Source organism: Vipera berus, assembly GCF_964194415.1.
Source record: "Vipera berus genome assembly, chromosome: 6".
NCBI classification, from domain to species: Eukaryota; Metazoa; Chordata; class Lepidosauria; order Squamata; family Viperidae; genus Vipera; species Vipera berus.
The window spans coordinates 14,607,700-14,751,878 of NC_138208.1; the positions used below are offsets into that span (position 1 = coordinate 14,607,700).

Consider the following 144,179-nt stretch of genomic DNA (forward strand, 5'->3'; position numbering starts at 1 on the left):
TGGTCTTGGTACTAGGAACCAAAAGGTACACAAAAATAATTCCTAGATGAAGACTTATACACAACAACCCAGGTTCCACCATAACTCCTTTCCCCACTCCCCTTACCATGCTCTTTTCATGTAAGCAATCACCTGTACCTAAAGCATGAAACATTTGCTTTTATATAACTAATTTCCCAATATAAAGCACCTACAAAGCTGCATGCACATAAACAAATACACACACACACAAAGTATCACTACTAATATCAATATTACTAACATCAACCTTAAGCATAATAAAATCGCTTCAATATTTTTTTTACTGTTCTTGCTTTTCATGCTTGTGAACTGCCAAGAGTTTTTTATATATATATATATATATATATATATATATATATATATATATATATATATATATATATATATATATATATATATATATATATATATATATATATATATATGGCTGACGGATTAAGGTTATACTGAATTATACTATACTTACACTTTATGTATTTGTACTAATGTCTGTGTGTATGCCAGTGTGTTTATATAATTCCTAGAACAGTCTAGTGAGCATTCTATTCTCCTTTGAACTGCCTTTGTGCCTAAAGTAGAACTAGGATTTGTGGTCTCCTGGTTTCTAGCCTGTTGCTTTAACCGCCACACTAAACTGGCTCTCAACCAAGTCTTTAGCCATTTTCAAGTTAGTTGACGTTAACTCTTGTACTGGACTGCTGCCAAAGTGTTAGCTTTGGATTTACTCACTGTGCTGCTGGCTGGCTATGCCCTCATTGTTGGTCTCCTGACATTCAAGCCTATCCTTCATTCACCATCAGTTGCCTGCTGAGCTTGGCTGCAAATTCTTCCTCGATGCTGTCCCAAATAATACAAATCTTGCTCCAAAATACACCTAAGCATGCGCATTGTGATGCTCTCAGCATTTTCCTTTTATAATTGGAAACCAAGCATGGCGTCCTTGAGACTGCCTTAAATGTCAGGGGAGAAAACACAAGGAAGAGCTGATAAACAAACAAACAAACAAACAAATGCTGGCTACTGTGAGGCTTACATTCCACAGTTTTTCAATGTGAAGGGAATAATGTGACCGAAATGTGCTGCTGATGAAGTAATTTTCAAAATGGAACCCCTCATCCTTCTTGTTTCTGGGGTGTATATCTGTTATTTCTATTGATTCTTCATTAGTTTAGTTTTGAGGGAAAAATGATTTTTTTTTCTTTGCCATAACAGTAATTTAGCACTTCAGCTAAAAGAGTTTGAAAGAAAATGTTTAATTTTGAAAGAGCCATCATTTTAAACTATTGCACTTCAAACCAGACTATTTAAGCATTTTTCATTTCTTTTTTATTTTTTCCACCTTGGGATTAAATTATTACAAAAATATTCGGTTATTAAATGTTTTAATAGTATTGATTCCTACATATTTGGAGGATTTCCTTTCAATAGGTGTATTTAAAATACTAGCTATAGTATTTCAGAGTATGGAAGAATATGAGTTGAAATCTTGAAAAATGACTGTTAATCCTGATACTTCTGCAACTTCTGCCAATTTTATTTTAATATATTGATTCAGTCCAGAGATGGGCAACAAAAATGAAGCAAGGTCTGAGGGACAGTTCCATTTACACCACACGTGAATTGAGATCCTCTATCTGGTGAAGTTTGGAGGAACGCTACATTCAGCTTTTCCCAGCTTGCATTGATTTTTAATTACGGTAACTTTCTACAATACTTTGCCATTCACTGTGTTTAGTCACCTTTCATAGTCTAAAATACTAGTTTGGTTTTGTTCAATTACTTGTGCCTACATTATTTTGAATTCCAGTATGAAGTGGTCACATGGTCTTTTGTTTTTCCTTCTCTGTGTTATTTTTTTTGTTTGTGTTGTTAATATTTAGTTTTTCATCATTTCCCTTATATCCTGAACTGTTTTTCTTTCTAGGAGTTCCATCCATGAAATCATTCCTAGACTCTTAGTTTGTCCAAGTGTAAATATATGCTTAAATATATATTATAATATATTTAAACATATATTTACACTGTTTCCAGCTAGACTGCCTTAGGAGAACATTACGTGTCAAGAATCAGACTAAGTTTTGTTGATGGAAATAACAGGAAGTGAGACCATGATGACTCATGATGTTTCTATAAGTGTAAGGAAAACAATCATTGCAGAGATGGTGACAATCATATGCCACACACACCCACCCCATCATCTACAAAAGTTTCTAAGGTCCCTGCAGAAGTATTAAACTCTTATAAGATCTTCCAAAAAATGTAACATTGCCATATGAGATGAAAATTGCACAAAATCACTGAAATCTCTTGATCCCCTAATATTTTGTGTGGGTGTAATTTTCCTGCAAAGTTTTGGGAGATGGGAAGTGCCCTTAATTAAGAAGAACAAAACACAACAGTTAACAGTCCTTTTTCTGAAGAAAGTGAACTGGGAATCAAGGAACCTATTTCACCTGTATTTCAGGTTTGCACTTTCAAAGAATATCTGTCTGGTGGACCACTGAAGGTATTGTATGTTGGATCACAGGGGCTTTCAACCAGGTTAAGAATCCTTTGCATGGGCCTGTTTTTGAAAGTTTCATTCTGTTTCTTTAACAGACTTCTCTTTAAATCTTCTGAAAACACAGGGGTAGCTTCAAAAAGTTGAAATGACTTAGATAAAGGAAATGTTTCAGATACTTAAATGTGATTGAATTTAAGAAAATTATAATGGATAAAAAATGTTTTGAATAAGAGTTAAAGGACTAGATGACTAGATGTATTAGGGAAGAGCGATGACTATTGTTCTGTATGGTTATCTCTACAGAGACTAAAGTCATATATTTGCTCTAATACAGTAGATGTTTTTCTTCTAAGGTTCTTGCTCTTCTCTTTCTTCACTGTGCTTTTATCTTGTTGTCTTAGAGACAACTGAAAAGCAAGGTAAAAAGGACAAGAAGCAACGGATGGAAACTAGTCAAGGAGAGAAGCAACCTAGAACTAAGGAGAAACTTCCTGACAGTTAGAACAATTAACCAGTGGAACAACCTGTGGTGAATGCTCCAACACTGGAAGTTTTTAAGAAGAGACTGGCCAGCCATTTGTCTGAAATGGTATAGGGTTTCCTGCCTGAGCAGGGAGTTGGACTAGATGACCTCCAAGGTCCCTTCCAACATCATCATCATCATCATCATCATCATCATCATCATCATCATCATTATTATTATTATTATTATTATTATTATTATTATTATTATTATTATTTATTATTATTACTACTACTACTACTACTACTATTATACTAGTTTTCTATATTTAGTATATGGCAAATTTCCGAAGAAGCAATACGGAAAAAACATGCACACTTTTATATTCCCCAGGGTGTCTGTTTTTATTTGATTGCTCTTTCCGTGGCATTTTTATCTCTCTTTGCTTTGATTACAGGTGGTCCTTGACTTACAGCCATTCAGTTGATGACCTTTGAAGTTTCGACAGCACTGAAAAAAGTGGCTTATGACCATTTTTCACATGACCATTTATGACCATTGCAACATCCCTATGGTCAAATGATCAAAATTCAGATACTTGGCAACAGGCTCATATTTATGACGGTTGCAGGGTCCTGCAGGTCATGTGATCGCCTTTTGCTACTTTCTGATGAGCAAAGTCAATTCGCCTAACAACCATGTCACTAACTTAACAACTGCAGTGATTCACTTAACAACGGTGATGAGAAAGGTCATAAAATGGGGCAAAATTCACTTAACAACTATCTCACTTAGCAACAGAGTTCAGATTCAATTGTGGTCATAAGTTGAGGGCTATCTGTAGGGGTTTTTTTGTTGTACAATTATTTTTCTCAACAATTCTGTTTAAATTAAAGCTCTTTTTTTAAATTCCATTAATATCCCGCCCTTCTCCAAAGACTCAGGGCGGCTTACAAGCTTAGCAGTAGCCTTCATTCTATGTATATGCCTGCTTATTAGGGCTTTCACACACACACCAAGCGGCATTATTACAAAGTCAGCTTAATTGCCCCCAACAATCTGGGTCCTCATTTTACCTACCTCAGAAGGATGGAAGGCTGAGTCAACCTTGAGCCTGGTGGGATGCGAACCTGCACTAATTGCAGGCAGCTGGTGTTACTTAAGGAGGCATTAGCCCACTGCTCCACCAAGGCTCATCCTCATTTTAACTGTCCAGCTAAGTTAATTGTGCAGACCTGACCTAATTAGAACTGTATGGTGTAGCAGGAGTGGATGATATACTATACATTTGCAAGTACCCACCAGAAGATCATCTCATAATTACAGTACTATATACAGGATAGGATTTGTGATGGTTTATTTACATTGGCACTCATTCCTTGAGACTATATTATTTGGCGAGCAGATCAGGCTTAAATATTAATGTCATCTGTTCTGTACTGGGTTCATTGCGCAGGAATGAAGACGAGGTGAGTGAGTTCAGCAAAGATGATGGTTTATTGCTTGCAGGATCTGAACTAGAGAACAGGGCTGCAGATACAGCAATTTATACCCTGGCCCCTAGGTGGCGGCCAATAGGTTTGAAGCAACCTATTGCCGCCCTAAGGGCAACCAATAGCAGCGCTGGAGACGGGTTGTCTGAGGGGCTGGGAGCCGTTAGCTAGCTTCCCTGCTCAGCAGCCTCCCAGCAATACCACGTGGTGTTAACAAAACAAGCCCAATACATTACACCCCTCCCCACTTAGAATGAACAACATTATAGCAACAACAGAAAGTAATTACTGCAATACAATTACAATGGGTTACAATGTGTGAAAACAGGTTTCCTCTTAGCAGCTCAATAAGGCACTTACAAACATCATAGCTCCATTGTTCAGGACAATCTTGTAGATCAACAGGCAGTACAAAAAGGTACATACAACATTATAGCTTTATTATTTCAGGACATAATCTTGTAGATAAGTGGGAGGTTTGCGAGCCCTTGCGGAACGTCTAGGGGACCCAGGCACTTCCTGGCCTACCAGCTTGCCCGCCGAGCTGGGTAGACCAGTGTCTCTCAATTCAAACAATTCAGGATGGCTTGGTGCTCTCTGGCTGGCGCTTCCAGGTTGGCCCACCCCAGAGTCAGTTTGTTCAGCAGAGTTAGCACAGCGGCTGTATGACTCAGGTTGGCTTTCTCCATCAGGGGACCCATATTGCACTTCCGGGCTCCCCTCCTCTACAGCCAACTCCCCATTGCTTTGGCTGTTTAAACCTTCAGAGTCTATGTATGGATCGTTGGAAGTGTTCTCCGAGCTTCTTCTTCAATTCGGCGTAGGAGACGGATTCCAACGGCATGGGCGTGAACAGGTTCTCAGCTAGATCGAATGTCACTGGGCCGCACACACAGAGCAGCGTGGCGGCCTTCAGTCCGTCCTCTGCGACCTGGTTCACCCGAAGGTAGTTTTCGACCTGGGACAGGTATGAGGGCCATTCTTCTGGTTGCTTGATGTTAAATTCTCGCAGCCTTCCGACCTTGGGCATTGTGCTGGTCTTTGCAGCTGTCTTTCAGCGTCTTCGGATCCTGCCTCTCCGTTGCTCAGGGACTGGTTTTCTGAGCGCGTGGTCGCTAGCATGGCTTGGCTAGCCAACTGTAGGGGGGATTGCTTTTCCTGCCAGGCATGTTCTGCCTCTACCCTAGTGACTTTCAGCTCTGACAGAGAAGCAGGATCCCACCTTCGTCACCAGTGTTGTGTACTGGGTTCGTTGCACAGGAATGAAGACGAGGTGAGTGAGTTCAGCAAAGATCATGGTTTATTGCTTGCAGGATCTGAACTAGAGAACAGGGCTGCAGACGCAGCAATTTATACCCTGGCCCCTAGGTGGCGGGCAATAGGTTTGAAGCAACCTATTGCCACCCTAGGGGCAACCAATAGCAGCGCTGAAGACGGGTTGTCTGAGGGGCTAGGAGCCGTTAGCTAGCTTCCCTGCTCAGCAGCCTCCCAGCAATACCACGTGGTGTTAACAAAACAAGCCCAATACATTACATCATTTACAGTGAAGGATAACATTTCCCCAACCCAGTAAGAATATTCAGTTTGAAAGCCACTTTCTTTTGGGCTTCCATTACTGGAAAAATTATCAGAGGATGAAATATATTTACCTTTTTAAAACAAACATCATCAGTGCAATATACTTTGCAATGTTTAATTTATGTTGCACTACTTACATTATTCACTTGGCTCCTTGATAGACCAGTTCATTTGAAGATCTATTCTTTATTTCTCTGTTCCTATGGCAAAAGCTCTTAAATAAAGCTCAGACTTTAGTGAACAAAAGAAAGAGATTGGGCCAAATGATGCTCACTTGATGTATTTAAGGATTTAATTTTGCTTTTCAGAATCCATCCTTATGTATATGGTTTTTTGTGTGGATCAGCTATAAAAAAACTATCATTTGATATGTTAGATACAAATCCAACTGAGTCCAATGGGATTCACTTCTAATTAAGCAAATATACAGTACCGGTATATGATTACAACCTACTATAGTAGTAGTAGTGCCTACTTTCTTTCTCTTTTTCCTCTTTCCACATTTTCTACATTTACTGGAAAGAGTTCAGGATCTTCAAGAGAAAATATAGTGAGTATAGGGACAAAATGAAATAGGAAAATTCTCTGGTAAGAATCTATTAATGTAATGCTAGATTAAAACTCTAATCCACAGACATGCAATTTGCAGTTCAGAACAACAATATAATATAATAACAGAGTTGAAAGAGACCTTGGAGGTCTTCTAGTCCAACCCCCTGCTCAAGTAGGAGAGTTTATACCACTTCAGGCCACTTCAGACAAATGCTGAATCTCTTCTTAAAAACCTCCAGTATTGTTGCACCCAAAACTTCTGAAAGCAACTAGTTCCACTGATTAATTGTTTTCACTGTCAGGAAATTTCTTCTTAGTTCTAGGTTGGGTCACTCTTGGATAAGTTCCCATCCATTACTTATTGTCTTGCCCTCAGGTGTTTTGGAGAAGAGGTTGTCCCCCTTTTCTTTGTGACAGTGTCTCAAATACTGGAAGACTGCTATCATGTTATTCCAGTTTTTCTCTTTGTTAGCCTAGTCACTAGACAAACCCAGTTCTTGCAACAGTTCAGCATATCTTTTAGCCTCCAGCCTTCTAATCATCTTTGTTGCTCTTCTCTGCGCTCTTTTTAGAGTCTCAACATATATTTTTTTTATATCATTGTGATCAAAATCGGATGCAGCATTCCAAGTGTAGCCTAAAAAAGTTTAGTGGTACTAATACTTTATGTGGCTCGAACTATTCATCTCCTGATGCAGCCTAGGACTGCACTGACTATTTTGGCAACTGCAGCACATTGATGGCCCATACTTAATTGGTGATCCACTAGGATTCTGAGATCCCTCTCACAGTAATTACTGTTGAGCCAGGTACCACCTATTCTGTACCTATGTATTTGGTTTTTCTTGCCTAAGTGTAAAACTTTATTTTTTTTTCACCGCTGAATTGAATTTTGTTGGATAGAACCTAGTGTTCCAATCTGTTTAAATCCTTGCAGTTATCTTCTAAAGTGTGGGCTATTCCTCCTAGCTTGATGTGTCTGCAAATTTAATAAATTCCCTTTCTATCTTTCTAAATAGTTTATGAAGATGTTGAAGAGTATCGGGCCTAAAAAGAACCTTGGAGTATCCCACTGCATTCTTTATGTAGATGTAGTTCCATTGTGGATTAAATGTTGAGTGTGGTTTGTCAGATTTATTTGGCATGATCTGTTTTTTGACAAACCCATGTTGGCTTGCTTCTAGATGTTCACAGATTGGTTTCTTGATTATTTTTTCTAGGATCTTCGTCTGTAGTTTCCTGGATCTATTATTTTTTTTTCTCCCTTTTCTGAAGATTGGAACCACATCAGCTCTTTTTTCCAGTCCTCTGATAGTTTACCAATACTACAGGATTTTTGAAAGATATAATTCAGTGGTTCTGGGATCACATTTGCCAGCTCATTCAGAACTCTGGGATGCAATCTATTTGCTCCTGGGGATTTGAACTTGTCTAGATTGGATAGGTGTTGCCTTACCATTTTCTTGATTTTTATTCCTAGTCTTTCTATTATAGTACTATTTTTGGTAGGTTGGACTACTGTATTTTTTCTTTTATGTGAAGACAAATGCAAAACATGAATTAAGTAGTTCTGCTTTTCCCCCACTTCCTGTCAGTTCTTTTCCATCATCTCCCATCTGTAGACCAATAGTTTTCTTGATTTTTTCCCCTTTGTTTTTTTCATGTTGAAAGAAATTTTAAAAAATATTTTTTATTTTTGTTGTAAGTCAAGTTCGATTCCATCTATATTCTGGGAATCTGCCTGAGTTATGTGTCCCTGTTTCCATTTTTTTATACTTGAGTTGTTTTCCCTTTTAAGATTTAAGATTTTCATCCATGGAATCCTTCCCAAGTTCTTTCTAAGTTTTTTTGAAATCAGCTCTCTTAAAGTCTAAGACATTAGTGTGACTGTGTTTTATGACCTGTGTCTGTTAGAAGTTGCATTCAATTTCCAACCTCCCATTTTGTAAGATCCAAAGATTATTTGGGATAGTATAGTTTTCTGCTGAAAATGGTACTACGGTATAAACCATTGTTTTATAGCTATAATTTTACTTTCTGGTTTATTGCAAGGTAAACATAATCTGTTTTATGTAATTGTATATTGCTGGATGATGGGCTTTGTCAAGAACTCCCAAACCCAGAGTTTTTTGTGCCTTAGCAGAAAGCAGAATATCTGTTGATAAAATGCTACTTTGAAGTAACAGGATAACCCTATGCTAATGTTCTTATTTATAGACTCCAAATGATAAAGATTCTGAGTCAATCCCAATTCCTAATGATTTGAGGCCATCTAGTTTGCTTAGCAACTGTAGTGTATGCAGCTAGCATACACGAGCTGTCAGCACAGTTGGAGGCTTGGAGCTGGACAGCTCCAGGCTATAACCACAATTGGCGGGAAAGCCTGGTTCAAACAGGTTTGACAGCTCCGGGCTATAACCGTACCGGCGGGAAGCCGAGGTTTAAAGTGATTGGTTACTTGCAGTGGCGGGAAGCCCAGGTTTGAATCCATTGGCTGGCATTCACCTGGGCAGGTATATAAACACGCCAGGTAAACCTTTTTTCCCCAAGCTGAAACACCACCAAGCTTAATAAAGGTGTGCTACACAAACCCGGCTGCCTTCGTTCTTCCTGCAACCTGCGATCTAACAGCAACATTGCATAACTGGTTTGCAATTGGCTGCTGATATTTTTTTAACTAACCAGATATGTCCCGGTGATCTTTCATATAAATACTAATCAAGTCCAACCCTTTGAGTTTTTTTGACATCTGTAAGGTCAGCTCAGTGCTATTTCCTGCTGTACCCCTTTGGGCTCCAAATATATAAAGGTTTACAATATGCTCAGATACATTACTTAGATCCACAGAGTTTGCTGCTATTTGCTGTATGGTCATAAATCTAAATCAGGTAATTTGTTAACTAGATTAAATAAAGGGAATAAGAGAAACTGAGAAATGCCAAACAAGACTTTTTAAAGAAAGGTGTCATAGTATGTGGGAATGGCTTGGGAGACAGGAGGAAGAGCTGCAGCCTAGATAAACAAAATCTGATTCCATGGGAGGAGTATAGATGGAGAAAGCATCTCAAAAGGGTACTCTCTAGTTTTCAGGAAAATAAAAATACAGTAAGGGAGGAGAGAGGTACTGTTAGACTTGCAAGAGTCTGTTAATACAACTTTACCATAAAGGTCTGGAAAGTACTCATGGTTGGTGCTTCTTATATGGACTACCTTGAAAGGCCAAGAAAAGGAAAGGCTTATGGCCAATAAGTTCAGGTGATATATCAGCTAAGAAAGTACTAGTGTAGTTGAAGTGCAAACCCAGGAGAGGAGTATTTCAGTATCAAATGACAATGAATCTGCCAAGGGATTGTAGGACAAGCAAAGTCAGTGGGAAATCCAGATTCACTTAACAACTGCATTACTAACTTAACAACTGCAGTGATTCACTTAATAAACGTGGCAAAAAAAGTTGTGAAATGGTGCAAAATTGACTTTCTCACTTAGCAACATAAATTTTAATATCTGCATTGTAATAAGAAAGCAATAGTTCTCTTACAATGCAGCATCATAAGTGTAGACAAAAATAAGTCTTACAAAGTTTAATGGAGCTGATTCATGAGTCCAGTGCTGCATTCGTAAGTTGGACAAAATTAAACATTAGGCAAAGGGAAGCATCTCTGGGGATAGATTTTTGGTATATATTGGTGGCATCTTGTCAAATGTTTAATTTACTATTATGTATTTTTCCATAATTGGATGGTCACTTTAAGCATCAGACCGGTTTTAGAAACTCCAGCTATTAAGAAATAAAATGTCTACAAAACATAAAAAATATTTCTACATTTAAGGAGTGAGCCTATCAGAGTAAACTTAGCCTGCTTAAACATTCTGGTATTTTTTTAAACTACATTAATTTTTTTCCACATAAATGGAAATAGGCTTGATACAAAAAAGCCTATCATCTTGAAACTCATAATAGAAATTAAAATTAGGTTTCCTAAAACCGTACAAATGTAATTTGTCAATTTGTGCTCAACGTATTTTTAATCAACATAGAAAAATGACTTAAGGCCTTTGAAATCCTTATCCGTGTATTTCAAGTTAAACAGATATTCTTTTTCAGTACATTGTTGTTTTGGCATATATGAATGCAAAATGTGCTTTCATATCTATTGCATTTTCCCACAGCTATTGCCCTTGATTGTAAGGAAATAGGATTTTCACAGGAAAATAGATCCTAAAAAGTTTTGAAATTATTCCTGTAGCAATAAAAATCTATGTGGTTCAAGGACAACGGGCCTTTCAGTGCAGATGACAACTTGATGCTATAAAACTGAAATTTACGTAGTTTCGTACAAACTCATTTAGGGACATCACTACTGAAAACTTCAGAATATTTTGCAACATTGCACTCTTTATAAAGAGTACATGCTGATTACATTTTGAAATTGTTCCAAGATGAATAGAATAGAATAGAATAGAATAGAATAGAATAGAATAGAATAGAATAGAATAGAATAGAATAGAATAGAATAGAATAGAATAGAATAATTTGTGATAAGACACACAAGGAATTTGTCTCTGGACTATTTCTGTATGGGATACATATCATTCACTATATCAGTACAGAGAGAGTCCAATTGTATTTTTTCTTGGAAGCTGTTCCATAACAAAAGTTATCTGCACAGTTCACACACACACACACACACACACACACACACACACACACACACACACACACGTATAGTATTAACATGCAGTAAGTGAATGAATGCAAATGATAGGAAAACAAAGGATAATTAAAACACCAATTTTAATTTTTAATTAAATTAATTCAGTTTAATTCTCCAAAGCGCCCGAAGGCAGGACAAGAAGCAATGGATAGAAACTAGTCAAGGAGAGAAGCAACCTAGAACTAAGGAGAAACTTCCTGACAGTTAGAACAATTAACCAGTGGAACAACCTGCCTCCAGAAGTGGTGAATGCTCCAACACTGGACATCTTTAAGAAGAGACTGGACAGCCATTTGTCCGAAATGGTATAGGGTTTCCTGCCTGAACAGGGGGTTGGACTAGATGACCTCCAAGGTCCCTTCCAACTTTATTTTTATTATTATAATTTGAGATAGATATTTTCAGCTGGCACTGAAGGATTATAAAAATGATCCTAAACAAACCTCTCGTGAAAGAGTGCTTTACTTAATATTTACTTTCCTCACTTTATTTAAAAGGCATATAGAACAGGATAATCTGCTGAACAGCAGGTAATGCAAAAACAGCTTGAAAGTGAAACTCAATAATAGGTGCTTTAAGAAGCTACCTAGCAAACCTTGCTCTACTTAGCATATTAATGAAATGTATGGCCACTTTTCATGAAATGAGGTATATTTTTATATATAGCTCTATATTGTGTAGAATATTATAGAATAAAAGAACAGTCCGAGGGGCTACCTCTTCTTCTATTGAATTGAATTGAATTGAATTTATTAAATTTATATGCTGCCCTTCTCCCTAAGGACTCAGGGCGGCTCACAACAATAAAAAGTTAAAAAAAAACATAAAATACAAAATTTAAAAAAGAATTAAATGATAAATGTAATAAATACATAACAATTAACCCAATAAAACCAAATTTAAAACTATAGTCAGTCCAGGCCCGATTGTTGGAACATCCATGTCTTCAGGTCACGGCGGAAGGACCGAAGGTCAGGGGCCATCTGCAGCTCCGGAGGCAACTCATTCCAGAGGGTCGGTGCACTCACAGAGAAGGCTCTCCCCCTATGGGTTGCCAGCCAGCATTGCTTAGCCGACAGAACCCTGAGGAAGCCGACTCTGTGGGAGCAAACCGGGCAATGGGAGGTTGACAAAGGCAGCAGGTGGTCTCTCAAGTACCCCGGACCTAAGCCATGTAGGGCTTTGAAGGTAACTACCAGCACCTTGAGTCACACCCGGAGGGCAACTGGAAGCCAATGCAGCTTGTGCAGGAGTGGTGTAACATGGGAGTATCGAGAAACTCCCATAAGCACCCGTGCGACCGCATTTTGCACCAGCTGAAGCCTCCGGGTGCACTTCAAGGGCAGCCCCATGTAGAGAGCATTGCAGTAATCCAGGCAAAAAGTGATAAGGGCGTGGGTGACCATGCATAGGGCATCTCGGTCCAAAAAGGGGCGCAACTGGCGCACCAGGTGAACCTGTGCGAAGGCCCCCCTGGTCACAGCAGTTAGATGATCCTCCAAGTTAAGCCGTGAATCCAGGAGGACACCCAAGTTGCGGGCCCTTTCTGAGGGGGGGCAATACCTTCCCCCCATCAAAAGAGATGGAACATGTTGGACAATACGAGATGCCGGTATCCACAGCCACTCGGTCTTGGAGGGGTTCAGCCTGAGCCTGTTCCTTCCCATCCAGACCCGCACCGCCTCCAGGCACTGGGACATCACGTCAAGGGCATCACTGGGTTGGCTCGGGGTGGAGATGAACAACTGGGTATCATCTGCATATTGGTGATACCTCGCCCCAAAGCCACGGATGATCTCACCCAGTGGCTTCATATAGAGGGGGGAGGGGGGAGAGAACCGACCCCTGAGGCACAGACATTCCTCCTCTGTGCCTTCCCATAAGGGATGCTCAGGTTGGTCAGGTGGCCATGGACACCAAAGGTGCTTCAATGACTTTGACCTTGGAAATATGAGATTATCTCAAAATGAGGGAGCTGGCCCTATAAGCTCTTCAGGAAGCTAACGTGTCTCACTACTTCCTCTTATTTCTCACCGTGAAGACTCCTTGAATTCAGGATTTGGGTGGACTGTGTATGGCTGGCAAGCCACATACCGGATGCTTTTTAAGATTGGGGAATGCAGACAAATAAGCCCCTGGCATCTCAAGCAAAATTTGTGCCAATCCTAAATAATAAAAGTTGTCATGTGTTTGTTTGCTTCCTGTTTGTAGAAATTGAAAGTTAGCTTCCCGAAGAGCTTAGAGGGCCCAGCTCCTTTGCTTTGAGATAATCTCATACTTCTGTATTATATTCTACACAATATAGAGCAAAGCCTCTTAAATATGTGGAGATGCTTGTTCCTCTTGAAACTGGGGAGTTGCAATCAACAAAGGTTGCTTTTTGGAGATGGTGGGAAGGACACTACCTGTCAAGTAATGAGATGTAACAGAAATTTTGTTGTTTTCTTTGAGCTGAAAAATAGGAAAACTAGACAAGCCAAAACAGTTGAAATATTATGGCATGAGTCATGAAGCAGTCTCCATGCCTATCACATAGTGTAGCATGTACAATTCTTAGAACCTGCTGTTGCAGATGTCATAACTAGTAAAAAGGACTCTAGGCAGCAGCTCTTCTAAAGAGAGCAAAATATGAGCAAACATAAATGGCCTTTATTAATATGGTATCACAGCCTCACAAATCTGCCTCCCACATGTCAAGAAATATTACTTTGGTCATCAGCTATCCAAACCTCCACATCCAGCTACAGTAATGAGAAGTCATACTTTTTTTAAGGAGTGATACTAATGCCGTTCCATAATGTTCTCTGTGAAGGTATTCTAACATGGTTGGAAGAATATACATTTCAGTCTGGAAGGTTCTCAAAGAAGTCTGCAGAAGGCAGGACATTTGCAGAATATACAGGTATTAGAAACAGCCCCTCTTTTAGTGATGGCAACCAAAATTAATATATTCAAAAAAATATGGCAGTACTAAATCCCCACTAGACATTGATTTAATTATACAGCAAAATTTGTTAAATATAGCAACCTACAGGCAAAGAAAGAATGTCTATCGACATTCTTGGTCATACAGGTCATAGTTGTCCCAAAAATGCTTTTTTATGAGGCAACTGGACTTTTCTGGGGTGGGGGGGTGGGGGGGAAGGGGTTTGAAGATTTTGGCTTCTCATCTGAGAAGCTTCTTCAGCTATGACTGGATGGTGGGGAATGGAAAGATTTATACTCCTTGCAGACAGCTGGTCATTGCATTCTTTTAGAGAGTCGTTGATGCCACCTGGAGGCTTATCTGTGTCGTCAGGGTCACCTGAGTAGAGCAAATGGATGTGCAGCCTTCTTGGAACTGTTGAAATGACTATGTTGTAAACTGGAGATAGATGATGTCGTATCCCTCCCCCTCTGTTGTTCAGTTTTGGCAGATGGCCTCTTTGACTCCTCTTTTAAACCAGCAGTCCTCTCTGTCCAAAATGTGGACTTTGCTGTCTTCAGAAGAGTGGCCTTTTTCTTTTAAATGCTGAATCTTGTCCTGATGGATTTTTTTCTCCTATGTAACACATGGCACAACAACAAACCCCTCAGGACAAAATTCAGCAGGGAGTTTTTACATTTTTACAACCTTTCTTGTTACAGTTGTCAAGTGAATCACTGCAGCTCTTAAATAAGTAACATGGTTGTTAAATGAATCTGGCTTCCCCAATGACTTTGGTTGTTAGACGATTGCAAAAGGTGATCAGATGACCCTGGGACACTGCAACTGTCATAAATATGAATCAGTTCCCAAGTGTCTGAATTTTGATCATGTGACCATGGGAATGCTGCAATGGTCATAAGTGTGAGAAACAGTCATAAATCACTTTTTCCAGTGCCATTGTAACTTGCTGAGGACTAGCTGTATAGGGAGATAAATTCAGAATATCAGGGCAATTATATTTGGGTAGAGCTCCTTTTTAAAGGACAGAATATTCTCAGTCTTTCACGCTGGAGATAGGTAAGATTTGGTGTCATTTCTTCTAAGAGTGGAATGTTCAATTACAAGCTTATTTTGCAAAATCCATAGTGCTTAAAAAAATCAGTTATGTCCTTGATCAGAGAAGTGGTGATTAGTTCCAACTTCTGGAGGAAGAAATGGTGGGCTCACAATGGCTCTGTGAAAAGTGGAACTGATGACCAGGAAGGCATGAAGAGCCATAGAGTAGAATGGCTCTTTGAAGCGTTTCTAGACAGGAGGTGATTAGAGGGGAGCTGAGGTCACCCACAACTGCCAACTGGTCCTTGTGAGGAGACCACACATAGTTGTCTCCAGTGAGTTTAGAGGGATTAGCTGCCCTTGCACAAACTGTGGTTGGTGTTTTTGAAAGGACATTAGTTTGCATGCTTCCTTTCCTAATCACTCTTGGAAATTGATTGTTAACTGCTTTTCATGTATTTGGATCAAAAGGTTGGCAGCATGGAGTGAGTTTCTTTCAATCCTTAATGAAAAAATAAGTTTTAAATACAAGTTTATGAAATTATGTGAGAAGGGTTAAAAAAAAGTCAAGTTTCATGACATCATTTGAATGGATTAAACCTGAAGATTGTTAGAAGTAAAAGAAAAGAACATAAAGTTGGTTTATTTGATCAAGGTTAAAACAGATATTTCTGATGACTCCTAAAGACCTTTTGCTGATAGCAGTGATAACAATGCTTTATGGATTTGTTTACACATAAGAGATAGAATATAGGAAGAAGAAATCATTTGTAGTATTTTAAGAGGGGACGGCAACTTCCTAAAATAATTTATATTGTGAAAGAAGGGAATATTAATAGATTTTTATATATTTCTTTTCTTTTCCTTGCTTTCTCTCTCACTCTTTTTCTTTTCTGCACGTTTATACCTTCTTTTTAATCTTCTATTTTTTTAGTTTCTATTAATTTTTAGAATCTTTAATAAATTGGTTATAAAAAAAATCAGAAGAGTAGCATCACAAAAGAAATAAGCATTACAACCTGGTCTATGAAAGATCTATTTACACTATTATCAAAATTCATTACAAAGTGTTCATCTTCACAATATCCTCCAACACAGATCTGTGAGACATGGGGACTCAGCAAGAATGCAAATAATAATAATAATAATATTTACTTTTTTGACTCCGAAAGGCTCCAATAAAGCCTATGAACATCAGTAATGGCACTACCTACCTTGAGAATTGCAATCAAAAAGGTTGTAGAAGTGGGAGAAAGAGAGAGGCAGAAGTTGAAGGAGAAAGAAGCTCCTGATAAACTTTTCTCTATAGAACAGACATGTCAAACACAAGGCCCGGGGGCCAGATCCGGCCCGTGAAATGGTTTCATGCAGCCCGTGAAGCCATCCTGGAAACAGTGAGGGAACGGCCCCCACTGCCTTGGCCCTGGCCCAGAGATCCTCCTTCTGCCAGAGACCCTCAGATCTGTCCCACTCCTGCCCAGGCCCCCATAGGCACCCTTGATGCGAACGATGTAGAGCTGGCCACGCCCACCCAGTAGGCCATACGCACTTTAGCCACACCCACCCAGTAGGCCACACCCACCCAGGCCACACCCACCCGGCCTCCTGAGGGCAACCGCAATGCTGATGCGGTCCTCAATGAAATTGAGTTTGACACCCCTGCCATAGAACTAGGCAAGAATTTCTCCCTCAGCTGCACCCAGTTAGCATGACTGATGCAGAGGTCAGGAAATATTAGGAAGAACTTCATGGAAACCTGCTTATCAGTTAAGATCTGTGGTGGTCTTGCTGCCTTCCATCCCTTCTTCCAGCCTGCAATAATGGTTAGTAAAATTAATAATAGCTAATGTAACTCACACCACTCTAGTAGTTTGGCAAACCATGTAGAACAAATATTTTGTTGATGAGATTATTAGGTAATAGCACACTACTCAAATTCACATTCTGCCATCCCCAACATGCAACGTACATCATTGCAGTAATGTGGCAAAGTGTGTCTTTTATCAGTTTCATATCGCAATCCAAATTCTCCCATTTTTGGAAGCTCTTAAAACACCGTATTGTATGAAAGCAATGCTTCAGATGTTTTGCCTCAATCCTTTGGCTGCTGCGTTCATTGCTTGTTTATCTTCTTGTCAGAGCCAGCTGCCTGGCCCTGTCTGATAATAAACTAAAGGATGGGTTTTCTGCCACTATCAAATTTTAGCTTCCTTGAAACACTATATATCAGCATCTGCCTGCTCTATCGTGCTTGAGAGCCACAAAGCAAAGACATCTGTATGCAGATTACTTTGGTTTGGAGAAATTATTGTTCAACTTGGAACCTGGCCATCTTTGGCTTTGAATATGTTGATTTTCAGACAAAAATGTGTTATTGAGAATATCCTTTGCCTTAAATGCACCAAAGGGAAGCTGTATTTTCTGAGCAGAACATGGATTCATATGGCTAGAAGGGACTCAGAGGTCTTCTAGCTCAACCCCCTGCCCAAGGCCAGAGACTCTATACCATCTTGGTCAAATGGTTGTCCAGTTTACTTTTGAAAATCTCCAGTGATGAAGCATGTACCACTTATAGGTTGGATTTCTCTTTAGCAAGTTTCCACCCATTGCTTCTTGTCCTGCCCTCTGGTGCTTTGACAATAAGCAAATCATCTCTTTGTGGCAGCCCCTCAAAGACAGTTGTCGTGTCCCCCCTTAACCCCTACTCTTCAATAGGCTAGAGGTACCTAGCTCCCTCGTTCATAATAAAATTTAGCCTCTAGCTCAGGGTCAAACTGCCAGCCCATGGGCTGGACGCATCATGAAAAAACTGCACTGAACCCATTGCAGGCAATGGCAAAAAAGCTCCGATACGTTGTGCAATGTCACGGGACGTCGCAAGTTTGACATGTCTGCTCTAGCCTCTTTATCATCTCTGAGTGCAGTGGTCATCCATTTGCAAATCCATCTGATGGTAGTACTGTCTATCCCGCATTATTCTCTCTTACCAAGAAATAGGCTGTGATCTACTTTGTCAAATGCCTTACCAGAGTCCGAGTATACTATGTCCATAACATTTTGCAGGTCCAGGTCCAGTGATTTACTCAATTTAACAAAGAAGGTAATAGGCTTCCGGATGGCAAGGCGACGCTGGAGGCAGCCATTTCTTGGCTGTCAGCCTCACAGCTCCGTAGAGCTGCCGAAAACAGCGCTGATCAGCTGTTCGGCGGCTCAGAAGCCCCCACCTCAGGAGAAGAGGAGGGGGTGAGCGTCCAGGTAGGGGTAGAGCTCTCCGGGGCTGCCAGAACTTATAGTTTTGGCAGCGGAAGGATTGAGCCCCCCCAAAGCCTGGGCATGCTCCGGACTGCGAGGCGTCTCTGCTCCGGGTTTTTTGGAGCAGAACAGGGCGTTAGCAACCATCCCTGCTAGCAAGAAAGAGCTTTTGAGAACGAGGACGCAGGCAGAGCGAAGCAGGAGATTTTGGTGAAGATGATGCTTTGATCTTTAACTCAATGGACTTTGCTGAATCTGCATGTGAAAGTGCATAGTTAACAATAGAGGGTGAAAATGGCGGCTATATCTTCTAAAGTTCCTGCCCTGAGGCAGCAGTCTTCGGTGAAAACTTCATTGTCCTCTGCATCTGAATCTGTATCAGCTTTTACAGCAAAAGATTTGCAGAATCTGTTGCAAGAGACTATGGAAAAGCAAATGCAGCAATTTGTTGAGATAATGGAGAAAAAGTTGGAGGAGAAGTTTACAGAGAAATTAAAAGAAATGAGAGCAGACATCACATCTGCAATAGAGGGCATGGTTAAAAGTATTGAGATTTTGGATGACAGAGTGGAAGATCTTGCTCAAAATGATATTAGATTGGAAGCCAAAATGACAGAAACTGAAAATGTAATAGAGAAAATGAATTATGATTTGATTTCAACACAATATTCTCAGATGGAGTTTGCTTTAAGAATCAGAGGCCTAATAGAAAATCCTAAGGAAAATTTGGAGAAAATGGTTTCTGAGGCTTTGGAAGGGGTGTTGAAGCGACCAGCAGATGAAATAATGCAAGATATAGATAAAATCTTCCGTGTTAATTCGTGGATCGCAAGACAAAGGAAACTACCTAGAGATGTGGTGGTTTATTTTACAAAGAGAATGATTAGAAATGAAGTTATCCAGGCCTCCTACAACATTGATTTTGTAATTGCTGAGCAAAAAGTTCTGATTTTAAAAGAGATCCCTGCAAAGATTTTAAGGAAAAGGAAGGAATTTGCTTTTTTGACACAAGAATTGAGACGACGTGATATTAAGTTTAGATGGCAAATACCAGTGGGGATGGTGGTGACCTATGAAGGTACGAGGTACTGTTTTACCACGGAGATTCAGGCACGTGATTTCTACAGTAATGTTTTAAAAGCAGTGTTGTGACTCAGGGCCAGCCGGTGGGCCCGGCAGCCGGCTCGGATGTATCGGATGACTCAGATGAGGGGGAGGAGGAGGGTGTGGAAGACGAACCGGCTGATGATGGCTTGCAGGCTTGGCAGAGCCCTCAGCCGGGGCCCTCTTCTCAGCTGCGTGAGCCCGATAGTGCGGAGGATGATGACCCACAGCTGGCCCTGTTCAAGGACGCCCGACGCAGGAGGCAGTCGAGCAGGACTAAGCAGAAAAAGGCTGCGGGTCTCCTCGGGAGGAGGCACAGGGAGACCACGCCCTGAACTCTAAATAAAAGGAGTGTTTGGGGAGGGGCTGGTTGCTGAAAGCAACCCTTCCGCTTGAGGATTCAAGTTCTTGTGTTTCTTGTTCTGTTGTTTTGCTTGTGAATTAAACTTGGCAGACGCTTTGCAGCCTCAGACGCTCTCCAGTCTCTACTACTTGAACAGGGGTTTGCCTTATTACAAGGCCGGTAGTTGGCTGGTTCAGAACAGTTTGCTTTCAGCCTCCCACCCCTTACTACTACGATGGAGCAGCTTCTTGCCGAGAATGCTCAGCTCACCCAGCAACTCACTTTGCTGGCAGCTCAGGTGGCTCAACTGCAAGCTCAGGTACATGCTGCACCCCCACCCAGGAGGAAATGTCAGATAGCTATGCCGGATAAATTTGCTGGCAATCCAGAACTGTTTCCTGCCTTCCTGGGACAATGCCAGCTTTTTATCAGCGTGAGAGCAGCTGATTTCCCCACTGACCGAGATAAGGTGGGATTCGTATTGAGCCTTCTGTCGGGGGATGCAGCTCGTTGGGGCACGCCTCTGCTGGCACAGCCTAGCCCTTTGTTGGATAACTTTGGGGGGTTTTGTGACCATATGCGCCTCATGTACGAGGACCCGATTAAGGCGCAGACTGCCACCCGACGCCTGAAAGCTTTGAGGCAGGGTCAGCGCCCCCTACAGGCCTATATCAGCGATTTCCGGCTGCTTAGCCAGGATTCCGCCTGGAATGAGGCTGCGCTCGTGGATGCCTTCCAGGATGGCTTGTCAGAGGAGATGTTGGATGAGCTGGCCCGCATGGACATTCCCTCAGACCTGAATGGGCTGATCCATCTTTGTCTGCGGATCGATGCCCGGCTGCAGCAGCGAAAGAGTCGCCGTGCCACCCCACAGACCCCTGCCGCTCCTGTTGAGCGTGTGCCCCCAGTCCAGAGGGAGGAGCCAATGGAGCTGGGTGCCGCCCGGTCCCGTCTATCGGTGACGGAAATGGACAGACGACGATCGGGGGGTTGTGTTTTTACTGTGGGGACCCTGGACATTTGGCTGCTTCTTGCCCAAAGAAGCGTCAGCGGGCATCAGTGACCAAGCCGGCCCCGAGAAAGTCCCCTGCTTTGCTGTCGGGAAACGGCCCGAGCCCGATCTAGACGGTGTGATAGATCGGGCGACCCACCACGACCACACCGAGCGACGCCATGCCGACGGTGCCTGTGAACCTCCACGGCATTTGATTTTGGAGGCACGTCTGATCCTTCCTGGCAAGCCAGAGGGGATTCCGGTCCATGCCTTAATTGACTCTGGGGCTACCACTAACTTCATGGACTCGGCCTTCGTGGCCAAATGGGCTGTTCCCCAGTGTCCGGTGGATCCGCCCATGCTAGTGGAGACTATTGATGGTCGAGTGCTCCTGTCCGGGCCTATTACGGCCGCCACGCAACCAGTGTGTATGGCCATCAGTTCCCATGTGGAGGCCATCCAGTTCTACATCACTTCGGATCTGCACTTCCCCGTGGTCTTGGGACTGGCGTGGCTCCGGGCGCATGATCCACAGATCTTTTGGTCTCAGAACTTGGTCACCTTCCCAAGTTTGCAGTGCGTGGATCACACCCGCCATATCTGTGCCGGCCAGGTGGAGGGTTCCTCAGGGGTTTCCTTGCCTCCCGAACTGTCCGACTTTGCTGACGTGTGCAGCGAGTCAGAGGCGGATCAATTACCCCCGCACAGGCCCTATGACTGTTCCATTGATCTAGTCCCTGATGCGCCTCTCCCAGTGGGGCGTTTGTACTCCATGTCGGAGCCCGAGTTGGCTGCATTGCGGGACTTCCTGACAAAGAATTTGGCTCGTGGTTTCATCCGGCCCTCGTCCTCGCCAGTGTCTGCGCCCGTGCTCTTCGTCAAAAAGACGTCGGGCGAGCTACGGCTTTGCTGTGACTACCGGAAACTCAACGCCATCACGGTGCGTAACCGCTACCCGCTGCCCCTCATCCCCGAGCTCTTGGACCGACTCCGGGAGGCTAAGATCTTCACGAAACTGGACCTGCGTGGAGCTTACAACCTCGTCAGGGTTCGGTCGGGTGATGAGTGGAAGACGGCGTTTGGTACTCGCTATGGACATTTCGAGTACACGGTGATGCCGTTTGGCCTGACCAACGCCCCTGCTGTGTTTCAGCATTTTATGAACGACATCTTTCGGGATCTGTTGGACCAGTTTGTCGTGATTTACCTGGACGACATCCTGATTTACTCCCCGTCGCGTGAAGCGCATCATCAGCATCTCCGTCAGGTCCTGCAGCGCCTCCGGAAACATCGGCTGTTTGCCAAGTTGGAGAAGTGCCAGTTCTACCAGGTGACCATCGATTTCCTGGGTCACCGCATTTCTCCTGAGGGCATCGCCATGGAACCGAGTAAAGTTGAGTCGTTGCAGAGTTGGCAACCCCCGCGTCGCGTGAAGGATGTTCAGCGACTTCTTGGATTTGCCAACTACTATCGAACATTCATCCCTGGCTTTGCTGCCTTGACAGCCCCCCTCACCCGGCTCCTGCAGAAGAAGACTCGGTTCCAGTGGAACGCCCCCGAACAACAGGCGTTCCAAGCTTTGAAGGACGCCTTCATGAAGGAGCCCATCTTGAAGCATCCTGACCCGCAACGGCCGTTTGTCGTGGAGGCGGACGCCTCCGACATTGCCATTGGGGCCGTGTTACTCCAGGCAGCGACGCCCAACGGTACCCTTTTCCCTTGCGCGTATCACTCTCGGAAATTGAACCCCTCGGAGCGCAACTATACCATCTGGGAGAAGGAGCTGCTGGCCATCAAGGCGGCGTTCGAGGCTTGGAGGCATCATCTGGAGGGGGCGCGGCATCAAATCGAGGTCCGGACGGACCACAAGAATCTGGAAAGCCTGCAGACCGCTCGGAATTTGAACCAACGCCAGATCCGGTGGTCCCTCTTCTTTGCGAGGTTTGACTTCCGGGTACGGTACATACCAAGCGGGCACAACCAGAGAGCGGATGCTCTGTCCAGGAAGCCCGAGTACACCCGAGCGGAAGACAAGCTTCCGCCCAGGACCGTGATCCCCGTCGAGTCTTTTGCTGCGGTGCGGGAGCCGGTGGATATACGGGCTCGGATCCGGGAGGCGCAGCAGCAGGAGGCGTGGGTGGCTCAGCGGAAGGAAGAGGTGGGGCCAGATTCGCCTTGGTCGGTCACGGATGGACTCCTGTATTATCGTGACCGGCTCTATGTTCCGGGAGGGCCACTCAGGGGACTCGTCCTCAGCCAGTGTCATGATAACCCGGCTGCGGGGCATTTTGGCCTGTTCAAGACTCTGAACCTGGTCTCCCGTACCTTCTGGTGGCCCCGAGTCCGACACGACGTCCAGTCTTATGTCACCTCCTGCGTCCCATGCAGGCAGGCCAAGTCAGCGACAGGGGCCCCGCCTGGTTTACTGCAGCCTTTGCCAACACCCAAGAGACCCTGGGGGGCTGTGTCCATGGACTTTCTGACGGATCTACCCCCATCCTCCGGCTTCACGACAGTGTTCGTGGTGGTGGACATGTTGACCAAGATGGCGCACTTCATCCCCTGTCGCGGCTTACCGTCAGCTCGCGCCACTAGTCGCATGTTCATCCAACAGGTGTTCCGGCTGCACGGCCTTCCCGATAGAGTCGTCTCCGATAGGGGGGCCCAGTTTACAGCCCGCTTCTGGCAGGAGTTGATGCGGGCGTTGGACATTAAGGTTTGCCTCTCGTCCGCGCATCATCCTCAGACCGACGGGGGTACCGAGAAGGTCATCGGCATCTTAGAGCAGTATCTGCGCTGCTACGTTAACCTGCAGCAGGACAATTGGGTGGACTATTTGGCCATAGCCGAGTTTGCCTTTAACAACTCGCAGCACACCTCCACGCAGATGACACCGTTCTTGGCCAACGTGGGTTATCACCCCCGGTTTTTCCCCCTTTCTCCCGTGGACTCACCGGAGCCGGCAGCGAACGAATTCATGGCGGAGTTACAGGCGATCCATCGGTTGGTGCGACGGCAGCTGGAGAAGGCCAAGGCCGACTACAAGAGGTTCGCCGATCGGTCGAGAAGGGATACGCCTCCACTATCGGTGGGGGATCGGGTCTGGTTGTCCACCAGGAACCTACCATCCACTCGGCCGGCGAGGAAGCTGGACCACCGTTACCTTGGACCGTTCCCAGTCGAGGCCGTCATCAATCCGGTCGCCTATCGTTTAACTCTGCCACGTTCCCTGCGCGTGCATCCCGTCTTCCATCGGTCCTTGTTGGTCCCCGAACAACCGGCTTGTCCACTTCGCCAAGCGGAACCTCCCCCATCAGGACCTCGTGATGGAGGCAGCACCCCCGAGTACGAGGTCGCCAGCATCCGGGATTCCCGCTGGCTGAAAGGTCGCTTCCAGTACCTGATCGAGTGGAAAGGGTACGGGCCGGAGGACTTCACATGGGAAGACGCGACCGCCGTTCATGCCCCTGCGTTGGTGACAGCGTTTCACGAACAGTTCCCATCCCGACCGCATCCGGATCGGCAGCCCCGGGGGAAGGGCCCTGCGGTGCGGGATAGTGTTGTGACTCAGGGCCAGCCGGTGGGCCCGGCAGCCGGCTCGGATGTATCGGATGACTCAGATGAGGGGGAGGAGGAGGGTGTGGAAGACGAACCGGCTGATGATGGCTTGCAGGCTTGGCAGAGCCCTCAGCCGGGGCCCTCTTCTCAGCTGCGTGAGCCCGATAGTGCGGAGGATGATGACCCACAGCTGGCCCTGTTCAAGGACGCCCGACGCAGGAGGCAGTCGAGCAGGACTAAGCAGAAAAAGGCTGCGGGTCTCCTCGGGAGGAGGCACAGGGAGACCACGCCCTGAACTCTAAATAAAAGGAGTGTTTGGGGAGGGGCTGGTTGCTGAAAGCAACCCTTCCGCTTGAGGATTCAAGTTCTTGTGTTTCTTGTTCTGTTGTTTTGCTTGTGAATTAAACTTGGCAGACGCTTTGCAGCCTCAGACGCTCTCCAGTCTCTACTACTTGAACAGGGGTTTGCCTTATTACAAGGCCGGTAGTTGGCTGGTTCAGAACAAGCAGTCCCCATACCATCTTTGGAATCTACAAAGAAAAAAGGTGAGAGAGAGTCTCAACGTTCCAGAGAGAACCTGCATGTTGCTGAAGGGTTAACTCAGGCAGATGTGAAAGATACAGGAGTGGGTCAAATTTCATTATCACTGGAGAAGGCCAGAAATTGGAAGAGGCGTGTTACTTCTGGACGAATGAATCAAGCCTGAAGATTTAGTCACATAACTGTAAGAGACAATAATGTAATAAGGATTATGGGAATTGGAATTGCTAGAAGGACTAAATATTTGGGGATATATTTTTTACCCTTATAAAATAATTACCGTATATACTTGAGTATAAGCCGACTCGAGTATAAGCCGAGACCCCTAATTTTACCCCCAAAAACTGGGAAAAGTTCTTGACTCAAGTATAAGCCGAGGCTGGGATCCGCCGAGTGGCTTTCAGCACTGGAGAAAATGCAAAATCGCTCGAGACCAAACTCGAAGGAATCAGCTGCCGGTGGGAGCGAGGCGATCCGTGCGGTCCCGTGACAGCCAGTCGGGCAAGCAACGCGAAGAGCGGCAGGGCTTTATTTGTGCACCGTGGAGCTCCCCCTCCCCCTCCTCCCAAACTCCCCCTCTCTCCCCCTTCCCCCAACTTCCCAGAGCTGAATACAGGGTATTAACCGGCGGCGGAGGCTTGCAGAACGGCGGATCGAGCCTCTGTCGCCGGCAGCTGGATCCGCGCTCCGCAAGCCTCTGCCGCCGGCGGAGGCTGGATCCGTGCTCCACAAGCCTCTGCCGCAAGCCTCTGCCGCCGGCGGTTCCAGCCTCCGCCGGCGGCAGAGGCTTGCGGAGCGCGGATCCAGCCGGCGGCAGAGGCTTGCGGAGCACGGATCCAGTGGGGGGGAAAAGCCCTTTAGCAGGATTTGCCTGCATGCCGGCGGAGGCTGGATCCGTGCTCCACAAGCCTCTGCCACTGTCTGGATCCGCGCCCTGCCGCCGGCAGAGGCTTGCGGAGCGCGGATCCAGTGGGGGGGAAAAGCCCTTTAGCAGGATTTGCCTGCATGCCGGCGGAGGCTGGATCCGTGCTCCGCAAGCCTCTGCCGCCGGCTGGATCTGCGCCCTGCCGCCGGCAGAGGCTTGCGGAGCGCGGATCCACCCGCTTTGTGTTACCTGCCATGAAACCAGTCCTTGCAGGCGTCGCACTCTATCATGAAGCGGGTTACATCGTAGGGCAGTCAGGCAGCGGAAAGAAGCAGGCAGGCAGGGCGCGGAGGTCCGGAGACCTGCCGACGTTTGGGGAGGTTTGGGGAGGTGCGCGCGCACCTCCCCAAACCTCCCCAAACTTCGGCAGGTCTCCGGACGGCGGCGGCTTGGGAGAGGTGCGCGCGATCCCGGAAGCACCGAAGCCTCGGCCGCGCGCAAGTCCTCGGTAAGTTCTTTTTTTTTGTTCACTGGAGTATAAGCCGAAGTGGATTTTTTCAGCCCAAAAAGTGGGCTGAAAAATTCGGCTTATACTCAAGTATATACGGTATGTAATATTTCGTGTTGCTTTAGTTCTAAGATGATTATGGAAAGTTAATTGGGAAGATTTGTAGTAGTGTTTATTGATATTCTGTAGGTTATGATTTGTTATTTGGATGAAAAATTTTAAGCTTTTAGTTGGATAGAAGAATAGTTTTATAAAATTGATATAAATTGGTTTTTTTGTGATTGAAGTTAATTTGTAATATTTTTATGGGTAATATTGGAATAGGTAATAGAATATAAGAATATAAGATTATATAAAAATTTCTTAAGTTTGGAAAGTAATCTATGGTATTTTAAGTTGTATAACACATTAGGATAATGTGAATTTAAAGCTTAGTTGGAATGAGGAATAGTTTTAGACAATTGATATAAATTGGTTTATTTGAGATTGTTTTTATTGGATATCAGATTGGAAGGTATTATTTTGTATTTGAATAATCATTAATATGATATATATATGTATGTTTGGAATTTACCTATATGAGTTAAAGTTTGATAGTTTGAATAGTTTAGGATTGTTTGCGTAAGTTAGATCATGATTGTTTGTATTTTTATACCCTGTGTTTTGGTATTAGATTGGAAAGTATTATTTTGTATTTGTATAATTATTGATATGATATATATATATATATGTTTGGAGTTTTCTTATATGAGTTAAAGTTCGGTAGTTTAAATAGTTTAGGATTGTTTGCGTAAGTTAGATTATGATTGTTTGTATTTTTATACCCTGTATTTTGCTCTGGGAAGCGGGGAGGGGGGGGGAGGGGGAAGGGAGGGAGGGGGGGAGGGTTGGGGAGGGGGAGGAGGGTGGGGGGAGGGGGTTGGGAGGGGTTTTTTTTTCTTCTTTTTTTTGGTTGGTTAAAGAAAAAATGTATTGTAAAACTTTTTAATAAAAAAAAAACAAAGAAGGTAATAAGATTTGTCTGGTATGATCTGTTTTTAACAAACCCACACCGTCTTCTAGAAATCATCTTGTTTGCTTCTAGGTATTCATAAATCCTCCTCTGATATTTCTCATGCTACAGGAGCCTTGAAAGATTACATTCAGTGGCCCTGAGATTATGTCTGCCTGGTCCTTCAGAACCCTGGGATGTAAACCATCTGGTCCAAGAGAATGTACTTCTCCAGAGTGGATAGGTATTCTCTTACTAATTCCTTGCCTAGTTTGATTTCTATTCCAGTTCTATCTCCCTCAGTGTTGCTTCGGATAGGTTGGGCTATTTCTTCCTTTTTGCATAAAAACAGATGCAAAGAAGAAATTAAGCAGTTTGGGTGACCTATAGTACAAACCTATAGCAAAGTCATTTCTTTTTTCTCTAATATTTACCCAAATACTTTCAAGAAGACTTTCATCCCTTGTATTGTCTATTTTGTACTGTGTTTCCCCAAAAATAAGATCGGGCCTTATTTTGCCTCCAAAAGAGGCACCAGGTCTTATTTTGGGGGGATGTCTTTTATACTCACCTCCGGCATTGACAGCCCCACCCAGCCTATCCATTTCTTCTGGAACCAAAGGAGCAGCTTCATTCTGCAGCTGCACTCCGGCCTGAACTTTGCAGTCAGGCCTTTCTGGAAGGCCTCTACTGCTGAGTACCGAGCTATGGATTCAATCCATAGCTCGGTTCTCGGCTGCAGAGATCTTGCAGAAGCAAGCTATGGATTCAATCCATAGTTCGGTTCTCAGGTGCAGAGACCTTCCAGAAAAGCCTCTAACTGAGAAATGCAGGCCTGGCTTCAGAAGACGCCTCAGAAGAAGTGGACCGGCGAGGAGAGGCCTGGCTGCAAGGTAAGTGGGTGCGTGGCACACGAGGCAGATTCAGCCCCCCACCCCAGCTTGATTTTAGGTGTGTGCCTCACCCCAAAACTAGGGCTTATTTTTGGGGTAGGGCTTATATTAGGCCCATCCCCAAAAATCAAGCTAGGGCTTATTTTCGGGGTAGGCTTTACTTTCGGGGATATATGGTATTTCCCAAGTACATTGAAAAATATGGTGTTAAATGTGCAATGTTCACTTAAAGAACAATTGGCTGGAAATCTTTTGAACAAATCTCATAGAAGCAGATGAGGGCTGCCACAGAATGCCTCACATTTACTTCTGGAGAATGTATTTCTTAAAAAAAATATAACATATTAACTTTCTAAGTGGAAAAATACATGATTTTGCTTTTTGGGGTCTAAAGTATATTGCATACTCTGCTCTTTATAAGCTGATTTAGTCGTTGATGTTTTTCTCGTTACCTTGTCAAATTACATTTTTTATAGTTGACTGTAAACAGACATTCACACATTTATAAAATGCATGAAGTCTATTCCCATTTAAAGCATAACTAACAGGTCACTGCAAAGCTGCCACAAATTGCTCTATGCTACAGAGGCCATGTTATTGCTTTGTTGAGATGCTGTGTTCCTCTGACAACTTTCTCTGGAGAGACTGCTGAACATCTACTGTTCAGTCTAAAAACTCAGGAATCCAAAACACAAAGAAACTTGGTTGTTTTGCTGTTGGGAACTTTGAGCTATACTGCTTTGTGAATTGCCTTCAAAATCCTTCACTCCAAAGATCACTGAAGCAAAGCATCTTTTTCAGAGTTTTGTATAGCCCCAATAATTCAGCTGTATTAAGTGACCTGAAAGCTACCGCGCTGCTAAAAAAAGGGTCAAAAACTAAGATAAAAGATTCAGAAGAATCATGACAGACTAGACTAGAGCAATGGGCCCTGTCCAATAAGATGCATTTCATTGCTGAGAAAAATAAGATCCTGCACTTAGGGAAAACCAAATGCACAAGTACAGAACAGGCAGTACCCAGCTCAATAGCAGTTAATTGTGAAAGGGATCTTGGTGTCTTAGTGGACCGCCACTTAAATATGAGCCAGCAATATGCTGCAGCTGCCAAAAAAGCCAATGCAATACTATGTTGCATCAACAAAAGGATAACATCAAGATCATGGGAAGTAATAGTACTGCCTACACTGCACTAGTGAGGCCACACTTGCAGTACTGAACTGCATCCAGTTCAGTTTGCCAAAATACAAAAAAGATGCTGGGTCCCTAGAAAGAGTGCAGAGAAGAGCAACAAAGATGATAAGGGGTCTGAAGGCTAAACCACTCAATGAATGATTAAGGCAGACATGTCAAACACAAGGCCCGGGGGCCGGATCCGGCCCGCGAAGTGGTTTCATGTGGCCCGCAAAGCCATCCTGGAAACAGTGAGGGAACGGCCCCCACTGCCTTGGCCCTGGCCCAGAGACCGTCCTTCTGTCAGAGACCCTCAGATCTGTCCCACTCCTGCCCAGGCCCCCATAGGCACCCTTGATACGAATGATGTAGAGCTGGCCACGCCCACCCAGTAGGCCATACGCACTCTAGCCACGCCTACCCAGTAGGCCACACCCACCCTAGCCATACCCACCCGGCTCCTTGAGGGCAACCGCAATGCTGATGGGCCCTCAATGAAATTGAGTTTGACACCCCTGGATTAAGGGAACTTGGTATGTCTAGCTAGCCTAATGAAGAGAAGGATTCGGCATGACACAATAGCTGTTTTCTGGTACATTTTGGGCAGCCACAGAGAAAAGGGGGTTGATTTATTCTCCAAAGCATCTGAAGGCAGGGTAAGAAGAAATGGTGAAAGCTCATCAGTGAGAGATCCTACTCACAACTAAGGAGAAATTTCCTAACAGTGAGGAAATGTCCAACCAATGGAATAGCTTGCCTCCCAGAGTTATAGAAGTTTTTCAAGAAAAAAATTGGACATCCCTTTGTCCAGGATGGTGTAAGGACTCCTGCCTTGAGCAGAGGGTTGGACTAGAAGACCTCCAATATCCTTCCCAGTCCTATGATTTTATGATTTGTATGACTATTAGTATTCTGGAATCCTATACAGTAGGGATGGTCAAAGCTAGAAAAGCTTTGGGGAAACAAAAGACTACAGTGAGCCAATAGCAATGCAGTGAGACTGGAATCCCCTCCCTTGAGTTTTTCTCTTTGTTTTGTTGTTTTTGATTATGTTATTGTATTCGCACTACTGTTGGTGTGCATCTCCTTCCTAAAAATAAATGATCAAATGAAATTTCATGGTTGCAGGAAAAGGATTTCATGGACCTCATGTAAGAGCATGGGGTCATGGGTAGCCCAGCCATTTGACAAACTTTTGAAAAAGCCTGTTGCAATCAGGCATATCACTGGGAAATGGATGATACTCCACAATTTAACTTCTGTCTGTCTCTGGTTTATATGAACAGCTTACATAGCAAGACATTGTAAAGCAGGTCAAACTTTTTGTTTGTTTGTTTGTTTGTCTGAATACTGTATATCGTCGACTTGACTTACTCTTTCTTTTTGAGGCTCTAATTTTTACTATCAGACTGATTTCGGACTGTGCTTCTGAAAGTACTTCAACTTTCTTGGTTTTTTTCTGAGTCTCTAGCTATGATGCAGGACTTTGTAATGAGTCTTTCCTCAACTGGTTGCCATGGCCTATGTAGGACAAGAATCTTAATACTAACATTTTCTATTTTGGGTTAAGGGAAGATAAAATATGATTTATAGGATACCTGTTATAACATCGTATTTTTTTTCTCCCAATAAATACAATACTTCCATATAGAAGGGCTATGAAAAATCAGAAGATACTATACAATACTGTTATCCACCTGGCTTTATTTGCAAATATCCATAAATTCATAAAAACCATGTATAAGCAGCTATTCCCTTTTGCTTCCAAACAACTAGGGCTTTCCCATGATCTCATATCTTCATCATGGGGGTGCCCACTTGCATGCAGTTACTGCCAGTTGCGCAAATGACAAAAAATGAATAAGTCCATAAGTAGAGTTTGGCATATCCCCTATCAAGGAGTTTAGTCATTAAGGCTGCTGTTGTATTTGACATTGATTAGCAATCATATCCTCATCCAAAATATACTTTCAGTGATAGTGGTCCATATGAAACTAAACTACGATCTTAATCTTTAAATTGGAAAGATTTCACCAGGAGTGTCCACAGGATATGGGCAAAAAGTAAAGATGGTTGCTGTGATAATGAGATCAAACATTTGCCAGGTTTTTTTTAATGTATGTCAGTGTGCTATGCACATAAAAAACAGACAGAAAAGAGACATAGCCCCTGGATATACCACAAAGATATGAGACCCAGTAACCCCAGGATATATTTGCTTTACTGTAGTCATATCTGCAGTACCTTGAATTTTGTGTTTCCATTCCTGAGAAAATTATATTGTAATAGATTGTAGATGTGCATTTATTATTTATTTTACTTAATTATTATAATTATTACCAATAATAATAACAATAAAAATAGTACTATCTTATTGATCTAGTATTGAATACTTTCTATTATTCATGACCATCCATACTTCAATTAATATCTTCAAAAGCAATAAATAGTATAGAACATTACTTCTGCTTCCATAGAGGGAGGGAAGTTGTCTCTATGTGTGTGTGCATGTGTGTGTGTAGATTTAGCAAGCACATTCCTCCCATCAAGCCAGAAGAGAGATTAAGCAATCAGGAGACAATTAAAGCCAATTTAGAACAATTTTGCAGCTGTGAAAGGGGGACCTTTTTGTTACAGGGATTCTGAACTTATGTCATATGTAATGAGAAGCTTGTGATTAAGAAAAGAATTAAGGAAAAAAAACTACTGAGAAGCACTAAAAATAGACATGTTTTCCCATTTTTAATTTTGATCACACGGTAAAATATTACTGTTTTAAAAACTTGCAGCTAGGAATTTTAGTCATACATTCTCATTCTATCAGTCACCCAAACACAATAAAATATTCTGTTCACAGTAAGGCAATATAGTTAAATCTAACTGAACACTCTTTATGAACCAAATTCCAATAAACATATTAAGCACATGAATTAGACAGACTTAAACCCACCAAAGTGAATGGACTTAATGCATCTGAATAGGATTGTGTCTAGTTAAAGAATGTGGGCTGCAAATCTGTTGTATACCTGCAAATCCTTCTGCGTCTTTTATTACATGGGTTCTTAAACATGCTGAACCAAATATATGATAGTGGCAACATTTAAATAAAATATCTACTTAGCAGAGAAGTATTTCCATAGAAACATTCACTTAGCTAACAGCTTACTTCCATGTGGAACTAGATCATAGACCTATTTATGAATTTTTTTTCATTCTTGACAATTTCATTTCAGCTGCAATTACCGTATCTCATGCAGATTCTAGAGGTAATATTTGATGCTGACAACTGGACTTTCACAGCTGAGTCTTTCAACACTCCAACTAGGGTACACTATATTCTCTTTCTATTGTTGCCTATCATGGTGATCTCTATACCATTTCCACTATTACTATTACCACTATCACTAAGGTAAAGTGGTATCATGTCTAACAGTTGAAATAAGACACTTCAAAAATAGAACGGTGTTTTCTGTAGAGCTAAGATGTTATACAACTATATAGACCACAGCCTGTTTCTTGGTAAGATTGAACAATGTGTGCTAGACAATATCACCACCACCAAACGGATTGCGATTGGCTCACCAACAATACCCAGTGTGTAGTCCTCAATGGAACTACACGGAGGGAATCATGCAGTGAGGTAACCCAGGGTTCTGTCTTGGGCACTTCAAAACTTTCGTAAAGGATCTAGATGATGAGATAAAAGTGGAGCTCACCAAATTTCCAGATGACACCAAGCTGTGGGGAATGCTAACACTTTGAAAGATAAACTCAAGAAGGGTAGGCTCAAGAAGGATCTTGACAGACTAGAACAGGGGAAGGCAACCTCGGCTCTTTTATGACTCATGGACTTCAACTCCCAGAATTCCTGAGTCAGCTATGCTGACTCAGGAATTCTGGGAGTTGAAGTCCATGAGTCATAAAAGAGCCGAGGTTGCCTACCCCTGGACTAGAACATGGGCCCAATCCAATACAATTCAGTAGTGAGAAAATTAGGGTCCTGAACTTAGTCAGGAAAAACCAAATGGACAGGTATAGAATAGGCAATACCTGGCTCAACACTAGTAATTATAAGAGGGATCTAAATGTCCTAGTGGACAACTATTTAAGAATGGGCTAGCAGTGTGCTACAGCTACCAAAAAAAACCCGTGCAGTTCTAGGCTGCATCAATAGAGAGATAGTATCAAGATCAACTGAAGAGTTAGTACCGCTTTATGCTACACTGGTAAGACTACACTTGGAACACAGCAACCAGTTCTGGTCACTACAATTCAGAAAAGATGCTGAGGCTCTAGAAAGAATCCAGAGAAGAGCAACAAAGACCATAAGAGTTCTGGAGCTTGAAACCATATGATGTATGATTAAGGGAACTAGGTATGTCTAGCCCAGGGGTAGGCAACCTTGGCTCTTTTATGACTCGTGGACTTCAACTCCCAGAATTCTGGGAGTTGAAGTCCACGAGTCATAAAAGAGCCAAGGTTGCCTACCCCTGGTCTAGCCTAATGAAGCGAAGGATTAGAGGTGACATGACAGCTATCATCCAGTACTTGAGGGGCAGTCACAAAGAAGAGGGGGTTGACTTATTCTCCAAAGCATCCGAGGGCAGAACAAGAAGCAGCAGATGAAAGGTCATTAGAAATCCTACCTGGTACTAAGGAGAAATTTCCTGACAGTAAAAGCAATTGATCACTGAGATGGTTTGCTTTCCCGAGTTGTGGGTGTTTCTTCATTGGAGGAAAAGAAAAGATTAGACAGCCATTTGACTGGATTCCTCCCTTGGGCATGGAGTTGTACTAGAAGACCTCCGAGATCTCTTCCAGCCCTATGATTCTATAGATATAACTATCTTCACCACCTAATTCAACTCACTAGCATTTAGCTGTGACATAAAAACAATGAGATTTCTTTTTATTTTTTTATTTGAAATATTTAATAACTTTTTTTATTTAAATAATTTACCTAGCCAGCCATCTCACAGGAGCAACTCCAGAAACTGGAACATAAAGTGCAAAATAAGACCTAAAAGATTCAATTTTCAAACCATACAAATCAAAACAAATTAATCTACCAACACAACTGGTAAATTTATCTTTATGCCTTATTTCATAAAATTAAGCATAGCGTGCATGTTTCATTTCATCACCATAAAAGGTAGGCTTTGCTGAGAAAAAGTAATTGGCCCCAAATCAACTAATTAGCGCTGCAATCAAGCGATATCTTAAACTTTGATCTCTTAATCTAGGTCCAACAGTTTAACTGTTACACTCAAAGAAAAGGAATAAGAAGAAAATGGCATCCAAAATAAGGTGCACTGCTTACATTTTACCAGGTTTTCCATTTCCTGAAAAGATAAAATTAAAAAAAAAACACTAGAAATTTTCTAGGATAATTAATTTATTTAACGGGGAGGGGAAAAAGAAAACACAAGACATGAGTTGGAGTATCTAGATAACTATATAGGAAGGGAGAGATTATAATGCCCAATAATTAGATGATCTACTATTTGTTTAGTGACTCAGTTTATACCTTGTTTCTCTGTCAAGTCAACATGGAGACAACTTGGAGAGAGCAGGGCACGTGGGTGGATGGGAAGACAAGCAAGTGGATGGGTAGAGTGCAGAGTGGTGGCAGGGGGCAGGTGCTTCCCATGTTCTCACACCCCCATGCTGTTAGCTGACCAAACTCCAGGCCGTTCAGAATTTAGGCCATATGGAGTGGCGGCAAAGTGGCAGCAGGACACATCCCATTTTCATCCCACTGCCTCTGCGCTGAATTCCGGGAGTTCTGGGAACTCAGTGAGGTGGCAGCAGCAGGAGTGTGAAAATGGGATGTGCCTGGCTACCCACCCCACCTGTTGTCGCCACGAAATGGCCTGAACTTTGAACGTCCTTGAGTTCGGTGTGGTGACAACAGTGACAGCAGCAGCAACAGGAGGTGTGAAAATGGGATGCGCCTGGCCACTGCCGCCTTCCAGCTCCCCACCCCACCCTGCCTACTGCCACCACCCCTGAACGGCTCAAACTCTGAGCGGCCTGGAGGTCAGCACAAAAGTGGCGACGGCAGTGGGTGTGAACATGGGACGTGCTCAGACACCCCTTCCCATCCTCCCACTCTTTCTACCACTGTCGCCGTATGGCCCGAACACTGCAACCGAACAGCCTGAACTCTGAATGGCCAAGAACTTGGCACAGTGGCAGCAGTGGTGAGTGTGAAAATGGGAAGGCCCCGGCTACTGCCGCTCTGTGCTCTGCTCAGCCAGCACTCCCTCCAGTGGGAAGCCCCTGGCTGCTGCCATTTCTCTGCGCTCTGCCCTCCCACCTGCATGGCTCTCCATTCAGCTTCTCATAGTGAATTGGCTGTGTTGAGTTGTCCTCTGAGAAGTGAGGGGTGACATGATAGCAGTGTTCCAATATCTCAGGGGCTACCACAAAGAAGAGGGAGTCAAGCTATTCTCCAAAGCACCTGAAAGCAGGACAAGAAGCAACGGATGGAAACTAGTCAAGGAGAGAAGCAACCTAGAACTAAGGAGAAACTTCCTGACAGTTAGAACAATTAACCAGTGGAACAACCTGCCTCCAGAGGTGGTGAATGCTCCAACACTGGAGGTTTTTAAGAAGAGACTGGACAGCCATTTGCGTGAAATGGTATAAGGTTTCCTGCCTGAGCAGGGGGTTGGACTAGATGACCTCCAAGGTCCCTTCCAACTTTATTATTATTATTATTATTATTATTATTATTATTATTATTATTATTATTATTATTATTATTATTATTATTATTATTATTATTATTATTATTTATTAACTTGCTGGCACTGAGTTGGCAAAGGCATCTCAGTGGTAGGAAGCTGACCACACTGAGCTGGCCACACTGAGTTGTCCTATTCCAACCTATATGTGAGGATTGGCCACAAAATTACTCTTTCATGTAATGTAATGGCAAATGGTCGCTAAGCAAGGCAGTCACTAAATAAGGACTGCCTATACTTTAACAGACATACGATATTCAGCATCACAAATGTTACAAGTAAATCACACATGCATCCTGCATTTGCACAAAATCTTGCTTCTCTTCCTGCATCTCATCCCAACTTAAATCCTACATTAGTTTAGTGATTCCTTGCATTTGGTGAACAGAGCAGTAATTCACACAAGCTTATGCCTTTTAATAAAATTTGCTAATTTGAAAAATTGCTATCAGATCTGATTTTTGGCTACCTGTTATTAATCCTTCTCTGGTATATCTTTATATCTGGCATTTCTACTGTACGAGAATGCCCTCAGGGTAGGAAAAGCATATACTTTGGACATGAAGTTTTTAATTCACATTTTAAATGGATATATAAACGGAAAAAAAACCCCAAAAGATCACCATAACTAGAATACTAAGTGAAGTTATATAAAAACTTGATCAACTCCATATACAGTGGGAATAGGGGTTTAAATTATAATTTACTTCTTCCATCTGGAATATGAAACCTTATTCTAGCACATATGGCAGCTGGCAATGTACTCAGGAAGAAAAAATTGTTTAATTTTAAATTTTCTTTTTCTATCATTAATTGTTCTATTAATCTAAATGAAATATCTTTTTTACAGGATAAAACTAAAATGCCACCAGATGTTTGCATTTGTATGAGTAGGAAAAATGCTTACGAGCAGTAATGTGCCTAATAATTATTGAAACCTCTTTAAATAAGTGGTGAATTATGTTCTGTGCTCTCTGTCACTTTAGTTCAAATTTAGATTTATATTTTTCTCACAAACTGATTACATTTACAGGTCTATTACTGAACTTCTATTATACACATAATAAAATATATATTCAGAGCATAATAACAAGTCATAAGGCTTAATGCTCAATACCTACATTTTATTCAGATATTCATGAAATTATATTGACTCAGTTTTTCCTCAACTGTATTTAAAATATCCATCATTAAATAGGGGTCATATATTAATAAAGGTTCAAAAGTGGGGGGGAAGCATCTAAACAATAAAACAATTGCAGTATTTTCAATTTCTTCTCTATTGTTACAAGCTAAAACTAAAGAATTAAACATTCTGATGGCTATGAACACTTATGTACTATTATTTAAATAGTAACTGATATCTGAAATGCGTAATGATAAACATTTCTGGAAGCAATGAATTAGACTTTTTGGATTTAATATAGTTGAAAGTAGACTTTATTTCTGCATGCAACATTAACAAATGGTATGGATCAAACATTGGAACTGATCTTATTTCAGCATTTTTAAATTAAATCTTTGGAGACAAATTCCCATTATTAATGATTTGAGAGAACAACTGTCTCCTGCAACTGAAACCCATAAATTATTGGGAGCAATTCTAACCCTGTTAGGCTTGCCAAATCCAAGAAACATGCAGCAATCAAATGCAATAGTTGTAATTATTAGGAAAGAGCTGGAGAAGAGGTAGCTTTGAAATGAATTTGAAATGGCAGCTGGAGATGCTGTGATCAGAGTGGACTTTGGAGAATGTACTGATCTGGCCCACTAAATATTCTCTATCTTAACATTTGCTTCAAAACTATTTCAATTGTTGACTGCATTTGTGTCTGTAAACAGAAAGAAAAAGATTACACTCTGCTATAAGTAAGGCCTGAATCCTGGTAGCATTTCTACCAACTAGTGCAGCTTCAGTTTGGGGCTTCTGTCTGTGTTAAGAGAGTTCTATAATTCCCCATTATGCTGTTTAATATAATGGTTTCATGAGATTTTTATCGTCCAGCGCATGCAGGAATTTGCTTATTCTAATTAGCTACCCAAGAAATCTTTTGGGCTATTTTGTTTTACAATTTTGCAAGGTCTTCTTGTGAAATGAAATGCTAGACAGAAAACACGAGGGTTACAAACTTCAAAAAATAATGGTGTTTCATTTGGAATATAACTTTAATGACCGTTAACCCAGTTTTAAAAGCAAAAGAGGTCCAGCTGATTGCATCCCATGTTGCTGAAGGGGTGATCTTATGTGACAGCTTGGTTTTAAGTGCTGAAGGAATTAACAGTTTGCAGCCTGGTTTCTGTCTGGTTGGAAATAGTGTACTGTATTGTATTGTAATATTGGACAGAAAAGAAATGTTGGGAAACAGAGAAAGGAAGCCAAAAGACAACAATGAAGGAGCAGACAGTATCAGTGAACAAGGAAACATAATGGGAAATGAGGTGGTTGGATAACATGTGGAGTTAAGTACCTGAAGGAAGGAACAGCTACCGGTAGTAAATGAACTGAAGACCCTCATGGGGTGAAAGAGAGAAGAATGCCACAAATAGTTGCTAAAGGAAGCCAATCAAATACAGGGATGACTTGAAGGAAAACATAGAGATGAAAGATAAATGGACCAGGGGGGCATACTATTGATGTAAGCAGGGAAATGAGACATAGGTATCTCATTAGAACGCAGCAACTCTGAAATGTTGTCAGTTGCAGATTCTTTGTAGTACTGGAAGCTAATGTGGACCCAAAATCTGTACAGAAGAGTTTAGAATTCATCAAGTAATACGACCTGGGCTTTATGGACAATCGGTAGTATCTACAATAAAAACTTTGCAATGTGGGATGTCTCCATTCAAGGTTTCAGACAGTCCATAGACTCCTTATTCTTATTCTTTATTCCAGGGCTTTTCAACCAGTGGTACGGGTACCACCTGTGGTACATTGGGACCTGGCAGGTGGTACACGACCATCCTAGAAAGGTGGTAGCGGGGGAGAGGAATGAGCTGAACCGGTGGCAACACCACACAAGCCTGAGCGAGAGATGGCTGGAGCTTCAGGGCTGTCAGGGCTCAGTGGAAGCGCCAGGATCAGCGCTTCTTTGGGTCTGTCAGGGCTCAGTGGAAGTGCCAGGATAGGCGCCAGGCTCCACCTGGAGCTCGGCACTGATCCTGGCGCTTCTGCTGAGCCCAGAAGAAGTGCCAATCAGCTGGAATGTTGCAGCATCTCCAGGGTCTTGTGATTTACATTCGGATGCTTGGCAACTGATTCGTATTTATGACGGTCACAGTGTCCCAGGGTCATGTGAAATGACCAAAACCTGCTGCAACCTCCCAGCAGAGGGGGGGGGAGAAAATAAAAACCAAATACCCCCCCACCTCACCACCGCTGCCAATCCTCAACAGAAATGCTCACAACAATGAAAACCTCGGACAGGAGGAAGAGCACTGCCGGGTGGGCAGGCAGGTGTCTTGCTCAGCTGTGGCTTGGGGGGCACTTTTTTCAGTGCCATTGTAACTTCAAACAGTCACTAAGCGAACTGTTGTAAGTCGAGAACGACCTGTACGTCATCACTTTTTTCCTTTTTTTTGGTCATCAAGTTTTTGACACCTTGCTAGGCGACTGGCGGTACTCGGACGTAGCCATATCCTAAAAGTGGTACAATGGGTGGGAAGGTTGAAAAGCCCTGCTTTATTCTGTTCCTCCTTGCACTTTTTTTTCTTCCATCTCTCTCTCTTCCACAAAATCTACATTTTATGGCTGCATTAAATCCCTATTGAAATGCTGAAAGGGGAAGTATAATATTAATCCATGACACTGTGAGTTTTAGTCCTGCCTTAGATATGAAAACTAGCTGGGTAACTCTGGTCCAGTCGGTCTCTCTTTCAGCCCATCCCACCTCACAGGGTTGTTGTAATGAGAATAGTATGGAGTGTTAGGTATGTTCAGTTTCTTGAGTTCTGTATAAAAGCATTTGACCCACTTCAGTTTGCTTACCAACCAAGTAGCTCTATTTCTTCTGTTCTCCATCTGAGCTTGAAGCACTTAGAGCAGAGGTCCCCAACCTTTTTGGCATCAGGGACCGGTTTCATGGAAGACAATTTTTCCATGGACCGGGGGGGGGGGGAAGGGAGTGGAGGAGGTTTCAGGATGATTTAAGTGCATTATATTCTAAATTTTCTAAATAAACAAAGAAATAATGCACTTTATTTCTATTATTATTACATTGTATTAGATTAGACCAGTGACTTTCTGCTTCTAAGAAAGTGGGAAGGAAAAGAGACAGCCCTAAACTCAGCCTTCCAGCAAAACAAAACGTGTGTGTATGTGTGTGTGTGTGTGTGTGTGTGTGTGTGAGAGAGAGAGAGAGAGAGAGAGAGAGAGAGAGAGAGAGAGAGAGAGAGAGAGAGAGAGAGAGAGAGAGAGAGAGAGAGAGAGAGAGAGAGAATATGCTTTAAAGGGAAATGTAGCTTCTTCCCTACCCCCTTGCAAGCCTGACATGAGCGCTCTTGGCTTGCAAACTTGAGAGCTGCGTGAACATACATACATACATAAACACACACACACACACACACACCAAATTAAACCACAAAAAGCAGGCAGGAAATTGCCAAAACATGAGGCACTTGGAGCAGCATCAAAACAAAAACAAAAAAACTTGGTGGTCTTAGAAAAGGTGCAAACGAGAGATTCCCTTGAAGACGCAGTGCTTAAAGTGAAAAGTAGCTTCTCTCTGCCCCTATTTGCACCCTCAGAAAGCACCCTCAGAAACACATACCTGCAGGGGGGGAATCCCCCTCCAACAAGATTTTGGGGAAGCCCCCCCCCCGGTTGCAAGATGAGCTGGTGCACGCTTCTCTTGCAAACTTGGAGACTTGCACGAAGGGAGCACAAGCCCAGCTGGGGTGCTGGGAGAGGGAGAGGAGGAAAGTGAGGAAGAAGAGGAGGAAGAAAAAGTAGCAGGAGGAAGAGGAAGCAGGAAGAGGAGGAGGAGGAGGCAGAGCTCAGACGTTGCAAGAAGTGGGAGGAGGAAGAGGAGGAATGACGCGGAGCTCAGATATTGCAAGCGCAGCCACTGAAGAACCTTTGCACTGAGCAAGAGGGCTTCTGCCCTGCCAGTCTTCCACCCCTTCCCAGACTCGCCACGCGGCCCGGTTCCTAACTGGCCAAGGCCCGTTACTGGTCTGCAGACTGGGGACCCCTGACTTAGAGGAAATACTCATTTGCATTTTTTTTAATCCTATTTATATCCCGCCCTTCTCCGAAGACTCAGGGCGGCTTACAATTTTAAGCACAAACCAATGTGCTTAGCAATAGCCTTCATTCTATGTATAAAGGTAAAGGTTCCCCCGCACATGCGTGCTAGTCGTTTCCGACTCTAGGGGCCGGTGCTCATCTCCGTTTCAAAGCCGAAGAGCCAGCGTTTGTCCGAGGACGTCTCCGTGGTCATGTGGCCAGCATGACTAGACGCCAAAGGCGCACGAAACGCTGTTACCTTCCCACCATAGTGGTCCCTATTTTTCTACTTGCATTTTTTACGTGCTTTCGAACTGCTAGGTTGGCAGAAGCTGGGACGAGTAACAGGCGCTCACTCTGTTACGTGGCACTCGGGATTCGACCCGCCAAACTGCCGACCATCTGATCGACAAGCTCAGCGTCCTAACCCACTGAGCCACCGCGTCCCTATCATTCTATGTATATGCCTGCTTATTAGGGCTTTCACACACACACCCAAGCGGCATTATTACAAAGTCAGCTTATTGCCCCCAACAATCTGGGTCCTCATTTTACCTACCTCGGAAGGATGGAAGGCTGAGTCAACCTTGAGCCTGGTGGGATGCGTACCTGCACTAATTGCAGGCAGCTGGTGTTACTTAAGGAGGCATTAGCCCACTGCTCCACCAAGGCTCTCTAGGCATTTGTTGTTTGTTTGTTCAGCATTTAACACAATCATTCCCCAGCATCCAGTAGACAAACTGGGCCTTTTAGGCTTGAAACACTCCTTTGTACTAATGGATTCTTGATTTTCTTACTAACAGGCCCCAGCATGTCTGAGCTGAAACAAATATTTTTAACGCCATTTTCTTGAGCACAGGTTCTCCTCAGGGCTGCGTCCTAAGTCCACTGCTGTTCACCCTGTTGACCCATCACTGTTGTGCTAGGTTTGCCACCAACCGTATTGTGAAGTTCGTGGATGATACAACAGTAGTGGGCCTTATTCAAGATGACAATGAGGAGGCTTACCGCAAGGAGGTTGAGGGGTTGGTGAACTAGTGTAAGGAAAACAGCCTAGTTTTAAACATTGGAAAAACCAAAGAGATCATTGTTATGTATGCAGGCACCTGCATAGCAACAGCCACCAGGGGGCGTTGGCCTGAACGGTTTCGGCGGGAAACCCAGTTTTGGCGGGAAACCTAGGGCCAACCCCATTGGCTGTCCGCTTACCTGGCCGGGTATTTAAGGAGGCCAGGTAACCCTCATTCCCAGTTCACTACCCCCCTCCAATAAAGAGCTGAACTCACACACCAGCTGGTGTCTCTTCCTTGCGTTGGACCCACTACACAATAATCATTGTTTCAGAAAAGGCAGGCACAACCACATTCCTCTGTGCATTAATGGTTCACCTGTGGAGATGGTTACCAGCATCAAATTCCTGGGTGTGCAGTTAACAAGTAGGTTGGCTTGGTCGCTCAACAGCGAGACTCTGGTGAAGTGGGCACAGCAGCGCCTGCATTTCCTGAGTTACATGAGAAAAGCACATCTTCCTTCCCCTGTCCTGACCACTTTCTACAGGGGGACGATCGAAGGCATCCTGTCATATAGCATCATGGTCTGGTTTGGAAGCATCACTGCTTCAGACAGGAAGGCAGTGCAAAGAGTGGTGAGGATGGCTGAAAAGATTATTGGCAGTTACCTCCCTTCCATCCAGGACACAGCATATAAGCACTGCTTGAGATTGTCTGGGACACTACACATCCTCTTCACGACCTGTTATTCCTTGTTACCTTCTGGGAAGAGGCTTTGTGGTATCCGAAGCAGAACATCTGGATTCAGTCATAGTTTTGTTCCATACAGTATTAACAGTATTAATCTTGTGAACAAAAGATAAGACAGTGATTAATATTTGTTACTTATATGTAAGGGTATATGTATAGGTCTATACACATGTTGTATATAGTATGCTTAAATGTGTGTTGTGTATGTGTACACTTTGAGAGCAAGCAACTAAATTTCATTTTTAATGTGTGCCGTTGTGCCCACAGTAAAAATTGACAATAAAGGCTATCTATCTATCTATCTATCTATCTATCTATCTATCTATCTACCTACCTACCTACCTACCTACCTACCTACCTTTTTGTATAAGGATAGTGCTATTTTGTCTACATAAACATCCACACTTGAATATGTACTCCAGCAAGAATGAGGACATGGTTCACTCCATACTGATGATAACCTAAGGAGCAATCATAGGCACAGTCCTGGGAAGTATACTATATTAAGCCCAGGAGACTTATTTCTAAGAAGTAATGCACGGAAATATATTTTTGCTGTACACAAGGAGCAGCAGCATTAGCCTCTCCAATCCGTTTCAACAACGCAGTTAAAGGATCAAATGTCAGTGGTATTATGAGATATTCATAAACTTGTTCATTTGCTAATGGGATGTGTGCTGCCATCACAACCCAATCCAAAAAAGAAAAAAGGAACAGACCGCTTTCTGCCATCAATATTCAAAAATCAGTATGGAAGTACTGAATCATTCTAGAAACTTATCACCGATTTACATATTGCAGAGGCTATAAGGGGTAATTTGTTTGAGAAATAGCTAGACTGAAATTTGTTAGGAAACTATTTCTCAGATAAAAAATTTCCAAGGTTTCTTATCATAGTATATCAAGTAAATTCAATAATGCAAAATGTCTTTGTGTATCTGGTTTCTAAATGCTAAGTATCTATAGATATCTTTCTCCATGATTGCTTTTATATTTTCCAGTCCTCTCTAACACTCAACGTCTCTGATGAACTAAACTGAAGTCTACAAATGCTAAAGTTGCGCTAAATTGTAGACTTTAAAAGTTAGCACTACTTTTTATGACCTCTGCAGGCTGACCCTTCCCCAACCATGGGGCACTATCTGAGGATATCTGAAGTTTGACCCCTTTGGCATTTGAGGGCTGGAGAGGTTTAGTTTGTTTCAGAAAAAAAAAAAGAAATGGCACCCTTGTGCACCCAAGAGCACTTCTGGGAAGGGTTTTTTCCAAGTCCTGTAAAGGTGAATCAGCTGTTTTAAGTACCAGCATGTTGGTTGCTTTGTTTCAATGCATTTGAGAAATCATATAGCACTTCCCCTCTTTGGGCAGAAATAAAAGAATTTGTGTTAATCAGTGAACAAACTACAGCGCACTCTTGTTTGGCCATCTCAGGCAACACTTAGGAGGGCTTTTTATAATAATAATAATAATAATAATAATAATAATAATAATAATAATAATAATAATAATAATAATAATAATAATAATAATAATAATAATAATAATAATAATATAAAGTTGGAAGGGACCTTGGAGGTCATCTAGTCCAACCCCCTGCTCAGGCAGGAAACCCTATACCATTTCAGGCAAATGGCTGTCCAGTCTCTTCTTAAAAACCTCCAGTGTTGGAGCATTCACCACCTCTGGAGGCAGGTTGTTCCACTGGTTAATTGTTCTAACCGTCAGGAAGTTTCTCCTTAGTTCTAGGTTGCTTCTCTCCTTGACTAGTTTCCATCCGTTGCTTCTTGTCCTGCCTTCAGGTGCTTTGGAGAATAGCTTGACTCCCTCTTCTCTGTGGCAGCCCCTGAGATATTGGAACACTGCTATCATGTCACCCCTCGCCCTTCTCTTCATTAAACTACACATACCCAATTCCAGCAACCGTTCCCTATATGTTTTAGCCTCCAGTCCCCCAATCATCTTTGTTGCTCTTCTCTGTACCCTTTCTAGAGTCTCGACATCTTTTTTACATCGTGGTGACCAAAACTGGATGCAGTATTCCAGGTGTGGCTGGGACCAAGTTGCCCTGCCATCCAGGGTTAAGAATATGAGGTTCTGCTCTTTAATGCTTTGAACACAATTTTCTCGCCCCCCCTTTTTTTTAATTAAGAAACTGAGTCAAATGGCGATCCTAAAAAAAGAAAACTGTAAGAAATCCTATTTATACTTATAACATTTCACGGACTATTTATATATGCTTTACGCTCGTTTAGTAAGACGAAGCTGACTCATCCACGTTAAGGCGTGGAAGTAACGATCCGTTCCTCCTTTTTCAGGAGAAGACCTCTTGCGAGTGTCACCCGAGAATGCCACCTTCGTTTCCTGGAAAGCGAAAAAGATCCCTTAGCAAATTCCCCCTAGGGCAGGAGTAGGCAACCTCGGCTCTTTTATGACTCATGGACTTCAACTCCCAGAATTCCCGAGTCAGCATAGCTGACTCGGGAATTCTGGGAGTTGAAGTCCATGAGTCATAAAAGAACCGAGGTTGCCTACCCCTGCCCTAAGGGAACTTTCCCCACAGCTCCGTTGATCCGGAGAAGGATCGATTGCCCCTTTGCAGGAGGGCTTTGGAAGAGATCTATTCTTGTCGTCCGTCTGCGGCGGCGACGGTTCAGACGCCAAGTTTATTTGCCTCCCTTCTTGCTTGCACGCTCCGCAAGACACGGATGTTTCCCGAGCCAACCCGTGCAAAGGAGAGCGTCAGAAGGCGGCAGCCGCGGCGGATTTTCCTCGGGGCGGCCTCGGTTTAAATAAGCTCCCAATTCGCTAGTCCCGGGGAAGACGCTGCCAAGCCGAAAGCATGGGGTTAATCGCTGCAAACCAGGGTGGACTTGGCAAAGGCTGGCTAATCCGGGCTGGGAGCGTCCCATGCGAACGTTCGCTCTCTAGTCCTGGAAAGCTGCAACGTGGGAATGGGTTGATAGGTTCGTGGAACTCGCCGCCGGTTTCTTGGGACTTTTTTTTTTTTAAACAAAACAAAACAAAACAAAACAAAAAACTTTCCCTAAGTGTCAAAGTGCCCCGCTGAGTCCCGCCTGCCACGTAGTTATAAAACACACTTGAAAATGAGGACCCAGATTGTTGGGGGCAATTAAGCTGACTTTGTAATAATGCCGCTTGGGGGTGTGTGTGAAAGCCCTAAATAAGCAGGCATATACATAGAATGAAGGCTACTGCTAAGCTTGTAAGCCGCCCTGAGTCTTCGGAGAAGGGCGGGATATAAATGGAATTAAAATAAATAAATAAATAAATAAATAAATAAATAAACAAACAAACAAACAAACTTTACGGGAAAGGGGGCATCTCCCTCATCCGGAGATTCCCCACCCCACCCCCTTGAGGGGGGGGGGGAAAGGGAGCAAAATGGGCTTCGCGCCACATTCCAGGCGCCAAGTGAGAGACACCCCCCCCTCCCACACACACACAAACACACACACAAACACACACAACCTCCGCCCGGATACCCAGGGGAGGGGAGGGGAGGGGGTGGGAGAAACGTCACGCACGTCTCCCGAAGGCGCTGACGTCACAAACCCACTCCGATCCTGGCGCCCGCTGCCCCTTCCAAGGCAGTTCTCCCCTCCCTCCCGCGTTCGGCATTTTCGTAGCCCGCGCGCCTGGGCAAGCGGCGCCGCTCCGCCGCTCCGTCGTCCCTCCGCCTCCGCTTTCCTCTCCCGCCTTTCCTTTTCCCCTGCCGCCTTTCCCTTCCCCGCAGCGCGCGCGCTCCGTGCCTGCCCGCTACATTCCGTTAGCGCCACCTCTTCCCCCCCCTCCCACCACTCCGCCTCGCCCCGCCTTTTGGCCCCACATGTTCGGTCCGGAAAAACTGTTGTTGGGGCAGCTGCCCAAGCTAGAGAGAGACGGGAATATGGCGTCGGTGGGGGATTTTAACCCGGGGAGCGCCAACGTGCCGGCCACCCGGGTGGAGATCTCCGTGTCTTGCAGGTGAGGCGGGCGAGGGTGAGAGGAAAGGCGGTGCAGCGCGGCGCGTTTCTCTTGATTTTTGGGGTGGGGGGGGAGGCGAGCGCCCTTCCCGCTCCCGGACGGGGCAAGAGTAGTTGGGAGTGGAGCCCCCGCGACTTTTCCAAGGGGCTGCGAGCGAGCGAGCGAACGTGTGAACGCAAGAAACCTGGCTGCACGGGAGGCTCGCCACCCTGGGAGTAGCGACGTGTTTTTTTTTTCTTTTCCACTCAGATCGTGCTGGCTGTGTGGGATTTCCTACGCCCCCGCGGGGCTGACAGCCAGACGGGATCCACCCCCACGATCCCCCCGGTCGGTTCTTGTGCGGGAGATCCTCGACCCGGACTTTTTTTCTTTTTTTTTTTGCCCCCCTGTTGCCTGTGAGGTTTCCTGACCCGCCGTGACGCTCGGTTGGCACCCGGGGAAAGTTCGTGGGGTGTGTTGAAATTCCTGTGTTGTACAATCCGGGAAGAGGGTTGGTGGTATGTGACGCACACCCGGCCAGGCAGTTCACAACAAGAACTTGTGGCTTTGGTTGCCTGTGCTACTACCGTAGTGTCAAACGACCCACAAGACCAGGGGTCTTCAAACTTAGCCCTTTTATGACTTGTGGACTTCAACTCCCAGAATTCCTCAGCCAGCAAAGCTGGCTGAGGAATTCTGGGAGTTGAAGTCCACAAGTCATAAAAGGGCCAAGTTTGAAGACCCCTGCTTAACGATCCCAATGCAGAAACGAGAGAGAGAAAAAAAGAAAAATACGGGAGGGGGGAGAAGGGGGGGGGAGACTTTGAGCGAAACAGCATAAAAAGAATGCTACTTTCTCTTGGGCTTGATTCGTGTATTAGAGGTAGGAAAAGCTTCTGGCATCACTCTCTGCTTAGGATTACTTCTTCGACATCCAGCAAAGCGGGTTTGTTTTCCTCCATGCTGAAAAGTTGTTAAATGCCTTCAACTCTACCAAGGCTGCTGATGCAAATACACATTTTCTCCCCCCCCCCCTTTCACTTGATTGGCTTGGTTGGTGCTGTACCTGTAACTTCTGTCTTGTCTGGTTCCTGGTAAAACGTGTCTTGTCTGGTTCCTGGTAAAAGCCCCCTTTATTGTCACCCTCATATTATTGTTTTTACAGGATGCGAACAAGTGGGAAATACTGAGGTTATTATCCCTGGGGAAGCATGCCAGTAGTAATGCATATTTTAATTTTCCTGTGTGTGTGTGTGTGTACACACACAAACATGCATATATGTCAGATTTATCCTCAAGAGAATCCTTTGAAATTCTGTTATTAGGAAATGAGTAATTCAATCTGATTTTCCCCCCATTCTACTCACTGTTTCTTCCTGCAATCCAGTATTGGTCTTTTGAAAATATTGGTTTTTTATCATGGTGGAAAGCATTATTAAATGAAAGCACAGTGATTAACGGAGAGGAGAAAATTAAAATTGATATTGTGCCTTATAAAACTAATCCATTGCCTTTAATGTTGTCTTCTTATTTAATTATGCAATTTTCATGTTCTGGAGTTGAAACTTATGTCTATTAAAGCTAGCAGCTAAAGGAAGAAAATTGTTACTTCTTATGCTTTAAAATTTAGAGAAAAGACCTTCGTATTTTTTTTCCTCCAGAATGTCTTGGCTTGTCTCTTTCTTTTGAAATGTTATGCCAGTATTATTACCTCGTTTTCAGAGGCCTTTATAATGAAAAGAATTAAATGGGAATTGAATTGTCTTTTCTCATTTCTGAACACTTTGTAATATTTGTTTTGCACTATACACATAGAATGGCATTTCTCTGCTGTCTACAATATCAGTAATCAGGTTCCGTTCTTTTGTATAGGCAAGAGAATGCAGCAACCAGGTTGAGATGTTGGGAAAATACGACTTTATCCAGATTTTGAAAAAGCCCTGAAATCAAACTTTATTTGTTGTACCATTCTTTCATTATAGATATATAACTTCCTCCAATTCCTCATTAGAGAAATTTGTGATAGGTACAAATGGAAGAAGACTGTTCAACAGAGTACACCAATATAGAAATTTTACATTCAAACCTATGTGATACTGAATAAGCTGTTCATTTTGATGGTATTTCTACATTGGAAATTATTTCCTTTAATACATAAAAGATTGGTACAGAATAATTTGAATTGTTAATGGCTACAATAAATGTTTCAATTAGTTAAAACATATTGGGACACATGCTAACAAAGAGCATTAGAAATAGACTGACGTAGCAAACCAATACTAATTTAGAGGATGCAGAAAAATTATGTGATCCATAATGTTTGATAGATTCAGCATGTTCAGTAATCATGGTGGCTTCCATGATTTCTGATTCTCATTTGAAAGGTGGTGGGATCCTCCAAAAGAGATTTTTGTTGTGCCTAAAAGATTCTTTCTGCATACGAGCTGATTTTAGAAAGTGGAAAAGAACTGATTACTCTCTGCATGGTAGAACTTTCAGAATTTGCTTGTGTAGCACTTAAGGTTATGTAAAAAAGCCATGTAAGGAAACTGCTTTTTAAGCTTGTTGTGAGTGGGTATATTCAGAGGGTGTGAATGTCCCTGTGATAGTAATCCCTCTTAAATATCCCACCATAGTCAATCTGGTTGAGAAAGTTTTTGTCCGATTGCTGTATTATTGGGGGGGAGGGTTTCCAAAGAGTACTAAATGAGGGATTGAATCAGTATTTTATACTTTATTTATTTATTTATTTATTTATTTATTTATTTATTTATTTATTTATTTTATTTGTATACCGCCCTTCTCCCGAAGGACTCAGGGCGGTGAACAGGGCAATACATATTAAAAACAAGATACAAAAATTAAAAACGATTAAACAAAGTGCCCATGAATAAGTTAAAACACATTACACATTAAAATAGGTTAAAACAAATTAATAAAACCCAACCCCATCCCATCAGGCCAGGCCAGCTTGTTCGAAAAGGTAGGTTTTAAGGTCGCGCCGGAAGGAGCGGAGGTCAGGCGCCATCCGGAGCTCGACCGGAAGATGGTTCCATAAGTCCGGTGCGCCCACAGAGAACGCCCTCCCCCTGGGGGCCACCAGTCGACATTCTTTGACCGGTGGCACCCTGAGGAGGCCCTCTCTGTGGGAGCGTACTGGGCGGAGGGAAGTTGACGCCGGCCGCAGGTGTTCCCCAAGGTATTCCGGACCCATGCCATGTAGGGCTTTGTAGGTCATTACCAACACCTTGAATCTCACCCGGAAGACAACTGGAAGCCAATGCAGCTCGCGGAGCAGAGGTGTAACATGGGAGTGTCGGGAAACTCCCAACACAACTCTCGCGGCTGCATTCTGTACCAGCTGGAGCCTCCGAGTGGTCTTCAAGGGTAGCCCCATGTAGAGAGCGTTGCAGTAGTCCAGACGAGAGGTCACGAGGGCGTGAGTGACTGTACGTAAGGCATCCCGGTCTAGATAGGGCCGCAACTGGCGCACCAGGCGAACCTGGGCGAAGGCCCCTCTAGTTACAGCTACTATATGGTCTTCTAGAGAAAGCTGTGAATCTAGGAGGACTCCCAAGTTGCGAGCCCTATCTATGGGGGGTAATAACTCACCCCCCATAGAGAGAGATGGGATATCCTGAATATCCCGAGATGCCGGTACGCACAGCCACTCAGTCTTGTCAGGGTTGAGTCGAAGCCTGTTCCTCCCCATCCAGACCCGAACCGCCTCCAGGCAGCGGGACATCACGTCGAGGGCGTCACTGGGGTGGTTTGGGGTCGAAATGAAAAGCTGGGTATCATCAGCATACTGATGATACCCAACTCCAAAACCACGAATGATCTCACCCAGCGGTTTCATGTAGATGTTGAACAGGAGAGGCGAGAGGACCGACCCCTGAGGGACTCCACAAGCGAGAGCCCTCGAGGTCGATCTCTGCCCCCCTGCCAACACCGACTGCGAGCGTCCCAGGAGATAGGAGGTGAACCACTGAAGGACCGTGCCTCCCACTCCCAATCCCCTGAGACGCCGCAGCAAGATACCATGGTTGATGGTATCGAAAGCCGCTGAGAGGTCTAATAGGACTAGGACAGAGGAATATCCCCTGTCCCGAGCCCTCCAGAGATCATTCACCAGAACGACCAATGCCGTCTCCGTGCTGTACCCAGGCCTGAAGCCCGATTGGTACGGGTCTAGATAATCCGCTTCATCCAGAACCAGAGGAAGCTGATGCGCCACCACACTCTCAACAACCTTCGCGAGAAAGTGAAGGTTGGAGACCGGACGAAAGTTATTTAACACAGCTGGGTCCAAGGCAGGCTTCTTGAGGAGAGGTCTCACCACCGCCTCCTTCAAGGCGGCGGGGAAACTACCCTCACTCAAAGAGGCAGATATAACCGCCTGGAACCAGCCTCGTGTCCCCTCCCGGGCTGCATAAACCAGCCAGGAAGGGCACGGGTCCAATAAACATGTGGTGGAGCTCAGCCTCCCCATAATCCTGTCCACTTCCTCCGGAGTTACAGGATCGAACTCCTCCCAGATCACATTGACAAGATCACCCGTGTCCTGATCGTCCGACTCTGCCCAGTTGGAGTCCAAATCGGTCCAAATCCGAGCGATTTTATCCAACAGATGTTGACTAAACTCCTCGGCACGCCCCTGCAAGGGTTCCTCACTCACCTCCTGATTGAGGAGGGAGCGGGTCACCCTAAACAGGGCGGCCGGGCGATTATCTGCATGGCTGTGATACCCCATTCCCTTCCTTCTCTGTCTAGCAAAATGTGGCAACTTGATTGGAAAGAATATACAGGTAGTCCTCGACTTACAACCACGATTGAGCCTAAAATTTCCATTGCTAAAAAAGACAGTTGTTAAATGGATTATGCCCCATTTTACGATGTTTGTGCCATGGTTGTTCAGTGCATCACTAGAGTTAAGTGGATCACATGATCATTAAATGAATTAGATTTCCCCCAATTACTTTGTCAGAAGCTCCATTGGACGCCATGATGCTGCAACCGTCATAAATACATGCCGATTGCCAAGCACTTGAAGTTTGATCACATGACTGTGATGATGCTACAGCAGTCATAAGTGTGAGAAGTGGTCATAAGTCACTCTTTTCAGTGGTGCTGTAGCTTTGAACAGTCACTAAACAAATGGTTGTAAGTCAAGGACTACCTGTAGCAAAATATTTTTGACCTTTTCTATTTTGGAGAGGGGAAATCTACATAATGGGAATGAGCACAGGAAACTAAGACAAACTCCCATCCATACGTCCCTAAATCTGAAAAATAACCGATAATTACCTTTTGGCGGGGATTGCTTCAAACTTTGGATGGGATTAATTAGGTGAAGGGATTAATCGGGTTTGATACATAGTCTTTGCTCTCACTAAGCCCCCCCCTCCCCATTGATTGATTGAAAAATATCAGTTAAGGGTGGGAATAGGAGGCCATGGCTTTCTGCTCCCATTGCCATCTTAATTTTTGAATTCATCCTCCCATACTGCACCACCAAAATATATTTATTTATAAATCAATTAATTTATGGGCTGTTCAACTCAAAGCAATTCTGTGTAGCATATAAGATAAATTAATTCATTTCCTACTAAGTTTGGGGCTCATCTTCAGATGTTGATGATCCATGGAATACAGGCCCACGTGTTGCTCTTTCTCTGTGCTAGATTACAAGGTTTTTAACAAAGGAAACAACAGCGCCTCTAGAGGAAAAATGTATTCCTGTCTTTGCGTTTGAGAGTTTTACTATGCAACTTACAATATGTAACATTTGTTTATAAATTTGTTATAATGTCACTGATACTTAGAAAAAAAATTAAGTATATACAGTACAAGTCCTCTGGTACAAATATTTTTGGAAGAAAGGTGGTTAGCAATATGAAAATAGTTTTCTTTGCCACATTGTGCACTACAATATTTAAAACAAAATTGTAGGAATTGTCTTTTTTTCATTTTCAGAAAAAGAAAATGGTAGAAAAATCAGTTTTCTTAATATTTTCTTGCTTTTTTTTTCTACCCTCACATTTCTAATGATATATTCTGTACACATTCAAGACCAGCCTGTGGATTTATTTAGTTAACAGATTTATATCCTTTTTTGTTCAGGAGTCAAGTTGGTATACATAGGGCTCTTTCCTCCATTTTTTTCATACGATACCCCTGTGAGGTAGTTTGGGATGAGAGAACGTGACTGGTCCAGAATTACCCAGTGAGGTTTTTCCACTGAATGTAGACCAGAATCTAGGGCTTCCCAATGGCAGTCCATTCCTCTTTTTTCCCATACCAACCTGGTCCTTTCATTATAAAATAAGGTTTTTATTTGAAAATTTACTGGAAATGTTCCAGATTTGTAAGTTGTGTGATGCATAAACATACATGGTAGAATAATAATTGCACATTTACTACATGTTACAAACATTCAGAGCATTTAATACACACTCTGACATTTAGATTCTCTATATGCTTCTAGATCTTTTTAGTTTTCAGTAATGGACAGCAAAGCATCTACCAGGTTTTTTTTTAGCATGTCTCTCTTAGGAGATGTGAAATATGCTCTAGGAATGTAAAAGTATTTTTGCATTAGATAGAAAGGTAAACATTGGTCTACGCATATTCAGAGGTGTCTTGATTTCAAGGAAGGAGGTAGTTTACCTATGTTTATTTTATCTATATTTATAACATAGGAGGTGGAATGATACCACAGTGTGGTACAATCAAAAGATTGTATAGAATGTTGGACAGCAGCCATTTCCTGGTTTTTCATGCAGGGTAGTTGGAACAAGTCTAAAGGCTGAAAGTAGAGGAGGAAATTTCCAAGTAGTTTTCTGTATGGCTGCAGAAACAACTTACATTTATCAGTACACTGGCCTGTGCTATAGCTCTGTACTTATTGTTAAACGTTTAACTTTGTCCAGTGATTTGTCATTTTACTAATATTGTCTTTGTAGGAGTAGTTGTACTTTGTTTGCAAACAGTTCTCAGTCCCCAGGACTGTAGATTAGACTGGGAATTAAAAAGTTAATGACAAACCTCTTATTTATTATTACCAAGAATACTATTACTACTAATGCTACTACTACTGCTACTACTACTACTACTAATAATAATAATAATAATAATAATAATAATAATAATAATAATAATAATAATAATAATAATAATAATAATAATAATAATATAATGTTGGAAGGGACCTTGGAGGTCCAACCCCCTGCTCAGGCAGGAAAGCCTATACCCTTTCAGACAAATGGCTGTCCGGTCTCTTCTTAAAAACTTCCAGTGTTGGAGCACCCACAACTTCTGGAGGCAGGTTGTTCCACTGATTTATTATTTTAACTGTCAGGAAGTTTCTCCTTAGTTCTAGGTTGCTTTTCTCCTTGACTAGTTTCTATCCGTTGCTTCTTGTCCTGCTTTCAGGTGGTTTGGAGAATAGCTTGACTCCCTCTCCTTTGTGGCAACCCCTACGATATTGGAACACAGCTATCATGTCACTCCTCGTCCTTCACTTCATTAGACTAGACATTCCCAATTCCAGCAAACCGTTCCTTATATGTTTTAGCCTCCAGTCCCCTGATCATCTTTGTTGCTCTTCTCTGTACTCTTTCTAGAGTCTCAACATCTAGATTAAAATGTTCATGTAATCATCAGAAGTTTAGATCCTTGTGCAATCCTAAAATGCATTAAGATTTTCACCTTAGCATCCATCATATGTAGGCAAAGTTTTAGAATGAGTAAATCTTGCTCTGAGATGAGATGGCTAGATTGCTCAACCTATTACAGTATGCTCTCTTTTATAGTTAAATTGCTGTTTTTTATAGTATAATGTGATTGATATTTATATGTGTATAATTCTGTATTATAAATGATTTGACTCTATTCACATTCGCTCTTATAAGTTAATATGATTTTAACATGTGTCCTTCTCACAGTCATTTGGAGGCTTCCTTGTTGAATTATTTTTATTGCTCACTCAGTATGCAGGCTGGCCATTATAAAGTCTTTATGTGCCCTATTGAATAATCAGTTACGCACTATAAAGCTGAAGTCTGCCTGAGGAAATACTAATATGCTTTGCCTGGTGTTAGTTTTAATAAGCTGGGTTTCAGCACCAGCCCTTAACCCAGTGGTGGGATTCAAATATGTGAACAACCAGTTCTCTGTGTGGATGCCGCTTCTGGAAGTCCATTCTGGGCCTGGGCAACAAAAAATTAGCTACCGGTTCTGCCGAAGTGGTGCGAACTGGCGGAATCCCACCACTGCCTTAACCTGTTTAACCTATCTTGCATGTTTATACTATTTATGACTTTATATAATATTTGTGATTTTCACTTTCATTTTCAACTGGAAATCAAATCAATCTGTTCCATCTGCTTTCTGCTCTAGCATCTTTTATACATTTGAAAAAAGGGATGTGAGAATTTATTATTTCAGTAGAGCAGACATGTCAAACACAAGGCCCAGGGGCCAGATCTGGCCCGCGAAGTAGTTTCATGTGGCCCACGAAGCCATCCTGAAAACAGTGAGGGAACGGCCCCCGCTGCCTTGGTCCTGGCCCAGAGACCCTCCTCAGATCTGTCCCACTCCTGTCCAGGCCCCCATAGGCACCCTTGATGCGAACGATGTAGAGCTGGCCACGCCCACCCAGTAGGCCATACGCACTTTAGCCATGCCCACCCAGTAGGCCACGCCCACCCAGGCCACACCCACCCGGCCCCCTGAGGGCAACCGCAATGCTGATGCGGCCCTCAATGAAATTGAGTTTGACACCCCTGCAGTAGAGGGAAAGCATCCTGACCAGCAGAGACTCTGACAAAATCATTGAGTTGTTTGGTTTCCCGATTAAGGGCTCATGAATGAAATAGTTAATAGAAAAAATAATAATATTACTGTCTTATTCTTCATGTGTACAGGTATTCCTTAACTTACAACCATTCATTTAGTGACCATTCAAAGTTATAATGGCGCTGAAAAAAGCAACATGACCATTTTTCACACTTAACAATTGTTGCAGCATTCTTATGGTCACGTGATCAAAATTCAGACACTTGGCAACTGGCGTGTATTGTTGACGGTTGCAGTGTCCTAGGTTCATGTAATCTCCTTTTGCAACCTTCTGACAAGCAAAATCAATGGGGAAACCAGATTTAATTAACAATTATGTTAGTGACTTAATAACTGCAGTGATTCACTTAATAACTATGGGAAGAAGGATTGTAAAATGGGGCAAAACTCACTTAACAACTGTCTTGCTTAGCAACAGAAATTTGGGGCTCAATTTTGGTTGTATGTCAAGAACAACCTTTACTCACTGATGTATATATACTGTGTGTGTGTGTATGTTATTCAGATTTAACTTTCAGAGATGAGTTAGAGAGGCTGAAATTAGATCTAGGAATATTCATATTTCTGAGACTTTTTAACATTTTTAACAGAGTATTCCCACAGCGAGATGGGCGGCAAATAAATTTAACAAATAAATAAGCATAGCAAGTTAGTATATGAATGCGATAATAAATAGTTCATTAGGATTTTATTAAACCTTAAGTAGTAGTTATCTATTAAGAATCATACTTTTTGTTTTTTCTTCTAAAAATTGTTTCACAGGAACAGCAAAGGCAGTAAGGATAATTATTACTTAGAATATAGAAGATAAATAACAAAGTCGGAAGGGACCTTGGAGATCTTGTAGTTCAGCCCCCTGCTCGAACAGAAGACCTATATCATTTCAGACAAATGGCTGTCCAGTCTCTTTTTAAAAGACATCAGTGATGGAGCACCCACAGCTTCGGAAGGCAAGCCTTTCCACTGGTTAATTGTTCTTACCATTAGGAAATATTTTCTTAGTTTTAGGTTGCGTCTCTCCTTGTTTAGTTTCCATCCATTGTTTCTTGTGTTGCCTTCTGCTACTTTGAAAAATAAATTGACTCCCTCTTCTTTGTGGCAGACCTTCAAATACTGAACAGCGCTATCATGTCTCCCCTACTCCTTTTCACTAGACTAGACATATGCGCTCGTGACCTCCCGTTTAGACTACTGCAACGCTCTCTACATGGGGCTGCCCTTGAGGACCACTCGGAGGCTTCAGCTGGTGCAGAATGCAGCCGCACGAGTTGTTGATGGGGGTTTCCCAATACTCCCATGTAACACCTCTACTCCGCGAGCTGCATTGGCTTCCGGTTGCCCTCCGGGTGAGATTCAAGGTGCTGGTAATGACCTATAAAGCCCTAAATGGCTTGGGTCTGGGATATCTGAGGGAACACCTGCTGCCAGCATCAAGTTCCCTTCATCCAGTGCGCTCCCACAGGGAGGGTCTTCTCAGGGTTCCGCTGGTAAAAGATTGCCGGCGGGTAACGCCCAGGGGGAGGGCCTTCTCAGTGGGTGCGCCTGCCCTCTGGAACCAGCTGCCCATGGAGTTCAGGACTGCCCCCGACCTCTGTTCATTCCACCGGGGCCTGAAGACCTGGCTCTTCGAGCTCTCTGGCCCAGGCTGAGAATTTTAATTTTAATTTTAATTTTAATTGGGGTTTTTATTCTCTCAGGGACTATTATAATCTTTTTAATTGTTTTTAATTTTTGTATTTCTTGTTTTAATTCCCTGTAAACCGCCCTGAGTCCTTTGGGAAAGGGTGGTATACAAATCCAATTAAATAAATAAATTAAATAAATAAATATCCAATCCCTGCAACCATTCTTCATATGTTTTAGTCTCCAGTCCCCTAATCATCTTTGTCACCCTTCTCTGCACTCTTTCCAGAATCTCATCATCTTTGGTTATTGTGGTGACCAAAACTGGATGCAGTATTCCAAGTGCGGTTTTATTAAGGCTTTATAGAGTGCTACGAATACTTCACGTGTCCTTGATTCTATCCCTCTATTAATGCAGTCAATGGCTTTTTTGGCTGTTGACTCACACTACTGGCTCATATTTAAGTGATTGTCCACTAGGTCTCCAAGTTCCCTCACAGTTTTTGCAGTTGAGCCAGGTTTCACCTAACCTGTACCCATACAATAGATTTAATCTTACTTTTCTCTACATTGACTTTCATTTTGTTAGATAGGGCCCAGTGTTCAAGTCTGTTGAGATCCATCTGCATCTTGAGCTTATCTTCTGGTGTATTGGCTATTCCTGATAGCTTAGTGTCATCTGCAAATTTGATGAGTTCTCCTTCTATAATCTCATCTAAGTCATTTATGAAGATATTGAAGAGTATTGTGCCTAAGACAGAACCTTGTGGTATCCCACTGTTTACTTCCCTCCATGTAGATGTAGTACCATTAAGAACTACTCATTGAATATGGTTTGTCAGCCAGTTACAAATGGATCTGGTGGTAGTGCTGTCTATTCTACATTTTTCTAAATTACCAAGAAGTAGGTTGTGGTCTACTTTGTCGAATACCTTACTGAAATCTAAGCATACTACATCCATGGCATATCTCTGATCTACTAATTTAGTCATTTTGTCAAATAATGAAATAAGATTGTTTGGCATGATCTGTTTTTAACAAACCCATGCTGGCTTCTAGTTATAATTTTGTTTGTTTCTAGATGTTTGCAGATGTTTTTTTGATGATCTTTTCCAATATTTTCCCTGGTATTGATGTTAGGCTGATTGGTCTGCAGTTTCTTGAGTCTGTTTCCCACCCTTTTTTTTTTGAAGATGGGAATCACATGAGCTCTTTTCCAATCCTTAGGTAGCTCACCGGTGCTCCAGGATTTTTTAAAGATATGGTACAGTTTTTGATAAGTTGGGTTGTATTTTCTTTTTTCTGTGAAGAGAGATGCAAAGAATGAATTAAGCAGCTCTTCTTTCTCTCTACTCCCAGTTTCTTCATTGCCATCTTCTCTCAATGGGCCAATTGTTTCCTTGAGTTTTTTCTTGGTTTTTTTATGTGTGGAAAGAACCTTTATTATTTTTGATATTTGTTGAAAGTCTTACTTCATTCTGAGCCTTAGCCAGTGGTGGGATTCAAATATGTGAACAACCGGTTCTCTGTGGGGAATGCCGCTTCCGGAAGTCCGTTCTGGGCAACAAAAAATTAGCTACTGGTTCTGCCAAAGTGGTGTGAACCAGCTGAATCCCACCATTGGTCTTAGCTTTCCTAACTTCATCTTTGCAGGTTTGAGCTATTTGTTGGTGTTCTGTCCTAGATATGTGTCTCTTTCCATTTTGTTGTTGTTGTTGTTAGTTGCGAAGTCGTGTCCGACCCATCGCGACCCTATGGGCAATGTTCCTCCAGGCCTTCCTGTCCTCTACCATCTTCTGGAGTCCATCTAAGCTCATGCCTACTGCTTCAGTGACTCCATCCAACCACCTCATTCTCTGTCGTCCCTTTCTTCTCTTGCCCTCCATCTTTCCCAGCATTAGGCTCTTCTCCAGTGAGTCCTTCCTTCTCATTAGGTGGCCAAAGTATTTGAGTTTTAGCTTCAGGATCTGGCCTTCTAAAGAGCAGTCAGGGTTGATCTCCTCTAGGACTGACCGGTTTGATCGCCTTTCCATTTACTATTACTATTATTAATTAATAATTACTAGTATTAATTTATTGGGATTATCTCATGTAAAAAGAAACCATTAATTCATGTCTTTGGTTCATGCTGTGGCTTTGGTCTGTATTTGTGGTTAAAACCTTTCCCTCAGTATATTCCTGCTGCAAACTGTTTCTCAGCTTTTGTCTTACGTTCTTAAGATGTGTGCAATTTGGTAATAATAATTGTGACCTTATTTTTCCCCATATCATTTCTTTCTATTATTTCTGGTAGAAAAATGAATATTAGCAGATGGTATAGGGCTTGGGTTTCCAGGTAGTAACTCAAGGGCAACAATACGCTTCTCTCCCTACTTTCATTTTTTTTTTACTTAAAAGTAAATAAGTTTTCAAAATTTCAAATGTGCTCCCTATCTAAAATATTTGGAGCACTTGTCTCTAGAAAAGAACACATCATTTGTACTTAAGTTTTTGTTCACCTTAGAAGTAATAACCTTAATGTCCAAATACACAGAATAATTTACTATTCTTCATGTTATAATAAATTTCTGAATGGGGCAATCTAGAGTTCTAGGATGACAAGCTAACTTCAAACGCCCTCTTTCAATTCAAAGCTCTAATAAGAGATTCTAGGTACTTCTTTCATGGCGTCCTCTACCCTCCCTGCTTGGGGACCCTAACTGTTCCCAAGAAAGGGATATATTAGTAAAGGTAAAGGTTCCCCCGCACATGCGTGCTAGTCGTTTCCAACTCTAGGGGGCGGTGCTCATCGAGCCAGCACTTGTCCGAGGACGTCTCCGTGGTCATGTGGCCGGCATGACTAGACGCCAAAGGCGCACGGAACGCTGTTACCTTCCCACCGTAGTGGTCCCTATTTTTCTACTTGCATTTTTACGTGCTTTCGAACTGCTAGGTTGGCAGAAGCTGGGATGAGTAACAGGCGCTCACTCTGTTACACGGCACTCGGGATTCGACCCGCCGAACTGCCGATCATCTGATCGACAAGCTCAGCATCCTAACCCACTGAGCCACTGCATCCCTATAGGGATATATTAGTAACTGTTAAATTGGTTCTAAGAATTCAAGCCAGTTTAAGGTTCTTAACAATTGCCTGGAATAATAAAGTTGGCTGAAACTGATTTTGCCCAAGTGGAGCAAGTAGGAAACAGACACCTTATTCAAAATACATCATTGGAGGCCTCCAGATCAGTACAGTGTCTTCTCTAAATGTCCTCTAAACCTATCACAGGAATTGTATATGGGTTCCAAAATTTATAGGGGATGATATTATAGCAATAGTCTCCTAACCACATAGGATAATTCTTCTGGGGAAGCAACTAAAGGGTACGGTATTAACCAGCAAAGTAAGACTCAAGATATGCCAAGCTATTTTCAGTCATCCTCACATAGATTTTCATAGGTGGATTCGAATCATCTCCAGATCTGACTTATTCTTCATGGATCCTCTGAACTTTAAGAATAATGCCATAATGAAAAGAATCAGAAGTGATAATATCAAGGATCCATTTTATCTTGTCATTCTAATATATAACAAAACTCAGCCTCGCTATAGTTGCTCAGCCTGTCATCTTGAAAATTACCCCAACGCATTCAGTAATCTTATGCATTCTATGTTCCTTGACTTAGACTATTTTAATTAATCCTTTACTCCGGCAGGTGGACAACTTGGCTGCTGGTTGAAGTGGTTTAGGCTGACAATGGATTAATAATAGCATCTTTCCCATCCCAACTCCCCTACATTTTTATTGTATTCACTATCACTCTTCTCATTGTGAAGTCAAATGTGAATAAATATGACTCATGAATAACATACTTATTGGCATACAAGCCATGAAGTCACAAACTAGCACTGAGAAATCCCTGGCATAAGTTTTATCTTGTCTTTATTGTACCAAAACTGGTCTTATTTTTTCTTTCTTGCAGTTTATATGCATTAGACAGAACATCGATTGCATATTTGTCAGTTTTCCTATTTCACTGAAATTGCAGGATAAATTTGGCAGCTCTCTCCTGAAGTGGAATAGCTGTTGAATATATAGTCAGAATAATTTTAAAGTTATCTATGAAAAAGTATGCTTTAGTGAAGCCAGGTCCCCATTTGTAGAATGTTTTTGTTAGCCTTTTAATCTAAATCATTTCCATCTCTTGCAAGTTCTAATCTTGTAGTTGTTTAGCCTTCCTAATGACCATCATTTCTGCTCAGTGGGTGAATTTTCAGACCTTTGAATAAATTTTACCTTACTGATTTTCATTCCCAAGTAACTATAAAGCATTTGCATGATTTTAGACTATTACTTTTATATAACAAAATAAGAATTTCCATACACATAGAAACCAATGTTTCATGGGATGTATTCATACAATATTCTCATGCAACCTTTTCTTGGTGGTATTCTTTATTTCTTAAGCTGCTGTAGCAGCCTCAGGGAAGTGAGAGGAAAAAACAAAAGCTTGATCTGGAAATATGCAGATAGTAGAGGAAGGCTTCTTACAAATGTCATTCTCATCCATACAACATTTCTAAATGCAACTTGCATATTTAAATGGAAGTGGGTTTTTCTGTTCTGTCTATTCCACAGTTTCCTTAGGTAGGTAAGAAAATTAATTCCTTAAATAGTTCTTAATTCTTGCTAGAATTGCTGGGCACGTTATTTATCTGTTCTTGGTAGAATATCCTGAGTAAATAGTAAATGTAGTTAAAAATGAAAACCTACATAATAGATCCCTGGCACTTTTTTCTGAAGCTGCATGTTAATTTGCTATTAGTATATGCAGCACATAGGAAATGTTGTGAACCCTGGAAGTATGCCTTCTCTGTTGTGGTGCCTGGCCTATTGGCTTTTGTAAAACACTAAAGGCCTATGTGTTGCCATGAGCCGTGGATGAATACAGTAATGTGCCTGGCGTCCTCAGTTGCCAATCTGTTACTTGCTTTTGATGAGAACGTTTCTATGATTGATTTTAAATCTGTAATTTTTAAATTTACATATTTTTAAATTTGTGAGCTCCCTAGGGTGGTTTGCAAGTTGGACATCCGTAGAGGTTGAGTAAATATCCAAGTGTCTTTATTGTTTAAAATGTTTGACCCGTGAGATAGTCTCGAGGATCCTACCAAAAAAAAAAAAAAATTAGAATACAATCACTCAGAAGAAAATCGTACTGCGTTCAAAGGCTTATGGTTCAAAATATACATGCAACATTTATCTTAGCTTCCGATAATAAATTGTATAATTATACATAGACCCTATGTCAGAATCCATTTATATCCCATTCATAAATCCCTATCTGTATGTTCTAAAATCTTACACCCCTCCCTGGATTCTGCCATTCCCAAGGAGGAGAAGAGAAGATGTTAATTGGCCATCCCTATCCATTAGATGCAAGGTTTTTTATTCAGCCTGCCTGGGGGCCGTCATCAAAGACCAGGGAAAGAACCTTTGAACTGAGAAGAACAAAGAAAGGTGGGGGGGGGGAGAGATCTGGTTTGTATCTCCGATTAGAATCTGAAAGAGAGGAAGGAAATGTCCTAAAGGCATGGAAGATCCCTTTTCCCTTGGAAGGTTTTGACACCTGAACCTTAATTGATCCGGGACTGACCAAATGGACTGAGGCAGGGGTCAGCAACCTGAAACAGTAAAAGAGCCACTCGGAACCGGTTCCCTCACAAAAGGAAAAACTGGGAGCCGCAAAAAATGTATGCACATGCGCGTACATGCGTGCATGCGCAGAACAGGGTTTGACTGAAGAGTGGAGCCAAGGCGAGATATGCACCTACCCTGCATATTTGAATTGATTGGTTGAACTTTTTTAGTCCCACTTTTTTTTTTGGACTGCACATGGCAGAGGACTGGGAGCCACAGGGGACGGCTGAAAGAGCCGCATGCAGCTCCGGAGCCACGGGTTGCAGACCTGTGGACTGAGGGGAGGGGGTTTCACTCGGGGACACTTTAAAAGTATCAATCTGTAACACAGTTTTCAGATCCTGTCTAGTTTTTCCACTGACAATCATGTTTTAGTAAAAGCTCCTTCTTGGACAATCCTGTCTCCAAGAGTTCTTCTTTCCTAAGATGTGGATTGGGGTGGGTCCTGACACCCTAGTTACTTGAGGGACCTCCTATCTCCCACAGTATCTGCCCAGCTAATTTGATCTGGTAGTGTCTGCACACTCCAGGTTCCATTAATTATGCCAGCTGTCAGAATTCTGGAAGCACACCTTCTCTATAGAACAGGGGTCTTCAAACTACGGCCTGCGAGCTACATCCGGACCTCCGGAAGGCTCCTTGCAGCTCTCCAGCTCCTCCCATGTGTTTCCAAACAGCCCAGGGAGAGAAAGCAGGTTGTATTCACCACTGTTTGGAAAGAAAGAAAGGTAGGATTCCCTCAATTTCTCCAGTGTGTGTGTGTGGGGGGGGTTGCTAGCCAGCTGGAGGGTTGGTGGACGAGGAAGGGAAAACACATTCCTTTTTAACATTGGCACTGGTTTTGAGCCAGCTGGAAGGTTGCTTCCTGTCAGAACTGCCATCCTTTGCTCACACCTGTGCTTCGCTACATACCAGTCTCTGGGGGGAAGAAGTCACGGGAAGGCAAGGGGAAACAGAAAGTGATCTTCATGCTGTTCCCAGCCGTCCCAAGGCCGAGGATCTGGAAATGGAATGCAGCGCCTATCCATCTATCCAACTGTTTGCAGGGGCAGTTACCAAAACATCTTCTTTGAATATGACTGGACAATGGAGAGAGAACGGGGTGGAAAGGAGAAGGGAAATTTAACCAAGGAATCTTCATGCGCAGACTTTTTTTTTTAATCCCATTTATATTCCGCCCTTCTCCGAAGACTCAGGGCGGCTTACAATCTAAGGCACAAATCAATGTGCTTAGCAATAGCCCTCATCCTATGTATATGCCTGCTTATTAGGGCTTTCGCCCCCCCCCCCCAAGCAGCATTATTACAAAGTCAGCTTATTGTCCCCAACAATCTGGGTCCTCATTTTACCTACCTCGGAAGGATGGAAGGCTGAGTCAACCTTGAGCCTGTTGGGACTCGAACCTGCACTAATTGCAGGCAGCTGGTGCATTAGCCCACTGCTCCACCAAGGCCCTTTTAGATTTGCCTTTGCTACTATAACTGCTTGGCTTTAGTAAAAGTAACCTTTTCACTACTGAATGGAGTCAAGAGTGTTTCTTTCCTAAGATAACCAAGCTGGGCCAGGTCTGACACTTCCTTTGCTGGTGGGGAGGGGGGTTGATCTAAGGCAGGGCTTTTCAACCTTTTCACCCATTGTACCACTTTTAGGATATGGCAACATTCAAGTACCACCAGTTGCCTAGCAAGGTGTCAAAAACGATGATCAAAAAAAAAGGAAAAAAGTGATGAAGTACAGGTAGTCCTCAAATTACAACAGTTCACTTAGTGACTGTTCGAAGTTACAATGGCACTAAAAAAAGTGCCCACCAAGCCACAGCCGAGCAAGACACCTGCCTGCCTGCCCGGCGGAGCTCTTCCTCCTGTCCGAGGTTTCCATTGTTGTGAGCATTTCTTTTGAGGATTGTCAGCGGGGGTGGGGTGGGTGTTTCATTTTTATTCCCCCCATCTCCTGGGTGGGTGCAGCAGGTTTTGGTCACTTCACATGACCCTGGGACACTGTGACCGTCATAAATATGAATCAGTTGCCAAGCATCTGAATGTAAATGACAAGACCCTGGAGATGCTGCAACATTCCAGCTTATCGGCGCTTCTTCTGGGCTCAGAAGCGCCAGGATCAGTGCCAAGCTCCAGCTGGAGCCTGGCGCTGATCCTGGTGCTTCCACTGAGCCCTGACAGCCCTGCAGCTCCAGCCGTCTCTTGCTCAGGCTTGTGCGGTGCTGCCACCGGTTCAGCTCATTCCCCTCCCCCGCTACCACTTTTCTAGGATGGTTGCGTATCACCTGCCAGGTGCCACTGTACCACAGGTGGTACCTGTACTACTGGTTGAAAAGCCCTGATCTAAGGGAGTCCCTTTTATTGTTTCTCCCCCCACACAAAGAAAGCCCCATTTGAACTGGCTCAGGCCAGGTGGATGAGGAAGGGTCATCTGGAGGGTCCCTTTGTTTGCCTTGTGTGTGTGTGTGGGGGGAATGATCTAGCCTAGTTGGGCACATTTATAAAATTGATTTTTCCCCCCCTCTGGCCCTTGAATTTTTGCAAAATGTCCAATGGGGCCTTCAGACTGAAAAGTTTGGAGGCCCCCGCTATAGAAGAATGGGGTGAGGTTCCTGCCCAGATTCAAATGGCCTCCGCCCTGTTTGTATTTCAAACAGCTCAGAAGATGTAGCTCTTTGCCCAGGTGTTCTGACCAAAACCTGATTCGCCCAAAGCAACCAAATCACATTGAAGATGGAACATACCGTACATTTATTTTCATGCAATCGATAATACAGCATACTGGGCTCTCAGCAAAGTTTTGCACTTTGCTGAACAGTCACGCAAAAGTAGCTTATATACCTTTCGCCCATTACATTGCAAAGAAAAAGCCAGAGAAAGGAATGGTTGAAATGCCTTACACAGTTCTGTTAGAAACAAAAGGAAGTAGCGGCCATTTGTTATACTACCGTTGGAATGGTTAGTTAAATACAGTGGTTAGGAGGATCACCAGTTAGTGAGTCAGATTAGTGAAAGGAAGGAAGAGGGGTATGTGTGGAATTTCAGAGGTTGCGCACTGACTTATCAGATAAATTGTGGGGTGTAGCTCTTATGTTGATAAATTTTTTCTAATATTGTGAATAGTTCAGTTAGCTGTGACTTACCTGGATCAGGCATTCATTGCTTATTCAATTGGAGCAGCTTCGAGTGGAATCCCCAAGGGATCACTTTCTTGTGACCATGAGGGTTTTCAGTACCACCAATCTATTGGAGAGATCTATTGTAATGGCCTGTTGAAGTCAATTTACGAAAACTTTTGGTTTTCAGTAAGTTTTCGGAGTATTTTCCAACTATTTGACAGGAGATTACCTTCTTGACACATGGAAAACTAAGTTGGAAAAAGTGCTAGACAGGTTTACTCCCAGCAGTCTCTCCTTTTCATTAATACAAATACTATACTTAATTTATTTACTTGCTCTAGGAGATAAATGACACAAAAACACCTAAAGCAATACTAGAAGAAGACATGAATATAATAAGCATGGATATAAATCATTATTTACTTTTATTTTTTAAAGGTTTAATTGGCTGCCCATCTTAAGGGCCATGGCCCTAGGCAACTCACAAAAGCAGCAGTAAAAAACAAAAAATAATAAAATCAATGTCCCAGATAAAATAAATAAAATCCCAGCTTCTTAAACAACATTTACAGCCATGAACTCCAGTCTCACCCCATCCAATGCTGAAAGGAAGAACCAGATTTTTAAGGCTTTCTGGAAAGCTAGAAAAGTTAAGGGCCTGCAGAAACTCAGACTTGACTACATACTGTGGCAGTAAGCGTGACAAGCATCCATATATTTTATGTTCTTTTCATGTCTGCAAAATGCCATCCAGTAATACTGTTTAAAGAGAAATAACTCTGTTGATGAATGGTGACAAAATGAATCATTGGCCAGCTTCTGTGACCTTTTTGCTAGATATTTTGTAGAGAAAAATCATTATCAGTGTTAGATGGTGGTTAGTCAAAATCCAATTAAGGGAGATATCTTCCAATGAGAGATTTATTTGAGTTTGTGGATTCTGATGAAGTGGGCAATATTTTATGTGAGCTGGATTTTTGTCTCTTTTAGCCTAATCAAGTTGCCAAGAAGGGGATATAGATTTGATTGGGGAAGTAGTGAATTCTTTGAGAAAAGGGAATCATCATCCTTGAATGAAATGGCAGTATGCCCTGTCCACAAGAGGGAGGTTTGACTCTTGAAGTGGCCATCTTCATTGCCCCATCTTCATACTTTTGGGGGGAAGGTTCTTGAGAAGGTAAAGGGTAGTAGCAACATCAACTGGGAGATAAACTCTGTACCAACTGGGAGATAAAACAGGATCCTGACATGTCTAGTTGATAATTTTGTCAGCTAAAAGGTAAAGAAATAGAAGGACAGCTATGCTGGACTTCATTCTTACTAATAGGCATATAATGATTGAAGGGGTAGAAGTTGTAGGAACTTTGGGGAAAGAGTGACTGTGTCATATTAGCATTCAACATAATGTAGGCACAGTTAATTGAACAAAGTCAAACTATTGTTTTAGATTTCAAGAAAAGTGACCTGAACAAACTTAAGAGATTAGGAAGGATTCCTTGAATGGAGATCCTAAAGGGAAAAACAATTCAGGATGTTTGGGAGACACTGAAACATGAAATTACAAAAGACCAATCAAACACAATACTACAAAGGGGGGAAAAAGACACACGATGAAACCACCATGGCAGCACAAAGAATTGCCTGAGAAACTGAGGGACAAAAAAGAACAAGTATAAAAAAATGGAAGCTCAAATCTAAAAGGATGATGTCAGGAAAGCTAAAGCTCAGAATTGCAACAAATGCCAAAAATAACAACAACAAAAATTCTTTTAGTATGGAAAGAATAAGAAGAAAGTCAAGGAAAAGATTGGTTCACTAATGTGAGAAGATGATAAGATGGTGGCAGGCAGCAGGGAAAAAGCGGAACTGCTTAATTCCTTCTTTGCATCTGTCACAATTTACAAAATGAAAAAAATAAATAGTCCAACCTATCAGAAGCAGCACCGTGTGAGATAGAAGAGGAATTGCAGGTCAAAAGAGCCTTGGTGGAGCAGTGGGCTAATGCCTCCTTAAGTAACACCAGCTGCCTGCAATTAGTGCAGGTTCGCATCCCACCAGGCTCAAGGTTGACTCAGCCTTCCATCCTTCCGAGGTAGGTAAAATGAGGACCCAGATTGTTGGGGGCAATTAAGCTGACTTTGTAATAATGCCGCTTGGGGTGTGTGTGAAAGCCCTAATAAGCAGGCATATACATAGAATGAAGGCTATTGCTAAGCACATTGGTTTGTGCTTAGATTGTAAGCCACCCTGAGTCTTCGGAGAAGGGCAGGATATAAATGGGATTAAAATAAATAAATAAATAAATAAAAGAGGCAAAAAAAAATAATAATAGTAAGAGAGCACCTATCCACTCTAGACAAATTTAAACCTCCAGGACCAGATGGTTAACATCTCAGGGTTCTGAAGGAGCTGGCAGATGTGATCTCGGAACCACTGAACTAAACCTTTGGAGCACTCCTGGTGAATGGGGGAACCGTGATAAATATCAGTCAGTTGCCAAGCATCTGAATTTTGACTATGTGACTGTGAGGATGCTGCACTTTTTTCCAGTGTCTTTGTAACGTCAAACAGTCATTAAACGAACTGTTGTAAGTTGAGGACTACCTGTACATTTTATTATATCACTGTTAGGGTTTTGAAATAATGCAGAACAGTGACACACAGGCTGTTTCTTTCCCCCACCCAAAAATGTTTTATTGTACAAAATTAAATTCGTATTTTATTTTACTCAGTGCTTTTTTTGTAAAACAAAAAGGTGCCGGAACTCACACATGTCATACAACCCTCCTTGCCCACCCTACAAGGTTCCATCCAGAAAAGGTGCCGGCACTCCGTTCTGAGCGTTCTACGACAAAAAAGGCCCTGATTTTACTTCTCTTCCTGTTACTATGAATTTACAACTATTTCTATTGTTATTCAGTCTATACATTTCTATCTCTATGTTCTATTTCTCTATTCCTATTTCTGATGTTTGTAGCACTATGTTTTCTTATATTAAACATTTCTTAGCTTTTTCAATCTTTCCTTTTCCTCCAGACGTTCTTTTCCAATAGCCAGTCTCAATGCATTTGCATGCGAAAATCCTTTTCACTACAGACTTGTGGATGGGGGTTTCTCTCCCTTCCCAAGTCGGAAGAAATTACAGCTTTCTGTTTCTGGAGCTTTAGAGCTGCTGCACATGGTGGACTTAGCTATACACTCCAATTGGGCTCTTTTGCTCCCTTTGTGTCTCAGCTCTGCCTCTCAACAGTCCTGCAACTCCAACTCTCTTCCTATTTGAAAACTACTCTGAGTTGCTTATCTTTGAGTTGGAGGTTTCTCATTCTCAAGTCTCTGCTGTCTTCATGGATTGACTCCTTTCTTGACATATCCACCCACCTGCTTTCTTTCAGTTACCTTTTTGTAAAATAAACTCACCTGTTAAGGAGAGGTTGGGGCTGTTTTAACCCTCCTGTTTCCAGGCAGATGCCTGCTCACTCCAGGTGGCAAGTTCATTCATTCTTCCAGGTCATAAACTACCTAAAGTTTACAGTAGTGGCTAAAATTGTGGAGACCTTTGGGAAATGCGTATTTTTGAGGTTTGATGGCTAATAACACCACTTTTTGGGGGGAGCAGTACCATAAAATTATATATCAATGGAGAGATAATTTAATCAAGAATGTAATGCAACAAAGTTTGTTCAATTATCCGTACTGTATTCTATGAAAGGTTATAGCCAAATAACCGGAAAAAGGAATCACAACTTGCTTAGGTTGATATCAGGTAGCTTTCCTTCATCTGATTGCAGCCAATGAGCATGAGTGTTTAGAGAGCCAATCAGGTGTCATCTTGTTTTGGCAATGAGCCAATCAGATTCACAGCAAGATTCAGTTATTGATGTCATGTATTGAAGCTGAGAGGAGGACGTTTGTCAGTGTGTTATGTGATCGCTATCAAGTTGGCTGTTTTTTTAATGTTCTTTCATTTAGTGAGCTTGTAAAACATAATAAAATTAAAGTAATGGTGCAAAGAGTTGACTGGTTGCCCAGAAAGTGATATAAAATAGTATTATTAAGTGAACAAGGCTACAGTTATAAAGAAATTAGAAGGAAAATTGGTGGAAACTTAACCAAAGGTGGCATTTCTACTGTACACTTTTCCCAAAAGGTTTCCACAATTTTGGCCACTAGTGTAGGTTTGAGGTTGCTGTAAAAAAAATAAAATAGAATGGTAATATCCACAAAACTGACCATAAATTTATTAGAAAAAATATGGTATAAAAATTGAAAAATTTACATTCTTCAAGCCTGAAAAGATACTCTGAAAATTTGAAAAGATGGGAGATTAAAAATGATTTTATAGAATCATGAAAAGTATGGTACAAGTGCTCATATGTACAATATATAAATGTACGCTGAGCCCAGCCCTTTAAATTTTAACACAACAGTACTAATTTGTGGTATTTACTTGCCGTCATATGTTTTAACAGTTTTAAGTCTTACTGCATTGCTGACTAGACAGTTAAGGTTATGTTTTCTTCCCTTGCCCTGAGCCATTATGTCTTGCTTCACTACACTGAATTAATGCTGAAGGCTATGGCCAGAACTGAAGACCTTTTCTTCAGAAAGGAAAGATTAATAAGATTGGTAACACCTAGTATGGGGTTCTGAAGGGCAATAGCTATTTCATTTCCTTTAACTGCAATCTATAATCCAACTAATCTTGACTATACTGTTCTTTAGCTGTGGGAGTTGCCAGACATCTAGTCCATCTACATGACTAGCCTAATAAAGTTACAGACCGTAGCTGCAAGACTAGTTGACTTTAATGTTTCCCCCATGTTGTCTACTTGCCTATTTTCAAGGACATTGATTCCAATGACACAATGATAGTGCAGTCTGCTGATTCTTCTGCAGGAAAACCTACTGAGTTCTGGAGTTACACCAAATCTTTCTGCTATTTCTAATAAATCTCCAGAGTTATGTCAGAAAACCTCTCACTTTCTGTAAAAGGAATTATTGAGAGCATCATTCTGGAAGATTTATTTATTTATTTTATTTATTTAATGCCATTTATATCCCGCCCTTCTCCGAAGACTCAGGGCAGCTTACAATTTAAGCACAAACCAATGTGCTTAGCAATAGCCTTCATTCTATGTATATGCCTGCTTATTAGGGCTTTCGGGGGGCCCCAAGCGGTATTATTACAAAGTCAGCTTATTGCCCCCAACAATCTGGGTCCTCATTTTACCTACCTCGGAAGGATGGAAGGCTGAGTCAACCTTGAGCCTGGTGGGATGCGAACCTGCACTAATTGCAGGCAGCTGGTGTTACTTAAGGAGGCATTAGCCCACTGCTCCACCAAGGCTCTTTTAAGATTGTGTTCTTGCCTTCTTTTCTAGGCACTTTACCTTTCAAGAACAGTAGCCACCTTAGGGCTTTATTAGATCTCTGCAGCTATTTTTTTTAGGTGTCCTTGTTTCTGGAATATGCTGCTTGCTTCTCTACTTCCATCTTTTAAAGTGGATTGTATGACATAGGGCAAGGATATCCAAGGTACCACTTATTTCCAATTGTTTCTGCCAGCCTAGTGTGTTCCAGCAGAGATGGAGTAGTCTGGGTCTCCTCCATTATATATTGCCACCTTGTGGGACTTAGGAAGTGTGCTTTTCTATTACAGCTTCTATCCTCTGGGACAGCAGCCCCCCCCCCCCCGAGTAAGGATGACATCCTCTCTTGTTGGGTTCCAGAAAACCTTGAAAACCTGGCTTTCGTCTCAAACCTGTTTTGTTTTATAGGTTTTGTTACCAGACCATTTTATTGATTGATTTTATTTGAATTGATTTTAGACAGTGTGCATCATAAAACATAAAAAAAATAATATGCAAAATATATATGGCCCCAAGTAAAACTGCTACTATAGATGTTAATACAACCAGGAAAAGGACCCTTAACATACTTGGGGCCCCAGGCCTGGGGACATAAGTCTTCACAGCCTTGCAAAAGGTCAACAAGATCGGGTCATCCTGATATCTGGCGGGAAGGATAATCCATGGGTCAGAGGTAACAGTATAGGACAGGGCTTTTCAACCTTTTCACCCATTGTACCACTTTTAGGATATGGCAACATCCGAGTACCACCAGTTGCCTAGCAAGGTGTCAAAAACTTGATGACCAAAAAAAGGAAAAAAGTGATAAAGTACAGGTAGTCCTCGACTTACAACAGTTCGCTGGGTGACTGTTCGAAGTGACAATGGCACTGAAAAAAATGCCCCCCAAGCCACAGCTGAGCAAGACACCTGCCTGCCCACCCGGCAGCACTCTTCTTCCTGTCTGAGGTTTTCATTGTTGTGAGCATTTCTGTTGAGGATTGGCAGCAGGGGTGGGGGTGTTTGGTTTTTATCCCCCCCATCTGCTGGGTGGTTGCAGCATGTTTTGGTCATTTCACATGACCCTGGGACACTGTGACTGTCATAAATATGAATCAGTTGCCAAGCATCTGAATGTAAATCACAAGACCCTGGAGATGCTGCAACATTCCAGCTGATTGGCGCTTCCTCTGGGCTCAGCAAAAGCCCTGGTATCAGTGCTGCTTTCCAGCTGATTGGTGCTTCTTCAGGGCTTATGGAGGAATCTCTGTGGATTTATTAATGCATATGAATGAAACATGTTTTGCTGCCCTGACCACCCTCTCCCATTTCATGCAACACCAAGGCTTTGATGACAGCATGTATCAGGTTTCCCAGAACAACCCCAAGCTGGGCCCATTAGTCACCTGGGGTGCACCCATCTAACAGGTGTAGCCTCGTTGCAGGGGGGTATGCCAGACAATTGGAGGCTCACAAGGAATGGTCTGACCATGACAGGAGAAACCAATATCTTCCCCCAATTCAAGAGCATTCTGCCACTGGTCTGACAGAAAAACCTGGTGAGGCATATGACCAACAATCTGTTGATTTAATGTTTCTTGCTGTTTTTGGGCTACCCAGAATCCACTGGAGCTAGGCAGCCAATAAATGTAAATGAATAAAATAAAATTTAAAAGAAATAGCTCCTGCCTATGGATTTACAATGTGTGTGTGTGTATAGTGTGTGTGTGTGTGTGTTGTTGTTGGTGGTGGTGTGTGTGTCTGGGATTGATCTGTTGCTTTCTATCACCTGTTTCAGCTTGCCTGAACTACAGACTCCCAAAGTTTTTGTTTCAGTTTATTTTTTGGATTCAGCCAGACCCACATTGGGCGAGGTTTTCCTCTTCAGCCCTCTCCTGTTTCCCCAGATGGCTGGGGTGGAAAGAAAAAAAGATTTAATAGCAAAAGAGAAGGGGAGTGTCAGCACGGAGACTTAACTTGCCAGTCGCTGTTCACCCACAGATGCAAGTTACCACAGAGCAGAAGGACCTCATTGGAGGGGCTGGTTCGATCCCAAGGACACCTCTTCCCTCATTACAGATACATTTGCCACTTTAGTGCCTAACTGTGTGTCTTTTCCGAGTTGTTTAAAATAAGTGTATGGCATCTGTTGTTTTGTTCTTCCACCTCCAACTACTTATTTGGCGTCTCTTCTAAGTTATTGGCGCTTAGTATTTATACATGCGCTGGGTAATCTCACTACTTTTCAAGTATTTCAATTCCTACAATGCGTCAGTTTCCATGATTCCTTTGTACATTACCCAATTCATAGGAGCAACAATAGAAGAGTACCCACTTTTCTACCATTGCTATATGTTTCAAGCCTATAAGTTCTCCTTAATAAGTTCTCCTTAATATCCAACTGCTGGGCCATATGGTAGCTGCCACTTAAGTGTGTTTTGTCTTTATTTTAACCCTTACAGAAATGATATTTCCATTCTGCTTCACTGGGCATGGATGTAAAACAGCTCTCTCGCTCTCTCTTTTTTTTTTGTAGCAGTGAAAGTGTTGGAAGGTACCTTGGAGGTCATCTAGTCCAGGGGTGTCCAATCCCTGGGCCATGGTCTGTGCAAGTGGCAGGCGTGTGCAGCTCCACTTGTGCAAGTGACGCACACACACCTGCCGCTCACATGGAACCGTCCCGTCTCCCCCCCCTACCAGTCCACCAAACTAGAAAGGTTGAGGACCGCTGATCTAGTGCAACCCCTTGTTCTCTCAGGAGATTATACTATTTCTGATAAATGGTTATCCAGTGTCTTCTTAAAAGCCTTATGCTGACTGAGTAAAATGTTTTAACAAAAATATCATTTTATTTTGCTTTTATTAATAGGAACCTTTTGGATAGAGATACATTTTCAAAATCTGATCCAAGTAAGTATTATTTTGGCATTCCCCTTTTGGAATAAGGCAATGAAGAGATAATGCATACACAGTGTACATTATTTGCATAAATAATGCTTATTACAATAGTGTAATTTCAGATAGCCCTTCCCTCAAATGTAACTGTTGAATTGAGATTTTACTGTAGGAATTTAAAAACCAGATGTTGATTGGCTGATTGAACACCAGGACCTATTTGAATGCAGTTTTGCGGTAGACTGTGCTTAGAGATATGAAAGCTTGAAAAAAGAAATTGTAGATATTTTGTGTCTGTTTTACAAGGCCTATTTTGTCTTTTGTTTACCAAAATTGATAAAACAGGCTATGAAGCATTTTTAATAAAGAAGAATATTTGTAGCTCAGGGTTGGCATGAGGGGTCCTTGGTGCTCTCTGAGCTTTCTTGCTTTCTTGCTTTCTTGCAGATGTTTCATTACCCAAACTAGGTAGCATCATCAGTAGCACTGATGATGTCACCTTGTTTGGGTAATGAAACATCTGCAAGAAAGCAAGCAAGCTCAGAGAGCACCGAGAAACATTTTTTTATTTTTAATATATAATAATCAAGATGTTAAAAAATAGAGAAGCTTGTCAAGAGACAAATCTCAGTAGAAGCATGAATTCTGTTACATTCAGCCTTAAAATTAATATAGCCACTGTTTTCTATTTAAGTCTCTTTCCTTTACTGTTGTACAATAGAATATATTACATACATTTATTATATCTATACAATGTAACATTACATTTTTATAGTTAAAATGACACTTCAAAAAAGTGATGTAAGGGGTTGGCAATAGTTTTTATGGCTGACTGTAGTAGGCCATATTTAGTGTGGAAGGGATAAAATTAAAAAAAACTAGACTAAGCCAAGATTATCCTCCCCCCCCCTTTATGCCCCAGTGCAATGGACAAGTGTTGAACTTTAAAATTTCTAAAATAAATCTATCTTCCGTGAAATATGGGGAGGGGTCTTTGTTCTCTCTATGGGCTCTTCCTTGGGGGAGGAATACAGCCTGTGAATTGTATACTCAAGTGTAAGTTAACAGGTATGGATATTTCTGGTAAATTTGAGTGTTTTTAGTATACATTATGCTCTGACTCAGATGCCTACTTTTAAAAAACACAATTATCTGTGTGTGTGTACACACACACACACACACACACACACACACACACACATATATATATATATATATATATATATATATATATATATATATATATATATATATATATAATAAAGGGAACACTTAAACAACACAATGTATTGTATTTAATAGTAGGATGTCTTATTTTCTGTTCCCTTTATTTTTTTGAGCAATACACACACACACACACACACACACACACACACACACATATATATATAAAATAAACAAACAAAACCATATACAAATATTCAAGTCCCAGGTATGAATTTCAGTTCATTAACTCTTAAATATAACTTCTGCTATGTAATTTTAACCTGCCTAATATTATATCTTAAATATTAGTCTATAATGGAATGTTAATTTGCATATTGATTGGTTTTTCTTCTTTTCTACAGTTTGTGTTTTGTACACCCAAGGGATGGGAAATAAAGAATGGAGAGAGGTAATGTTATATATAGCAGTTGAGTACTGTCATATAAAAATAATATGTACTGGTGTGAGAATTTTTTGCTTTCCAAGAACTGGCAAGGACCAGCATAGCAAATGTGTACACAAATGCTTTATTACAACTTCCCCAATAACAGGATATTGCTTTCGGTTAACTCTACCCTTCTAGCTTTTGCAAGTTGTTGTTGCCGCCATGTGAAATGTCTTGAATCCTTTATATTCAGTCTCTAACATTCAGTTTAAACAAAAGACTCAAAATCTGTTAAGTAGCATACAATCTTTTCCTTTTTTCCAAATGTTCTTGCACTAGTTGTAATGAGTTGTGGTCCTTATCTGGTTGTTACCAAGTCCAGGCAAAACTCCAAGTAGGACTCCCTCCAGGATATGTTGCTCACCGCAGTTTGTGATCCTGGCAGTTGATTTGTTGTTTGAAATAGCTGCCAATAGTACATAGAATCATAGAGCTGGAAGGGACCTTGGAGGTCTTCTAGTGAGCAGGAAGGCAGGAGAATGGCTATGCCGGTTGTCCATTCTGTTATTGAAAACCTCCACAACTCCAGGAGGCAAGCTCTTTCATTGGTAATTGCTCTGTCTGTCATGAAATTGCTCCTTAGTTCTAAGCTATATCTCTCTTTAAGCTTCTACCAATTACTTCTGGTCCTGCACTCTAGAAGACTATCATGTTAAACCTATATTTCTCTTTGTTAAATTAGACACACTGCTGGCTCATATTTAAGCGGTAGTCCATTAGGACACCTAGATCTCTTTCACATTTATTACTTCTGAACCAGGTACCACCTATTCTGTACCTGTGCATTTGGTTTTTCCTGCCTAAGTGCAGGACCTTACTTTTCCCACCAGTGAACTACATCTTGTTGGATAGCGCCCAATGCTCAAGTCTGTCAAGGTCCTTCTGAATCTATCTTCCAAAGTATTAGCTGTTCCCCCCAGCTTGGTGTCATCTGCAAATTTGGTAAGTTCTCCTTCTAGATCATTCATGAAGATGTTAAAGAGTACTGGGCCTGTTTGCAATTCCTTTCCTCCTGTTATGTATCCAGGTGCAGGTCACCTGCATAACAGCAGCCACCAGGGGGCGTTGGCCTGGACGGTTTGGCGGGAAACCTAGTTTCGGCGGGAAACCTAGGGCCAACCCCATTGGCTAGCTAACTACCTGGCCGGGTATATAAGGAGGCCAGGTAGCCCTTGTTCGCCAGCACGGACCCCTTCAATAAAGAGCTGAACCTGTACTCCGACTGGCATCTCTTCCTTGCGTCGGACCCACTACATTACACCTCCTACATCCCTTTTTTTCTATTCTGCCTTAGCATTTGCATTTGTAAGCTAAGAGCTGGGGGGGGACGGTCAGTCTGCTTCTGGATGTTGGCAAGTCCTTGAAAATGCCAGGGTGTGGCTCACTTATCATAGGCAGCTACCTGGAACACTAGCTTGCAGGCTTGTGAGGTAGTTGTGAGGGAATGTATGACTGCATGAGGGAAGTGAAGGTGGGAAACATTTCTGCCTTGCTGCAAAGCACAGATCGCAGCCATTCCCTCACAACTGGCTCTATTTATATGTCACGCAGCACCAGATTCAAGCATGAGGTTGAAAGCTGGGAAAAGTTTAGTATTGTACAGGTTACCTTATCTTCAGATGCACTTGCCCAGGAGATGCAAAAGATGTTCTTCTGGCACACCATGTCCAGAAACATCTTTGGACAATTTTGGCAGGGTCACCAGTTGTGCCTAGAAGTTTCAGAATGCAACTACTTGCTGACAGGAAATATCCAGTTAAGCTGAATAACACCTATTCTATTAAATGCTGAACTGATTACTGGTAGGTTTCTGAGGCTAATTCAAAGTATTAAATATTTGCTGTAGAGGATTTGGGCCTGGGCTCTTCAGAAGGTAGAAATTTCCTGTGGTGCCTGGGAGGCAATGCTATAGGTCTGAACCCCTAGAAAGATCAGAGAGTAGTAGGAACCTATAAAATAACATTCTCAGTAACATTATTTTAGATAAGTTAGACTGGCCTCACACTTTTAGCCTTTAGAAATAATCTATTCCATCGGGCTTTGGGGGATGGAATTGGAAGACAACATTGGTCTTATTGGTCTTATTGGTCTTTATTTTGAAAAATGTTTGGATGTTAAAGATATTATAAATATATATTATTGTAAGGTGTCTAGATTCCCTTGAACTGGTGGTATATAAATAATTGTAAATAAATAAATAATCAAATATGTGTTGCAATGTAAGCCACATAATTTACATACTTGTGTCCATTGTTTGGAGGAAAATATGAAAGGCCAGGATTTACACTGTGATATCTTAAAGTGATTTTCATCATTTTCACATCATCATCACTTCGTATTGGATTTTTGTGGCTTTGGAAGAAGACTTTTATAGCATTTACTTTTTCTCTCTCAGTATTGCTTAGATTAACAAATTAATAATCCATTTGGTTCTGACTTTGTAATTGTGAATGCCACCCTCTTCTCCAGTCTGTTTCACTTAAGTTCTTATGTGGTAATTTGCTATTATGTACCCATATTTAACCAAAAGTAACCCCCCCATTTGATATTTTTAAATTGGTAGGTGTAGGGAGACATCAGTTAAACCAGTTAAATAATCTGTCCAACTGAAGGCTGCAATGTTAAATGTGTAAGTTTTAAAATAGGTGAGTAGCTCTGATTTGCAGTTTCATAAAAAATAGCATCTGGTATAGGCTGTATAGAGATCAGGCTATGTATTTTTTTAAAAAAGATTTTTATTTCACAGTTTTCTCTACAGTCCTGTGTTGGACTGAGAAAGTAATGGCCCAAAGTCATCCTGTCAGCTTTCATGCCAAAGGGAGGACTAGAACTCTGTTTTCTGGACCAGTACCTTAACCACTATACCAAATTGTATATATTTATTTATTTTATAAATAAATATATATGCCTTAGGATCACAGATTTTTCAGCATCTCTTGTATTTATTTGAGTAAAGGTTTTTAGTGCTGAAGCCAATCCTGTGGATAAAATTTTCCTGATTAAGTATATTTGTAGAGAAGTGACAGCACAACATGGTTACTACTGTTTGGAATAATTTCTCGTTGGAATGAGTCGTTCCTATCACCAGCTTATTTACATGTCATATTGGACTAGGCCAGGGGTAGGCAACCTTGGCTCTTTTATGACTTGTGGACTTCAGCTCCCAGAATTCCTGATCCTGAGCCAGCATGGCTCAGCTTGGAAACCTCTCCCTTTCCCCTCAGCATGGCGGGCTCAGGAATTCTGAGTCATAAAAGAGTCAAGGTTGTCTACCCCTGGACTAGACTTTCCTTGAAAAAAGAAAGAAACAAGGGAAGCTTTTTGTTTTTGTGTGTTATTCTGGAAATGGGCTGAAAATCTTTCCAATTTTGCCGACATTGAAAGATTTTTTTCTTCTCCCAGAAGAAGGGCAAGCTGTTTATGGAAATGTTGGTATGCATATGAGTATAGGAAATGATTTTGTTTGTGTACATGCTTTATCCCAACAACTGAAGTGACTGCAAAAAGTCTTACTTACTCATAGCTTATATGATAAAAAGGTGACAGACTGGGATAAATGACTTTTTAATGAAATCTGAATGTTTAACAAAAGCATAATTTGAAGCAAATTGGGCTACAACTTTTTCTTATTAGACCCCTTTGCAGTCAATTTTGGATTTACGTAGAAGAATAATATTACCCTATTACATAGATTAGATAAATATTTGGGAATAGGTTCCGAGAATACTTATTTCTGTAAGGACTGAAAGTTTCTCTACTAGTCGTTCATTTTAATTAAAGTCTCTCATTTCCTCTTTTACCTCCTTTAAACTGGCCCATGATTTGTTCATATATATATTCATATTTTTATTTGGTATTCTTACTTGAGGTGTACATGTGCAGAAAGATAATTATATGCTGATGCACTTTCTTTAAAATATTATTTTATAGTTTGGAAGAACAGAAGTAATTGACAACACTTTGAACCCAGATTTCGTAAGAAAATTTATAATGGATTACTTTTTTGAGGAGAGACAGAACCTGCGATTTGATTTGTAAGTTTACTAATAAACTTGAATTTTGATAGTATAAGTGTATTGATCTATCAGAATAGTACAGATACTGGGAGCTATTTTGTCAGTAAACTACTTGTATTAGATAAGTCATATTTTAAACTTATTAAGGTAAAGGTAAAGGTTCCCCCGCACATGCGTGCTAGTCGTTTCCGACTCTAGGGGCCGGTGCTCATCTCCGTTTCAAAGCCGAAGAGCCAGCGCTTGTCCGAGGACGTCTCCGTGGTCATGTGGCCGGCATGACTAGACGCCAAAGGCGCACGGAACGCTGTTACCTTCCCACCGTAGTGGTCCCTATTTTTCTACTTGCATTTTTACGTGCTTTCGAACTGCTAGGTTGGCAGAAGCTGGGACGAGTAACAGGCGCTCACTCTGTTACGCGGCACTCGGGATTCGACCCGCCAAACTGCCGACCTTCCGATCGACAAGCTCAGCGTCCTAACCCACTGAGCCACCGCGTCTTAAACTTATTAGATAAGTTTAAATTGTAATGAAGTGCTGAATTGATTTTTAAAAATATAGACTTCAGTAAAAATTATTTTCTAAAATCCTAGTTTTCACTATTTTATAGTATATTTCCAGGTTAAGACAGTGTAAAAACTGTTCTGTGCTGCAGGCAAGTCAGGATGTATCAATTTATCAGAAATAACAGCGGAAATTATTCCTTATGCACCTCACAAAAATGTAGCAGGTAATATATGAAACCATATTACCACAGTCTGTTGTTTCTTTTGCCAAAAGATAATATAATCTTGGCAGAGTACAAATCAGAAAACAAACAAAAAATCATAATCATATCTTTTGTATTTTGCTAAATGCACTGGAATGCCAGTTAGAATCAGGGATTTCCACTTACTTCCTATTTGTGTTATGCATGTTTTTTATCACTTTTTGTTTGTTGGCTGGTTTTTCGTTTTGGAGATACATAATTGATTTAACCGCTGGGTGCAAGGTTAAGTTAAACCCGGAAAGCAGGTTTCACACATAGTAGGTTATCTCATTAATTGTCTCTCTTACTATATAACTTTAGGATGCAAGTACCTGCAAACTCCAGTATGTCCTTGAATATTTTTGCTTTAAAATATTAGAGTGAATAAATCTATCTTTTCTTTATAGGTATGATGTTGATTCTAAGAGTCCAAACCTTTCAAAGCATGTAAGTGTGTTAGTTTACAAATTTATCCATATAGGTTTTTTTGTTAATTGGGAATCTGCGGGCCAGTTGCGTATAGTGGTTAAGGCACCAGTCTAGAAATTAGTCTCAACTTAGGCACAAAGCTATCTGGGTGATTTTGGGTCAGTTATCCTCTCTCAGCTATAAGAAGGCAGTGGCAAACTACTTCCAAAAATATTGCCAAGAAAACTTGCCCTGGCAGCCTCCAGGAGTCAACACTGGCTCAAACGATGGAAAAAATGGGGTGGGAGAATCCGGTTCACCACATGGGAACATCATATTGATTTACATAAAATTAGCATTTTGAATTAATTTCTAAACCTGGGGCTCTGGGATTTACTGAGGGAATGTGAGGTCCCCTTGGAAAACAAATTATTTATATTCTATCAAACTGGAATGAAATTCACAAAAAAAGATTATGAGGTAGGGATGAAGTGAGATATTGGAGCAGGTATTTGTTTGAAGCTTGCCACTTTATGTGTCTTTTTTAAAAGTATATGAACCTTTTTTGTTTTCAGATAAAATGTGGTAATATGTTCCATTCAAATTAGTGATATCTGTAGCAAATTTTATATACATAGTTGGAAAGTATTGAGAACAGTGAGTATGTACATTGACTCTTGATTTACCCATGGTCATTCTGTACTCATAAACTTCAATTCTTGCATCCAGACATAATTTGTTTTATTTATTTATTTATTGAATTTATATGCCACTCATCTCACTTTTGAAGTGACCTTGAATGGCTTAATTTAATTATTCCTAATTATGAATTTATAACTAAATTGTTCATAAGTATTGCGTTTCTTGTGCTGATAAATGGAGCGAATATGGATGGAATGCTGCAGATGGAACAGTGTCTAAGCTCCATAACTTTGTGTGATTTTTCAGGATTTCTTGGGACAAGTGTTCTGTACATTAGGAGAAATCGTTGGGTCACAAGGAAGCAGATTAGAAAAACCAGTTGTGTAAGTACGCTTTTAAAGATACAAATTTGGTAGTGCTATGTTGTTACAAGCCCAGTGTTGTTTCCATAACATTTCCATAACGTTTACTTGTTTTCATAATGTTGATCTGAAACTTGATAGAAGAGAATATTTGAAGCTCAGGGTTGAATTGTGGAGTCCTCGGTGCTCTCTGAACCTGGTGGTTTTCTTGCAGATGTTTTATTACCAAACTAGACAACATCATCAGCACTGAAAACAATCGAGCTCAGGGAGCACTAAGGACTCCACTGATCTGAAATTACAGGTAATAATTGTACCCCAACAAGGTCGTTGTTTGAGATAGTTGTTTTCTCACTCAAGCAGAGGGGACGTTTTCATTTCAAATTCTGTAGGTATAAAATTTCCTTCCAACATATACGTTGTTTCCTGTCCAATTAAATTCAGTTGTTGATTTGGTTTTGAATGTATGATACCTTTGTATTGATTTCTAAAATTGTATTGTAAAATGTAGCTGCCTGAAATACAGTTACATGAAGAATTTAAATATCTAAAATAAATTCAAACATTTAAAAATATTTTCTTTTTGTCATATATTACATAAATAAAACATTATATAAATGTATATAATGTCAAAAAATCAGAAAGAAGAGTACTTCTGCCTAGATAAAGATAAATTCCTGTTGCTATGAAATGTTTTAAATTAAGTCCGTGAATAGTAAAAGTAAGTTATCTGTTTGGCAGATTGAATCTTCCTTGGTGGAACCTGGTTGCCAAAGTAAAAATGGCTGATCTAAGTAGGCTGAAACAGTGTGTATTTGTTGGTGGAGGGAGACTAGCTACTGCTTTCATTTGGAATGATTATGTATTGTTGCATAGATATGCTTTGATGTGACATTATATATTGCTGTGGGACTGTGTGTGATACCTTTATTTATTTATTACACTTACATGCTACCCATCTCATTCTGCAAAGTGACTCTGGTACATATTGCTGCTTATAGTTTATAGTCACTTATTGTGGCTGGATATCTTGTCAAGTGCTGTACAGGTAGTCCTCATTTAGCGACTGACTCATTTGGTGACCAATAGAACAGTACTCAGAAAGTAACTTTGCAACCAGACCTCGTACTTACAACCTTTGCAAGTCTATAGAGCAAAAGAAGAGCTGAAGTACAGGTTGTCCTTTTGTACAGTGGCAATGAATGAAGGGAGTTTCAGCCTATTGCCCAAAAGTACAGCCTTTGCAACAGCCTCACGGTCATGTGATTAAAATTTGGGCACTTGGCCTTTGTGCCCCACCGAATCCGGCTGCAACTCCTGCCGCCTACTGATCTCTGCCCATCTCAGCCATTCACCAGCGTGCATAAAATTACTATGGATCTGGAGGCCTCGGCCTGCTCACTGGCTATTTCTCCCTACCTCATCAGGCCCTCTCTCCGCCCCACCATGTCCTGGGCCCTCTCCCATCCAGTCGTGCCTGGTTCTACTTACCTTTGCCTTTTTCTACAGCTGTGGATAGGCAGGCTCCGCCAATGCAAGGAACATCTATAAAGCTAGCATTTGGGATCTTTGTGAAAGCTAGAAGACACGTTCTACTCTTTCGAACCTTCCAAGAGATCACGATCACGTTTCTGGTTGCACCTCCCATTGGCTGTGTGCACCTGTTAGTAGCTGCAGAAAAAGGCAAATGTAATTGGACTTGAATATGGTGGGGTGAGTAGAACACAAGGGTGTCCTGGCCCGAAGAGGTTTCTGCATACTGGTGGGTCCCGTAGCCAGCCAAGGCCTCCTAGCCCATGGCAAGTTTCCACATATCAGTAAGCACTGGGCTTCCCAGAGTCTCTTACCTCCTGAGGCACTGCAGAAAAAGGCAAATGTAATTGGACTTGAATATGGTGGGGTGAGTAGAACACAAGGGTGTCCTGGCCCGAAGAGGTTTCTGCATACTGGTGGGTCCCGTAGCCAGCCAAGGCCTCCTAGCCCATGGCAAGTTTCCACATATCAGTAAGCACTGGGCTTCCCAGAGTCTCTTACCTCCTGAGGCACTGCAGAAAAAGGCAAATGTAATTGGACTTGAATATGGTGGGGTGAGTAGAACACAAGGGTGTCCTGGCCCGAAGAGGTTTCTGCATACTGGTGGGTCCCGTAGCCAGCCAAGGCCTCCTAGCCCATGGCAAGTTTCCACATATCAGTAAGCACTGGGCTTCCCAGAGTCTCTTACCTCCTGAGGCACTCCTGCATGATGACCGCAACTGGGAGAGCTAGGATTGAGGTTGTTGAGTGAAGTCACAGTGTCTCATTTAACAACCACTTCACTCAACAGCTGAGATTCCTGTCCCCAATTGTAATCATAAGCAGCCACTTAGTGACTGACTTGCCAGTCCCAATTGTGGTTGCTAAACAAAGACTATCTGTACTGTTATGCCAGTCTTAATGCTTATATGTACTGGGCCCTTGCATGTTGTCAGCATGTAGGACGTCTTTGCTGACTATCTGTATTTGTGTTTACTGCATTCCTGCACATCCTTATTTCCTATGGTGCTCTTTTTAGGCAGCATGTTTTCATATGTTGCAGTATTTATATATACAACTTATACACAATATGCATAATCGTGTCTCAGTGTCATTTTTCCTTGTTTACTGCCACATCATAATCTTAATCTTAATTCCCTGCGGCATGCTCCTAAGTGTTGCTTTGTATATTTCCATGGAATGTTCTCTGTTTTATTGTTCTGCTTTCTTTGCTTGTTGCATGCTTTCGGATATGTCTGAAAGAAGGATTGGACTGTGTAGCCTGACTTTGTGTTAATTTTCACTTTTTGGTTTGATCCATTTTGTGCTGCTTACATCGTTTCTGAGACCACTGCTATATTCAGTTGCTTTGTAGCCTCTAAAATAATAGATTATGTGGTAGAGTTACTGAAAATCTCTTCTCAGCCTTAATTTCCCATCATTGAAACAAACAAAAAAACTGGTCTTGAATTATGTTTTAAGCTATTGGACAAATTATGGATATAAAGAAGTAGTCAAAGATTTTTTTAAAAAACTTATATTATTAGACATTCAATGGGGAATATTGGGCAATTATTTATCCATTTATTTGGAAAGTAACAGAGGTCGATAAATATAGTGAGTCAAGCAGTTCGGCCATCATTGTAAAATAAAAGTGTTCTTCGCTGTGTTCTTCCTTCCCTGTCATCCTATAAGACCTTATTGATTTATTGGCTTTTCCTAAAGGTTGCATTGTTGTAAGGTGTTCTGGGGAATGTGAATAATATTAGTACACCAAACATTGGTTCTGAATATGATTTTTCTATCACTGCACAAAACTGTCCAATAGAAGTTTACCAAGTAGCTATTTTATTATAGATAATGTATTATACAGGGGGAAATGGGGGGCAGTGGCTCAGCAAGTAAGACATTGAACTTGTTGGCTGGAAAGCCGGCAGCCCAGGTTCGAGACCTGAGCGCCATCCAACACCTACCAACTTATCAGTAGATAAATAGATACCACGTTGGTGAAAGGTAACAGGACTCTGTGACATCATGCTGGCCACATGACCGTAGAAGTATCTTTGGACAGTGCTGGCTCAGTGGCCTGATGAGAACCAGCCCCTATAGTCAGCAGTGACTAGTGGAGTAAAATCTGCAGGGACTTCTTTATCTTTAATATTAATGTATCATACACCTGCTATAAGGATGTGTTGTGGTTGTTAAAGCAGAGGTCCCCAACCATTTGGGCACCAGGGACCGGTTCCGTGGAGAGAGGTTTTTCCACAGACCGGAGGGTGCATGATTTTGTGTGCTGCCTGCATCCCACGAATGGGGCTTTGCTTGTTTGTGTGGACTGGTTGTTGGCATGCCACGAACTGGTACTGGTTCACGGACCGGGCCTTGGAGACCCCTGTGTTAAGGTACTCACAACTAGTCTGATTTTAAGTGCATTAAATATATAAATTATTTATATATTTGCAGTCTTCCCTAACTGAAGAACATTTTCTCTTGCTCTGCTTTATATAAGCAGGAAAGATTGTTTTATGTAATCACACCATCATTGCTATAGATTTTTTTTTAATCTTTGATTTTTCTTTCATAGTAATTTAAATGTATTTTTGTATTGACGTATGTAGAGTGTCTCTTCCTAAATGTAATAAATAAATAAACAAAGCACTTGTGATACATTCAGCACAGTATAAGTGCTGTGAATATTCAACCTACATCCTCCCACTTTTTAAAAATTAGTTATGTTGGGTTTTTTTTTAAGAAAAAGAAATCAAGAAAATCTTCACTTTAAAGAAAAGGCACTTTGTGTCCCAGAAAGCAGAAAAATGGTAAACTGACACCCATTTTTTCTATGCCATGTAAGGCATGGACCTACCCTACTAAGTTTGCTCGCAACTTCTCTGTGAGCCTATCTTAGTTGATTAGCTCCAAATACTACATTTGAAGCATGGGAAAAAATTAAATTCAAGAATTGTAGGTCAGTAGTACATTATCTTTCTTTTTTCTTTCCTGTCCTCTCAACTAGGGAAAAAGTACGTAGGTACGTTAGTACTATTGAACTGTATATGAAAGAGCAAACAAGTCTGATAAAAATTACCTAATGTTCTATTTGTTTGGAAACTTTCTTTACATTTATATTTCAGTTACTTATATGATTTTTTTTTTACAGAGGAATTCCTGGGAGAAAATGTGGCACAATAATACTGACAGCAGAGGAACTGAACTGTTGCCGGGTAAATTAATAATTTTGGTTCACTGTCTGGCATTGCCAGTCATTATCTGTCAGCTCAACCTTACATCACAGGATTGTTGTAGGGAAAAATAGAAGGAAGGCACGTGGTACACAGTGCCTTGAGCTAATGGATGAAAGGTAGGGAGGGAAGGAACTAAGGAAAGTGTTGTCTAATAGTTAACTGGAATCAATAAAATCACTTTCACCTTTGACTATAATTACTTACAGTAGCAACCAATTCCCTAAAAAGATAATGGCTCTCTAAAGTTGAAAAGATTCACTAGGACCAGAAAAATAAAAAGTTCAGATCTTAGCCCCATCATGCTATGATTAGATGTATCCTAGGAGCACTGTTTTGTGCTTTTCACTTTTAATCTTTACATTGGAAGTATCCACAAACCAAAAGAAGCTTCTTCTGAATATCAGCGTTATTTTCTAGATGACCGCTGAATTACAATCCTATGTCATCGCATTATGAGCTACTGCAAATCCACAGGATTGCATCATGATTGGAAAAGCAGAAGTCACCTGCTCTCCGAAATTATCTAGCCAATGGTGCCAAAAGGAAATATATTTATCCAGCTCACAAAAGAGAGACAGGGAGAGAGAGCACACACTGCCTCTTTGGGGGAATATTTTTTGGTGATGCCTTCACAATGGATCCTCTAGCAGTGGCAGCGGTAATGGTAGCATGGCCTCTGGCTACTTCAGTGAAGAAGGTTGCTGACCTTGGATGCTTTTCTCAATTTGGAATTATCTTGGGGCACGTAGCAACATTTCACTCCATATCAAAAGCACTCTGATGTTTGCGTTCAACAATCTTTATTTCTGAGAATGAACAGGAAATATCACAATTTCAGCTTGTTATCTGCCCAGCTACTCAAAAGAGAATTCAGAAATTCACTCTTGCCCCCCTGAGCCGTGATAGATCCTGCAGTAACCACTCAGTCTGATATGTCTGTTTTTCCATATCACTTGTAACTTTTCCCCTTTGCTGTTACCTTTTTGTAATTTTTCTGCTGCGGTTTTCTTATTATAATTAGTATATGCTCTTAACATCTATTTCCATTCTTAGATGATACCACAGGAGGGCAAGATAAAAACTGAAAAAATAAAATGATATTCTGTGATATGGTAAAATGAGTTTAATGGTATATATATAACTGGCAGAAAGGAAAGAAATCGTCTCTCCTAATTCGTAGTTTGGTAATGAAAATAGTGACCCTGGGCTTAAAAATGTACAATACTGTTCTATTCTAGTAATAAAAATCCAGGCAACTAATAAATGTTTTGAAGAACTTTTTTTCTTTATTAGCTTTATTCTTCATTCTAACTTTATTCTAAGTTATTAGTAAATTAAAAATTAAATTGTGCTTATTATTCTTTATGTAAATCATCCTCCATACGATTTATGAATTAATGTTTCTATTATTCTTTTTTTTAGGAAGCTGTTTTGATGCAATTTTGTGCAAACAAACTAGACAAGAAAGATTTTTTTGGGAAATCTGATCCCTTCCTGGTATTTTTCCGTAGCAATGAAGATGGCAGGTAGATGTTCTCATTCATTCTGCTAGATATTCAGTCTTAGAAGCTTTAATAGTGATTATTGGATTCTCTTTGTAGTCTATGAAAAATTTCTCTTTACTTTCATAGAGTTATTAGCTTTTCTTTATGGATCGATAACCCTCTAAATTATCTCTGTAAAAAACGGTACTATCAATAAGAGAGATCTAGGTATTTCAGTGGACCAGCACTTGAGTATGAGCAGGCAGTGTGCTGCGGCTGCCAAAAAGGCCAATGCAGTCTTGGGCTGCATCAAAAAAGGGATAGCATCAAAATCATGCGACGTTATAATACCATTTTATACTGCACTATTAAGGCCACACGTGGAATACTGTGTCCAGTTCTGGTTATCACAACATAAAAAAGATGCTAAGACTCTACAAAGTGTACAGAGAAGAGCAATAAAGATAATAAAGAGGCTAGAGGCTAAATCATATAACGGTTGGAGCTAGTATGTCTAGCCAATCATAGAGAAGGATTTGGGGGTGGGTGGGCATGATAACTGTCTTCTAGTACTTGAGGGACTGTCATAAAGAAGAGGGGATTGGTTTATTTAATAAAGCACCAGAGAACAGAACAAGGAGTAATGGGTAGAATCTTGTTAAATAGAGATCCAACCTAGAAGTAAGAAGAAATATTTTGACAGAACAATTAATCAATGGAACCGCTTTCTTCTGGAGTTGTGAGTGGTCTATCACTGGAGATTTTCAAAAATAGACTGGACAACCATTTGACAGGAATGGTATAGGACCTCTTGCCATGGGCAGGGGGGTTGGATTAGAACAGGGCTTTTCAACCTTTTCACTCATTGTATCACTTTTAGGATAAGGCAATGTCCGAATACCACCAGTCGCCCAGCAAGGTGTCAAAAACCTGACCAAAAAAAAGGAAAAAATGATAAAGTACAGGTAGTCCTTGACTTACAACAATTCACTTAGTGAGTTCGAAGTTACGACAGCACTGAAAAAGTGACTTATGACCATTTTTCACACTTATGACTGTTGCAGCATCCCCGGGGTCATGTGATTTACATTCGGATGCTTGGCAACTGATTCATGCTTATGACGGTCACAGTCCCCCATGGTCATGTGATCACCTTTTGCAACTTTTTGACAAGCGAAGTCAGTGGCCGGGGGTGGGCAGCTCATCACTCAGTTTGCAGGGTGCCTGTGTGGGGGGAATCCATGGGTCTCTGGTGGAGGGGGGTGGGACTGGGGTGGGTGCCCTCCTTCCTCCCTCTCTCCCATTGTTCCTTCCTTTCTTTCCTCCTTTGTCCCTTCCTCCTTCCCTCCCTCCTTCCCATTGTCCCTCCCTCCCTCATGTTGCAGGGTGCCTGTGTGTGGGGGGGAAATCCATGGGTTACTATTGTGAATGGGCAGGAGGAAAACCATACTTTTCAATAGGCATGTTACTGTTAAAATTCTGAAGGGCAAATATCCCTACCTTTCTTCTTTCCTTCCTTCCTTCCTTCCCTCCCTTTGTCCCTTCCTTCCTTCCTTCCCTCCCACTGTCCCTACCTTTCTTCTTTCCTTCCTTCCTTCTTTTTCTTTTTCTTTTAACTTGATCGTATTTGAAGAAGTTCTTTTTATTCCTCCACCAACCTCGGTTCATTCTCAGCAGTTCACAATTCTGGGCTTCTTCTTTTGTCACCTTTTTGTTTTCCCAGTTCTTCCCTAAGATTTTTGGGTTGTTTCTTCTCTTCTTTTCTCCTCCATCCTCCGAGCAATTGTGCTTTCCACGAGTCCAACTCCCCCACCCCACCCCACCCCACCTTGTCTCCTTTCCCCATTGTTTCCTCTTGCTACCAGGCACTCTCGGTTTAGGAAAACCGCTTTCTGAAGTCCAAGATAGGGAGGTATCAGACACAGTCACGCTTCCATTGCAGTTGCCCTTAAAGTCCCGAAATTGGGCTTATTTTGCTTCCATAAAGATCGTTCTTTCCCACGTGGGCTTTGGCTGCCTCAGAAGATGCGAGGGGCTTTGCTCCTTATCGGAGACGCACAGAGGGAGGCCAGAAATCCACCCTCCGATAGTGGTGTTGGGTGGGGGCAGAGCCTGCAGGGAACTCTTTGGAGGGAACTCGCTACCCGGCTGACCGGCCGCCTCCACGGCTCCTTCCCCGGGTGCTTCTGCACTGATCATGTATTTTTTTTAATTTACAAATGTTCGTTCAAACTATGGGACGTCGCATTTTTCAGAGTTTGTTCTCTGATGGCAGACACTGAATAAATAAAAAGTAAAATAAATATTTTGTTTGTTTTAGTTTCACAATCTGCCATAAGACAGAAGTTATAAAGCACACTTTAAATCCAGTATGGCAAGCATTCAAGTTATCGATCAGAGCACTTTGTAATGGAGATTATGACAGGTAAGTGAAGCTGTTTTTGTTTAAATGTTTCAGAATGCTTACAAGTTCATTCACTTTAGTTGAATCCTTGTAAAAACCTTTCAAAATCCTTTTATAAATTAAGAATTCATAATAAATATTAATATGTTATTACTTGTTAAACATAAATACCTGACAATGCAATCTGAAGTACATGTTAACTTAGATGTAAAACTAATAATCCATAATAATAATAATTCATAAGACTACAGCCTAAATGAAATATATATCATTTTTAGTATAACAATAAGTGCTACTCTTTCCACAGATGATTGACAAGCAGATAAAAATCAAAATATCAGGAAACAAGAAGTTACTGCTGCTAGTACACTAAGATATTAATTACTACTCTGTAATATTAAAAAGTAAACATTGATGATTATGCTTTCCTCAAGCCAAACTTTTATTAAATTTTATGGAAATGTCTTCTTGCTTAAAATAGATTGGATAAAAATAAGACTAAGAAACTTCAACAGAATACATGGTACTCTCATTCATTTCCTAACATCTATCATATCAAGAGATAGGAATCTTGAGTACCACATTCAGTGCTTCTGATAAATAAACTCGATTTAGGTGATTGCCAACATTACTGATACAATCGCTACTTCAACTGATCTATCTTCTCTTCCCCCTTTGCCACCTTCAGTGTGAAACTTCAGGCTACATTATAAGCCACAGAATGGAGGAGGAAAGTTTCAGAGCAGTCTGTCAAGGTATTCTGAACTAAACAAAGTGAAGAAAAAATAGCATTTGCAGTTGACAAAATGAGTTACATGTCTGCATAGAAAATCTGCTGGCTTTCCTTTTCTTCATTTCATTGTCAGAATAAAGTTTTTTTTTCCCAAATCAAAGAGATAAATTAATTATAATATATTTTCAGTGCAGAAATGCTGAATTATATAGATTAAACTTAATTTTTTTTTAAAAAAAACACACAAATACTTAGGAGACTTGTTCAGTCTCACATATTTGTCTCTGGACACTTGGCAACTTCAGTTAATATGCCAGATTTCTGCTTTCTTAAAAAGGCACAGCATTTTCACTAGCCAGTTTTCTTTGCTTTTTATAAGTGCCATCCATTATGGAATGCAAAATATTTATCTAGTGCACAAAAAAATCACTAATTTAAAAGTATGACAGAACAATTAACCAGTGGAACAACCTGCCTCTAGAAGCTGTGAATGCTCCAACACTGGAAGTTTTTAAGAAGAGACTGGACAGCCATTTGTCTGAAATGGTCTAGGGCAGGGGTGTTAAACTGACGGCCCGTGGGCCGGAGCATCACGGAGAAACCACGCCCGTCCCATTGCTGGCAATGGGAAAAAGTTCCGATACATCGCGCGACGTCACGTGACGTCGCGAGTTTGACATGTCTGGTCTAGGGTTTCCTGCCTGAGCAGAGGGTTGGACTAGATGACCTCCAAGGTCCCTTCCAACTTTACTACTATTATTATTATTATCCTATGAATTGTTTGGGTGTAGTTTATAAGGTAATACTTCTTTCAGTATTTATCTAGACAAGTACAAGTACAAATTATTATACTTGTTTAAGTATAATATGATTGTTTAAACAGTTTGGTTTTGCATGGAAATTAGTTGTGAGTCTCAACCAATTTTCAACTGAAACAGACTTGAAAAAGGTATGGCCATGTCTGTAATATAAAGTCTTTGATTTTGGAGAACTGATAGCAATAATTATTAATAGACAATATATTGTCTATTATAAAATTAAGAAATACCATGAAATAAGAACTAAAATATTTTGTTTTGAAAGCAGGCAGTTCAGTTAAAATTATGGGTACAGTTCAAACAAGCTGCTAAGCTTGTAAGCCGCCCTGAGTCTTCGGAGAAGGGCGGGATATAAATGGAATTAAAATAAATAAATAAAATAAAAATAAATTGACATGGACTAGAAAGAGTATGCTAACCCAAAATGCTCATATATTCTGAGGTTTGAAATATATAGCATTCTGCTCCTTCATTTTGTGTTACATTGAACTTTAAACTTATGGTTAACCAGTGCTTTTTTTGTAAAAGAAAAAGGTGCCGGAACTCACACATGTCATACAACCCGCCTTGCCTACCCTACAAGGTTCCATCAAAAAAAGGTGCCGGAACTCCGTTCTGAGCGTTCTATGAGAAAAAAGCCCTGTGGTTAACCATATATGTAGACAACATTTGACATTAGTGACTAAATGTAGCTAGACGTAATTCCTCAGAAGCAGCTTCATTAATTTATTATATGCCTCAGCTGCCTTCCTCAGTAAATTCTGAGGAAGGCAGCGATAGTGACTACAAATGATATATTGATGTTTAAGAACCCAATCTGGACAAGCTGATAGGCTTCATCTGACTTGAAAATGAGAAAGAGGTAAAAGCCATTTTTAACAACATTGATTTCTTTATTCATGACACAAATTCAATGACACATTCCTTCAGAGAAACATTCCTTCATCTTTTCAAAGTAGAAATAGTAGTATAGGCTGTGACCTCTTATGAAGATATCTGCAAACCTGAGTCTGAGATCTTTATTAGTCTTACAAGATGACTGTAATTTATAAACTGTGGCTTCCTATTAAGCAAGATGGTTAATGTTGTATAATATTCATTATTGTGAATGATTACTATCGTGAAGAATTTAATCCTGTCCCTAAAATATTTCTCTGAGAGTAGATCCAACAATCCACATATTTCCAACTGAGTGTTCTTTTAGTATATTATAAAATGTCATATGGATAGTTTTATGTACTCTAGCAGCAGTATCTGCTACATCTGCCTGTCAGTCATCTATGGAATGAGAAGTTGGGATAACTGGACCTACCCTCAGAGAAATGTGTTTTTCAGGTAGGGAAAAATCTCTTATTATTTTTTCACTTAAACAATTTGATTAAAAATATTTTGTTTCATTACACTTATGTAGTTTTGTTCATCCACCATTTCTTTGCATTATATACCTGTAGATCCTTTTACATCCTACCCATGCTTATTTCTCCCTAAGTCATAAAAATATTAGAATGACTGCTAAAAGTTACCAAATAAATGAGAACAGATATTGAATGCTTTTTGCCAATGACTGAAGATTTGGTTGTTCCCTATCCATGTATTAATTTATTTGTTTAATTAAAAAGTTTAGTATTTCAGTTTTTTAAAACACAAAATATGAAATATTTACAATATCTCATTCCTTCATTACAATAAAATTTAGGTTACATAGACCAGTTTGGGGGAAATAGTTGTGTTAAAGCCAAGTGTTTGTTAAACTTGTATTTATGTCAGTCCAGTCAACTGATGTAATTTATGTCATTTGCATCAGTTTACTTCATTTATTTTTTACCATTTGTATTATGTATATAATTTTATGTAAATTAAGTGAAGCACATAATTATATAAATGATATCAATAGATGTAAATGACATATATTAAAGCAGCTGCCTAGACTGTTTTGAGAATAGTGGATTTTATTATTTTGAAATTAAATCTCACCTGAAATTCTGTCTGTTGCATCTGAAATCTGCTGAAGAGGGATCTACAAAACTGAGGTTTTACTGTATCTTCTCCCCTGTGGTATCTTAAGTTTGGATACCCATGTTTGGAAGTAAGATATATATTTTTTTCTCAGTCAAACAAAGAAAAATTGGCTAGATCTTTGAGTAACTACAGTAGTTTGACTTTAAAAGTTTTTTATAATGATTTTAGATTCAATTATATATCATCTTAATACTTGCCTCTTAAAAGGTATCTTGAGAAGTTTATAAATGAATTATATTGCCCTCTAAATTTGAGCAAAATGGCTGGCAGTGATAGCACAGTTCAAATAATTGTATTTTTTACTCTAGAATGTTTTCTTTATTTTTTTTACAGAACAATTAAGATAGAAGTGTATGACTGGGATAGAGATGGAAGGTAATTATTATATGCACTTCACTAAATGTATAGATAGAAGATATAGCATTACCTATATTTTTAATGCTAGCTCTTTGGGGTGTTATGAAGGTGCATTTATCAATTAATTTGACTGTAACCTTTGATGGGAATATGCATATTAATAGAAAAGACATGAATTTTAGCAGCTCTTACTGCTTGACGTTTCCTTACTTTTGCTGTCATTTATGCACACATACACAAATACAAACACATATGTGCATACACTGTACTTCTACACTGAGCATACTGGTGTGTGAAAAAAACCCTTGATAAAATGCATTTGCCCCTTCATGTTTGAGAGGCATGATTTGCATTTTTATTTCTTTTAGCACAGGGAACCCCAACCTTTTTGGCACCAGGGGACCAGTTTCATGGAAGATAATTTTTCCACAGACCGGGCTGGGTGGTAGTTTAGGTTTTCCTCGCTCGCCCACTGCTTACTTCCATCTGTGTGGCCCAGTTCCTAACAGGCCATGGACGCGGGGGTTGGGGACCCCTGCTTTAGCAATTAGTTAATTTTTGAAAAAATGCCTGATGTGATGGTATTCTTTATCAAGAATCAAACTTTTCTCTCTTTGATGCTTTTGACCCTTCTTTAAAAAAAAAAATAATGACTTAATAACCAAACTTTTGACTCTTTCATTTAAGTATACATACATTTCTCAGCTCCATTAACTGCTCTGCCTCCCTGTCCAATTAGTGGTTATTCCACAACCTAAGCATTTTATGGGTCACTGCCTTAATTGTCTCTTGGCCCGCAGCCCTCTAAAATTTGCTACTTCAAACATTAGCACTGTACTTTTTGAACAGAATCTTTAAAGTTTCTTGATAACAGTGTGATATTACAGAAGATCAGCTATGGCCAAGTGCAAACCATTGAGAATATGAACATGGGAAAGACCTGTGCTTTTATTATTAAGCGTATAGAGATTTGAAATGCTGAAATCTATACTCTCCAAAACTGTGAACAATTTATTTAAAATAACCTAGGCAAATATATTAACATACAATATGTCACTGTAATGCTTGATTCTACTAATGTAAATATTTCTTTCTGTTTCTAGTCATGATTTTATTGGAGAATTCACAACAAGCTATAGGGAATTATCTAGAGGCCAGTCACAGTTTAATGTTTATGAGGTAAAGAGTTAAATTAATCTCTCTCTCTCTCTCTCTCTCTCTCTCTCTCTCTCTCTCTCTCTCTCTCTCTCTCTCTCTCTCTCTCTCTCTCTCTCTGTGTGTGTGTGCGCGCGCGCGTATTTCCTTATTTTAAGAAATTAATACCGTATATACTTGAGTATAAGCCGACTCGAGTATAAGCCGAGACCCCCAATTTCACCCCCAAAAACTGGAAAAAGTTATTGACTCGAGTATAAGCCGATCCACCGTTCTGCAAGCCTCCGCCGCCGGCGGAGGCTGGATCCGCACTCTGCAAGCCTCTGCCGCCAGCAGAGGCTCGATCCACCATTTTGCAAGCCTGAATACACAGGAATACCCTGTGTGGCCGCGGCTCTCGGGGAAGCCCTGGCTGCCCGCTTCCTCGCTCCACGCTGCCATTCGGGGCCCGCGCGTTCCCCGGGCAAATCGCGGCGCCCAGCAGGCGAGGAAACACGCCCGCTCCAGTCGCCCCCCCTTCCCTCAGGAGACGCGAAGCAAGTGACCGCCCGGAGCTTACCGAGGACTTGCGCGCGGCCGAGGCTTCGGTGCTTCCAGGATCGCGCGCACCTCTCCCAAGCCGCCGCCGTCCGGAGACCTGCCGAAGTTTGGGGAGGTGCGCGCGCACCTCCCCAAACCTCCCCAAATGGCAGGTCTCCGGACCTCTGCGCCCTGCCTGCCTGCTTCTTTCCGCTGCGGAAAGAAGCAGGCAGGCAGGGCGCGGAGGTCCGGAGACCTGCCGACGTTTGGGGAGGTTTGGGGAGGTGCACGCGCACCTCCCCAAACCTCCCCAAACTTCGGCAGGTCTCCGGACGGCGGTGGCTTGGGAGAGGTGCGCGCGATCCCGGAAGCACCAAAGCCTCGGCCGCGCACAAGTCCTCGGTAAGTTTTTTTGTTGACTGGAGTATAAGCCGAAGTGGAATTTTTCAGCCCAAAAAGTGGGCTGAAAAATTCGGCTTATACTCAAGTATATACGGTACTTATCACCTCAAATCTTCACTTAAGGTTTATTTGAGAAATTGAGAAAAAGTAAAAACAGTCTTTGGCTGTTGTCCCAAAGGTGCTTTTTCCAAAAGGCAGTGGGACTTTCTTTTCTTTTTCTTTGAAAATATTTTGCTTCTCATCCAAGAAGCTTCTGAACTGAAGATGCTTCTTGGCTAGGAACAGCATGTTGGAAACCAATAAGAAATTGATCTGGCTGGATAGAGAGATGCTTTAGGTTGTATGCCAGTTGCACCCAATTCTTGCTCTGTTCACAGTTATGACTATGCCCTAGTCATCTCCAGATTGGACTGCCGTAATGTGCTTTACATGGAGTAGCCTTTAAATAATATCTGAAAGTTTCAGCTGATATAGAATGCAGTGGTGCAGGAAGTTATGTGTACTCCTAGGATAACACATGATACATCTCTGCTCTGTTTGGTGGATTATTGGCCAGTTTTCTTCCACTGACTTTCTCATCCCCTCTCTCCTCTCCCTGTTACTTCTTACTTTCTAGTCCTTCTTATAATTAACTCCAAAGAAAAAGATATAGTAGCAGCCAAGGAGCCCATGCAAATTCATCTTTGCTTTTGAAAAGCTAGTTGTTTGGGGAAGTGTGTATAGTGGATGTTAAAGGGATTCAGTTGCATTCTAAAGGTGTATGAAACAAGGAAAAACTTGCATTAATATTGAATATACTTTATTTGCTTATCTTCCTAGGTAATAAATCCAAAGAAAAAAGCAAAGAAGAAAAAGTATGTTAATTCAGGAACAGTTAAGTGCCTGGTTTTTATTACCACGTTTCCCTCCTTTGTATGTATCCTGAAGTAAGTTATGGTTCGTTGCAGTCAGCCAGATGTGCCATTTTTGTCTGCCTAACAAGTCCTTCCCAAGGACTTAGGATAGGTAGATGTGGATGTTTTATGGTGTTAGAGATATTGTTGCAGGATGTAAGTTGTTCTGAGCAATTGGCTGAAGTTGAATTTGTCAGTATTATTATTTATTAAATTTGTTTGCTACCCATCCTGTGTAAGCTGACTCAGGGCAGCTTACAACATTAAAATAAAACTATAAATATATAAATTCACATTACAATTACTGCAGTTAAATTCTGAAATAATTTGCGTAAGGAGCCTCCAAAATTTATCATCACTGAATTTAGATTGCTCAAAATATTAAAAAAATAGTAAGACTTGGTCTGATATAGTTTTGAAATTTTTACTTAAGAGTTAACATAGTCTGGTAAAGTGCTTAGAAATAAACATAAAGCCTGAATTATTTTCTGACTTAGGAAACTTTGATTTCCTAGAAGTTAAATTATCAATAATAAAATTCATATGTGAAAATCTGAAGCTCTTTCATTTATCAGAAGCTAATAGTTCCTCCAAAACATTTCAGAAATTTAATATAAATGGCTTAGTTATTCTGAGGAAACAAAAACAGATAACTGTACTACTATTCTTATTCACATATATGAAGTGAAACTAGGAATAATAACCTTATACTTTGAAGGTTTTGTCTCGCCATGTTTTCTTTTGCTATTTACACAGTTGGCAATCATTAATGCTAGGCCCAGCAGTACTTTTAAACATTAATTTAGGAGATAATCCTGGTAATCTCTGAAAACAAAAATGCATGCATGCCTTCGGATAGAAGCTTTATTTCACTCATTAATCAATAAAGGTACATTCAATAAACTGAACAATACAAAAAAGTATGCTCTAACAAGAACTATTAGCAACATGTAGCAAAGCGTTGCTATTTTTAGAGAAATAAACTTATTTTAATTGTTTAATGGATAATAGAATAAAAATTGGAGTACTTTGAAAATTTAAATAAAAGGGGTAAACTGTTATTGTCCCTGTAGAACTTGGCAATACAGAAGAACATGGGCTGCGGTTTCTGTGGTATCCATATCATAGGGACAATACTGGGTTTCATATGGGATTTTCCTATATTTCCCTTTCAGGACAGCAGTGTAGAGAGTATTAAATTGAGTTAAAATAAGGCTCTCCTAAATTGGGGAACAGTAATTTATGTAAACATGAGGCTGGTTTAGGCACTCATTAAGTAATTTGCAAGGGACACAGTGGCTCAGTGGGTTACGATACTGAGCTTGTCGATCAGAAGGTCGGCAGTTTGGCGGGTCGAATCCTGAGTGACGCGTAGCAGAGTGAGCTGTTACTCGTCCCAGCTTCTGCCAACCTAGCAGTTCGAAAGCACGTAAAAATGCAAGTAGAAAAATAGGGACCACTATGGTGGGAAGGTAACAGCGTTCCGTGCGCCTTTGGAGTCTAGTCATGCCGGCCACATGACCACGGAGACGTCCTCGGACAAGCGCTGGCTCTTCGGCTTTGAACCGGAGATGAGCACCGGCCCCTAGAGTTGGAAACGACTAGCACGCATGTGCAGGGGAACCTTTAACTTTACCTTAAGTAATTTGCAATTATATTATTAGAGAAAGTAGCAATTTCTGTTGATTTCTGTATCTATGATCCTTTGCCATAGTATTGATCTAGTTTGATCTGACCATTGGTGATACCATAGATACTCAGTTTCTTTTGGATCACTATTTCCCAGGAAGTTTGAAGTTGTCTGCCAATATTGCAAGGGTCAGAGGCATACAGTCTGAGTCCTTGCTTGCATTGCAGGAATTGATAGGTGAAATCCTCCAAACAGAGCTGTCAATAGGGAAATGACAGGACTCTTCTCAATAGTTGTGGATTTTGTAAAGTGGAGAAAAAAGTTGTTACTGATACATACCAAGATCACACAAAATGTTTCACTTTACTGTATAACGGAAAGTTTTAAATAAATATAAACTTTTCTAATTTAAAACAATATTTCAGTATTCTAAAAATAGATGTTCTTTATCTATATGGCTGTTTTGAAAATCAATGTTCATTAGTTCTTATGTATCATTTACTCTCAGGTAACTTTACTTTCCTTCCTAGTGGAAACAGAAGTTTCATTTCTCGACTATATTAAAGGAGGGTAAGTAAATACTCCAGAAAGCTGATTAAAAACTAGATTTTGCATTAAGAATAAAATAGGAGCATAAATTCTTTGTACTAGTTTCTTACAGAGATATTGTTTTAGGTATAGTTGTCTCTGTCAAAGATGTAATACTACTAGAATATGTTTATTAGGACATGAAGAATCAGGAATAATATTTTTCTTGTAGCAAAATGATAAATCCATTATAAAGAATTTCAGTGACTTCTGTATCAAATGCAAGTTCTATTTATATTACAAGGAATGTTCAAATTTATTGTGCCTCTCCTACTGCTGTTTATATAAGGGCTAAAAGCAATTCCTTGTGGTATCAGCCTGATGTAGGTACCAGTCTTCAAATCATGTGAGAACTAATTTCAAACAGTAAAAGAGAATATAACAACTTAGGAGTTTTGATTGTTATTATAAATATTTTGTAATTATATTATTAAGAATATTAAATAAATAACATATGCTGTGTGGTTCTCTCTGACCTTGGTTGTTTACCTACAGATGTTTCATTCCCAAACAAGCTAACATCATCAGTGCTAGAAGGGAGTGGGGTTTATTAAGTTATATTAATATGGGAGAACGTGGTTCATAAATGCAACTAAATCAATAAATTATCAACCACTTGATAAATTTAAATGTTAAACTATCCATACAAATAAAAATATGTAGCAAAAAACTAAAAAAGACAAGGTTTCAAAATGTATAATAAGTACCGTAATAGTAAAGCAATAATAAAGCAAGTAAATAATAGTAAAGCATAGCTTATCATTTTGAGCATGTGTTGTTATGTCCTAATTGAATTCTTCACGTGTGGATCTGGTTGTACATGCCTAACAGTACTCCATTTTAAATCTTTCAGAAATTACAGATTACAGGGATTGTTACACCAAGTGGTTTTGCTTTGGTTTCTTTTGGATGATTGTGTAGCATTTAACCTAAACAAGGCTTTTTGAAATCTGAAGGCTTGTTTTTGCTTTCTAACATTTAAATTAAAGGTAATAGACATGTAGTATATGGTTTGTCTTAATATATGTACTATCTAGATGAGGATTTATCTGTAATAGGCCTCTACATTTTAGTGAAATGATGCACGTTTCACTTATAAATTAATTTTTAATAACTATTAAAGTTACAGGAACTGGCAGATGTGGTCTCAGAACCACTGAACTATATTTTTCAAAGATCCTGGAGCACTGGGGAACTACCAGAGGACTGAAAAAAGAGCTGATGTAGTTCCCCTCTTCAAAAAAAAGGGGGGGGGGAAGTGGACCAGCAAAACGCTATATAATATAATAATATATTTGTACTTCAGTGAGGCATTTGACAAAGTAAACCCCTTGTGAAAGCTTCACAGGAGGCGGGGTCTGGTGTGATTAATGCTTCCCTGCAGGAGGGGTAGCATTTTAAGGAGTCATTGCTGGGTTCCACCCTGCGGGATAATTTTTAACATGTCTCCAATCTTCCTTTTTTGGGGAAGGTTGTTGAGAAGATTGTTATGCAGCCGTCCAGAGGTTCCCGGGTGAAACGAATTATTTAGACACCAATCAGGATTCAGACCTGGATATGGAATGGAAACGGCGTTGGTTGCGCTTTTTGATGATCTCTGGCAGGAACGGGATGGGGGTAATACATCCATCCTTTCTCTACTTGACTTCTTCGCGGCCTTTGATACCATTGACCATGGTATTCCTTTGGAGAGACTTGGAAGTGGGAGGCTCTGTGCTGTCCTGGTTCACTTCCTTTCTCTATGGCCCCTCTGTCAATATTGATAGGAAGTGAGAGGTCCATCCCTCATCTACTGCTTTGCAGAGTGCCATAGGGCTCATTACTCTCTCCACTTCTGTTTACAATCACCGTGGATGGAGATATCAGCAATATGCTGTTGATACTCAGCTGTATGTCTTGGCCCATGGTGAGTTAAGAGATGCCATGACCTCCCTCTTGCAGTGCTTGGAGGCTGTTAAGGGCTGGATGGGGAGCAACAGGCTGAAACTGAGTCTTGGCAAGATCGAGTGGCTCTGGATCCGGGGATCTTTGGTCCTTGGAGAATTGCCATCTTTGGTTTTGAATGGGGTGACAAAGGAAGAGAAAACTATGCCAATCTATGATATTTCTGTTCATTTATTTCAATATGTTGATAATAAACCCAAGTAATAGTTGTTTGGTCATGCTACTTGCTGGGATATCTTTCCTTTGTTGACATTTATTACTGTAAAAACCAGATTAGAAACACAAGTTAAGATAGGCAAAAAAAGTGGTAAGTGAGCACTTGTCCACCCTAGACGAGTTCATGTCACAAGGACCGGATGGATTACACCCCAAGGTTATGAAGGAACTGGCAGATGTGATCTCAGAACCACTGAACTATATCTTTCAAAGATCCTGCGGCACTGGGGAACTACCAGAGGATTGGAAAAGAGCTGATGTAGTTCCCATCTTCAAAAAAGGAAAAAAATGGATCCAAGAAACTACAGACCTATCAGCCTGACCTCAATACCTGGGAAGATTCTGGAAAAGATAATCAAACAACGAATCAGCGAACACCTAGAGGCGAACAAAGTCATTACTAAAGGCCAACATGGGTTTGTCAAAAACAGATCATGCCAGATAAATCTTATTGCATTCTTTGACCAAGTGACAAAATTAGTGGACCAGAGGAATGCTGTGGATATAATTTACTTGAACTTCAGTAAGGCGTTTGATAAAGTGCCACAACCTACTACTTGATAAAATAGAAAAATGTGGGTTAGACAGCATCACCACCAGATGGATTCAAAGCTCGCTGACTGGCTATACCAGGAGTAGGCAACCTCGGCTCTTTTATGACTCATGGACTTCAACTCCCAGAATTCCTGAGTCAGCAAAGTTGAAGTCCATGAGTCATAAAAGAGCCGAGGTTGCCTACCTCTGGGCTATACTCAGCGTGTGGTCCTCAATGGAACTGCATCTACATGGAGGGAAGTTTTTAGTGGGGTGCCCCAGGGCTCTGTTCTGGGCCCAGTGCTCTTCAACATCTTCATCAACAAGTTGGACGAGGGGATAGATGGGGAACTCACCAAATTTGCAGATGACACCAAGCTGGCAGGAATAGCCAACACTCCAGAAGACAGGCTTAAGATACAGGAGGATCTGGACAGACTTGAACACTGGGCACTATCTAAAATGAAATTCCATGGTGAAAAAGTAAGGTTCTACATTTAGACAAGAAAAACCAAATGTACAGGTATAGTATAGGTGGTATCTTGCTCAACAGTAGTAACTGTGAGAGGGATCTTGGCATCCTAGTGGACAATCACTTAAATATGAGCCAGCAGTGTGCTGCAGCTGCCAAAAATCCAATACAGTGCTAGGCTGCAGTAACAGAGGGATAGAATCAAGATCACATGAAGTATTAATACCACTTTACAATGCCTTGGTAAGGCCACACTTGGAATACTGCATCCAATTTTGGTCAGCACAATGTAAAAAAGATATTGAGACTCTAGAAAGAGTACAGAGAAGAGCAACAAAGATGATTAGGGGACTGGAGGCTAAAACATATAAGGAACGGCTGCTGGAATTGGGTATGTCTAGTTTAATGAAGAGAAGAGTGAGGGGTGACATGATAGTAGTGTTCCAATATCTCAGGGGCTGCTACAAAGAAGAGGGAGCCAAGCTATTCTCCAAAGCCCCTGAAGGCAGGACAAGAAGCAACAGATGGAAACTAATCAAGGAGAGGAGCAACCTAGAACTAAGGAGAAACTTCCTGACAGTTAGAACAATTAACCAGTGGAACAACCTGCCTCCAGAAGTGGTGAATGTTCCAACACTGGAAGTTTTTAAGAAGAGACTGGACAGCCATTTGTATGAAATGGTATAAGGTTTCCTGCCTGAGCAGGGGGTTGGACTAGATGACCTCCAAGGTCCCTTCCAAATTTATTATTTATTTATTTAATTTATTATTATTATTATTATTATTATTATTATTATTATTATTATTATTATTATTATTATTATTATTCAGTATATTTGTCTCAAATCACATGGATTAATCCTTTGTAAGGGGATTATACTTTTAATTGTGATCAGCATATTTAAAAAAAGGAATATTCCAAATATATGACAAAAGAGTATAAGTGCATACTCTTTTGAATGCCATTTTCATAAAAGATCTTTCTAAAAGATAATAAGTTTAATTTTTGATCAATGCAGCTTGAAATTTATATATGGGAACATTTGTAATTAAGTATGTTTTATTGTTTTTTCTTATATTCCTCGTAAACTAAACCTCACTCTTAAATAATTTGCATTATTAATGTTTTTTTTTAATAGGACTCAAATCAATTTCACCGTGGCTATTGATTTTACAGCTTCAAATGGTAAGAGTTGTGTTGTTGGGGCATACCATACAGTTTTCTAAACATTTCAATTGTGGGAACTATTTTGACGTTATATGCTTTCATTTTGGCTTAATGTATTCTAAAAGCTTAATGCAAGTAAATTACAGTGGTTTGGAAGCAAAAGTTCACTCTCTAAATAGAAAAGCGCTAATGGCTTCATTCTGCATATTCCCACATTATGCTAAGGATTTCTCCATCTTAATAGCCATATCTTCAGGAGGGAGGAAATAAAGTCCTTTTATTGAAGACATTTCTGTCTATAGAAATGTGGATCAAAGCCAGTACATTCAAACTGAGAATGCATTATTAAGCGCACTAGAGAGAGTTCTTTTGTCTTGTTTGCTGTGAAAAATGCTGTGCTGTATTGCAGTAACCTAGCATTCACTGCCTAGATTCCTTTCTGATATATTATTAGAAAAAGATGGGAAGCCTTGGTTACTGAAAGCTTTTAATTATCTTACCCATGAGAGGCTATTAGACTGCTATTTGTTTTTGGCATTATATGTTTATATTCATTTTTATATGCAGTAAAAATCAAGTCTAAATCTAGGTTTGCATATATCTATACAATATGGTTATATTTGTATGCAATTTACTGTATGGTGTATACCAACAAATATTTAGGCTTGTTTTATAAAACCAGAAAACCATGGTTTGATTTGATTAAAAAAGACATGAATAAATCTAGATCTTGGAATCATATGATGCCTCCTTTTCTTCTTTCTATCAATATGGCTGGAAGGAATAGTTTTATTAATTACACTTGCCATATATTATGAAATATAAACTGTGCTCCATTTTAATTCTTTTATTTTTAATTAATTTGAAAGCTTTTGTTGCTTATTTTTGTTCTCAAAATGAGCTCATGAAGCCTAGCAGAAAATTAAATCAAGTGGTTGGGCTAGAAGACCTCCAAGGTCACTTCCAGGCATATGATTCTATGGCTCTTCACATAGGAAGTTCAAAGTCATCCACAGAATCTAGTGCTTACAGTGAAATATGGACATCTGTTATGGGCGTAATTGTATAAAATTTTAGATACTGTTCATAAAGACATTTTTTAAAAGTTCTCTTATTTTTAGAACCTGAAACAGGTTTATCTGCAACCTTTGATTTAGAGATAAGTTTGGCTCTCAATCTCCATTTCTCTATTTTGGTGACTATACATTTCTTTTGAACTATTGCTGCACAATTTTCAAATTTAGCAAAATTAAAATTGCCATGATTTAATATAATTTTTAAAAATGACCAAAGCAGTATACCTGTGTGCCCATTTAGCCCATTATATACTTACATTGAATACAGTAAAAACATACTTGAACAAATACTTAACTTTGCTGTCCACATTTTGAAAACGTTGTGTAGCTTTTTCATTACTAACAAATTTATTGTCGAAATCTGTCTTACTCACATGGAAAAGAAGGCAGCCTTTGATGGAATAATGGGGAATTCAGTTCTGTGTGGAAGTTGAGGGCAGAAATAATCAGAAATATCTATTAATAGTAGAAATATCTGTTAAGAAAGTAGCAATTAGAGAGATGCTTGCTCCTACAGTCATACCTTGGTACTCAACTGCTTTGAAACTTGTTGAATTTGGTACTCAAAACATATTTTGACAAGACAATTTTGTCCTGGTAGTCGTTGTTTGTTTGATATTCAACATGCAAGCTAAAACTTGTCAGTGTTGGTTGCTGGATGACTCAATACACTTTCCAGCTGAAACAAAAGGTCATACATTAGTCCTGCAGTAGCTCTTAACCTGTGCACATCCCCTTGCGGTCTTATCTTAGCTTGTGGTCATTTTGTGTATTTTTTTCTGATCAATACAGAACAGATAAAATGAAGTTTTATTTAATCTAAGTATTCATTTTTGGGCTTATTTCTTATGTAAAGTAATGATATACAGCCCTATCTTTTTACACGTTGCCTTAAAAATGTACATTGTCTTTGGTTTGGAACGCATTTAATTTATTTGCATTATTCCTTATGGAAAAAATTTGGTATTTAATGTTTTTGGTACTTGTGCCTCCTGAAACCAATTAACAACCAGTACCAAGGTGCCAAGTATAGAGAACTATATAAATGTACATATAAAGTCACATCAACTAAACATCCTCTACATATATTTTAAAACAGGTAACCCTGCACATCCAACCTCACTTCACTACATGAATCCATACCAACTGAATGCATATGGCATGGCATTAAAAGCAGTCGGTGAAATCATTCAAGACTATGATAGTGACAAAATGTTTCCAGCTCTAGGTTTTGGTGCAAAACTGCCCCCAGATGGAAGAATATCTCATGAGTTTGCCTTGGTAAGAAATATATTTATTTGCTTGCATGTTTAATTTATAAGTCACCCATCTCACTATTAAAGCAACTTATGTAGCAGTAGTTGTTTTTTAAAAAAAGAACATGTTCAAAGATTACACATTCTTATTTTGCTTCTTTTATTTTTTTAAATGTACTGATTTGATCATCTCCAGGTTTACTTGGCCTAAGTATTAAGGAGAGATGCTAAGACTATAAAGTTCTTCTATACGGGTACAATGCCAATGAGATGGATAGCTGTCTGACAATAGCAGAAGAAATAGGCCTGTAGGGTCAAATATAATTCTGAGCCCTGAGATGTTCTGTTCCAGCCTATGACCGGCCCTGTTTGTGTGTCAGGGACAACCCCTTTTTCCTTTTTACAGTCAATAGGCTGGAAAAACCCAACCCAAATTTATTTACATTTCAAACAAAAAAGCAACAGAATATTTCCTTCAATAAATGAATCAAAATATCAAACGAGTCAACAAACAAGAGTTAAACAGAAGTAACAAGAACAGACCAGGATTCTCTTACAATGTCTCCAAACGGTTGCCTTCAGCAACCAGCCCCGCCCACACCTTCCCCTTTTATTATCAGTCCCAAGGCGTGGCTTCTCACTGCCTTCTCCTCCTCTCACTGAGTTGCCTCATTGATTTGCTCTGCTCTGCTCTGCTCTGCTGGATTGCCTTCTGCTTCTAGCGTCTCTGAACAGATTCAGCTGTGACTCTTCTGAGTCCGACACCTCGTAGTCACACAGCTGAGCCTCATGAGGAACATGACTGGAGGGGCCAGGCTGAGAGTCCCGCAGTGCATCAGAGCCTCCCTCTGACACCAAAGGCTCTCCAAACCCCTCCTCCTCCTCCTCAGATTCATCGGACTCAGCTGCTGGGAGCACAGGCTGACACTGAATCACAACATGGGATCAGAAACCTGGTCCAGGTCTGGGACTTAATATTTGGCACATTAGCTTCAAGCCTCAAGACTGCTTGAATTAGGGATGCATTTTGGGGTATCAAACTAAGTCCTAAAACTATTCAATTCAGTGGTTTCATAAGCCCTTAGGCTTATATATGGGTCAAGTTGTATCTCAGGTTATTTATTTAATAAATCACTTTCTATAGGCTCTCATTTCACAAAGAAGCGACTTTGGACAGCATACAAGAGAGCTAAAAACATTTAAAACAGTTAATAAAACCATTAAAAATCATAAAAACCAAGCAAAACAAAAACCAGACAAAATCAAGCCAAACTAGAAATATTAAAATAAAAATAAACTATAATAGTTGGTCAACTGTTTTATCCGTAAACAGTTTGATTGCAAGTTTGTTACCTATATAATTTAGGCAGTGCTTGTTCATTCTTTTGGGCAGTAGAAATGACATAATTTACTTGGAATGTTAATTTCTTAGAAGCCAAAGATACCGTGCACAATATTTAAAACATTTGAAATGCTCTAATTCATGGGAATCAATTGTCCATTTGTGTTTTTGTCTTTTGTTGGAAAAAAACTAAAAAATTTAAAACAATTAGTCGATAACTAATTGTTCCTTATTGCAGTAGAATGCCAGGGTTCTTAGTGCCCACTTCATGACTATAGAAGAGAAGGAGAGAAGAACAGCATCATCAGCACACAGTGGGAATTGGGAGATGTCTATCAGCTAATTTAGGTGCATGGATAACAACTCTCTGAAGGGTTTAAACAGTTGATAAACATGTTAAAAAGCAGTGGCACTAAAATATGTCCTTGCTTCATCACGTTGACAGTCTGTATAGTCAGAAATGCCCCCTCCCCATTACTCTAAGTTTTATCGTATAATGTATGGATTAAGAGCCACTTTGGTCTAGTGCAGGGGAAGGCAACCTTGGCTCTTTTATGACTCGTGGACTTCAACTCCCAGAACTCCTGAGCCAGCTATGCTGAGGGGAAAGGGAGAGTTTCCAAGCTGACCCATGCTGGCTCAGGAATTCTGGGAGTTGAAGTCGAGGAGTCATCAAGGTTGCCTACCCCTAGCTAGTGGACTAAGTTTACCAGGCTAGAAACTGGGAGATTGAGTTCTAATGTAGCTTTAGTCATGAGAACCAGCTGGGTGACCATGGACCAGTCACACACTCTCAGCTCAACTCACTTCATAAAGTTGTTGTGTGGGAGAAAAAGGAGGAAGTAGTATTAGATATGTTTGCCACCTTGAGTTGCTTATAATAATAAGAAAGGCAGCATATTAAACCAAGCCAACAAACGAATGAATTGCATCATAGTTTGCATTCAGAATATGCTGCCACTATTACATAATATATGTATTTAGATTTTATTTAGCCCTCTTGTCTCTTTTAACATGCAATATATACCTGCCTTATATATCTTCCAAGCATCTAAGCAATCAATCAGGAAGAGTGGCTTTCTTTTTTCTTATTTATGGGTTTCTGAGAAGTATCTTACTGGTATCTCAGTACTGAAAACAAAAAGGCTGTCATATAGATACATCCTCAGTTTGGTTCAATTTAGGATGGACACATTTTTTTTCTGTCATGTATCAGAAAAAGTACCAAATTAACAAAAGAAATACATTCTTTCTTGGCAAATTGGATCAAACCTATCGTTTGTGCTTGGCTTCACTTCTGTTTTCATCTTCCATCATCTTGTCTGAATGATTTCACGAAATTTTAAGACATTGCATGTGATTCTACCTAACGTATGGGAAGATGAGTAGAAATGAAGAAATTTTGCAGATTATCCATAGCAATGGGAATGGTGTTGTGATAATTAAGTGAATTTAAAAAGAAAAAGGCTAGAAGTGAAGGATATGTGATCAAGGAAGCACATGCAGATTCTTATTATAGTTTCCAGAATTTTGTGACTACACCTCCCTCCTTACTTGGATTTGGAGATTTTGAGTGGATAATGGGCAAAATGAGCAATTTAAGCTTTGCAGTTACTTAAGGAGCCACTTCATCCCTTAAAACTCCTGAAACTATCTTAAAATACAGTTTGTCTACTTTTTTAGAGTCCCATATAGCCCATGCAATGCTCAGTGTGGCCTTTGTCAGTCATAATACTATATTATAAGTAACATTCTCAGCAGTTAAAATGTTTTCCTGGTTTTAACTTTACAGAATGGAAACCCACAAAATCCTTATTGCAGTGGAATTGATGGCGTAATGGAAGCGTACTATATGAGTTTAAAATCTGTGCAGCTTTATGGACCAACCAACTTTGCTCCAGTTATTAATCATGTAGCAAGGTAATGAATATGTTTAATATCCAGTACTGAAACTTTATGTAAAAATATTCAAAAAAATTTTTTTTTAACGTAGTCTTCGTTAATATGGAAAGAAGTGCTGCATCTTTTTTTGCCTTCAGAATATTCTGCCGTTACTTACTTTAGATTTTATTTATTCCTCTTGTTTTTTTTAACATGAAGAGTCGTTTGTGTTTTGAATTCTTGATTGTTCATGAATATTTAGGCAAGGGAATCATGTGGGGTGCTTATGAAGCAGAAACTGTTTCAGGGGGGCATTAGGTTTTTTTAACACATTATGGAACATAAAACATCAGACATTCTGCCTTTCAGATCAGCTGAGGTTAAACAAAAATAAAATCTCAAAATTTTGTTAGTTTAGATTTTGGCTTAAAATAACCTCCAGGGGTTATAGAGTGGTTTTATGGTGGTATAGGAGTATGTTGTCCCTTTTCTTCTCTCACATTCTATTGGATGTCTATCCCTTCACTTATCAATAGTTTTCCCTTCTCTCTGTCTCCCCTCATCTGCCAGTGCCAGTGTTGGTTTTTTGTTGCTTAAAGGTAACGGTTCCCCCGCACATGCGTGCTAGTCGTTTCCAACTCTAGGGGCCGGTGCTCATCTCTGTTTCAAAGCCGAAGAGCCAGAGCTTGTCTGAGGATGTCTCCGTGGTCATGTGTCCAGCATGACTAGACGCCAAAGACACATGGAACGCTGTTACCTTCCCCCCATAGTGGTCCCTATTTTTCTACTTGCATTTTTATGTGCTTTCGAACTGCTAGGTTGGCAGAAGCTGGGACGAGTAACAGGCGCTCACTCTGCTACGCGTCACTCGGGATTCGACCCGCCAAACTGCCGACCTTCTGATCGACAAGCTTAGCATCCTAACCCACTGAGCCACCGCGTCCCTTTTTGTTGCTTATACTCCCCCAAAACAAAACACTTTTGCTCAAAACATCTAGAGCACCACTATGCACAGAGTAAATCTTTGTGCATCCATAGACTCATTTGCAACTATAACTACATTTCAGTGACAATTAGTTTATTTTCACACTATAAACTCAATGAAGCAAGTTTTCACAGTATTTTGCTCTATATCCATCAAACTATACATTATTATCAACGTAAATCACAAACCTCCTAGACAATAAAGTTTCCCAAGAACAGAACTCTAGTAGACACAATTCAATTCAACTGGAAAACAGGAATGAAATCAAATGCAGCAATTTATTGCTGACTGCCTCAGTGCAATACAAGGGCTCATAAAGCTGAAGTAGTTCAGACCCATAGCTTTTTCTTCACATAAATTAACAATCTCTGCACAGCACTGGGTGGCCTTGAAACTGAGCCGTTGTTGAGTGTTTACTTAACTGCCAGCTCTGGCTTGAGAATTGGTAGCTTTCTATTTTACAAGTATAAAAAACGGAAAGAGGGATACATAATTAAGGCAGAATACCAGCATATAGCAAGAATCTGTAGAGATGAAGTCAGACTTGCAAAAAAGGTGTGTTGAATATGTCTGCCACCTTGCATTATTTGTAGAAGTAATAAATGTGGGATATAAATAAATAAATACTTGTTACTTGGATGTTACCCATGATCTTCAAAATAACATTTTGAGGCTAACTTTACTTGCCAAGCATCTTGTTGATTGCACACCTAACATTCTGGCAGAGAAGGATAACCCAACTTTCTTGATTTAATTTATTTTGCTTATAAAGAAGTTTGTAATAGGACTGAAAAACTCCCATTTGCCTTAAACATAAGTGTTTAAGTAACTCTTTATACTGTGCTGTCCTCTTCATGTACCCAGCCTTCTATTTATGTGTTCATAAAATGGAGAATTAAATTCTAAATAGAACTGGTTGAAGGTTTTCAGTAATAATATATTAGGGAAGTGATTACTATCTGGAGTATAAGCATAAAATTCTAACAGAAATATATTTTTCTGTATAGAAGATTGACTTTTTATCCTCGCCATAAGACAGAAATTATTGCCTATTTGGATGCCACTGCAGTTCATGCATAAACTTTAAAAAGTTCTCAGCTCATCTGAGGAACTCCTCATAGACTAGGTTGTGCAAAGAGTGATGGACTACAGTGTTTGAACAATGAAAAGGGCACCCAGAAATGACATGTGCATCATACTGGTCATCCTAGTTGTTGGCCCTACTAGCCTCTACTCCATATCTTGATGTGTCCTTGCGGCAAAGCCTCTTTTCAAATCTGAACTTCCTACAGTACAGACTACCTGCTAAAATATCTTTATATTTATTCCCTCTGCCTCAGAGCACAGAGGATCTCTCTTTTCCAACTGTAAGATTTCATAAAAACAAGAATAGTCTTAGTCCTGAACAACATCCAATTAGGGAACAAAATATTTTAGAAATGAACCACCGGCTTAAGAGTTGGTGCCACCAATAGAACTTTGGTTTCCTAGAGTCTAGACCATGGTCTGCATTACCTACATGAAGGTCTTCTAGCACGGGATGGGCTGCACCTCTCAGGAACTGGGAAGAATGTTCTCAGAAAACAACTTTTCAGAAAACAATTTATCAAAAGAGTTTTAAACTAAAATTGAAGGGGGAGGATGACCAATCCTTAGGATCTTTAGGGCCTAATCCCAAGCATAAACCCTAAGACAGTCAACCAAACAATGAGGTAGAGTGATCGGAAGGAAGAAAATCTCAGAAATAAAGTGGGAGATACAGGAAACATACCCAGAGTCAACCATACGGAACTCAAATGCCTATACATGAACGCTCAAAGTCTAGGGAACAAAAAGGTGAACTTGAAGTACTAGTACACAAGGGCAAGTATGATATAGTTGCCATTACGAAAACTTGGTGGGAGGAAACTCATGGCTTGAATGTACTAATAGAAGGATACAAACTGTTCAGAAAAAATAGATCTAACAAAAGAAGTGTCAAGTGCCAGGGAAATCGGGATTCAGGCAGTTCAAATGAGTATAAAGATTTATTGCAAGCTTAAGCTCGCTACAAGAATCTGAACTACTAATGGTCAAGGGAAATTAGTGGGAGTTAAGAATAGAAAAGAATTCATGGTGGCCTGGACTTAGATCTTTTGTGGGTGTGGAGGGGACTCATAACTGATGACATGCTTGACCTCAGGCTTAGCCTGGTCATCTCTTACAAGCAAGTGGAGCTGCATGATATGTAAGAGATCATTACATTACATTACAGAAATGCACAAACCAAGAATGAAAGCTTCCTAGAATGCATATGGTAATATAATTATAAAAGGGAACAAGAATGACATTGACTTAGGTGTATACTACAGGCTACCCAACCAAGCAGAAGAAATAATGAACTTTTTGCTAACTAGTTAACAAATATATGTAGGAAACACACCACAATAGTAATGAGGGACTTTACCCTGACATCAGCTGGGAGACAAACTGCATTAAGTGGGAGATTGGACAGGTTCTTGATCAACTTTGCCATCCAAAAGGTAGAGGAGGGAACTAGAGGGTCAGCTATATTGAATCTCATTCTTACTAACAGAGAAGTGATGGGCAGGGAAGGGGGGTGTTGAAGTTGCCGGAACTTTGAGCAAGGGTGACCATGTCATATTGGAATTTAGTATAATGCAAACACAAACAATAGAACATAATCAAACCAGACTGACTTTAAAAGAGCTGATTTTAACAAACTTAGAGCTTGGAAAAGACTCCATGGATGAAAAAAATAACTCAAGAAGCTTGGGAAACTCTGAAAAATATGTATAAAAGCGCAGTCCTGCTCAATACCACTGAAAAAATCCCCAAGAAATCCAGGAAGAAACCAGCTTGGTTACACAAAGAACTCTGATAAACTGAAAGACAAAAAGGATAAGTACAAATAATGGAAAAGGACATATAATTAAAGTGGAATGCCAACAAACCTGCACAGATGGTTAGGAAAGCAAAGGTTCAGAATGAAGTAAGACTTTCAACAAATGTCAAAAATAATTTTAAAAGTTTCTGCCAACACCTAAAAAAGAAGAAAAAAGTCAAGGAAACAATCGGTCCACTAATGAGAGAAGATGGCAAGGAAGTAATGGGCAGTAGGGAAAAAGCAGAGCTACTTAATTCATTCTTTGCATCTGTCTTCATGCAAAAAGATATTACAGCCCAGCCTATCAAAAGCAGAACCGTAAAAGACAGGCTAGGAATACAAATTAAAATAAGCAAGAAAACGGTAAGAGAATTACCTCCGCTCTAGATGAGATCAAATCACTGGGATCTGACAGATTAAATTCCTTCTTTTCACTTGAAAAGAAAAAGCTAGCAAAATTTAAATCATGCTTTATTTGTTATGCAAATGTACAGTTAATAAGGAGCTGCTTTATTTTTGTTTTTTAAATAATAATAATTGGGTATTTATCATTTGTTGTAGTGTTTAGATTTATATTTAAAAGCATTCCAAATAGTGTTTTAACATTAAAATTTGAGGGCTTCTTTTTTTGTTTTTGTTTTTTAGATACGCTGCCTCAATAAAAGATGGCTCCCAGTATTTTGTTCTTCTCATTATTACAGATGGAGTCATTTCTGATATGGCTCAGACAAAGGAGTCCATAGTGCATGTAAGTTTTGTTTTGTGACAGACTCCTTTTTGGGAAATGGTATAGACCAGGGGTAGGCAACCTTGGCTCTTTTATGACTCGTGGACTTCAACTCCCAGAATTCCTGAGCCGGAGTTGAAGTCCACGAGTCATAAAAGAGCCAAGGTTGCCTACCCCTGTATAGACCACAAACAAGAAGCAAATTTTCTCTTCCCAAAGTTGCTTTTTCACGAGGCAACTGAGCTTTCTTGTTTTTCTTTGAAGATGTTTTGCTTCTCATCCAAGAAGCTTCTTCGGCTCACAGCTGAAGAAGCTTCTTGGATGAGAAGTGAAATGTCTTCAAAGAAAAACAAGAAAGTCCAGTTGCCTCATAAAAAATCATCTTTGGTATAACCATGACCTGAATGACTGAGAATCTCCATAGAAAAATTTTCTCTTCCTTTGAGAAAGGGGAAGATTTATTGTACAAAGGTAATCTTTTTTAAAAAACAAAATGGAGCATTCTGTTTTCTAAATCTTCGAAATCAAGTTTCTTGATGAAAACTTGTTGGTTAATGGATTCAAAAGTAAATAATGCTTCTTGAAAATAAAACAAATTTTATTTAACTATTTCAGTAATGTATTTTTAAAAAATATTAAGGGATTAAATGTATATTTAAAATATTTTCCTGTGATATCTGAAAAATGATGTAACTGTTTTCATGTTCTTCTTTTGAAGGCTGCAAAGTTTCCAATGTCAATAATAATAGTGGGTGTTGGACCTGCGGAATTTGATGGTAAGAACCTCAGTTAATATAGCTCCTGTTATCTAAAGAGAAGTCTTAACAAAAATCGGTGGGACAAAGTCTGTACTTCTTTTATTTAATAATTTGTGATATCTTTCATGTAATAAATTCTTTGACAAAAGTGATAAGAAAAGACTGGACAGCCATTTGTCTGAAATGGTATAGGGTTTCCTGCCTGAGCAGGGGGTTGGACTAGAAGACCTCCAAGGTCCCTTTCAACTCTATTGTTGTTGTTGTTGTTATATTTTTCTGAAGCAAACTAAGTAACAATGTCCTGTTTCTTAGTTTTCAAATTTTCCCTACGATTTTTTTATGGTTAGTTGGTATTCGATTATAATAGATTAGATTTACAGATTAGCATTCTATATGAACCAGTTGCGATTTATATAAAAAGTCATGATTAAACAAATTGGGTTAAGCAGATTGTGAATAGAACCAGTATGTAAAATGGGAATGTATTATGTGTTATTATGTGTTATAATGTGTTTTCATTAACCTTATAATTTTGCAAGAAAGTAATTTCAGTAATTCACACATCAACTGCTTACTTATAGTTCATTAAATGCTGTAGTTTATATCTAAGATGTAATTGCATTATATAGATTATTATATAGGGAAGCCACACATTTCATATCAAGTTGGCAGCATTAATTTCAGACAGCGAAATAATGGGAATATTTTATCTTTTAAGCCATGGAAGAATTGGATGGTGATGAAGTAAGGGTTTCATCAAGAGGAGTTTATGCAGAAAGAGATATAGTACAGGTAAGACAAAAATATTAATGTGTTGATTCATTTAAAAGATTTCTATAGCCCCTACCATAGGTGGCTCACAAATGACAATTAAAAATAATAAAGATAGTAAAAAAAATGGGAAACCAATACTGATACTATCAGCTTCACCAACCACAGCACATCTCCACACATCCACAAAAGCTCCACAATCAGATATGTGAGCATGATAAGTGGAGAAAGAAGCCTGGGCTATTTTGTGGCATCATGTGAAATCTCTCATCCACATTATTTTTCTGCTGGTGGTATTTTTGTGTGCGTATTTGATCAGATCTTTGGTGAGAAGTACGTTTTTCTAAATTGTCTTTTAACTACATTATGACTGTGGTTCTGATTATTTTCATTGTTGCTGTTGTTGCTTTTTCCTGCATTTGTCTAAAATTATTTTCTTTCCTGCTTTAGATTTCATTCAGCATGATACCACAAAAGCAATACTATTTTTTTTTTGCCCCCCTGTTTTCATTTCAGTTTGTACCATTTCGGGATTATGTTGACAGAACTGGAAATCACGTATTAAGTATGGCCCGACTTGCAAGAGATGTCTTAGCTGAGATCCCGGACCAGTTTCTTTCCTACATGAGGGTCAGAGGAATCAAGCCATCTCCGGCACCACCTCCATACACACCCCCTATTCACGTGGTGCAGACTCAGATATGAGTACTTTGAATATTGAATACTTTTGAAAAGTATTTTGGAACTATACGCTGCTGCCAAGAAAGAGTTCCAGTACAGTGACGCACTTTAAGAGCCAGCAAGTTCTTTGTATGCAGTAAGTAGAATTTTTGAGTGGGCTTTGGGAAAACATTAAAAAAAAAGATTAAACTTCATATACCAAAATGTTCAATCTTGCTGCACACGCAACTGAACAGCTTTTATTTACAAGAAGCAAAATGGCTAAGTTGTTTCTAAGTGTTACTCTGTTTCTAACAGAAAATGCCTATTGTGTGGTTTTTTTGAGGAAAGCACAAGACCACGGGTTCTATTCAAAAAAGTCTTTGTCTTTCTGACTTAATATGTATATATAATGTGAATGCAAATCCTCTGTATCACTGTTTACATGTTACTACTTTTGAAATTTAACTACTTTTTATAGTTATTCTTAAAACATTTGTCTTCTATCTTGCAATAGTAAAAATCCACAAGAGAAGCAATATCTCTTTGAATGATTGTCCAGACGAATTAGGTGCAAAGCTAAGAATAGAAAGTGGGGACAAATGCATTCATGGGTCTCAATGGAAACACCTCACTGAAAAGCTCAGTAAAGTATCAACCTGATATATCTGAGAATAAGCTTCCAAGTTGTGAATAATGTAAGAAAATGTATTTTTGCAAGATACTCCAATCCTGAAATAACTTGTGTTTACATTTTTTTAAGATTGATTATGCTGGCATAATAAATGATAACAACAATATCATGCACTTCTAATAACTTTTGAGCTCTGTGTTTAGCTCATGTAAGGTGTGTGAAAACTGTAAAGTATCTTGCATTGAATAACAGTAGACATTTGGCGTTATATTGCTTTCTGAAGGTGAATATCTTACTATGATTGACAGTTGCTATGAGGTTTGTCTAGATTGGCTATTCAAAGCAGGGGGCTGACTTATTTTGAATTGGCTGAGCTGCAGTCATATTGCCATGGAGGGCACATAAATTGTGAATCTTATTTAACTTGATTAAAACTGCACAATTGTATTGCTTTGTGCACAACTTTGTGTATAGAACAACTCAAGTGTTTTATGATATGCTTGTTCTTATTCCAATTATCCAGTGTTTTTGCATGTACAGTTTTTACAAGAAATTCACATTTTTCTGGGTATTTGTCAAAATTTTACAGTAGAACAAATGGCCTTAAATCTCACAGATATCTTGGAAATGATTGTGAATTGCCTTTTATTTTTCTGTCAAAATTGTGTCATTGCCTTGTAATGTGTAGCGCTCTTTTTTGGCACATAACCTGTTTGATACCTTCTTTACTATTATATATGTTACACTGAATAATATGAAATTAAGGTGCATTTTTAAAGCATGAAAGGGATTTCTTCTGGAAAAAACAAATACATATAGCATCAATAGTATATAATCCTATGTAATAAACAATCTTACATTTTTAAATATATTAAAGGTCCTTAAAATACTAACATTGGAAAATGCTTCTCTGAATAGTATGAAGAATAGCCAAATTGTTCAGAATAGCTAAATAATAATATAAATAATAACTTCTACTTCAGATATTGAAGTTGCCAACCTAGATACAATTTGATATTATTTAGACAGGTATATTCAGAATTTTGAAACACCTCATAACTTTTTCATCAAATCAGACAATGAAAAAATACGTTCTAAAAAAAAGGTTGCCAAACACTAAGTATGAAATATTTCTCTTATTTACATTTGCTAAATAACAACTAATGCAGTAATGTTTCCTTATTGCTTATTCTTAAGAAATTTCCCAAAAGAGTTTCTTTAGATTCCATTTTTTTTGTTTTACAGTTGTGTTACTATTGAAATAAAAAAGGCAATTTCTGAATGTGACCATTAGAATTTTTTTTCTCTGAGCTGTATGTTAATATAAACTAAAAGCCACAAAATTCTGATTCACATATACCTTGCACTTTGAATAGTTAATTATTTCATAATTGCTCTCATAATTTCATAATTGATCTCCTTGCTTTAAGTTGCATCTAATTCCACATGAACTGTTGTATCCAGGTTTTTCAAACTTGGCAGCTTTAAGATGTTTGCCAGTTTCTAGAATGCTGTTTGAAAAGCACTGATCTAAAATGTTGCTCATTGTTTGGTCAAATTTACAATTGTCATGTCTTCTCTGGTCAGTAAATTATAAAAGATATAGCTAGTAAAATGAAATTCTTTTTAATTTCCTTATTTAAAAGATTCCTAGTGGTAAGTATATCTGATCCCAAATAGAAACTCTTACTTTAAAATGTGAAAGCCAGGGTATAAGGATGGCAAGAGAACAGCAAAATCCGTTGTTGATTCCATCAGTTATAACAGGTAGCAATGATTAAAGAAGACTTCAACATGTCTCGTACAATGAGTTTAAGAGATCAAGATGATTGTAATAAGATTGAGCAAGATTTTTCAACACAGAATTTTAATTAGCTTCTCAGAACTGCTGGGGGGGGGGTACTGTGATCTGAAGATGCAATGCCATCTCAGGCTAAAAAAAAGTTTCTTTCAATATGTAAAAAAAAACCAAGAAAAAAGTCAAGGGAACGATCAGTCCATTAATGGGAGAAGATAGCAAGGAAGTAACAGGCAGTAGGGAGATAGTAGAGCTCCTTAATTCATTCTTTGCGTGTCTTCACACAAAAGGAAAAAAATAGCCTAACCTACCATAAACAGAACCCGTAAAAGACAGACTAGGAAGATAGATTAAAATAGAGAAGAAAATGGTAAGAAAACACCTGTCCACCCTAGATGAGTTCAGATCACCAGGACTAGATGGATTACATCCATACTAGTTCAGTTGCAGGTAGACCTCAAGCTACGACTGTAATGGTTCCTGCCCATTAGGGTCGGAGGTTGGGACAAACAAATGAACTGCCTCAATTAATGAACAGCCATCCCTGCTCTCTCCAGTGTGTTTATTAAACAAATCTACAGGTTTTTAAGTGGAGCACAGGGTGCCTCAGGGTACAGTGGAACAATTGGTTGAGGCCACATGGTTATGACCATTTCACCCCACCCCACCCCAGTTGACCCACCATGGGTGTTTGTCCCTGACTGCCCTTTCCCCCCCCCACCCCCCGTGCTTCCCTGCCGCCATTATTCCCCCACTGGCCTTCCCACAATTGCGGGCGATGTGCTGTGGGAGAAATCTCCACAGCCGGTTCCCTGCACAGGCCTATTGGCTGCGTCTGTGGCGCCCCTGCCCTCCCAGCTGTCTCACCTGGTTGGGGCGCTGGAGTGAACCGGGAGAGGAGGGAACGCAGGGGGCGGTGGTAGCAGGCGGGACAGGGGCTTCAGTGGGAAACTCAGCCCGGGGCGCTTGGGGGTGGGGGAAGCAGCGGCGGGATCAGAACCTCTGTGGAGGTGCAGGGGGAGATAGCAGCAGGTAGCTGCCAGGAAGGGAATTCCCATCTGTGCTCCCGGGCCTGCGTTCCTCGAGCTTTTCCCTGCCTCTCTCTCTTCCTCCCCCTGCCCCCCACCTCTACTCCTGCACTGGGATTTCTTCCAAAGCTTCAGGGTGCCTGCGTTGTTTAGGCAACTGCTGTGGCGCCCAGAGACCTTCCTGCTTTGATCGATCCCCTTGCAGTCTGTAGGCATTTCCAACCCTCTCTCTCCAATGTTGTCCAGGGAGGTGCGTGCTCAGTTGCCCCTGCCTTCTGCTCTCTTGCTCACGTGAAGGAAAATGGAATTCAAAGGAAAGTGGCTTAGGTTTCTGAAGGTACTCTACACCTGGTAACAGGTACAAGTCACACTCCCATCTTTGCTAACTATGGCTAGCGGTTTGCTGTGCTTAATGTCACGACAGTTGGCAACTAGCTGATGAGAAATTCCCCAGCTAGACAAAATTTTCAGGAGTTCAGAGAGCTGAGTCACTTTTCTACTCTGTGATAGAAAAATAATAGCGTGCTTCTCCTCTCTCTCTCTCTCTTTTAAAAAAAGGTTTATTTTAAGAACAAGATAAGAAACATCTTCAGAATCCTAACAACAGAAAGTCTCTCACTGACAATGGCAATTAAATTATTTCAGAGAAGACTTGATGGCTTATTAATGTAGATTAATATTAAACATTGCCATATTCCTCCAAAAGAAAGGTTCAGCTACCTCCCTTCCCAAATTCCATGAATGCTTGAACGAAATTAATTTTTATAGCAGTCCTGAGTATTTTCCTGAGATAAAACTTCCCAAAGATATAACAAATTCTGTTGCAACAGGTCTGTCACAATAAATAGGAATGGTAAATTGTGAGTCATGTACACAGCTTTGGGCAACCTGAATGGATATTACCTGACTCACATACCTTGAATCAGGATGAGTCGTCTAAGAGTCTAGGTTAATGCTGGTCTGCCATGTAGAAGATTACTGTCAACCACATAATGGTTCTTGGCCCTAAGGACAAATGCTAAAAGTCAGTTTTGGAAGTCAAGGAAAGGTAGTATTTTGGACGCCAGATGTTCCACTTAACATTTGAGAAGGAGGAAAAGTGAGTAGGCAGTGATGCAAAGTGAGCATGGCTGTTTCTCACACATGGGAGGGCTCTGTTTTCCTATGCTCCAAGGACGAGAAATTCTGTTGTAGGATTTAAGCTACCGGGATCACATACTTTCCATCTCAAACTAGCAGCAAACACTAGCAGTTTGGTGCAAACATGCTTATAGGGAGCATAGGCTCTTCCAACAATCCTAGAAACTCAGATTGTCCATTCTGATTGTGGTGCAAAATTGGCAGTTCTCTACATCTTTCTCTTGATGTGTCACTGCCTTCATTTACGTAGGGCAAGCAAAATCAATCTTTTTCTGCTTCCCTGTGTTTTGGTATGTTGATGCTAAGTTTTCTTTGGTTGAGGATTCTGGGACATGTAATCTGACACATCCAAAGAGTATCAAAATAAAAGACTATTCTACTGTGGTTAATGAGTTGAACTTTGAGGAGGATAAGGTTTAAGTCCGCATTTGACCAGGGACTCTAGGAAACAATTAAGGGCCATTCATTCTCAGCCCACCCTACCTCCAAAAGATATTGCTGGAAGAATGAAATAAGGGAAGTAACCCCACCCTCCCTGGTGAACTGCCTTCAGTGTTGATAATATAAATGCAGTAACTAAATAAATAAATAGTGCTGACATTTGAGAAGGCTCCTTTTTCCTGTTTTCCTTTGGCATTTGAAGCCACTAAGTAATAAGTACATTTTTCCCTCTTGGCCTGTAGAGGATCATTGGACAGTTATAATTTCACCAAGCCTTCAACCCTTCTGTCATAGTTCTGACAAATGAAACTCTTCTAAAGAACTTCGGGGCATTGTTTACCTTAAAGAATCTTTTATTTGAGAAACAAAGTATCGGCACTACATAGTCGAAACCAAAAACTAAATTCCCCTCCCCTGGATACAAAGTATCAAAGCACAATTCCCTCCTCCAATTAACAGCTATAAATCACATTCCTCAATTAGCTTGAAGCACGGGCTTTTTCCCCAGCTCTCCAGCCTGCCAAAACTCTTAACCAACTCCGGGCCCAATGACCTTGGATTCCCACGGCTGAGTTATTATTGCAATGACTAGCTGGACTCTCATCCACATTCCCCCTCCCAGCATCAACTAACTCTAAAAGCAATAGAGAAAAATGGCTGCATTTCCACCTGTTGTCAAAGCAAGAACATCCGATGTTAGCAGCGTTGACACCTAACTTTGTTATTTGCATTCAACTTGATGATGGGTTGATTTGTTATCATTGTTTTAAATTTGTTTATATGTTGTAACCTCCCTAGAGTCTTTTCCTTTGGGGAACTATGAAAACTGAAATAAATCAACAAACTAATTGACGGTGTGTTTATTCAAGAGAAAATATCCAAATGTAACCATATTAAGACTGGCTCAGGCAGTCAGACATTCTGACTAGGGCTATCTGCCCAGCTTAGGGATGGGAGGGGACAATTCTATGGCATGGCAGAAGCCCCAAATGGCTGGTGCTAAAAAATCAAAGACTGTAGAAGAGTTGACCCAACCTTTGAAACAGCTGGCCTTTGTGGGCTTCTTTGCCAGCACCGATGCTGGTTCTAAGGAGAAGGAAGAAGAACAGGTGTTCTTCCAGAAAAGAGCAACCGCTTTTTTTGTTGAATGGTAATTCAATTCTAATGCCAGCATAGAAAGCAAACTAAAAAGATGGAACCTGATCTCCGATGTCCGTTAGATAATGTCTTCAAGCAAAGACCTCTGGAATATGGAAAACGAATCGACGTATTGTTGAGGGGAGGTTCCATGTATAGGAGATAGAATCACACCAGCGGCCCTCTCTGTCCAAAATGTGAACTTGTTGTGATTCAGGGTCAGCCTGTGGGTTCGGCAGTTGGGTTGGACGACTCAGAGGAGGAGGAGGGGGTGTTGAAGAGCTTGCTGATGATGGCCTTGAGGCTCCGCAGAGCCCTCAGCCGGGCCCCTCCCACTTGGTCACGACGGAGACCCAGCTGTGTGAGCCTGACAGCGTGGATGAAGATGACCCACAGCTGGCCCTGTTCAAGGACGCCCGACGCAGGAGGCAGTCAATCAGGAGTAAACAGAGGAAGGCAATGGGGCACCTCGGAAGGAGGCAGAGAGAGGCCACGCCCTGAACTGTATTTAAGGGGAATGTGTGGGAGGGCTGGTTTGCTGAAGGCAACCGCTCGGATAGTTCCTGTTTCATAGCTCCTGTTTCATGGTTGGTGTCTTGTCTTGCTCTGCTTTATGTTAATAAATTTGGCAGGCTTTATTCCAGCCTCTTGCCGTTTGTAAAGGGGTTGTCCCTGCTTTTGCTGCAGGGCCGGTAGCAGGCTGGTACAGAACAGAACTTTGCTGTCTTCGAAAGAGAGGCTTCTGTCTTTTAAATGCAGATGGACTGCTGAATCTTGTAAAGACAAACAGAGTAACATGGTACGTGCAGTACGATGCAGTGAGATGTGCAGATCTGTATGTTAGGGAAACAAAACAACCGCTTCATAAACGCATGGCACAACACAGAAAAGCAAACCCATCAAGAGAAGATTCAGCATTCCATCTGCATTTAAAAAACAAAGGCCACTCTTTCGAAGACATTTTGGACAGAGAGGACCGCTGGTTTGAAAGGGGTCAAAGAGGCCATCTAGGCCAAAACTGAACAGCCCTCAACAGAGGGGGAGGGGTCCGACATCATCTATCTCCTGTCTTTCAACTGTTCCAAGAAGGCTGCACACCCATTTGCACTACTCAGGTGACCCTGATGACACAGATAAACCTCCAGGTGGCCTCAACGACACTCTAAAAGAATGCAAATGACCAGCTGTCTGCGAGGAGTATAACTCCTTCCATTCCTCACCATCCAGTCAGAGCTGAAGAAGCTTCTTGGATGAGAAGCAAAACATCTTCAAAGAAAAACAAGAAAGTCTAGTTGCCTCGTGAAAAAGCACCTTTGGGACAACTATGGCCTGGATGACAGAGAATCTCCATAGACATTCTTCATTTAGCAAAGTGAAACTCTTCATCTCTACAAGTAAGTGGTTCCACATTCAATTAGAAAGGATTTTCTCCCCTAAATAAATCAAAATTTGCCTTCCTATAACTTAAATGCTTTCTTGAGGTGCGATATGCTGTTTATTATACTTTGTATAACTTTTATAAGAAAAAAGAGGTTCACTATTAAATTCCAATATTCTGCATATGACCTTCTTTTCTTCCTCCCTCGCTTCCACATTTGATGTTCCATGACATGGTTGATACAAAATTTGCTGTAATAAAAGAACAGTTTAAAATAACTGGGAAGCATTTGACAAGTTTTGCATGGGATTTTAGCAGCAGAATTGGTGAAATTCTAACGCCAGTCCGAAAACCTGTTCTTTTGTTGATTAGTCTCTTCACACCATTCTTCAGCTATAATGGTTTCTCAATTCAAAGACAGTTGAGTTTTCAAGTTTTATATGAGTCTTTTCTAGAAAAAGATTGCTTTCAGAAAGTATACATCAACAGATTGATGGGTTTTATTTCAAAGCTTAAAGTGTGAGTTTTGACATGGGGCACAATTTATCAGATCAGAATAAGAGGAGGATTGTGTTAAGTCTGTGGTGCCAAAGCCAGCAGCAATCTGATACTACTTTTTTTTTGCACCTCACAATATGAGGAGTGGCCTGCTTCTGGGGGTTCGCCCGGCCAAGTGGCAGTGGCAGGGCGACGATCCAGAAACGCACCTACCCGACTCGACCCTCCTGCAAATTCACCATCCGGGGGACAGCCTTCCCGGAACCACCTGTGACTATGCTCGTTCAATACTCTAGCACAGTACTGCACGCCCTCAGGGGTTCCCCACTCTCCTGGGTGCGACCCGCCTGCATCACATCCAATCTTGATGACGGGCCCAACCACTGGGCCTCTGAGAGATGGCCGGGCAGGGTCAGGGGCCTCCAGCATAAGCCCAACAAGAGGCCCCTGATTAAGTTCTTAGTTAAGTTTTTTGTGGGGTTAGGGAGGGGGGAGGGAGAAGACTATGGTTGCGCGGGAAAGGCACGCCTTCCAGCCACCATAACGCATGCCAGGCCCACGGCCGTTCGCGACGGCGTACAACGAGGACCAGTCGCCGATAACACCCAGTGGCGTACTGACAAACGTCCCATCCCTAGGATGGTGGGGAATGGCAGAAGGTGCACAGACAGAGGGCCGTATCGTCACCGGGAGTGTCATCTCCGCTCTGTACAAGCGGTGAGACGCTCCGACCCTCTGTTCTCCTCCGGAGGACCCGGGAGCAAAGGTGCGCACCCTCCCATGCTAAGGCTGGTCTACCTGAATGCAAGGTCCGTAGCTAACAAAGCTCACCTCATTCGTGACCTAGTGGAGAGTGAGCATGCGGACCTGGCCTGCATCACGGAAACCTGGCTGGGCCCAGAGGGGGGTGTTCCTCTGGTTGACCTCTGCCCGCCAGGTTTCCAGGTACTGCACCAGCCCCGGGCTCATGGGAGGGGCGGGGGAGTGGCAGTTATCATCAGGGAATCCCTTAGCCCGCGAGAGACCACCGTCCCTCAGATGGTCGGGTGTGAGTCTCTCCTTCTGAGATACGGCCCAGGGGCGCAGTTGGGCCTGCTGCTGGCGTACCTACCACCTAATCGTGCAGCAGCGGCCCTACCCGAGCTACTCGATGTCCTCTCAGGGTTGGTGGTTGAATTCCCAAGACTCATGGTCTTGGGCGACTTTAATCTACCGTCCCTGGGCGGATCGTCCGAACTGGCTCGGGAGTTCATGGCTTCCATGGCGGCCATGGACCTGTTGCAAATAATTTCTGGGCCGACTCATGAGAGAGGCCACAACCCAGACTTGGTGTTCTTGTCTGGACGGTGGCGTGATGATATCGGTGGGGGTGCCACAACTGTTACGCCCCTGTCATGGACCGATCACCACCTCCTGCGGCTAGACTTCCCCCTTGCCACCCCCCACCGTGGGTGCACGGTGCCAGTCAGATGGTACCGCCCTAGGCGCCTAATGGACCCTGATAAGTTCCAGGCAGCGCTTAGGGACACGCATGCACCCCCTGCTCACAGCTCGGCGGATGCCTTAGTGGAAGCCTGGGAAAAGGCAGCCACGGAGGCTCTGGACCGAGTTGTACCCTTGCGGCCTCTGACCCGGCGCAGATCCCAGCGAGCCCCATGGTTCACCGAGGAGCTCCGGGAGATGAAGCGTCGGAGACGGGGCCTAGAGAGCCGTTGGAGATCCAGTCGATCCGAATCCGACCGATTGCGACTAAGAATCCTCACCAGGTCTTATCTCGCTGCGATAAGGGTGGCAAAATCCAACTACTTTTCCACCCTCATCGCGTCCGCAGATAATCGCCCGGCTGCCTTGTTCAGGGTGACTCGCTCCCTATTAAACCAAGAGGTGAGGGAGTAACCCTTGCAGGGTCGAGCCGAGGAATTTGGTCAATATCTGCTGGATAAAATTGCTCGGATTCGAACTGGCCTGGACTCCAACTGGGCTGAGATGGAAGAACAAGACATGGACAGTCTTGTCGACGTCATCTGGGAAGAATTTGATCCTGTAACTCCTAAGGAAGTGGACAGGATTATGAGAAGGTTGAGCTCCTCCACATGCTTACTGGACCCGTGCCCTTCCTGGCTGGCCTATGCAGCTCGAGAGGGGACACGAGGCTGGTTCCTAGCGGTCATCTCTGCTTCTCTGAGTGAGGGTCACTTCCCCACCGCCTTGAAGGAGGCGGTGGTGAGACCTCTCCTCAAGAAGCCCACCTTGGACCCATCCTCTTTGAATAACTTTCGTCCAGTCTCCAATCTTCGCTTCCTTGCGAAGGTTGTTGAGAGCGTGGTGGCGCACCAACTTCCTCAGATCCTGGATGAAGCGGTTTATCTAGACCCGTACCAATCGGGTTTCAGGCCGGGCTACAGCACGGAGACGGCATTGGTCGCTCTGATGAATGATCTCTGGAGAGCCCGGGACAGGGGCCATTCCTCTGTCCTAGTCTTATTAGACCTCTCGGCGGCTTTCGATACCATCGACCATGGTATCTTGCTGCGACGCCTCAGGGGACTGGGAGTGGGAGGCACGGTTCTGCGTTGGTTCTCCTCCTTTCTCCAGGGTCGCTCGCAGTCGGTGCTGACGGGGACAGAGGTCGACCCCGAGGCCTCTCGCTTGCGGAGTCCCTCAGGGGTCGGTCCTCTCGCCTCTCCTGTTCAACATCTACATGAAACCGCTGGGTGAGATCATTCGCAGTTTTGGAGTAGGGTACCATCAGTATGCTGATGACACCCAGCTTTTTATCTCAACTCCAAACAATATCAGTGATGCCCTAGACGTGATGTCCCGCTGCCTGAAAGCGGTCCGGGAATGGATGGGGAGAAACAGGCTTCAACTGAACCCGGACAAGACTGAATGGCTGTACGTACCGGCAAGCCAGGATATTCAGAACGTCCCACTGCTTAACATTGGGGACAAGTTACTTCCCCCTGTTGATAGGGCCCGCAACCTGGGTGTCCTCCTAGACTCGCAGCTCTCCCTGGAAGACCACATAGGAGCTGTGACCAAGGGGGCCTTCTCCCGGGTTCGACTAGTTCGCCAACTACGGCCTTATCTGGACCTGGATTCCTTACGTACAGTCACCCATGCCCTTGTGACCTCTCGCCTAGACTATTGTAACGCTCTCTACATGGGGCTGCCCTTGAGATCCACTCGGAAGCTTCAACTGGTGCAAAGTGCGGCGGCACGGACACTCTTGGGAGCCTCCCGATACTCCCATATCACACCTCTCCTCCGTGCGCTGCACTGGCTTCCGGTTGCCTTCCGTGTGAAGTTCAAGGTGCTAACAATGACATACAAAGCCCTACATGGCATGGGTCCGGACTACCTACGGGAGCACCTTCTGCCAATGTCAGCACCCCACCGTCCTGTGCGCTCCCACAGAGAGGGCCTCCTCAGGGTGCCACCGCTCAAGGAATGTCGGCTGGTGGCCCCCAGGGGGAGGGCATTCTCAGTAGGTGCGCCAGCCCTCTGGAACAGCTTACCAACCGAAATCCGGATGGCCCCTGACCTCCGTACCTTCCATCGCGACTTAAAAACTTTCCTGTTCCAGCAGTCCGGCCTGGCATGATAGCGTTAATTGGGGTCCCAGTTTGTTTTCATTAGTGTTTCTTATTATTTTTATTGTTCAATCTGTATACATTCCTTCCTCTGTACACCGCCTCGAGTCCCTCGGGAGAAGGGCGGTTTATAAAAACTAATAAATAAATAAATAAATAAATAAATATTAGTCAGAAAATATGTTACTGGATTCCTAATTTTCAAATCAGAATGCCAGAGTCGGAAGGGACCAATCAAGCCAGACTCCCAACTCGGCAGGAACCCAAATTAAAACATTTAAGTTTATTGAATTTATAACTGTCTGTTCTGTCCTCATAGAATCATAGGGCTGGAAGGGACCTTATTTGATTCCAGACAAATGATTGTCCAGTCTATTCTTCAAAAACTCCAGCAATGGAGCACCCACAACTCCGGAAGGCAAGCTGTTCCATTGATTGTTTTCACTGTCAGGAAATTTCTCCTTATTTCCAGGTAGGATCTCTCTAACAAGCTTCCAGCCATTACTTCTTGTCCTATCCTCAGGTGCTTTGGAGAATAGGTTGACTCCCTTTTCTCTGTGACCAGTCCCTCAAGTACCAGAAGACAGCTATCATGCGAAAACCAGTGGAATGGCTTGTCTTCAGAAGTAATGGGTGCTCTATCACTGGAGGCTTTTAAAATGAGACTGGAAAACCATTTTCTGAAATGGTATACAGGGGGTTGGATTAGAAGACCTCCAAGATCTCTTCCAACTCTGATATTCTGTTATGTAACCCCCTAATCCTTCTCTTCATTACACAAGACATAAGATAATCTTTATTGTCATTTTTTGCTGTGGGCACAACGGCACACATCAAAAATGAAATTTAGTTGCCCGCTCTCAAAGTGAAACACGTACATGACACACACCTAAAACATACTATATACAACATATGTATAGACCCACACCCCTACATATACATAACAATAAAATATTAAATACTGTCCATCTTGAATATATAACGGAAGGAGGAAGCCTGAGAGTTCGCAAGGTTAATGCTGTATGGAATGAAACTATGGTTGAATCTGGATGTTCTGCTACGGATATCATGAAGCCTCCTCCCAGAAGGTAACAAGAAAAACAGGTTGTGAAGAGAATGAGTAGTGTCTCAGATAATCTTACGGACCCTGTTCAAACAACGCTTCTGTGCTATGTTCTGGATGGAGGGGAGGGAACTGCCAATGATCTTTTCGGCCATCCTCACCACTCTCTGCACTGCCTTCCTGTCTGAAGCAGTGATGCTTCCAAACCAGACTGTGATGCTGTATGGCAGGATGCTCTCAATCGTTCCCCTGTACAAAGTGGTCAGGACAGGGGAAGGAAGATGAGCTTTTCTCATGCGACGCAGAAAATGCAGGCGCTGCTGTGCTCGCTTCACCAGTTTCTCACTGTTGAGCGACCAAGCCAGCCTACTTGTTAGCTGCACACCCAGGAATTTGATGCTAGTAACCATCTCCACAGGTGAATCATTAATGCACAGAGAAGTGTGGCTGTGCCTGCCTTTTCTGAAATCGACAATGATCTCTTTGGTTTTTCCAGTATTTAAAACTAGGCTGCTTTCCTTACACCAGTTCACCGACCCCTCAACCTCCTTGCAGTAAGCTTCCACCTTGTCATCATGAATAAGGCCCACTACTGTTGTATCATCTGCAAACTTCACAATACGGTTGGTGGCAAACCTAGCACAACAGTCATGGGTCAACAGGGTGAACAGCAGTGGACTTAGGACGCAGCCCTGAGGAGAACCTGTGCTCGAGAAAATGATATTAGAGGTATTTGTTCCAACTCTCACATATTGGCCTGTTGGTAATACCCATTTATCATACAATGCAGCCTCCAGACCCCTTATCATTTTAGTTGCTCTTCTCTACACTCTTTAGGTCTCAGCAGCATTTTTTGTATCATGGTGACCAGAACTGGGCCCAGTATTCCAAGTGTGGCCAAACTAGTGCAATATAAAATGGTAATATCACTTCTTGTGATCTTGATACTATCCCTGTGTTGATGCCTAGGATTAGGTTGGCTTTTTTGGCCACTGCAGCACACTGCAGGCTCATAAGTGGTTGTCCACTATAATACCTAGATCCCTCTCACATTAATTATTGTTGGGCCAGGTACCACCTATTCTATTCCTGTGTGTTTTTTTCTTGCCTAAGTGCAGGACCTTACTCTTCTCACTACTGAACTGCATCTTGTTGGATAAGGCCTGATGCTCAAGTCTGTCAAAATCCTTCTGACTGTCGGGTCTATCTTCCAAAGCAATAGCTGTTCCCCACAGCTTGATGTCTTCTGCAAATTTGATGAGCTACCCTCTTTAAATATATCCAAGTGCTGGAGAGCCCACAACCTGGGTAATTGATTCCACTACTCTGATTGTCAGAGAAGGTTTCCTGACGTTCAGCTAGAGACTGCCTTCTTTTTTCTATTTCATATTCTGTGTCCTGTCTCCTGGAATGATAAGAATTGAGTTTTTTTCTACTACAGTATGTGGCATTTTTTCTCAATTCCCTCCTTGGACTTCTCTTCTATAAGCTAAACATTCCTATTCTCCCTTTTCTCATCGTGAAAGAGTTTCTGATTCAGCTATCAACAGTTTTTTTTTTAACCCAACATTTGATAAGCTTCAGCACCCCATCTGGGAAATGTCTTCCTCAAGGAAGTTTCACTTGCATCAGTTCTGCTATCTTGACAGGTTCTGAGTTCAGGCATTTTTGTGTGACTTTAGTTTTTATTTTTATATTTGTGTGTGGTGTATGAGTGTGTTTATTTTTCCCCCCTTGATTTTACCTGCAACATTAATGGATTCAAAGCACAAATAACTAAGATACTGGAGAAAACAAGTATCAGCTATTTTTAAAATGCACATGACTACAAATACAAATTCACATGCATGTATCTTGGAATCACAGGAATTGAAAAATACATTCTCTGCCCCAGCAAAGGCAAAATTCATCCAGAAGAAAATTCCAGTCTTGCTTCTCTTTCTGAGATAAGAGTCTGCACTGAATGTACTCCTGTGCAGAGGTCTGACAGCATGTGTTCTCTCTTTGGAGATGGGAAATCTAAATCCATCATTCCTGATGGGTCCTCATGAAACTCCTTCAGAGGTGGAAATTTAAAAAGTACATCAGGAAAACTATAGTAACTTTCCCCAATGTCATACCCTCTAGATCAGTATGGGATACACTGGCTGCAGCCAACTTGTCTCGGCTGACTTGCCATGGCCAACTCAATGCAGTCAATTCACCATGGGACAACTCGCCACGGCCAACTCACCATGGGACAATTCAACACAGAATAAAACTCAAGAGAGGGACAAGTGGACTTGCAGCTCATCCCAGCCTCATGGACTTCCAACTTGAGAAGATTCAAACCTAAAGCAAGATAAGGGCCACTGCAATTCATTTGTTCTTTTCTCTATCTTGAGTTATCCCACATTGAGTTGTCCCACTGCAAGTTGTTCTTTGGTGAGTTGACCACAGCGAGTTGACTGGGGTGGGTTGGCTGAGATAATTTGAGCATGCTGAGTTGTCCTTAAGCCCCCCCCCCCCTAGATGTCCTGGAGTACAATTTTGTATTTGCTATGATGGCCAGAAATGATGACATTTTGAGCTCAACAGAAGTTGTAGTCCAGGCTTGGGCAATTTTTTGGTGCTATATCTTTTGGGTGTGGCTAAAGGTTCAGATGTTTGGTGATGAACAATGAATGTGGTTGTGTCACACCCAACTGCAACAGCAGGGATTTCCAGTGTCTTCGTTATATTTGGGGATTGGATTTGATCTGTCTTTGTTTTTCAAACAGCATTGAATATATTTTGCAGATTACAATACAATATATTTGCCATCTCAAAATGCTGGGAATCAACAGTACTGGTTTTCAGAAGTCATAGTGCAGCCAAGTTCCCTCATCCTGTTGTGGTCCAGAAGGCAGTACATTGGGGAAAGCTGGTAAAGACCAAAGAAGAAAAGCAGTATTTAGAGAAGAACTAAAGTTGCTAATTCCCTGAACCCTAGTTTATGATAGCCATGAAACCCTCAAATATCTTCTGTCTTGCTAGTCAATATAAATGAGGATTGTGCTGACAGAAACATATGATGCACAGAGAGATGATAATATCTTTTCTTCTGTCCTCTTGGCAAGATTGCATGAGCAATCTCAAGAAATCCGACCTCAGATTCACCTGGGAAGATTTTGTGGACCGAATGACAAGTGAAGGATGAACAGAGGATTTCAGCTCCAATGGCCAAATACTGCTTCAATTATTATATCCAAACTCTTACATATGGCTTGGCGGATAAAGTGATGCACAGTTAGCTATTTGACAGTAGATTCTGCTTTGCTTGCTAAAGAAAATAAACCTTTTTGCACAATTCAGAACCTAAAAGAAACAAGAAAAATGTTACACATCCACCTCTGAAAACAGCGGTTTCAACATAAGTAACGGGGATGCGTCGATTGGAAAGGAAGACAAGAACTACAATATTTAGCTACATAAGCATGTAAAGACGTAATGAGCTCTTATTTTTAGCCATTTTTGCTAATGTAGGAAGTAGCATTTTCCTTCTCCAGATTTCTAACCAACTACTGCTCCATGTCACCATTTAGTAAAGTATTACAAATGTTCAGGTGCTTTCTATGTGGTTATGGATCCCACCACCCTAGAATACGTTAGCACTTGATAAGTATGTACTTAGAGAATCTCAAGACTCTGCTTTGCTTTCCTTTCCTTTCCCAGAACAACCTATAGCAATTTTCCAGACCTCAAAGATCAATAAACAGATTCTGTCTGTCAGGCAGCTATTTTTTTTTTAAAAAAAAAAAAACAGTCCTAAAGATTGGAGCCCAAGGAGGGCTGTGGAACCTTTTGACCTCAGTGGTTTCTGAACTACATGTCCCAGCAATCCTAATCAAGCACGATCAGTAATGAGAGATGCTAGCAGTGGTCCTTCAAGTCTTTGAGGGAGACGGGTGTTTTAGAAGTGTGATATATAAATAAGAAAATGATCATCTGAAGAGCTTCAAACTTTCCATCCCTTTTGCTCGAGACCCTACACTTTCTTACAAGATAAAATCCACTTTTTCCCCTCATCAAGTTAATTTGATTTTCTCTCTGTGCTGTTTTCTTGGAATAAGAAGTGGCCATTTTGAATGTGGAGGAAAAAGATCAAGCAAGGTGAGTCATACTACTGTATATGACTTCTCCTCCACAATCTCTCATTGAAGACCCGAAAAAGGAAATGTTCCTTCTTGCCATTTCTTTTGCTGCACTGCACTCTTATTATAGTGACAGAGTTGCTGCTTCCATCATTGTGATCTGGGCACCCCCTGCTGCTCTGGAGGTTGGGTCAGCCTCAAAGGCCTTTAGTCATCCCTCTGAAAAAGAAATCTGGCAAGGCTTTATGTCATGAACTGTCTGTGTGGGCTGTGAATGCCAAACAAAGGCATTGGTGCATATTTTCTTTCGGTCTTAGCCTTCTACTCCCCCACCCCAGTGCTCAAATCATTATGTAAAGAACCTATTCATCCTAAGGGGAATCTCTTCTAAGAAATAGGGGGGGGGAAGGTTGGGGGGAAGACTCCTCTATCCTACCTGCACACATGAACACATACATAAAACACCACTTGCTCTTAAAAAAACCCACAACTTTAGTACAAACAACAGTTCTTAAAGGCAGCCCCAGCAGGATAATGAAGAAGCTGCTGTTGAAATCTATAGTGTAGAATGTATACAATGGTATTTTCCCTGTTATTTCCACCTGGTGCAGAAGAAAATAACTAGGTGAAATGGAAGCCTACAGATTTAGCCCAGATTTACCTCTACCACTCTTCAGAAAACCCCACCAGCAAATCAAGATGACTTGGTTTCTTGCTGTTTTACTCATAAATAAACCAGCCTGGATAACCAACATGTCAAGAACATAGAAAACAGTCCAGCTGCAGCAGAATGCCCTGGACTGTTTGTTCCCTGATTAATTGTTTTCTTCAGCTGTGGCTTTTGCTCAAGACTCACCTAGAAAATTTGCAAAGTGCCTTGCATGGATAATTTGATCAAAGGTCCATTTCCTTCAAAAGTCTGTTTCCAACAGTGGCTAAGAAGACAAACTGGGAATTCACAGCAAGGAGACAAACCAACGTGATTGGCTCTACCGTTAAGCACAATAAGTCAAATGCCTCAGGCAGCTAAGTCTGATATAAGGAAAGCACAATTAATGTTTGGTTGCAAATTCTTCTTATTGTTATTATATGTTATTGGTTTGTTTGTTGTTGTGTTTTTTTGCACCTAGACTCCAGTTGACTTCCAGGGCCAGGCATTTGGTCTACTGCCTCAGGTAGCCAAACATTTAGGTTATTCCTGTTCCTATGATCTGCTTCTTTGGGGATTTGGTCACATACTGAATATTTTGCTGAAGTAATGAAAGCCTGGTTTGCATGTGCTTAATACAAATATGATACCATTCAGGTTAATCAGAAACTTAACTTGTGATAGAAGTCCTATTTGTGCCATTGGTGATTATGACAGTTCTGATCAGGAGTGAGATATGGCATAGTGTCAAATTTCAAACATCTTCAAACAACTTCCTCCAATCCACAGAGAAAAAATGAGATAGTGACTAAACTATTGGACTGACACTAGGAAGACCCAATTTGGGTTTACTATCAGTTATGGAAGCTCACTACAGCTAGGTATACTCTCAGTCCCGCTGAGCTGTTGAGAAAGAGATATAATATCTTACCAAGGAAAGCTTAATTTAAGGGATGCTTGAGATCGGTATAATGCCTCTGGAAAGGTTGCCATGTCCTGAACACAGCAATGCCAAGTAGTTGCCCTTCTGATTTATAGCTTTTCTCTCAGGCATTTGTAATACTCATGGAGAGTCAGAGCCCGTGGCCTTTCAAGCATCCCCTATTATTCCTAATGTTGGAAAGTATTATGAGGAAGAAGAAAGGCATAATCTGGAGGGCCATAGATCTTCCATGCTCCACAGCACAAATATCAATACGAAATTCTCTTCCATTCTTGAATTGTGTGTGAGCCTTCAACTCAATGTTAAGAGCCTTGGTGGAGCAGTGGGCTAATGCCTCCTTAAGTAACACCAGCTGCCTGCAATTAGTGCAGGTTCGCATCCCACCAGGCTCAAGGTTGACTCAGCCTTCCATCCTTCCGAAGTAGGTAAAATGAGGACCCAGATTGTTGGGGGCAATTAAGCTGACTTTGTAATAATGCCACTTGGGAGGGGTGTGAAAGCCCTAATAAGCAGGCATATACATAGAATGAAGGCTATTGCTAAGCTTGTAAGCCGCCCTGAGTCTTCGGAGAAGGGCGGGATATAAATGGAATTAAAAAAAACAAAACTCCTGTCGGTTTCCTAAACAAGCCCCTGCAGTTTTCTTGGTAAAATTTCGGAAGTGGTTTGCCATTGCCTTCTTCTTAGGAGTAAGAGAGCACAACTGACCCAATGTCACCTACAGTAGATGGCTTTGTAGTTTAGGTAGGACTAGAATTCACAGTCTCCTAATTTCTAGTCCAATACCTTAACCATTGACTAAACTAGGCTCTCTCTTCATTGGAATAGGCATATTAATCTAATTTAGGTTAATTTAAGACAACAGAAGCAGATACTTACTGTTTCCCTCTTTTTGACAAAAGAGGGAAACAATAAGGATTTGATTTTGTTGTCTTAAATCAGGGGTGTCAAACTGCTGGCCCGCAGGTCGGTTGCATCATGCGGAGGCCACGCCCACCCCAGCTCCAGCAATGCAAAAAAAGTCACAATATGTCGCAACACGTCACGTGATGTGGCTAGTTTGACACCCGTGTCTCAAATTAACCTAAATTAATGAACAAAATGATGTGATGAACAAAAGTGATGAACAAAAAACCCCACCCACCACACCCTTAATTAAATGCAATTTCAGAATAACACAAATCAAGTACAACTGCTTTCTGGTTGAAACACTGATTTAAAATAGATTGGCTAAATAATCATGATTAACAATTAAGCAATAATTAAGTATTATCCTGTAATGAAAATTCTCTGTGAAGGAGGTGTTAATTTCTCCGGAGTTCTCCAGGAAATCTCAGGTTATAGTGGCAAACCACCTCTATATTTTTTCCAGGGAAAAAAAAACCAGGCCTTCCTATCAAATTACCAGAAATTGAGCTCAACTCAGAGAAGATGTTAATTTTTGAAAATTGCTCCTTTGATTTTTTTTTTTTTTTTGGCTACCTTTCCCTTGAATTTATTTACTTCTTCTACCTCGTTTCCTATTGTAAACCATCATAGTGACATAGAAATTAACATGATGAAAATGAAGCTCTTTCCATGAAGAAAAGGTCAGTGCCTAGACAAGAGAGAGAAAATCTAATGTACTGCAGACATATAAATATCATGGCTCAATTATATTTGCAATCAGGTTCAAAGAAGAGCTCATGATAATGGATAAAGAGTGGCTAATTCAAATGGAAGGCCAAAGTTCAGGCCACTGAGTGACAGAAGAAAGCAAAGGATTCCTCTTCTATTTGATTTTGCAGATTTAATTTTTTCAAAGCTTTTGCAGACAAAAAGCTAGTAGACTAGTAGCTCGGCAGCTGGATCTGGCCTAGTGTTCTTTTCATTCATATTTTTCAAATTTCTATCATAATTTCATTATTGTTTTTAACATGATTGTTTTTTAACATCATTTCCTTGTGATTTGTAAACCACAAATGACAATGTTGTCATATCTTTTGTTTATTAGCCAGCATAGGGTTGATCAGCAGTACTATGGCAAAATGGAGTCAGGGTCAAAAGATTTGATATGCAAAGAGAGAAGAACAATGGGGAACTTTTCAAATGCTGGCTCCCGCCCCCATCTTTAAAATTTTCCAGGTGGTGATAAAAATGTGACAATGGTCATGCTTGAGAGCTTTCAATCTGTCTCACAGGCTCTCAATCAACAAATCTAAAATTCACGATCTTCATGACGGAATGCTTCTGAATTATTAAACGTGGGGCCCACAGATGTCATCCAGCTTTGTCCTTTCTAAACCTCTTTGAAACTACATATAATTGGGACTGGGGAATATCATCCTAACTGTTTCAAAGAGCTCAGAAGAAAGTTGCTATCAGTGAACATAATAATTTTCTTTATAAGATTGGCCTCCGTACTACAGGATTAGAAATGGCTGAAAAAATATTTTATTTTTCGCAGAGACTGAATTGATTGAAGCCTAAAAACACGTATCTTGTCAGCATTGTATGATGGCATGTTGTTTTGTGTTATATTACGTTGTGTAAAGCAGTGAGAAGGCTGAAGCTGAAGCTATATTGCCATATATCTCCATGTCTCATCATGGGCCTGAGACACTATCACTCAACTGCCCCCTTACTTCCTTTCTTGATTTTGAGCCACACTTCATCTCTGGTTTCATCTCAGCACCCACCCACCCCCTATTCAAATACCTCAAAAGTTTGAGTGAAAGAGTTCAGATGATTCAAGGGTCTCCACCTTCTAGGTGGCACAATGCCTAGCACTTGAAATGTTCTGCACCCCACAAAAGACTCTGATTAGATTGGTCTGAGAGCACAAATCACTACTCAGAATCTTCTCCAGGATCATCCACTGATGAACTCTGAGATCTCTATCTATACTGCTTAACAGAAAGACTGCAAAAAAGATGGGACTTTTCAAGACTTTCCAATTCCTTTAGAAAGTTTGGAGTTTGCCGCCATACAAAATATGATGCCTTGACCATAGATGAGTTCTGAATCATATACCCTAATGCAGTGATGGCGAACCTTTTAGACACCGAGTGCCCAAAACCCGCCTGCCCTGCCCCCGCTCCATTCCCACCCACCCCCCATCAGGGCCACCCAATGCCTCCATAGCCCGCCACAGATCGCCCAGGCGGCCCTGCAGTCCCATGGCAGCCACACCCAGCACCATCTGCGCATGATGGGGCATGAAGTTGGAGTCTTGTCCCTGCGGCCTGGCTGCCATGTCCTTGACTGCGCTGCTCTGCACAGGCCGCACCCGGGGGTGACTCTCCTCCGGGGGGCTGCTGGTAAGGGGGGGTGCAGGGGGAGGCGGGGCAACAGCGTGCATGCCCATAGAGAGGGCTCTGAGTGCCGCCTCTGGCACACGTGCCATAGGTTCACCAACACTGCCCTAATGGAAAAGAGTCTCAGGTAATCACTGAGTTGACTAACTTGAGGCTCACCTCTACTACCTTCTCATGATATTGATGTTGATGTTGGCAGCTGTGGTTGTGGAGCCTCTAAGAAGGGAGTAGACAGATTCCCCCAACTAACCAACCTAAAAACCAAGAAAGAAGAACATTCTGTGGTAGAAACAAGTTTCTTATTGCCATTTTAAGGGAAAAAAAAATCTTCCTTCATTGTAAGTGATCCAGTTTGATCAAATACCAAGGTTGCTTCTGAAATGCATCAATCCTTGCAAGCAATAGATTATGTCCTTTCATAGAGAGTAGGAAAATTTTCAAGACAAATGGTTTTGATGTTTGTCAGATAGTGAAATGTTGGCAGTTAAGCATTTCTTTAATAACATCAACATCAAGTCCTTTAAGTACCCTAGATCATCAGTTTTCTAATGATGTTTGGAAAGTTAAGACAACCAAAAAGGCATAGAGATGGTTACTATCACAGTATACAGATATTAAATCTCTGGTTTCTGTACCTTCAACTGGGTGAAACAGTGCACTGTAGGGTGAAACATTTTGAACAAAAGTACCTCAAATGGACTAACTTACAGAAAGTGTCCCAAATCCATGACTCATGTGGAATTGAAATTTAGGAAATTTTATATAAAACATTTTGTGACATAAACATAAATAAAAATAAATAAATAAAAATATTTTTAGTGTCAAAGAAATAACATCTTAATCCGATTATTAAAAGCGACCAAGCAATTTAGCATTGGGTTGGTTTTTATTTATGTTAGAAAAGCCTTGATTTTATTCCTTTTATTAAAAGAAATTGGCATCTTGCTGTAGTTGGATGTTTAAAATTCATGCAGATCCCCATAATATCTTATCTTTATGGCTATCATGTTTAATATGATTATGCAAAGAAGGAAAAAAGAAAAGTACATAACCCCTAGCCATCACATTCAAAATATTTAATTCTGCCTTATTTTTAATAAAATAATTACCCTTTGGCCATAGAAAATAATATTCATCAGCCTTTTTATTATTTGGTAGTGTACCAGATCATAAATTAAAAGTGAGCACAGTTTTTAAAGCACAATTATAAATCCAGAATAAATTCTTCCTAACACTGCTAGCTCCTATCCAACCCATCACCCACAGTAATTAAGCATTTTAGTCATCGATATTTAAGATTTTACATCCTAGTTGTAATTATGAGAGTTGTTCCTAAATGGTCATGTTATGCATCTCTAGTATAGATATATATTTTATTAATGTAGATTAGTCATGTATATGTGCACATTGTTTAGAGATGATTCCATGGAATTTATCCATTTTATCAAGTTGCCAATGTTGTAAAACAGATGCGTACTTAAATCCATTTCAGTCTACTCAGCCATTAATTTTATTTGATCAGTTTACATAACTGCTCTTTCAAAAATGTCTCAGGATGACATACAGTTAAAGAACTAAAACACACTGAAAGTATGTCCACTGAAGGAAAACCAAAAAGAAGACCATCGTATAGGAGGGACGCGGTGGCTCAGTGGGTTAGGACGCTGAGCTAGTTGATCAGAAGGTCGGCAGTTTGACGGGTCGAATCCCGAATGCTGCGTAACAGAGTGAGCGCCTATTACTTGTCCCAGCTTCTGCCAACCTAGCAGTTCGAAAGCACGTAAAAATGCAAGTAGAACAATAGGGACCACTACGGTGGGGAGGTAACAGCGTTCCGTGCGCCTTTGGCGTCTAGTCATGCCAGCCACATGACCACGGAGACGTCCTCGGACAAGCGCTGGCTCTTCGTCTTTGAAACGGAGATGAGCACCGGCTCCTAGAGTCGGAAACGACTAGCACACATGCGGGGGAACCTTTACCTTTACCTATAGGATGGGATCATACAGTAAATGTTTCTGATTCAATGGTCAGGGGAAAAGGAGGTCTTTAAGGCCTTATAAACTACAAACAACTCTCTATTTTGCTTTAAGAAAGACATAAAGGAACTAGACATCCCATGAGCCTTTAAGTCATCGTTTCAGAGATATTTCCTGACCAGACTCCTCAATAGCAATAGCGCATATAATTATACAAAGCTCCACAGTGCTTTACAGCACTCTCTGAGCAGTTTACAGTGTCAGCATATTTTCCCCAACAATCTGGGTCCTCATTGTACCAACTTCGGAAGGATGGAAGGCTGAGTCAACCTTGAGCAGGTCAGGTTCGAATTCCAGGCAGTGGGCAGAGTTTTAGCCTGCAATACTGCATTCTAGCCACTGCGCCACCATGCAGCAATGACAAAACTTCTAATGTGTAGCCTTCATTGAAAAAGTTGAAATACATTCAGAAATGTACAGTATCTCACTTGATATTTGCATGTTGAACTGGTTAGAATAAACATCAGCATAGGACATGTTTTGTGACATTTTGTGTTATGTCACAACCTGTTTAGTCTATACTGAATTGTACAACACAAACATCAGCACAGAAAATGTTTTATGACATATTTTTATTTATACACCTCCAAGGTGGATCATTAAAATGCAGTTGTTCACCTTTTTCAATATTGTGACTAGTATTATGTGCTTCAGCAAAATACATTATAATTTTATTCAAATTATAATTAAAATTGCCTGGGTGAATAGAAATCAGTATATGAAAATACTATCCCTTTTGTCATTCCTTTGTCTTTTGTGTATGTTTGTTTGTGGTGGTAGTAACAATGGAATGTTATTTTGGAAAAGTACTTATTAAAAATACTTATAGCTGACTCAGGAATTCTGGGAGTTGAAGTCCATGAGTCATAAAAGAGCCGAGGTTGCCTACCCCTGGTCTAGTCTAACAAAGAGAAGGGCTATGGGTGACATAACTGTCTTCCAGTCTTTTGAGGGACTGTTACAGGGGAGGGGGGGTGTTTGACCTATTTTCCAAAGCACCTGAGGACAGGACAAGAAGTAACAGGTGGAAGATTATTAAAGAGAGATTCAACCTAGAACTAAGGACAAATGTCCTGACACTGAGAACAAAAGTGAGAACAATCAGTGCAATAGCTAACCCCTGGAAGTTGTAGGTGCTCCATCACTGGAGATTTTCAAGAAGAGACAGGACATCCATTTGTCTGGAATGGTATGGGGTAGGGGGTTTAACCACAAGACCTCCAAGGTCTCTTCCAGCCCTATATGTTCTAAATTTACAAAATGGTATCTCAGTCCCTCTCTTCTGGATGAAAGATACAGTCTGGGTAATTAATCAAGTTGAGCAAAGATGTATCCCATCATTAGGCTTTTGCCAAAGAAAATGACACAACCTGAATTGGTGGTTCTTTTCATTGCTGTAGTAGCCAGGATCTCAGAGCGTGGTGCAGGACCCCAGAAGGCATATTTTATGCCATTAAGATTTTTTTTCTACCAATTTACAATCATTCATTTAGTGATCATTTGAAGTTACAATGGCACTGAAAAAAGTGACTTGTGACATTTTTCACACTTTACAACCATTTTAGCATCTCTGTGATCACATGGTCAAAGTTGACAACAGGCATGTATTTATGATGGTTGCAGCGTCCCAGAGCCATGTGATCATCTCTTGCAACCTTGGACAAGCAAAGCCAATGGGGATTCACTTAACGGCTGCATTACTAATTTAACAACTCTAATGATTCACTTTACAACTGTGGCAAGCAAGGTCATAAAATGGGGCAAAACTCACTTAACTGTCTTGCTTAGCAACAGAAATGTTGGGCTCAATTGTGGTCATAAGTTGAGGACTCCCTGTGTTCACGCTTCCATCTAAATGTCATTTTGGCAACTTGAAACTCATTCAAATTAAAAAGCCTGCTGGTGTTCCTCCACAGATGTCAGCTCACCTAATCCATAAATCAGTGTATTTATTGGACGAGGACAGAATGGGAAACCTGGATTTGGCAGAAGCTTCTCCTTTCCCCCCATTTTATCCTCACAACTGCCCTGTAAGCAAGGCAGGTATGTCCCTAAGGAGGGGCTCAAATAAGCCAAGATGGCAGCCACAACTATGTGACGGGAGCTTATTATGTAAAGAAAAAGACAGGGCTTTCATAACATAGCTGGGGTTGCCATCTTGACTTTATATATATATATATATATATCTTTGCAGATACCCATGGGGCAACATTAGGCTAAGCATTACAGTGCTTGACCCAAAATCACTAACTTTATGTCAGAATGGGGATTTGAACTTGGAACTGTTTCCATCCTCTAATCATTCACTACAATGTGAACCAAAATGGAGTTTCAAGGGTCAACAAGTATCAGTAACTACCCATTTTTTTACAATCTTAAAATTAAAAATGCTTGAACATGTTATTAACTGGATGGGAGGTATCTAGGCCAGGGATAGGCAATCTTGGCTCTTTTATGCCTCGTGGACTTCAACTCCCAGAATTCCTGAGCCAGCATGGCTCAGCTTGAAAACCTCTCCCTTTCCCCTCAGCATGGCTGGCTCAGGAATTCTGGGAGTTGAAGTCCATAAGACATAAAAGAGCCAAGGTTGCCCACCCCTGATCTAGGCATTGGAGCAAAATTGGCTAGACTAGGAAGCCACATCCTGCAAACTACTTTTGTAGTCCAGATAGGAAATGACACCTGCTACTTGGATAAATTACAAGTTGAACTGAATTAGAGGACATCTTTACCTTTTCTTACTTGCAAAGTCGATTTCACTTTTTTGAGGGTATTCAGACCAAGAAACTGACTCCAAAGGAAGATTAGCTTTATTGACGCAAGGCTATACTGACAGAATCTTGCAAGTCTGACATATTTTTCCTTCCCTTCTTCCCATACTCCAGGGAATCAGGAAGGACCCTAATACTATCTCCTTCCCAGGGCTCACAGAATGTTTCTGCGTTTTTTGTTTTTTTTTAAATTTATTTTTTATTTTAATCCCATTTATATCCCGCCCTTCTCCGAAGACTCAGGGCAGCTTACAATTTAAGCACAAACCAATGTGCTTAGCAATAGCCTTCATTCTATGTATATGCCTGCTTATTAGGGCTTTCGTCCCCCCCAAGCGGCATTATTACAAAGTCAGCTTATTGCCCCCAACAATCTGGGTCCTCATTTTACCTACCTCGGAAGGATGGGAGGCTGAGTCAACCTTGAGCCTGGTGGGATGCGAACCTGCACTAATTGCAGGCAGCTGGTGTTACTTAAGGAGGCATTAGCCCACTGCTCCACCAAGGCTTCTGTAAGGGCTTCTGAATATTTCCCATAAGGTATCCACATGCCTCTGTACAGGCAGCCTGTAAATGTAGAATGGGAAAAGGGGAAAGAAAAATGAAAACAAGAATCTGGTCCTGCCTACACCTTAATCTTGGCTAATGAAGAAGCTCTATGGATCCCTGGGTTCCC

The 144,179-nt window shown here is 41.2% G+C and overlaps 1 protein-coding gene across 5 annotated transcripts; it reads left to right on the forward strand.

Annotated features, from left to right (window-relative positions):
* Positions 1-46,601: 46,601 nt before the first annotated feature.
* Positions 46,602-118,907, forward strand: LOC308669913 (copine-8). Of its 5 annotated transcripts, none has more exons than XM_081330922.1 (21): positions 46,602-47,226; positions 74,701-74,741; positions 76,295-76,341; positions 80,308-80,411; positions 81,546-81,585; positions 82,495-82,571; positions 83,292-83,357; positions 87,223-87,286; positions 88,730-88,833; positions 91,112-91,216; positions 95,099-95,140; positions 96,226-96,301; positions 98,018-98,110; positions 100,230-100,291; positions 104,615-104,661; positions 106,819-107,000; positions 110,110-110,237; positions 114,716-114,818; positions 115,516-115,573; positions 116,274-116,347; positions 116,843-118,907. In XM_081330922.1, exons 1-21 carry the CDS (start codon positions 47,090-47,092, stop codon positions 117,029-117,031), a joined length of 1,839 nt encoding a protein of 612 aa, XP_081187048.1. In that variant the 5' UTR covers positions 46,602-47,089; the 3' UTR covers positions 117,032-118,907. The 5 variants fall into 5 exon arrangements, with proteins under 5 accessions (XP_081187048.1, XP_081187049.1, XP_081187050.1 ...); XM_081330923.1 differs by having other exon boundaries at positions 46,605-47,226; positions 98,018-98,071; XM_081330924.1 differs by lacking the exon at positions 83,292-83,357 and having other exon boundaries at positions 46,606-47,226.
* Positions 118,908-144,179: the final 25,272 nt, after the last annotated feature.

Coding starts and splice junctions, on each gene's coding strand:
- LOC308669913 (XM_081330922.1), top strand. CDS start 47,090: ATGTTCGGTCCGGAAAAACTGTTGTTGGGGCAGCTGCCCAAGCTAGAG. Junction 47,227..74,700: donor GAGATCTCCGTGTCTTGCAG/GTGAGGCGGGCG, acceptor TTTTATTAATAG/GAACCTTTTGGATAGAGATA. Junction 107,001..110,109: donor TATCTCATGAGTTTGCCTTG/GTAAGAAATATA, acceptor TTAACTTTACAG/AATGGAAACCCACAAAATCC.